The sequence below is a fragment of the Salvelinus namaycush genome, chromosome 11 (genome assembly GCF_016432855.1).
Source record: "Salvelinus namaycush isolate Seneca chromosome 11, SaNama_1.0, whole genome shotgun sequence".
Taxonomy (NCBI): Eukaryota; Metazoa; Chordata; class Actinopteri; order Salmoniformes; family Salmonidae; genus Salvelinus; species Salvelinus namaycush.
Window position 1 is genome coordinate 35,593,969 of NC_052317.1, and position 144,179 is coordinate 35,738,147.

At 43.3% G+C, this 144,179-nt stretch overlaps 2 protein-coding genes across 3 annotated transcripts; one reads left to right on the plus strand and one right to left on the minus strand.

Annotated features, from left to right (window-relative positions):
- Positions 1–17,866: 17,866 nt before the first annotated feature.
- LOC120055638 (ephrin type-A receptor 4-like) lies at positions 17,867–83,946 on the minus strand. Of its 2 annotated transcripts, none has more exons than XM_039003529.1 (19): positions 83,817–83,946; positions 82,899–82,966; positions 79,588–79,896; positions 79,073–79,427; positions 43,816–43,971; positions 40,166–40,297; positions 39,851–40,090; positions 34,779–34,903; positions 33,831–33,990; positions 33,598–33,709; positions 21,239–21,297; positions 20,997–21,110; positions 20,173–20,358; positions 19,966–20,027; positions 19,670–19,879; positions 19,303–19,449; positions 18,981–19,171; positions 18,704–18,862; positions 17,867–17,996 (listed from the first exon to the last, which is right to left on the minus strand). In XM_039003529.1, the coding sequence occupies exons 1-19, from the start codon at positions 83,902–83,904 to the stop codon at positions 17,867–17,869; spliced, it is 3,003 nt and encodes a 1,000-aa protein (XP_038859457.1). In that variant the 5' UTR covers positions 83,905–83,946. The 2 variants fall into 2 exon arrangements, with proteins under 2 accessions (XP_038859457.1, XP_038859456.1); XM_039003528.1 differs by having other exon boundaries at positions 19,303–19,479.
- Positions 83,947–96,604: 12,658 nt separating this feature from the next.
- LOC120055639 (C-C motif chemokine 20-like) lies at positions 96,605–97,532 on the plus strand. Its single transcript, XM_039003530.1, has 4 exons — positions 96,605–96,680; positions 96,932–97,049; positions 97,160–97,237; positions 97,496–97,532. The coding sequence occupies exons 1-4, from the start codon at positions 96,605–96,607 to the stop codon at positions 97,530–97,532; spliced, it is 309 nt and encodes a 102-aa protein (XP_038859458.1).
- The last annotated feature ends 46,647 nt before the right edge of the window (positions 97,533–144,179 follow it).

Genomic DNA, 144,179 nt, shown 5'->3' on the forward strand with positions numbered 1-144,179 from the left:
CACACACTCAAACATGGACGCACGCATTCACACATACACGCACACGCATGCACACACAGTGAAGGTAAAAGCATCAAGTTCCTCGGTGTACACATCCCTGAAAATCTGAAATGGTCCACCCAGACAGACAGTGTGGCGAAGAAAGCGCAACAGCACCTCTTTGAGTTCAGGAGGCTGAAGAAATTTGTCTTGGCCCCTAAGACCCTCACAAACTTTTACAGATGTACCATTGAGAGCATCCTGTCGGGCTGTATCACCACTTGGTATGGCAACTGTACCACCCGCAACCAAAGGGTTCTCCAAAGGGTGGTGCAGTCTGCCCAACGCATCACAGGGGGCACACTGCCTGCCCTGCAGGACACAAACAGCAAAAGGCCAAAAAGATCATCAAGGACATCAACCACCCGAACCACGGCCTGTTCACCCCGCTATCATCCAGAAGGTGAGGTCAGTACAGGTGCATCAAAGCTGGGACCGAGAGACTGAAAAACAGCTTCTATCTCAAGAACATCAGACTGTTAAATAGCCATCACTAGCCGGCCTCCACCCAGTAACCTGCCCTAAACTTAGTCACTGTCACTATTTTTAATATTTTCTACATTGTAGAATAATAGTGGAGACATCAAAACTATGAAATAACACATATGGAATCATCTAGTAACCAAAAAAGTGTTAAACAAATAAAAAAACATGTCATATTTGAGATTCTTTAAATAGCCACCCTTTGCCTTGATGACAGCTTTGCACAATCTTGGCCTTCTCACAACCAGCTTCATGAAGTAGTCGCCTGGAAAGCATTTCAATTAACAGGTGTGCCTTGTTAAAAGTTAATTTGTAGAATTTCTTTCCTTCTTAATGGGTTTGAGCCAATCAATTTTGTTGTGACAAGGTAGGGTTGGTATACAGAAGATAGCCCTATTTGGTAAAAGACCAAGTCCATATTATGGCAAGAACAGCTCAAATAAGCAAAGAGAAACAACAGTCCATCATTACTTTAAGACATGAAGGTCAGTCAATACGGAACATTTCAAGAACTTTGAAAGTTTCTTCAAGTGCAGTCGCAAAAACCATCAAACGCAATGATGGCTGGCTCTCATGAGGACCGCCACAGGAAAGGAAGACCCAGAGTTACCTCTGCTGCTGAGAATACGTTCATTAGAGTTACCAGCCTCAGAAATGGGCAATTAACTGCACCTCAGATTGCAGCCAAAATAAATGCTTCACAGAGTTGAAGTAACATGCACATCTCAACATCAACTATTCAGAAGAGACTGCGTGAATCAGGCCTCCATGGTTGAATTGCTACAAAGAAACCACTACGAAAGGACACCAATAATAAGAAGAGACTTGGTCGCCAGGTGTTTCCTCCGACACATTGGTGCGGCTGGCTTCTGGGTTGGATGGGCATTGTGTCAAGAAGCAGTGTGGCTTGGTTGGGTTGTGTTTCGGAGGACGCATGGCTCTCGACCTTCGCCTCTCACGAGTTGTGAAGCACGGGGGTGGCAGCATCATGTTGTGGGGGTGTTTTGCTGCAGGAGGGACTGGTGCACTTCACAAAATAGATGGCATGATGAGGAAGGAAAAGTATGTGCATATATTGAAGCAACATCTCAAGACATCAGTCAGGAAGTTAAAGCTTGTTTGCAAATGGGTCTTCCAAATTAACAATGACCCCAAGCTTACTTCCAAAGTTGTGACAAAATGTCTTAAGGACAACAAAGTCAAGGTATTGGAGTGGCCATCACACTCCAATACAAAGCCCTGACCTCAATCCTATAGAAAATTTGTGGGCAGAACTGAAAAAGCGTGTGCGAGCAAGGAGGCCTAGAAACCTGACTCAGGAGGAATGGGCCCAAATTCACCAACTTATTGTAGGAAGCTTGTGGAAGGCTACCTGAAATGTTTGACCCAAGTTAAGCAATTTAAAGGCAATGCTACCAAATACTAATTGAGTGTATGTAAACTTCTGACCCACTGGGAATGTGATGAAATAAATAAAAGCTGAAATAAATCATTCTCTCTACTATTATTCTGACATTTCACATTCTTAAAATAAAGTGGTGATCCTAACTGACCTAAGACAGGGAATTTTTACTAGAATTAAATGTCAGGAATTGTGAAAAACTGAGTTTAAATGTATTTGGCTAAGGTGTATGTAAACTTCTGACTTCAACTGTATATATATATACAGTATATACAGTATATACATACTCTGGACTCTGACATTGCTTGTCCTAATATTTATATATTTCTTAATTCCATTCTATCACTTTTAGATGTGTGTATTGTTGTGAATGGTTAGAAGTTCCTGCGCTGGTGGAGCTAGGAACACAAGCATTTTGCTACACCCGCAATAATTTGATTTGACACACACGCACATATTAATGTTTGTGACTTTCTCTGCCTGATTTTTAATGAGAAAGCAACTTATAGAAGTCAGTGTCCGCCAAGTCTTTTGATTGCATTCTGTATCACAAATACACATTTTTTCATATTAAACTGTGTTGAAAAGCAAGTCAAAACAGTCTCAGAGAAATTACATTTGTATCTAATAGGATTTGAAAGATTTGGAATGTGATTCAGAAAAAAGTGAACACAGGAACGTTAATGGTAGCGCTGCCCAAAATGTCAGTTTCTTTCAGCCTAAAAGGCACAATGTGTAAGTTGTGTTGGTTAATTAGGTTAGTTAGTGAGCTAAGTGATCTGGCTCTCAAGTTTGGGTCATAGTTCATTTGGATCTCTCTCTCTCAGAGAGAGAGCCTGTTTTTCATTAGGACAGTAACCCTAGTCTATGTTTGTCTCATGTGACCCAGCACAGGAAGTTAGGGGTCAACTTTCAGACAGGACTGCACGCACACACACACACACACACACACACACACACACACACACACACACACACACACACACACACACACACACACACACACACACACACACACACACACACACACACACACACACACACACACACACACACACACACACACACACACACACACGTCTGTTTGAAGGTCTCCTCCCCATACATGTGCCCCATTTCATGGCCTTATTTGATTTCATGGCCCACAGTGCTCTGCTAATTCATGTCAGAACTGTTCCTGTTCCTTTCTCTCTCTTCCCTCTCTCCATATTTCTTTACCGCTAGCCCTCAATCTCTGGCAAATTTTCTATCTGTCTCTCACTCTTAAGGACAAGACAGATCAACACAAACATTGGCTGTGCGCAGTGGGTGGCCGTCATTTTCTGTTCATTGGCATTCATTTTCCTGACGATTCTGCATGTTCGATCGACAGCGTTCGTCAACACCTTTACTCTCTCCGTCCCTCTCTCAATCTCTCTCCATCTCTTTCTCCATTCCTCTCTCCATCTTTCTCTCCATCTCTCTCTCATCCCTCTCTCCATCTCCCTCAATTCCTCTATCTAACCCTCTCTCCATTCCTCTCTCACCATCCCTCTCTATATTCCTCTCTCCATCCCTCTCTATATTCCTCTCTCCATCCCTCTCTCCACTCCTCTCTCCACTCCTCTCTCCACTCCTCTCTCCATTCCTCTCTCCACCCCTCTCTCCACCCCTCTCTCCACCCCTCTCTCCATTCCTCTCTCCATTCCTCTCTCCATCTCCCTCTCCATCTCCCTCCCCATTCCTCTCTCAATTCCTCTCTCCATCTCTCTCTCCATCCATCTCTCCATCCCTCTCCATTTCTCTCTCCATCCCTCTCTCCATTCCTCTCCATCCATCTCTCCATCTCCCTCTCCATCCCTCTCTCAATCTCTCTCTCCATCCCTCTCTCCATCTCTCTCTTCATCTCTCTCTCCATCCCTCTCTCCATCTCTCTCTCCATCCCTCTCTCTCGCCATCTCTCTCTCTGTATGCCTCTTAGCCTTTCTATTATCTCTGAGCCTCAGGATTAAACACAGTTATCCAGGACATCAGAGGACAGACAGAGCACACACATGCACGCACGCACGCACACACACACGCACGCACACACATGCACACACGCACGCACACACACACACGCACACACACGCACACATGCACGCACGCACACAGACAGACTCACTGCTGTAAACCTGCTGTGGAGGACAGTAATTGCATTAACCCTGCACCCCGAGAACCACAACCCTTCATTTGTTCACTCAGCGAGATACGCCAGAGTGATTGACATGTCTCTCTTCTCCATCTCCTCGGCTTCGCTCACAAGATCTCATAGTTCCCCTTTGATATTCAACGCATTATGGATGAACATCTATTACAGTTTTTAACAATCACTTTGGCACTAATTTCGGAACCTTGATGTCATTTTTCAAAACTCGAGACACAAAACTCACAACCAATGATCAAAATGCAAATTTTTCAAGACTCTTAACACTTTTTCCAATTGCTTGGATACAATACACATAAAGCTAAGTTGTTCATTGAACTAAAATCACCTGCTCAAAATGACACAACTTAACATCAAAGTATTAACATTTCAAAATGCAATTCACACATTACATCTGAGATTACTGTCTATTCATTTCATTACAATGATCTAACTATCAATTGATACAACTGCTCAAAATGATAAGTACCTGTTGCATTACTCTTAATGCATAGTTTTATGGAAACTGACGAGGAATATTCCAGATTGTGAAAGTTTCAAGATAACGAGATCCATTGACACCAATTACCGTGGAACATGAACCAATTGGACTACGTTATCTATGGATGTAATACTTCATCATCATTCTTTATCAGACACTGTTTCTATGGTCCCATGTACCACTTTTACAGACCATGTTATCAGATTTGACATTACTGTACACTCACCGGCCACTTTATTAGGTACACCTATCTAGTACTGGGTAGGACCACTTTTGCCTCCCCAACAGCCTGAATTATTCACGGTGTTGTACGTTAAGAGATGCCCTTCTGCACACCACTGTTTTAAACAGCTTTTATTTGAGCATTTGTAGCCTTTCTGTTAGCTTGAATGAGTCTGGACATTCTCCTCTGACCTCTCTCATTAGCAAGGTGTTTTTGCCCACAGAACTGCCACCCACTGAATGTGTTTTGTTTATCACACCATTCTCTGTAAACTCTAGAGACTGTAGTGCCTAAAAATCCCAGGAAGGCAGCTGTTTCTGAGATGCTGGAATCACCATGTGTGGCATCAACAATCATACCACGGTCAAAGTTGCTTAGATTACGCATCTTGCCCGTTCTAATGTTTGGTCGAACAACATCTAAAGCTCTCTACTCTACATACTCTACTCTAACTATATATTGAGTTGCAGGCAGCCACATGATTCGCTGTTCGATTGTAACCTTCCTTGATGAGCTAAGTCAGGTCTGTAGAGCTGATGGCATGACCTATGTCATTGTGTGGGATAATGTCAGGTTCCACCATGCTCAAATGGTGCAAGCATGGTTTCAGGCCCATCCACAATTTACCACCCTGTACTTACCCCCATACTCTCCTTTCCTTAACCCGATTGAGGAATTTTTCTCCACATGGAGGTGGAAGGTATATGATAGGCGCCCTCACCAACAAGCCGCCCTTCTCCAGGCCATGGATGACGCATGCAATGACATCACGGCAGACCAGTGTCAGGCCTGGATTCGCCATGCCCGAAGATTCTTCCCAAGATGTTTGGCTAACGAAAACATCCATTGTGATGTGGATGAGAACCTGTGGCCAAATCCACAAGACACGGTTGAGGGAAATATAGAAGTACAGTAATCAATCCTTTGTTTTGCTTTTTACAGTAAACCAGGTGAGGAACACTGCAGTTGACGTTTTACTGTAGTTTTTTTCCGTTTTTTGTAGCTAATTATTTTTGCTTTGATTCAAAGAAACCAATGTTGTGATTTTATTGTATTTCGTCAATGAATTTCATATTTTGTTCAATGATTCCACTGTTCCTGTAGTATTTTCCCTACTAGTCCGTTTACAGTGATGTATTTACGTGTAGTAGCATAATGAAATATGTGTCACATTTTGTACTACAATATTTAATGATTGTACAAACAACTACACAGTGAAACTATCGGTATCTTGTGTGTGGGTGATCTAAATGAATGTTCCCATGGTATTTCATGATAAATAAGTTATTTGAACCAATGATTCTGCAAGTGCAAGGTTTCTTTAAAGATATAAATGCACAATGCAATATTTTGAACATTGGACAGCCTGTGTTACAAGTGATGACCGTTTCGAGTTTTGTGTCTAGAGTTTTGAAAAATGACCACAAGGTTCTGAAATTAGTGCCAAAGTGATTGTAAAAAACTGTAATGCTGCGTGGTTCAAATCAAATCAAACTTTATTTATCACATGCGCCAAATACAACAAGTGTAGACCTCTCCGTGAAATGCTTACTTACAAGCCCTTAACCAACAGTGCAGTTCAAGAAGAGTTAAGAAAATATTTACCAAATAAACTAAAGTAAAAAATTATAAAAAGTAACACAATAACATAACATTAACGAGGCTATATGTAGGGGGTACCAGTACCGAGTCAGTGTGCAAGGGTACAGGTTAGACATAATTTGTACATGTACAGTTAAAGTTGTAAGTTTACATAGACTAGGTTGGAGTCACTAAAACTCGTTTTTCAACCACTCCACAAATGTCTTGTGATGTCATGGCTTTAGAAGCTTCTGATAGGCTAATTGACATCATTTGAGTCAACTGGAGGTGTCCCTGTGGATGTATTTTAAGGGCTACCTTCAAACTCAGTGCCTCTTTGCTTGACATCATGGGGAAATCAAAAGAAATCAGCCAAGACCTCAGACAAAAAAATGTAGACCTCCATAGGAGTAGTAGTTCATCCTTGGGAGCAATTTCCAAATGCCTGAAGGTACCACGTTTATCTGTACAAACAATAGTACGCAAGTATAAACACCATGGGACCACGCAGCCGTCATCCCGCTCAGGAATTAGACCTGAAAGGCCGCTCAGCAAGGAAGAAGTCACTGCTCCAAAGCCGCCATAAAAAAAGCCAGTCTACGGTTTGCAACTGCACATGGGGACAAAGATCGTACTTTTTGGAGAAGTGTCCTCTGGTCTGATGAATCAAAAATAGAACTGTTTGGCCATAATGACCATCGTTATGTTTGGAGGAAAAAGGGGGATGCGTGCAAGCCAAGGAACACCATCCCAACCGTGAAACACGGGGGTGGCAGCATCATGTTGTGGGGGTGCTTTGCTGCAGGAGGGACTGGTGCACTTCACAAAATAGATGGCATCATGAGGACTGAAAATTATGTGGATATATTGAAGCAACATCTCAAGACATCAGTCAGGAAGTTAAAGCCTGGTTGCAAATGGGTCTTCCAAATGGACATTGACCCCAAGCATACTTCCAAGGTTGTGGCAAAATGGCTTAAGGACAACAAAGTCAAGGTATTGGAGTGGCCATCACAAAGCCCTGACCTCAATCCTATAGAATATGTGTGGGCAGAACTGAAAAAGCGTGTGTGAGCAAGGAGGCCTACAAACCCGACTCAGTTACACCAGCTCTGTCAACTTATTGTGGGAAGCTTGTGGAAGGCTACCCGAAACGTTTGATCCAAATTAAACAATTTAAAGGCAATGCTACCAAATACTAATTGAGTGCATGTAAACTTCTGACCCATTGGGAATGTGATGAAAGAAATTAAAGCTGAAATAAATCATTCTCTCTACTATTATTCTGACATTTCACATTCTTAAAAGAAAGTGGTGATCCTAACTGACCTAAGACAGGGAATTTTTACTAGGATTAAATGTCAGGAATTGTGAAAAACTGAGTTTAAATGTATTTGGCTAAGGTGTATGTAAACTTCCGATTTCAACTGTGGGTAGGGGTGAATTGGCTATGCATAGATAATAACAGTGAGTACCAGCAATGGGGGGGGGTCAATGTAATAGACCAGTGGCCATTTGATTAATTATCAGCAGTCTTATGGCTTGTGGGTAGAAGCTGTTAAGGAGCCTTTTGGTCCTAGACTTGGCGCTCTGGTACCGCTTGCCATGTGGTAGCAGAGAAAACAGTCTATGACTTGGGTGACTGGAGTCTCTGACAAGGATGGCAGGAAACTTGGCCCTAGTGATGTACTGACCCGTACGCACTACCCTCTTTAGCGCCTTACGGTCAGATGCCGAGCAGTTGCCATACCAGGCGGTGATGCAACCGGTCAGGATGCTCTCGATGGTGCAGCTGTAGAACTTTTTGAGGATCTGGGGTCCCATGCCAAATCTTTTCAGTCTCCTGAGGGGGAAAAGGTTTAGGCAGGCTACCTTCACTTCCTTGGGCACAGGGACTATGGTGGTCTGCTTGAAACATGTAGGCATTACAAACTCAGTCAGGGAGAGGTTGAAAATGTCAGTGAAGACACTTGCCAGTTGGTCAACGAATGCTCGGAGTACACGTCCTGGTAATCTATCTGGCCCTGCGGCCTTGTGAATGTTGACCTGTTTGAAGGGGTTGCTCACATCAGCTACCGAGAGCGTTATCACACAGTCATCCAGAACAGCTGGTGCTCTTGTTCATGCTTCAGTGTTGCTTGCCTCGAAGCGAGCATAAAAGGCTAACCTGGTAGGCTCGCGTCACTGGGCAGTTCGCTTCTGGGTTTCCCTTTGTAGTCCATAATAGTTTTCAAGCCCTGCCACATCCGACGAGCATCAGAGCCGGTGTAGTAGGATTCAATCTAAATCCTGTATTGATGCTTTGCTTGTTTGATGGTTCGTCAGAGGGCATAGCGGAATTTCTTATAGGGGTCCGGATTAGTGTCCCGCTCCTTGAAAGCGGCAGCTCTAGCCTTTAGCTCGATGCAGATGTTGCCTGTAATCCATGGCTTCTGGTTGGGATATGTACGTACGGTCACTGTGGGGATGACGTCGATGTACTTATTGATGAAGCCAGTGACTGAGGTGGTATTCTCCTCAATGCCATTGGATGAATCCTGGAACATATTCCAGTCTGTGCTAGCAAAACAGTCCTGTAGCTTAGCATCCGCATTATCTGACCACTTCCGTATTGAGCGAGTCACGGGTACTTCCTGCTTTAGTTTTTGCCTGTAAGCAGGAATCAGGAGGATAGAATTATGGTCAGATTTGTATGCATCTCTGTGTGTGGAGTAAAGGTGGTCTAGAGTTTTTCCTCTGGTTGCACATGTGACACGCTGGTAAAAATTTGGTAAAACTGATATAATTTTGCCTGCATTAAAGTCCCTGGCCACTAGGAGCGCCGCTTCTGGGTGAGCATTTTCTTGTTTGCTTATGGCCTTATAGAGTTGGTTGATTGCGGTCTAAGTGCCAGCATCAGTCTGTGGTGGTAAATAGACGGCTACGAATAATATAGATGATAACTCTCTTGGTAGATAGTGTGGTCTACAGCTTATCATAAGGTACTCTACCTTTAATATTAGACATCGCTCACCAGCTGTTATTGACAAAAAGACACACACCCCCACCCCTCGTCTTACCAGACGTAGCTTCTCTGTTCTGCCGGTGCATGGAAAATCCCTCCAGCTCTATATTATCCATGTCGTTATTCAGCCACGACTCGGTGAAACATAAGATATTACAGTTCTTAAAACTTCTCTAGGATAGGGGGCAGCATTTTCACGTTTGGATGAAAAGCATACCCAAATTCAACTGCCAGCTACTCACCCCCAGAAGATAAGATATGCATATTATTAGTAGATTTTGATAGAAAACACTCTGAAGTTTCTAAAACTGTTTGAATCATGTCTGTGAGTTTAACAGAAATGATTTAGCAGGCGAAACCCCGAGGACAAACCATTCAGATGTTTTTTTTTTGAGGTCGCTCTCTTTTCAATGGGTTTTCATTGGGAATCCAGATTTCTAAGGGACCTTCTTGCAGTTCCTACCGCTTCCACTGGATGTCAACAGTCTTTAGAAATTGGTTGAGTTTTTTCCCTTTGTGTAATGAAGAAGTACGGCCATCCAGAATGAGGGTAACTTGTGTACTGTTAGATAGAGGTGCGTGACCAGAAAGCTAGCTACAGTTTGTTTTCCTCCTGTATTGAACACAGATCATCCCGTCTTCAATTTTATCGATTATTTACGTTAAACAATATCTATTACAAAAGTAGTTTGTAGTTTGAAATGTAAAAGTAAAAAGTAAAAAAAGTAAAAGTAGTTTGAAATGTTTTGGCAAAGTTTACAGGTAACTTTTGAGATACTTTGTAGTCACGTTGAGCAAGTTGGAACCGGTGCTTTTCTGGATCAAACGCGCCAAATAAATGGACATTTTGGATATATATCGACGGAATTAATCGAACAAAAGGACCATTTGTGATGTTTATGGGACATATTGGAGTGCCAACAAAAGAAGCTTGTCAAAGGTAAGGCATGAATTATATTTTTATTTCTGCGTTTTGTGTCGCGCATGCAGGGTTGAAATATGCTTCTCTTTCTTTGTTTACTATGGTGCTATCATCAGATAATAGCATCGTTTGCTTTCGCCGAAAAGCCTATTTGAAATTTGAAAAGTTGGCTGGATTCACAACAAGTGTAGCTTTAATTTGGTGTATTGCATGTGTGATTTCATGAAAGTTAGATTTTTATTGTAATTTATTTGAATTTGGCGCTCTGCATTTTTACTGGCTTTTGGCCAAGTGGGACGCTAGCGTCCCACATATCCCAGAGAGGTTTTAATGTCCCGTTGGTAGGATAATAGTAGGTCATCAATTTTATTTTCCAATGATTGCATGCTAGCAAGTAGAATTGATGGCTGTGGGAGTTTACTCGCTCGCCTACGGATTCTCAAAAGGCAGCCCGATCTGCTTCCTCTTTTCTTCCGTCTTTTCTTCACGCAAATGATGGGGATCTGGGCCTGTTCCCGGGAGAGCAGTATATCTTTCTCGTCGGATTTGTTAAAGGAAAAATCTTCTTCCAATTTAAGGTGAGTCATCCCAGTTCTGATGTCCAGAAGCTATTTTTGGTCATAAGAGACGGTAGCAGCAACATTATGTAGAAAATAAGATACAAACAACGCAAAAAATGAACAAAATAGCACAATTGATTACGAACAAGTAAAACATCAGCCATCCTCTACAGCGCCATATTAAACATCCCTAACAGGGTTAAAACAGAAACAGCTGAAAGGTTAACAGTTTAGGCATTCATTTTGAGTGATTATGGTTAGGTCTATGTTTTGGGGAAGCTTGAAAACAAAATAATTAAAAACAATGTGTTTCCATCAACTATCATTAACTATGATCACGGCTTGCTAGAGCATTGCAGTGGAGCAGTGGTCTGAGCAGCGCGCTCTGGCTCTGAGATCATCAGTTTGCTCCCAGTGCTGGACAACTGTTTAAGAGGAAGGCATATTATCGACATTTTGGGGACCTTTTTAAATGTCCGAAATCAAAGTGTACTTCTAGTGATCAGGCTGCCCCCCCCCCCCCCCCCCCCCCCCGCTCTACCCAGCTCCTACTGACCTCTACCCAGCCCCCTCCCCTCCACCTAGCTCCTACGGACCTCTACCCAGCTCCTACTGACCTATACCCAGCTCCTACTGACCTCTTGGCTCTCATAAGTTATGAGGCCAGAAGTTCATAAACTTCACTGTGGAAATAGTGATATGCTGATATGCTTCAGTGTGATATGACTGGTTTCATATTTGTCTCCATCGATCGTAAGGACGGTGAAATAGATTTACATCCATTGTCATTTATATTTACAATCCCCTTATCCAAACGTCTTACTCATTTACCCAGATCTAGTCAATGGCTCTTATCCATTTGTAAATGACAGTGCATGGAGAATGGTGTTATTTCCACTACTCATCATTTCTTCAAGCGTAAAGGTGGGGGAATTATGATGGAATTAAGTCACGGTCAGAATACGTAGTATCTGTAGACACACCTGCGACACACCTTCATTTTATTTATCTCTTCCCCAAACGAATAGCAGGTGAATGGCATGCTATTCTCATGCTTAAATTTAATGTCAGAATACACCTAGAGAGAAAAGTGCATAAAAAGGGAATTACGTTCCATTTACACACGCTTAACTTGGTCCACTACTGAAATCAGTGGACACAAACACACACTGACAGAGGGAAAGAGGGAGATGGAGGGGAGGAACCTGCACTGTTCCATTGTGCACTAGACCAGCAAAGTACAATAGAGTCAACAGCATCTCTCAACTCTCTCTCTCTCTCTGTGTGTATGTGAATATGTGCGTGCATGGCTGTGTGTATGTGAATATGTGCGTGCATGGCTGTGTGTATGTGAATATGTGCGTGCATGGCTGTGTGTGTATGTGAATATGTGCGTGCATGGCTGTGTGTATGTGAATATGTGCGTGCATGGCTGTGTGTATGTGAATATGTGCGTGCATGGCTGTGTGTATGTGAATATGTGCGTGCATGGCTGTGTGTATGTGAATATGTGTGTGCATGGCTGTGTGTATGTGAATATGTGCGTGCATGGCTGTGTGTATGTGAATATGTGCGTGCATGGCTGTGTGTGTATGTGAATATGTGCGTGCATGGCTGTGTGTGCATGTGAATATGTGCTTGCATGGCTGTGTACGTCTTAAAGAGAGCTTTTCTGGGTTGAAGGAGAACTGGGGCTTGTAGTGTGTGAAGGTGATTGGGAATTGGTGGTAACATTGTAACGGTGGAGGCTGTTGTGTAAATAGCAGCAGGATTAGTGTTAATCACACTGGTATCCCCAAGGGGATTCTGGGTAGGCCATAACAGAGACGTGGGAGGTCTGCTGACCACACCCTCCATCCCCTGACCCCGAGAACTACCCCCTCCCCTCAGTGACCCTCTATGACCTCAAGACCAGGATTCCTCAACTCTGGGTCCGTATTCACACTGCATCTCTGGATTGCTGCTCTAGAATCAGGTCCCCCTTGTCAATTTATGAATTATCGTCTAAAAGACAAAACTGGTCCTATATCAGCATTTCTACTCTGAGGTTTTCATTTTAACCACGTAATCCCATTGACGAGACTCCATTATAAGTTTTTTGCTATTTTAAGTATTCCAGATAACTATTCAGCAGAAAAGTAAGAAGTCATAGAGCTATTACCAAACTGACTGGACTAAGCAGCTTTTTAGGGTAAAAAGTGCTGTAGTAAGATGCTACTTCAGACTCATTAATTGTCTGCTAATGTCTATCTCAGACTCATTAGTCAGCTTTTAATGTCTGTCAGATGTTACCTGTCCACTGGCAGCAGGGGACATGGATCACATGACTCGAGTCAGTGGCTTTAGTAATGAGGGGAGCACAGGTTGCCAAGTTGGACAGGTGGCTACACCAGGATGGTGAGAGAGAAGGAGAAAGAGAAAGAGAGAGAAGGGGGAGGGGACTCAATTCTATCTACAGTGTATGACAGAAAGTCTCATTTTCTTTCCTCTCCTCTCCTCTCTTCTCCCCTCCTCTCCTCTTCCATCATCTCCTCTTCTCTGCTCTCCCCTCCTGTCCTCTTCCCTTCCTTTCTCTCCTCTCCTCTTCCCTCCTCCCATTTTCTCTTCCCTCCTCTCCTATCTTTTTCTCTTATCTCCTCGCATCTTCAATACATATATTAAGAAGTATTGGAGATTGAACCAGGATAAGAAATAATTTCATGGTGTGGATATAAGCAAATTTACACTTGGAGGACTGCCTGGCACCTCTCTCTACCAGTACCAGCGGACTCACACATTTGCATGCACATATACACACAAAGCACATACACACCAGGTTTACCGTGGGAATGCCTCTGGCATTGCATTGGTCAATGAGGTGATGCATTTAAATGGAAATATATTTAAACCCTGGCTGTGTGTGTGTGTTTGTGTGTGTGTGTGTTTGTGTGTGTGTGTGTGTGTGTGTGTGTGTGTGTGTGTGTGTGTGTGTGTGTGTGTGTGTGTGTGTGTGTGTGTGTGTGTGTGTGTGTGTGTGTGTGTGTGTGTGTGTGTATCTAAACCCTGTCTCTCTCCTCCCAGTCACACATACATTAGGGTATGGTTGGCTGGCTATTAAAAGACACCCCACTGCCACTCCCCCGTGTAAGACCAGGCGGGATTAGCCTGTTCTATTACACACTAATCTAGTGACCAAAAGACCACAATGACACCCTACAGAGAGAGGGAGAAAGAGAGAGGGAGATAGGGGGGCATAGAGAGAGAGAGAGAGAGAGCGAGAGAGAGAGAGAGAGAGAGAGCGAGAGAGAGAGAGAAAATCCTTTTTCTTAATATGGTTTCTTGCAGAGACAGACAGGCAGATTAGTAACTGGTGTCTAGCTTGGTGCTTGGGTATCCCTCAAACTCTATTAGAATGGTAGAGTGGGTGCGCCTGTATTCATATGACAGGGTGTGTTTTGTGTGAGAAAGCAGTGTGTCTAAGGCCGTTAACGGGATCAACTCTTCAAAAAGACTGTCACAGCATATCTCTGCCCCGCACCCCTAACCCACAGGGCAGATGTGTGTCTGTGTGTGTTTCCGTGTCAGTAAGATCCTATGCAAAACCCTGGTGTAGAATGTCTGAGTATCCAAGGTGACTTGCTGTTGTCTCCAGCTGGCAAGAATTTTATTCCATCCAAAATCAAATGAACAAATATCCCAGATTTGAATGTGAAATTGAGGTTTGGTTTTGTGCAAGCAGTTGCTCCAGTGACACATATCCCTGAGTACACCATGTTCTGTACTGCTATGTATGTTAGTCCCCTGTCCTATTCTGTCCATGTGTAGTTCTCTCCTGTTGTGGGTGTGTGTGTATGTGTGGGTGTGTGTGTATGTGTGTGTGTGTGTGTATGTGTGTCACATTGTGTGTTTAGCAGATGGCACTCTCCACACCACTGAACGTTTTAACAGAACGCCTCCCAGCACCCTTCACTTGAATCCACCTGGCTTTGCCGCCGCTGGCCAGAACACACTAGTGAACACTCTTCACGTCGTTACATACACACAAACACACACACACTTCCCAGTCACACACACTCTGCCGCATCTGTGGCAAAAATAAGTTCTGACAGAAGCAGCCCATCTCAGTTTGGACATTTATTACAATACAATATGTCAGTCAGTCATTTTCCATATTCCTATTTTACAATTTACAACCCAGATAATTAGAAGACTATAAATAGAATGAAATGCTTCATGTACCTGAATTCATTTTCAAACAATTACATTTACAAAGACATAGAATACCTACAGTATATGCTAATCGTTGACTAGATAAAACCATTGTTAGTGTGTTCATCCTCAATAAAAAAGGCATTGAGAGCTTGGCACAATAAATTCTATCACATAACACTCTCCTCCCTGTCTTCCTGGCTTTGCATATCCAAAACTGGTCCTCAAAGACAAGCACGCACGCACGCACACACAGCGTGATGCTTCAGAACTACACTTTCTCAGCTTGTCCTTTAAGTTTCTGTTGACTTTCAGACATCCTTCAAATGTTTCAGATAGAGCCCAACGCTCCACAACAGCTAAAACATCTCTCCTTCAAATGTTTCAGATAGAGCCCAACGCTCCAGAACATCTAAAACATCTCTCCTTCAAATGTTTCAGATAGAGCCCAACGCTCCACAACAGCTAAAACATCTCTCCTTCAAATGTTTCAGATAGAGCCCAACGCTCCAGAACATCTAAAACATCTCTCCTTCAAATGTTTCAGATAGAGCCCAACAACATCTAAAACATCTCTCCTTCAAATGTTTCAGATAGAGCCCAACGCTCCAGAACATCTAAAACATCTCTCCTTCAAATGTTTCAGATAGAGCCCAACAACATCTAAAACATCTCTCCTTCAAATGTTTCAGATAGAGCCCAACGCTCCAGAACATCTAAAACATCTCTCCTTCAAATGTTTCAGATAGAGCCCAACGCTCCAGAACATCTAAAACATCTCTCCTTCAAATGTTTCAGATAGAGCCCAACGCTCCAGAACATCTAAAACATCTCTCCTTCAAATGTTTCAGATAGAGCCCAACAACATCTAAAACATCTCTCCTTCAAATGTTTCAGATAGAGCCCAACGCTCCAGAACATCTAAAACATCTCTCCTTCAAATGTTTCAGATAGAGCCCAACGCTCCAGAACATCTAAAACATCTCTCCTTCAAATGTTTCAGATAGAGCCCAACGCTCCAGAACATCTAAAACATCTCTCCTTCAAATGTTTCAGATAGAGCCCAACGCTCCAGAACATCTAAAACATCTCTCCTTCAAATGTTTCAGATAGAGCCCAACGCTCCAGAACAGCTAAAACATCTCTCCTTCAAATGTTTCAGATAGAGCCCAACGCTCCACAACAGCTAAAACATCTCTCCTTCAAATGTTTCAGATAGAGCCCAACAACAGCTAAAACATCTCTGCTTCAAATGTTTCAGATAGAGCCCAACGCTCCACAACAGCTAAAACATCTCTCCCCTACCAGCTGAAAATTTGCCAACATTCTGTCACGATTCAGATATGATAAACAGCACATTTGCACAATGACAAAATATAGACTATCGTAGTCATATGAAATGCCTTAGGCCATACTTGGTGGACATTCAACTCCTGGCTTTATTCATTGAACTCTGCTTCACTATAAACTTACAAGTCCTTGTTGATGAATGGATGTAGCACTTATTAGTACTTGTCAACAAAGTTCAATGGATGGACTACTCCTTAGTGGTTATGGGAGTTGGAGTCCTTATATTGTATTAGAGATTAATGAGTAGTGTGGTCCTGAAATGCATATGTGGCAAATTGGAGACATATATTCTGTTTGTGTAGTGGAGATCAAAAACAAAAGTTTATCTGAACAGAAAACATTGGTACCACTGAACTAGGGCTGGGCAATATATCAAATTAATTTGAATTAATCTTTTTGCGTGATATTCCAAATGCCTGTATTGCAAAATCAAGTTCTTTTTTTGATAACATTCTTATATCCGCTTGTTCTCATGTTGTCTTTTTGGTCTCGTCTCCTTCGCTCCTTCTGTGCTGTGTGCACCTTCCCATTTACACCAGAGATCTGTATGTAATGACGAGATGCTCATGTCTCTGCCCTAACAATGGGAGGCGATAACAATTCAACTGTTCTGCCTTGTAAGCTAGCAAAAAAATCCAAGTTGGCAAAATTTGAAATATAAAGATTACCTGGCTACTCACTAGGACGTGGACTGGTGCTTGAGAGATTATAAACAATCTTCTGAAATGCCTTCTACAAGAAGTTAGTCATTATTAGTGAATGTGCATTATGCATGCTTCTGGTTATTACATTTGTAACAAAAATTGCATTTTCATAGACAGACTTGAAAGCCATATCAGTGATTATTGCAAAAAAAGAAGGTTGAACTATTTTGATAAAATAATACAATAATTAGTGAAATGTAGTGTATTTTACCTTTATGTATATACAACAACGCTTATTTAGAGAAAACCTTTTAGAAATTGATATATCGTGAATCACCCATAAATAGGAAAAAATAATAATCTAATAATCATTTTTAGGTCATATCGCCCAGCCGAACTCTAAACAAACTACAGAAACGTTTCGCACATGACTTAAAAGTCAGGATGACCGTGACAAACATTGTCGTGTCACAAAGTCACCAAAAAAAGAAAATAATTAAGAGCAGTTGAATTTCTTTTTTTTACAGACACATATGTACAAAAAGTAAACAGAACAAGAGACGGAAAGTTCCGTTGGTTCCACTGAAACACACAGGGAACCTCTTCAACAGCTTCTTCAGCCTCAGGTCAATCCTCTGAACTATGCCCTAAGGTTATATGGTTTATAAAAGTGCCTCTTTTCTCTCCTCCGTTCATATTTTCTGTTGTAGGGTTTGTTTGTTGACGTTATTCCTTATGAACATCTCAATCTAAAGTGCATGGATGACGTAAACGTCTGTTTCTGTTTGATATCCATTCACTGGCTCAGACGGGAACCATACTGTCCTGCATCTGGTCCTGTATTTGTTGCATGTGGGACAGCAATACCTGCTGCACACTGGCAAGGATCTGGTCCTGGTGTGATGGTGTGACGATTCCTATACTGGCCATGTCCCTGTAAACATAGTACAATACACAATTAGGCATGTTGGGAGTTGAACAGAGCATGCACACGGACACACAAAACGAAAGAGAGAGAAAGAGCGAGAGAATAGGAGAGACAGAGAGAGACTATTGAGAAAGGACGCCGTAGGCAGACCTGGCTCTCAAGAGAAGACAGGCTATGTGCACACTGCCCACAAAATGAGGTGGAAACTGAGCTGCACTTCCTAACCTGCCAAATGTATGACCATATTAGAGACACATATTTCCCTCAGATTACACAGATCCACAAAGAATTCGAAAAAACAAACCCAATTTTGATAAACTCCCATATCTATTGGGTGAAATACCACAGTGTGCCATCACAGCAGCATGATTTGTGACCTGTTGCCACAAGAAAAGGGCAACCAGTGAAGAACAAACACCATTGTAAATACAACCAATATTTATATTTATTTATTTTCCCTTTTGTACTTTACCCATTTGCACATTGTTACAACACTGTATATATACATAATATGACATTTGTAATGTCTTTATTCTTTTGGAACTTCTGTGAGTGTAATGTTTACTGTTCATTTCATTTTTGTATATTATCTACTTCACTTGCTTTGGCATGGTTAACATATGTTTCTCATGCCAATAAAGCCCCTTGAATTGAGAGGGGGAGAGAGAGACAGAGCGAGACAGAGAGAGAGAGAGAGAGAGAAACCGACTCACTGCTGTGTGAGGGTTAGCAGGCTGTCAGGACTGGTGTATCCAGCAGCAGTGACGATGTCTCTGTACATGTCCATCCCTATAGCCTGGAGCCAGTATTCTACTGACCACACTGACACAAACTCTGGACCTCCTACAGGCTCCAACAGAGTGGGAACAGGCCTGCACAGAGATATAAAGAAATAATGAGTTATAGTGAGTCCATGTTATGCTGAAAAAACATTGAAAGGGCCTGCGATGAAAGACATGGTTTCCTCTGGGTGTGTGTGTGTGTGTGTACCTCTCTCCTCCTGTCCTCTTCAGTGTGGTAGTTGGGTTGCGGATGAGTTTATCCAGAATGTTGAGGATCTGCGTGAAACTTGGTCTGTGTATTCTGTCTCTCTGCCAGCAGTCTAACATCAGTTGGTGCAGACAAACTGGACAGTCCATAGGTGGGGGCAGACGGTAACCCTCATCTATCGCTTTTATCACCTAGAGAGAGGGGGAGATAGGGATCAAGTGGGTAAGAAAGCATGTTTAACTAACTTTGTCTAACTGCTCAACTTAGTTTCTGTCTCACATTCAGGCGAATGTCTTGTTTTTGAGTTTTAACACATGCTTACATCCTGGTTACTCATGTCCCAATATGGCCGCTCTCCATATGACATCACCTCCCACATGACCACGCCGTAGCTCCATGTGTCAGAGGCTGGAGTGAACTTCCTGTAGGCGATGGCCTCTGGAGCAGTCCATCTGATGGGGATCTTCCCCTCTGGAGAGTGGTACGTCCCAGTCACCTCCTGTAACACATGGAAGAGAATGAGAAATGAGAAATTAGGATCCACAGGTGCTAAGGACCCACATTTAAAAGATGAGTGATCTAACAATCATTGAAACCTTATCTTGCATAATAAATCATTACTTCAGACAAGTAATATGCATGTTTAGGTTCTTTGTTCTATGTTCTATCCTGTGTTTCTGTGTTCTTACCCGTGTGGTGTATGCTGCCTCAGGGTCGTCCTCCAGTACTCGTGACAGGCCGAAGTCAGACACCTTACACACCAGGTTGCTGTTGACCAGGATGTTGCGGGCGGCCAGGTCTCGGTGAACGTAGCTCATGTCAGACAGGTACTTCATGCCCGACACGATGCCACGCAGCATGCCCACCAGCTGGATCACTGTGAACTGACCGTCGTGTTTCTAATGGAGAAAGACAATATAGACATTAGAATAGAGTTTACAGTATGAACACAAAGACACAGACTCTCTCTCGTTCTCCTTCTTACCCTGAGGAAGGTGTTGAGGGATCCATTCTCCATGTACTCTGTGATGATCATCACTGGTTTACCTGAACAGGAGACAAACAAGCAGCGATTAAGCCAGGGTGGAGTTCCACAAAGATCAGTTTTGGGTTCCCTGCTTTTACTTTCTAAATGAAGAAAGAACCTGTAAATCTCTGCTTAGATTGGTCAAAGTAGCTGTCAATCACTCACATCGTGTGACCACACCCTCCAGTCTGATGATGTTTGGGTGGTCGAATTGTCCCATGATGCTGGCCTCAGAGAGGAAGTCCCGCCTCTGTTTGTCAGCATATCCTGCCTTCAGACTCTTTATGGCCACGTAGATCTCTCTCTTCCCCTGGAGCCGCAGACGGCCACTACACACCTCCCCAAACTCACCTACAACGCACACAGATACACACAGTATAAATAACTACACACCTCCCCAAACTCACCTACAACGCACATAGATACACACAATATAAATAACTACACACCTCCCCAAACTCACCTACAACGCACATAGATACACACAATATAAATAACTACACACCTCCCCAAACTCACCTACAACACACATAGATACACACAGTATAAATAACTACACACCTCCCCAAACTCACCTACAACACACACAGATAAACACAATATCAATAACTACACACCTCCCCAAACTCACCTACAACACACACAGATACACACAGTATAAATAACTACACAGCTCCCCAAACTCACCTACAACACACACAGATACACACAATATAAATAACTACACACCTCCCCAAACTCACCAAAAACACACACAGATACACACAGTTTAAATAACTACACACCTCCCCAAACTCACCTACCATGCACACACACACACACACACACACACACACACACACACACACACACACACACACACACACACACACACACACACACACACACACACACACACACACACACACACACACACACACACACACACACACACACACACACACACACCTTGATGATTTATTATCAGTGTGTGTGTCAGGCTCCCTTACCGATGCCAATTACTTTCTCTATGTGTATGTTGGAGGCGTCAATCTCTTTGGCAAACTCATGGACAGCCTGGTCCGGGTCCTCATAGGTGAAGGGGTCCACGTATATCCTCACACCTTCAGATGGAGAGGGGGAGGGAAGGAGGGGGGGAATGGAGATGGTTTGAGAAAATAAATTGGAAGGGATAGAGGGATGCCCACATGAGTATGTGCTCGGCCATGTTTGTTTGTGTGTGTGGTCTTACCTGGGTTTAAATGTTTCTCCTCCTCTAAGTCCTGCTTAGCTTTGCTGTATTGTCCCCTCCTGAAATAACAGAGGAAGAGAATGAAGTAGTGAAGGGAACAGAACACAGCTCACTAACAGGTAGAAGAAGGAGAGGGGGATGGAGGGAGAACAGTGACTTAGGAAGAAGGAGAAGGGGATGGAGGGAGAATAGTGACTTAGGAAGAAGGAGAAGGGGATGGAGGGAGAACAGTGACTTAGGAAGAAGGAGAAGGGGATGGAGGGAGAATAGTGACTTAGGAAGAAGGAGAAGGGGATGGAGGGAGAACAGTGACTTAGGAAGAAGGAGAAGGGGATGGAGGGAGAATAGTGACTTAGGAAGAAGGAGAAGGGGATGGAGGGAGAACAGTGACTTAGGAAGAAGGAGAAGGGGATGGAGGGAGAACAGTGACTTAGGAAGAAGGAGAAGGGGATGGAGGGAGAACAGTGACTTAGGAAGAAGGAGAAGGGGATGGAGGGAGAACAGTGACTTAGGAAGAAGGAGAAGGGGATGGAGGGAGAACAGTGACTTAGGAAGAAGGAGAAGGGGATGGAGGGAGAATAGTAATTTAGGAAGAAGGAGAAGGGGATGGAGGGAGAATAGTAATTTAGGAAGAAGGAGAAGGGGATGGAGGGAGAATAGTGACTTAGGAAGAAGGAGAAGGGGATGGAGGGAGAATAGTGACTTAGGGAGAAGGGGATGGAGGGAGAACAGTGACTTAGGAAGAAGGAGAGGGGGATGGAGGGAGAATAGTAATTTAGGAAGAAGGAGAAGGGGATGGAGGGAGAATAGTAATTTAGGAAGAAGGAGAAGGGGATGGAGGGAGAATAGTGACTTAGGAAGAAGGAGAAGGGGATGGAGGGAGAATAGTAATTTAGGGAGAAGGGGATGGAGGGAGAATAGTAATTTAGGAAGAAGGAGAGGGGGATGGAGGGAGAATAGTGACTTAGGAAGAAGGAGAAGGGGATGGAGGGAGAATAGTAATTTAGGAAGAAGGAGAAGGGGATGGAGGGAGAACAGTGACTTAGGAAGAAGGAGAAGGGGATGGAGGGAGAATAGTAATTTAGGGAGAAGGGGATGGAGGGAGAACAGTGACTTAGGAAGAAGGAGAAGGGGATGGAGGGAGAACAGTGACTTAGGAAGAAGGAGAAGGAGATGGAGGGAGAACAGTGACTTAGGAAGAAGGAGAAGGGGATGGAGGGAGAATAGTAATTTAGGAAGAAGGAGAAGGGGATGGAGGGAGAACAGTAATTTAGGAAGAAGGAGAAGGGGATGGAGGGAGAACAGTGACTTAGGAAGAAGGAGAAGGGGATGGAGGGAGAATAGTGGTGTGTGTGTGTGTGTGTGTGTGTGTGTGTGTGTGTGTGTGTGTGTGTGTGTGTGTGTGTGTGTGTGTGTGTGTGTGTGTGTGTGCCCACACGCGTGACACCTTAGTCCTGAGAGCTACTCTCAGTATAAAGCAGCCTCAAGGGAGAGGTTGTGTGTGTGTGGAGGCAAGGGGAAGTTGATACAGGGGCTGTGTTTTTGTGAACACTAATGATAAAATCAGGGACAAGGGGATTACCAGGTGAGCAATCAGGCCTTTAGGAAACACCGTCTCTTTTAGGACAAATCAAATCAATCAAATCAAATGTTATTTGTCAGATGCACCGAATACAACAGCTGTAGACCTTACAGGGAAATGCTTACTTACAAGCCCTTAACCAACAATGCAGCTTTAAGAAGTGTTAAGAAAGTATTTACTAAAATGAACTGAAGTGAAGAAAAAAAATTATATATATATATTTTTTTAAATCAACAAATAATTAAGGAGCAACAATAAATCAAATCAAATTTATTTATATAGCCCTTCTTACATCAGCTGATATCTCAAAGTGCTGTACAGAAACCCAGCCTAAAACCCCAAAAAGCAAGCATTGCAGGTGTAGAAGCACGGTGGCTAGGAAAAACTCCCTAGAAAGGCCAAAACCTAGAAAGAAACCTAGAGAGGAACCAGGCTATAAGGGGTGGCCAGTCCTCTTCTGGCTGTGCCGGGTGGAGATTATAACAGAACATGGCCAAGATGTTAAAATGTTCATAAAAATAATAATAATCACAGTAGTTGTCGAGCACCTCAGGAGTAAATGTCAGTTGGCTTTCATAGCCAATCATTAAGAGTATCTCTACCGCTCCTGCTGCCTCTAGAGAGTTGAAAAAAGCAGGTCTGGGACAGGTAGCACGTCCGGTGAACAGGTCAGGGTTCCATAGTCGCAGGCAGAACAGTTGAAACTGGAGCAGCAGCACGGCCAGGTGGACTGGGGACAGCAAGGAGTCATCATGCCAGGTCCTCCGAGAGAGAGAAAGAGAGAATTAGAGAGAGCATACTTAAATTCACATAGGACACCGTATAAAGTACTCCAGATATAACAGACTGACCCTAGCCCCCCGACACATAAACTACTGCAGCATAAATACTGGAGGCTGAGACAAGAGGGGTCAGGAGACATTGTGGCCCCATCCGATGATACCCCCGGACAGGGCCAAACAGGCAGGATATAACCCCACCCACTTTGCCAAAGCACAGCCCCCACACCACTAGAGGGATATCTTCAACCACCAACTTACCATCCTGAGACAAGGCCGAGTATAGCACACAAAGATCTCCTCCACGGCACAACCCAAGGGGGGTCGCCAACCCAGACAGGAAGATCACGTCAGTGACTCAACCCACTCAAGTGACGCACCCCTCCTAGGGACAGCATGGAAGAGCACCAGTAAGCCAGTGACTCCGCCCCTGTAATAGGGTTAGAGGCAGAGAATCCCAGTGGAGAGAGGGGAACCGGCCAGGCAGAGACAGCAAGGGCGGTTCGTTGCTCCAGAGCCTTTCCGTTCACCTTCACACTCCTGGGCCAGACTACACTCAATCATACCCACTGAGAGAGATGAGATGAGTCTTCAGTAAAGACTTAAAGGTTGAGACCGAGTCTGCGTCTCTCACATGAGTAGGCAGACCATTCCATTAAAATGGAGATCTATAAGAGAAAGCCCTGCCTCCAGCTGTTTGCTTAGAAATTCTAGGGACAATTAGGAGGCCTGCGTCTTGTGACGTGTAGGTATGTACGGCAGGACCAAATCGGAAAGATAGGTAGGAGCAAGCCCATGTAATGCTTTGTAGGTTAGCAGTAAAACCTTGAAATCAGCCCTTGCCTTAACAGGAAGCCAGTGTAGGGAGGCTAGCACTGGAGTAATATGATAAAAATGTTGGGTTCTAGTCAGGATTCTAGCAGCCGTATTTAGCACTAACTGAAGTTTATTTAGTGCTTTATCCGGGTAGCCGGAAAGTAGAGCATTGCAGTAGTCTAACATAGAAGTAACAAAAGCATGGATTAATTTTTCTGCATCATTTTTGGACAGAAAGTTTCAGATTTTTGCAATGTTACGTAGATGGAAAAAAGCTATTCCTTGAAACAGTCTTGATATGTTCGTCAAAAGAGAGATCAGGGTCCAGAGTAACGCCGAGGTCCTTCACAGTTTTATTTGAGATGACTGTACAACCATCAAGATTAATTGTCAGATTCAACAGAAGATCTCTTTGTTTCTTGGGACCTAGAACAAGCATCTCTGTTTTGTCCGAGTTTAAAAGTAGAAAGTTTGCAGCCATCCACTTCCTTATGTCTGAAATACAGGCTTCTAGCGAGGGCAATTTTGGGGCTTCACCATGTTTCATTGAAATGTACAGCTGTGTGGCATCCGCATAGCAGTGAAAGTTAACATTATGTTTCCGAATGACATCACCAAGAGGTAAAATATATAGTGAAAACAATAGTGGTCCTAAAACGGAACCTTGAGGAACACCGACATTTACAGTTGATTTGTCAGAGGACAAACCATCCACAGAGACAAACTGATATCTTTCCGACAGATAAAATCTAAACCAGGCCAGAACTTGTCCGTGTAGACCAATTTGGGTTTCCAATCTCTCCAAAAGAATGTGGTGATCGATGGTATCAAAAGCAGCACTAAGGTCTAGGAGCATGAGGACAGATGCAGAGCCTCGGTCTGACGCTATTAAAAGGTCATTTACCAGCTTCACAAGTGCAGTCTCAGTGCTATGATGGGGTCTGAAACCAGACTGAAGCATTTCGTATACATTGTTTGTCTTCAGGAAGGCAGTGAGTTGCTGCGCAACAGCTTTTTCATTTTTTTTTTAAAGGAATAGAAGATTCGATGTAGGCCGATAGTTTTTTACATTTGCTGGGTCAAGGTTTGGCTTTTCAAGAGAGGCTTTATTACTGCCACTTTTAGTGAGTTTGGTACACAACCGGTGGATAGAGAGCCGTTTATTATGTTCAACATAGGAGGGCCAAGCACACGAAGCAGCTCTTTCAGTTGTTTAGTTGGAATAGGGTCCAGTATGCAGCTTGAAGGTTTAGAGGCCATGATTATTTTCATCATTGTGTCAAGAGATATAGTACTAAAACACTTGAGTGTCTCTCTTGATCCTAGGTCCTGGCAGAGTTGTGCAGACTCAGGACATGTAACGGCGTTCCTCTTCCTCTTCATCCGAAGAGGAGTAGCAGGGATTGAACCAAAATGCAGCTTCGTGATATGACATGATATTTATTGAACAAGACAAAAACGAACTATACTTGAATAACTAACAAAAATAACAAACGACGTAGACGAACCTGAACATAAGAACTTACATGACACGAAGAACGCATGAAACAGGAACAGACTACATAAACCGAACGAACGAACAAACAAACCGAAACAGTCCCGTGTGGCGCAACGTACATAGACACAGACACAGGAGACAACCACCCACAAACAAACAATGTGACACCACCTACCTTAATATGATTCTCAATCAGAGGAGATGAAAACCACCTGCCTCTAATTGAGAACCATATCAGGTACCCATTAAACCAACATAGAAACACAAAACATAGACTGCCCACCCAAACTCACGTCCTGACCAACTAACACATACAAAAACTAACAGAAAACAGGTCAGGAACGTGACAGGACAACTGAGCTTTGGAGGAATACGCAGATTTAAAGAGGAGTCCGTAATTTGCTTTCTAATGATCATGATCTTTTCCTCAAAGAAGTTCATGAATTCATTACTGCTGAAGTGAAAGCCATCCTCTCTTGGGGAATGCTGCTTTTTAGTTAGCTTTGCGACAGTATCAAAAATAAATTTAGGATTGTTCTTATTTTCCTCAATTAAGTTGGAAAAATAGGATGATCGAGCAGCAGTGAGGGCTCTTCGATACTACACGGTACTGTCTTTCCAAGTTAGTCGGAAGACTTCGAGTTTGGTGTGGCGCCATTTCCGTTCCAATTTTCTGGAAGCTTGCTTCAGAGCTCGGGTATTTTCTGTATACCAGGGAGCTAGTTTCTTATGACAAATCTTTTTAGTTTTTAGGGGTGCAACTGCATCTAGGGTATTGCGCAAGGTTAAATTGAGCTCATCAGTTAGGTGGTTAACTGATTTTTGTCCTCTGACGTCCTTGGGTAGGCAGAAGGAGTCTGGAAGGGCATCAAGGAATCTTTTGGTTGTCTGAGAATTTTTAGCACGACTTTTGATGCTCCTTGGTTGGGGTCTGAGCAGATTATTTTTTGCGATTGCAAACGTAATAAAATGGTGGTCCGATACATTAAAAACATTAAGATCCACAACATTTATTCCAGGGGACAAAACTAGGTCCAGAGTATGACTGTGACAGTGAGTAGGTCCAGAGACATGTTGGACAAAACCCACTGAGTCGATGATGGCTCCGAAAGCCTTTTGGAGTGGGTCTATGGACTTTTCCATGTGAAAATTAAAATCACAAAAAATTTGAATATTATCTGCTATGACTACAAGGTCCGATAGGAATTCAGGGAACTCAGTGAGGAACGCTGTATATGGCCCAGGAGGCCTGTAAACAGTAGCTATAAAAAGTGATTGAGTAGGCTGCATAGATTTCATGACTAGAAGCTCAAAAGACAAAAACGTCTTTTTTTTGTAAATTGAAATTTGCTATCGTAAATGTTCGCAACATCTCCGCCTTTGCGGGATGCACGGGGGATATGGTCACTAGTGTAACCAGGAGGTGATTAGTTCATTGACTAACTGCCTTTGAAGTGAGGGATCTAACATTAAGTAGCCCTATTTTGAGATGTGAGGTATCACGATCTCTTTCAATAATGGCAGGAATGGAGGAAGTCTTTATTCTAGTGAGATTGCTAAGGCGAACACCGCCATGTTTAGTTTTGCCCAACCTAGGTCGAGGCACAGACACGGTCTCAATGGGGATAGCAGAGCTGACTACACTGACTGTGCTAGTGGCAGACTCCACTAAGCTGGCAGGCTGGCTAACAGCCTGCTGCCTGGCCTGCACCCTATTTCATTGTGGAGCTAGAGCCCTGTCTATGCTGGTAGATAAGATGAGAACACCCCTCCAGCTAGGATGGAGTCCGTCACTCCTCAGCAGACCAGGCTTGTTCCTGTTTGTGGGTGAGTCCCAGAAAGAGGGCCAATTATCTACAAATTTAATCTTTTGGGAGGGGCAGAAAACAGTTTTCAACCAACGATTGAGTTGTGAGACTCTGCTGTAGAGCTCATCACTCCCCCTAACTGGGAGGGGGCCAGAAACAATTACTCGATGCCGACACATCTTTCTAGCTGATTTCCACGCTGAAGCTATGTTGCGCTTGGTGACCTCTGACGGTTTCATCCTAACATCGTTGGTGCCGACGTGGATAACAATATCTCTATACTCGCCAGTTTTAGCTGTAGCCAGCACCATCTTCAGATTAGCCTTAACGTCGGTTGCCCTGCCCCCTGGTAAACAGTGTATGATCGCTGGATGATTCGTTTTAAGTCTAATACTGCGGGTAATGGAGTCGCCAATGACTAGGGTTTTCAATTTGTCAGAGCTAATGGGAGGCTTCGGCGTCTCAGACCCCGTAACGGGAGGAGTAGAGACCAGAGAAGACTTGGCCTCAGACTCCGACTCGCTGCTTAATGGGGAGAACCGGTTGAACGTTTCTGTCGGCTGAATGAGCGACACCGGTTGAGCATTTCAGCATTTCCCTCCAGAAGCCATGAGAAAGTTGTCCAGCTGCGGGGACCGTGCAAGGGGATTTGTACTAACGTTACTATCTGTACTTACTGGTGGCACAGACGCTGTTTCATCCTTTCCTACACTGAAATTACCCTTGCCTAACGATTGCGTCTGAAGCTGGGCTTGCAGCACAGCTATCCTCGCCATAAGGCGAATGTTCTCCTGTATATTATGAGGACAGCGACTGCAATTAGAAGGCATCATGTTAATGTTACTACTTAGCTTCAGCTGTTGGAAGTCCTGACGAACCATGTCCAGATAAAGCGTCCGGAGTGAAAAAGTTAAATGAAAAAAAGTTGAGTGAGTGAAAAACAAAAAATATAAACGGTAATTAAAAAGTAAAAACCGTAAAGTTGTCAGGTAGCAAAGTAAGGTTGGCAACAAAACGCACAGCAACACATAAACAAGTCTGCAAGTTGTGACCGGAAATGACGGAATAAAAAAACTGTAGCGAGGCTATATACAGGGGGATACTGGTACATAGTCAATGTGCGGGGGCACCGGTTAGTCGAGGTAATTGAGGTAATAGGTACACTACCATTCAAAGGTTTGGGGCCACTTAGAAATGTCCTTGTTTTGGAAAGAAAAGCAAATGTTTTGTCCATTAAAATAACATCAAATTGATCAGAAATACAGTGTAGACATTGTTAATGTTGTAAATGACTATTGTAACTGGAAACGGCGGATTTTTTAAGGAATATCTACATAGGCATACAGAGGCCCATTATCAGCAACCATCACTCCTGTGTTCCAATGGCACGTTGTGTTAGCTAATCCAAGTTTATAATTTTAAAAGGCTCATTAGAAAACACTTTTGCAATTATGTTAGCACAGCTGAAAACTATTGTTCTGATTAAAGAAGCAATAAAACTGGCCTTCTTTAGACTAGTTGAGTATCTGGAGCATCAGCATTTGTGGGCTCGATTACAGGCTCAAAATGGCCAGAAACAAAGAACTTTCTTCTGAAACTCATCAGTCTATTCTTGTTCTGAGAAATGAAGGCTATTCCATGCGAGAAATTGCCAAGAAACTGAAGATCTCATACAGTGCTGTGTACTACTCCCTTCACAGAACAGTGCAAACTGGCTCTAACCAGAATAGAAAGAGGAGTGGGAGGCCTAGGTGCACAACTGAGCTAGAGGACAAGTACATCAGAGTATCTAGTTTGAGAAACAGACACCTCACAAGTACTCAACTGGCAGCTTCATTAAATAGTACCTGCAAAGCACCAGTCTCTATGTCAACAGTGAAGAGGCGACTCTGGGATGCTGGCCTTCCTATCAGAGTTGCAAAGAAAAAGCCATATCTCAGACTAGCCAATAAAAATAAAAGATTAAGATGGGCAAAAGAACACAGACACTGGACAGAGGAAGATTGGAAAAAAGTGTTGTGGACAGACAAATCTAAGTTTGAGGTGTTCGGATCACAAAGAGAAACATTCGTGAGACGCAGAACAAATTAAAAGATGCTGGAGGAGTGCTTGACGCCATCTGTCAAGCATGGTAGAAGCAATGTCATGGTCTGGGGGTGCTTTGGTGGTGGTAAAGTGGGAGATTTGTACAGGGTAAAAGGGATCTTGAAGAAGGAAGGCTATCACTCCATTTTGCAACGCCATGCCATACCCTGTGGACGGCCCTTAATTGGAGCCAATTTCCTCTTACAACAGGACAATGACCCAAAGCACAGCTCCAAACTCTGCAAGAACTATTTAGGGAAGAAGCAGTCAGCTGGTATTCTGTCTATAATGGAATGGCCAGCAAAGTCACCAGATCACAACCCTATTGAGCTGTTGTGGGAGCAGCTTGACCGTATGGTACGTAAGAAGTGCCCATCAAGCCAAACCAGCTTGTGGGAGGTGCTTCAGAAAGCATGGGGTGAAATCTCTTCAGATTACCTCAACAAATTGACAACTAGAATACCCAAGGCTGTAATTGCTCAAAATGAAGGATTCTTTGATGAAAGCAAAGTTTGAAGGACACAATTATTATTTAAATTAAAAATCATTATTTATAACCTTGTTCAACGTCTTATATTTCCTATTCAATTTGCAACTCATTTCATGTATGTTTTCATGGAAAACAACGACATTTCGAAGTGACCCCAAACTTTTGAACGGTAGTGTACATGTATGTAGAGGTAAAGTGACTATGCATGGGTAATAAACAAAGAGTATCAGCAGAGTAAAAATGGGGGTGGAGGTTAATGCAAATAGTCCGAGTAGCCATTTGATTAGCTTTTCAGGAGTCTTATGGCTTGGGGGTAGAAGCTGTTAAGAAGCCTTTTGAACCTAGAGTTAGTGCTCCGGTACCGCTTGCCGTGCGGTAGCAGAGAGAACAATCTATGACAAGGGTGGCTGGAAATTTCTTGTGCTCGGCCCTCCAGAGGCCTTCCTCTGACACTGCCTGATATAGAGGTCCTGGATGGCAGGAACCTTGGCCCCAGTGATGTACTGGGCCAAACACATTACCCTCTGTAGTGCCTTGCGGTCGGAGGCCAAGCAGTTGCCATACCAGGTGGTGATGCAACCAGTCAGGATGCTCTCGATGGTGTAGCTGTAGAACTTTTTGATCTGAGGACCCATAACAAATCTTTCCATTCTCCTGAGGGGGAATAGGCATTGTCGTGCCCTCTTCACAACTGTCTTGGTGTGTTTGGACCATGAAAGTTTGTTGGTGATGGGGACACCAAGGAACTTGAAGCTCTCAACCCGCTCTACTACAGCCCCGTCGATGAGAATGGGGGCGTGTTCGGTCCTCCTTTTCCTGTAGTCCACAATCATCTCCTTTGTCTTGATCACATTGAGGGAGAGGTTGTTATCCTGGCACAACACTGCCAGGTCTCTGACCTCCTCCTTATAGGCTGTCTCATCGTTGTCGGTGATCAGGCCTACTACCACTGTTGTGTTGTCGGTAAACTTAATGATGGTGTTGGAGTTGTGCTTGGCCATGCAGTCATGGGTGAACAGGGAGTACAGGAGGGTACTGAGCAAGCACCCGAGGGTCCCCCATGCTGAGGATCAGCGTGGCAGAGGTGTTGTTACCTACCCCTACTACCTGGGGGCAGCCCGTCAGGAAGTCTAGGATCCAGTTGCAGAGGGAGGTGTTAAGTACCAGGGTCCTTAGCTTAGTGATGAGTTTTGAGGGCACTATAGTGTTGAACGCTGAGCTATAGTCAATTCTCACGTAGGTGTTCCTTTTGTCCAGGTGGGAAATGGCAGTGTGGAGTGCCATAGAGATTGCATCATCTGTGGATCTTTTGGGGTGGTATGCAAACTGTAGTGGGTCTAGGGTTTCAGGGATAATGGTGTTGATGTGAGACATGACCAGCCTTTCAAAGCACTTCATGGCTACATACATGAGTGCTACGGGTTGGTAGTCGTTTAGGCACGTTGGTGTTCTTGGGCACAGGGACTATGGTGGTCTGCTTGAAACATGTTGGTATTATAGACTCGGTCAGGGACAGGTTGAAAATGTCAGTGAAGACACTTACCAGTTGGTCAGCGCATGCTCGGAGTACACGTCCTGGTAATCTGTCTGGCCCTGCGGCCTTGTGAATGTTAACCTGTTTTACTCACATTGGCTACGGAGCGAGCATAGAGGTTATTTAGCTCGTCTGGTAGGCTCGTGTCACTAGGCAACTCGCGGCTGTGCTTCCCTTTGTAGTCTGTTTGCAAGCCCTGCCACATCCAGTGGCATCCAGTTTGCAAGCCCTGCCACATCCAATTTGCAAGCCATGCCACATCCAGTTTGCAAGCCCTGCCACATCCAACAAGCGTCAGAGCCAGTGTAGAACGATTCAATCTTAGTCCTGTATTGACGTTTTGCCTGTTTGATGGTTCGTCAGAGGGCATTGCGGGATTTCTTATAAGTGTCTGGGTTAGAGTCCCGCTCCTTGAAAGCGGCAGCTTTACCCTTTAGCTCAGTGCGGATGTTGCCTGTAATCCATGGCTTCTGTTTGCGGTATGTACGTATGGTCACTGTGGGGACAACGTCATCGATGCACTTATTGATGAAGCCAGTGACTGATGGGATGTACTCCTCAATGCCATTAGAAGAATCCCGGAACATATTCCAGTCTGTCCTAGCAAAACAGTCCTGTAGCTTAGCATCCTCGTTATCTGACCACTTCCTTATTGAGCGAGTCACTGGTACTTCCTGTTTAAGTTTTTGCTTTAAGCAGGAATCAGGAGGATAGAGTTATGGTAAGATTTGCCAAATTGAGGGCGAGGGAGAGCTTTGTACTCTGTGTGTGGAGTAAAGGTGGTCTAGAGTTTTTTTTCCCTCTGGTTGCATATTTAACATGCTGGTAGAAATGAGGTAAAACAAATTTAAGTTTCCATGCATTAAAGTCCCCGGCCACTAGGAGCACCGCCTCTGGATGAGCATTTTCTTGTTTGCTTATCGCCTTATACAGCTCGTTGAGTGCCGTCTTAGTGCCAGCATCGTTTTGTGGTGATGAATAGACAGCTACAAAAAATATAGATGAGAACTCTTGGTAAATAGTGTGGTCTACAGCTTATCATGAGATACTCTACCTCAGGTGAGCAAAACCTTGAGACTTCCTTAATATTAGATTTCGTGCACCAGCTGTTATTTACAAATAGACATAGACTGCCACCCCGTGGTTTACCGGATGCAGCTGTTCCATCTTCCCGATGGACCGAAAACCAAGCTAGCTGTATGTTATCCATGTCGTCGTTCAGCCACGACTCGGTGAAACATAAGATATTAGAGTTTTTAATGTCCCGTTGGTAGGATAATCTTGATCGGAGCTCATCCATTTTGTTACCCAATGATTGCACGTTGGCTAATAGGACTGATGGTAGAGGGGGATTACTCACTAGCCGTACTTACAAGGCACCCCGACCTTCGTCACCGATATCTCCGTCTCTTCATCATACGAATGACGGGGATTTGGGCCTTGTCGGGTGCCTGAAGTAAATCCTTCGCGTCCGACTTGTTAAACGAAAAGATCTTCGTCCAGTATGAGGTGAGTAATCGCTGTCCTGATCTCCAGAAGCTCTTTTCGGTCATAAGAGACGGTGGCAGAAACATTATGTACAAAATAAGTTACAAAAAAAACACACAATAGCACAATTGGTTAGGAGCCCGTAACATAGCAGCCATCTCCTCCTGGTGCCATCATACATACTGTCTCCTTTTGGACATACTGTCTCCTTTAGGATACACTGTCTCCTTTAGGACACACTGTATGTATGTTTACCTGCGGCTGTGTGTGTGTGTGTACCTGTGGCTGATGATGAAGACTGTGGTAGAGATGAGCAGTAGAACCACACCCCCACTGATTGACAGTAGGAGAAGGGTGGAGTTAGCGGCATTACCAATCAGAGGCAAGGGATCTGACAGGGGGAGGAGACAACAAGTCACAAACCAGGATGTTTTCATTAAAAAACAGGTACATCTTTTTTTATCAATATCCCTTGCTCTATAAAAATAGACAAATAGAACATAGTGTTGTACCTGAGTTGGTGGAAAACTCAAAGGGGGCGCTGAACTCTCCGTATCCGGCGGCCGTGCGAGCGCGCACGTGAAAGACGTACACAGTGAGTGGGTTCAGCCCAGTGATATCAGCACTACGGGATGCCGTCTTCATAATGCGGTAGGACCTCTCCTTCTGATTCTGATTGGATAGGAGGAAAAGAGGTGAGGGATGTGTCAATGTCCACTATATGAAGCGTTCCAATATACAGTACATCATACTAAAATACAACCCATTATAATTGGCAAGCAAAAAGAAAATGGGTAAGAGATGAGAACATGATTCTAAAATGTAACTTGAAGTTGCAGAACAATGTTTTCTGTGTGGGTCTGGAGGGAAATCCCTCTCCCTATGGCCTATAATCACATAACCATTCAAGCAAGGACACACACAAAAACATTGCCACAGTCACAAATCCCTCCCACAGCTTGCCCATCTCTTATCTACATGCCTCAAACTCTCTCTTTTTCTCTCCCAACATATTTTATCTCGTATTATCTCTCCCTCCATTTCTGCAGGTTAGCGTTTTGTGTAACTGATCTTGTTCTGGAGGCAGCTCTGCTGGCACAGCCACAAGTCACAACATTGTAACCCTAACCACACTGCTAACCCTAAACTTAAATTAAGAACAAAAAATATATTTTTGTTTTCATGAATTTTTACACTCAGTTCCGCCTCCAGGACAAGACTCATGACAATAAATGTCAACCTGCTACATTTCTCCTTCTATCCATTTCTGTGTCAAACACAAGGAAGGCTTTGAAGATAGTTTATTGGTTATTTTATAGGTCTATTGATAACAGTTGAAGCAGTTGAAGCAGGTGAAAACTTATACACTCACAGATACACATAACACACAAACACACAGTTACAATAGGTTTCCACAGAATATCTGATTTCTGAACCGCGGTTCCCACGAGACACCTTACCTTCTCGTAGTACTTGACCTCGTACTCAAGGATGACCCCATTGGGCCGGTCGGGCTGTTGCCATGCCAAGGACACACCGTGCCTGGTGACATCACTGGCCTGGATGGACGTGACTGGGGAGGGAGCTATGTGAGAGAGTGGGAGAGAGAGAGAGAGGAGAGAAAGAGGGGTACACAAGTTGAAGAATGAACACATCTTAACAACCGCTTGCTTAACCCGGAATCCAACCGGACCAATGTGTCGGAGGAAACACTGTTCAACTGACGACTGCTGTCAGCCTGCAGGCACCCGGCCCCTCCACAAGGAGTCGCTAGAGCGCGACGAGCCAAGTAAAGCCCCCCCCCGGCCAAACCCGGACAATGCTGGGCCAATTATGTGCCGCCCTATGAGACTCCTGATAACGGCCGGTTGTGATACAGCCTGGGATCAAACCTAGGTCTGTAGCGAAGCCTCTAGCACTGCGATGTAGTGCCTTAGACCGCTGCACCACTCAGGAGGCCCATGGCTTCTACATTCTATTGAACGGTCCTGAATGGTTTACCAGAATAGTTAAGACACAATGGCATAACAAATGTATAGAAAAATGCTTCAAGCTACAGGCTTGACAGGAAAGAACCGCATCACTTAATGTTGGATGGCAATCACAACGACCCAATTCACCACAGAGTCCTGGATGACATGGCACCTTTGTCTAGGAAACAGGTCTCACCTCATTTCATCCTGTCTTTCTATCCCTCTAATATCGTCTTCCTCTCCCCCCATGTCCCAGTGTTATTGTGGTAATCACTCTGGCATACTGACCTTCAGGAGAAGAGAGTTATGTCACTGGTCTATGTGACTCTCTGGAATTATGATACTGACTCACTAAAGACAGAAAATTGTTATTTCAGAGTGTATGAGTATTGACTGACTCTGGTTAGTTCCCATACTACTCTTTTAACACCCAGTAGGTGACGATATACTACACAAGAAGACAACACACTTCCATCAGGCAGTTAAAGTAGGTGTGTCTACCGCTATCTGTGACTCAAAGACATTTTACATTTAATATTACACAGAAAATACTAGAGTGAGTGGATTGTGTTACACACAGACACACACATTTTACATACAGTAAAACACATACACACACCTCATCTGACTCACACTCCCGAACAAGATAAAATGAAACACCTCATAAAACTTACAGTCCTCCTAACTGTAAAGAGAAGTTGTCAAACGAGCAGACCTTCTCCCAGAACACACACACGCGCACACACACAAACACACACAGTTGAAGTCAGAAGTTTACATACACCTTAACCAAAAACATTTAAACTCAGTTTAACAATTCCTGACATTTAATCCTATTAAAAATTCCCTGTCTTAGGTCAGTTAGGATCACCACTTTATTTTAATTATGTGAAATGTCAGAATAATAGTAGAGAGAATTATTTATTTCAGCTTTTATTTATTTCATCACATTCCCAGTGGGTCAGAAGTTTACATACACTCAATTAGTATTTGGTAGCATTGCCTTTAAATTGTTTAACTTGGGTCAAACATTTCAGGTAGCCTTTCACAAGCTTCCCACAATAAGTTCGTGAATTTGGGCCCATTCCTCCTGACAGATCTGGTGTAACTGAGTCAGGTTTGAAGGCCTCCTTGATCGAACACGCCTTTTCAGTTCTGCCCAAAAATTTTCTATGGGATTGAGGTCAGGGCTTTGTGATGGCCAGTCCAATACCTTGACTTTGTTGTCCTTAAGCCATTTCGACACAACTTTGGAAGTATGCTTGGGGTCATTGTCCATTTGGAAGACCCATTTGCGACCAAGCTTTAACTTTCTGACTGATGTCTTGAGATGTTGCTTCAATATATCCACATAATTTCCCTTCCTCATGAAGCCATCTATTTTGTGAAGTGCACCAGTCCCTCCTGCAGCCAAGCACCCCCACAACATGATGCTGCCAACCCCGTGCTTCACGGTTGGGATGGTGATCTTCGTCTTGCAAGCCTCCCCGTTTCCTCCAAACATAACAATGGTCATTATGACCAAACAGTTCTATTTTTGTTTCATCAGACCAAAGGACATTTCTCCAAAAAGTATGATCTTTGTCCCCATGTGCAGTTACAAACCATAGTCTGTTTTTTTTATGTATGTTTTGGAGCAGTGGCTTCCTCCTTGCTGAGCGGCCTTTCAGGTTATGTCGATATAGGACTCGTTTTACTGTGGATATAGATACTTTTGTACCGGTTTCCTCCAGCATCTTCACAAGGTCCATTGCTGTTGTTCTGGGATTGATTTGCACTTTTCGCACGAAAGTACGTTCATCTCTAGGAGACAGAACACGTCACCTTCCTGAGCGGTATGACAGCTACGTGGTCCCATGGTGTTTACACTTGCATACTATTGTTTGTACAAATGAACGTGGTACCTTCAGGCGTTTGGAAATTGCTCCCAAGGATGAACCAGACTTGTGGAGGTCTCCAATTTTTTTTTTTAGTTCTTGGCTGATTTCTATTCATTTTCCCATGATGTCAAGCAAAGAGGCACTGAGTTTGAAGGTAGGCCTTGAAATACATCCACAGGTACACCTCCACTTGACTTAAATGATGTCAATTAGCATATCAGAAGCTTCTAAAGCCATGACATCATTTTCTGGAATTTTCCAAGTTTTGTGTATGTAAACTTCTGACCCACTGGAATTGTGATACAGTGAATTATAAGTGAAATAATCTGTCTGTAAACAATTGTTGGAAAAATTAATTGTGTCATGCACAAAGTAGATGTCCTAACCGACTTGCCCAAACTATAGTTTGTTAACAAGAAATTTGTGGAGAGGTTGAAAAACGAGTTTTAATGACTCCAACCTAAGTGTATGTAAACTTCCGACTTCAACTGTATTTATCATTAGGCTGTATGTATTTTTAGATATTGGCCTATTATAAATGTGTATTATTCTCGCGTCACCAGCTTTATTGCAAAAAGACATACAAATGCACACAACTTTAAGCTATATATTCAATTGAAAGAGGTAATAAACTGCCTATTCATCCGCACAGCAATTGATAAAACAGTACCATGTTTGCAAAGCAAGTGTTTCTGAGCGTATGTCAATATTACACGGGTGAGCTAACGGTTCCAGAAACCAGGAATGGAGACAGGCTCTATAGTCAATATTACACGGGTGAGCTAACGGTTCCAGAAACCAGGAATGGAGACAGGCTCTATAGTCAATATTACACGGGTGAGCTAACGGTTCCAGAAACCAGGAATGGAGACAGGCTCTATAGTCAATATTACACGGGTCAGCTAACGGTTCCAGAAACCAGGAATGGAGACAGGCTCTATAGTCAATATTACACGGGTCAGCTAACGGTTCCAGAAACCAGGAATGGAGACAGGCTCTATAGTCAATATTACACGGGTCAGCTAACGGTTCCAGAAACCAGGAATGGAGACAGGCTCTATAGTCAATATTACACGGGTCAGCTAACGGTTCCAGAAACCAGGAATGGAGACAGGCTCTATAGTCAATATTACACGGGTCAGCTAACGGTTCCAGAAACCAGGAATGGAGACAGGCTCTATAGTCAATATTACACGGGTCAGCTAACGGTTCCAGAAACCAGGAATGGAGACAGGCTCTATAGTCAATATTACACGGGTCAGCTAACGGTTCCAGAAACCAGGAATGGAGACAGGCTCTATAGTCAATATTACACGGGTAAGCTAACGGTTCCAGAAACCAGGAATGGAGACAGGCTCTATAGTCAATATTACACGGGTCAGCTAACGGTTCCAGAAACCAGGAATGGAGACAGGCTCTATAGTCAATATTACACGGGTGAGCTAACGGTTCCAGAAACCAGGAATGGAGACAGGCTCTATAGACCTCTATATATGAATGACTGTGTCCAACACACCACCTGGTGTTCTGTTGGGCATCTACTGACCCCAAAATATTTCTCAATGACAAGTATTGCTAAATCAGAAGGTTTAATGAAATACAGGCAGGCACTACATTAGTACATTACAAAACAGCTCGCTGAATCAAGCATGATGGTCTTGTAAGTATAATAGCAAAGCTTGTTATCATATGATTAAAAGCTTGAAAAGGTAGTGGAATGGGATTAGTGTGATGTGGGAAGAATCCAATACTTTACCTTGTATGTGGTACAAATCACATTATTGTGGGAGAACCTCATCTAAGAGTATGAATTAGGCTGTTTGAGAAGGTTTGAATTCTAAGCAACCTGCCTCCACATAGTTCACATAGTTTGAAGTACAATACCAACATAGCTACTGTAGTAGGTCAAAGCTGTGTGCTAGAAAACCTTAGTAGAGCATGGGTGAAGTAGGTATCGTGGTGCTCATGTGAATTTCCTTTCTTTTTCGGCTTCAGACAAATGCCTACTTCTCATTTAAAACTTTGTTTTTTGTTTTTAATAGCCTATACTGTTAATTATGGCTGCATTGGTCAGAATCTGCCACAATATCAATGTTGCCAGCTAAGGTATATGAGGGGATAGTAGGGCTAGTTGGACAAGGCTATCTGAACGTGCACATGATGGAAGTTAAAGGTAGCCTAATATTAATTATTTAACAGGAAAAAAAGACTATTATGTGACTAAAATGGCTGTGACTAAAACTAGACTAAAATTGTCCAGTGTTTTAGTCGACTGATAATAAGTAAAACTAACAAAGGATGCAACCTCATTCTTTCTTTCTCTCTATCACACTGTTTACTGAGTTTGTGTGGAAATGCTGAGTGATTTCTGTTACACACACACACACACGCACGCACGCACGCACAGTAAGAGGAGCAATAGACAAGTATTGTGTTACTGAGGCATCTAAACATCAACCTAAACCAATTACATGACGACTCCACTGTGGTATTATGTTTATGTCACTGAGACAAGTCACTCCTTGAGAGAGGAGACAAACACTAAATTCAATTAAACCAACCCGCTTCAGAAACTCTGAAACAGACATGGAATAAACACAGTCCTGCTGGGCCCCTTAAAACACACATACACTCTCCCTCCACTTACTTCTAAACTCTCTCACACACACACAAACTCACCGGCCTGGTTGGTGGTGAGAGTGACAGACACACTTTCTCTTGCCCCTGCAGTGTGGCCTTGGGAAACCCCGTTGCGGGCGCCGATGGTGAAGGTGTAGCGTGTGTGTGCCTGCAGCTCGCTCACACACACTCTGGTGGCCCCTAGGCCGCTCTGCTGGGGGGAGAAGAGGACGTCTGGGCCGCAGGGCAGGCAGAGCTGGGCCCCAAGAGGCCCGTCAGGACCCCCAAGGCTACCAGCCTCTCCAAGTTCACTCCCAGACGAACTCCCAATCTGAGTTTGATTCCCGGTTTGACTCCCAGGGTAACTCTCAGGACCGTGGCAGAGCAGGCAGTCCACACGGTATCTGATGTCAGTTCTCCCTCCAAGCCTGAGGGGTGCGCTCCACTCTAGAACCACTGATGTCTCGTTGACCTCTGAGATCAGCTGCTGTGGAGCAGAGGGGGGTTCTGGGATAAATAGGACAGGGAGGTTGAGTTAGAAATAATATTGTGGTTATGCTTACATACAGTGCCTTGCAAAAGTATTCACCCCCCTCGGCATTTTTACTATTTTGTTGCATTACAACCTGTAACTTAAATTGATTTTTATTTAAATAGTCCAAATTGGTGAAGTGAAAAAAAAATACTTGTTTCATAAAATTCAAAAAAATTAAAACCGGAAAAGTGGTGCGTGCATATGTATTCACCCCCTTTGCTATGAAGCCCCTAAATAAGATCTGGTGCAACCAATTACCTTCAGAAGTCACATAATTAGTTATATAAAGTCCACCTGTGTGCAATCTAAGTGTCACATGATCTCAGTCCTCCGTCTGTCTCTCTCCTCTCAGTCCTCCCACTATACTGATCCAATGACTTAAGAGTAATACACCATGTCCTAAGTGGGATGAATAGTCCTCAGTAACATCTCTCTCTTTCTCCCCCTCCCCTCTCTCTCTCTCTCTCTCTCTCTGTAAATATGTTCTGACTGAGACCTTGGTCTGTTTGTCATAAACTTAATTATGCCTATATACAGCACATGGTTCACCCAGTCAGCCTGAGAAAACACATAGAACACACACACACACAACAGAACAACAATAAGTACCAAAAAGGAACGTACAGTGGCTTGCGAAAGTATTCACCCCCCTTGGCATTTTTCCTATTTTGTTGCCTTACAACCTGCAATTAAAATATATTTTGGGGGAGTTTGTATCATTTGGTTTACACAACATGCCTACCACTTTGAAGATGCAGAATATTTTTTATTGTGAAACAAACAAGAAATAAGACAAACAGAACTTGCGCATGCATAACTATCCCCCCCCCCCCCCCCCCCCCAAATTCAATAGTTTGTAGAGCCACCTTTTGCAGCAATTACAGCTGCATGTTTCTTGGGGTATGTCTCTCTAAGCTTGGCAAATCTAGCCACTGGGATTTTTGGCCATTCTTCAAGGCAAAACTGCTCCAGCTCCTTCAAGTTGGATGGGTTCCGCTAGTGTACAGCAATCTTTAAGTCATACCACAGATTCTCAATTGGATTGAGGTCTGGGGTTTGACTAGGCCATTCCAAGACATTTAAATGTTTCCCCTTAAACCACTCGAGTGTTGCTTTAGCAGTATGCTTAGGGTCATTGTCCTGCTGGAAGGTGAACCTCCATTCCAGTCTCAAATCTCTGGAAGACTGAAATAGGTTTCCCTCAAGAATATCCCTGTATTTAGAGCCATCCATCATTCCTTTAATTCTGACCAATTTTCCAGTCCCTGCCGATAAAAACATCCCCACAGCATGATGCTGCCACCACCATGCTTCACTGTGAGGATGGTGTTCTCAGGGTGATGAGAGTTGTTGGGTTTGCGCCAGACATAGCATTTTCCTTGATGGCCAAAAAGCTAAATTTTAGTCTCATCTGACTAGAGTACCTTCTTCCATATGTTTGGGGAGTCTCCCACATGCCTTTTGGCGAACACCAAACGTGTTTGCTTATTTTTTTCTTGAAGCAATGGCTTTTTTCTGGCCAGTCTTCCGTAAAGCCCAGCTCTGTGGAGTGTACGGCTTAAAGTGGTCCTATGGACAGTGTCAAGGTGTGTATGAAGGCGAAGTCGGGTGCAGGGGAGCAGAGTATGATTAAATAAAGCGCACTTTATTATAGTTCCAAACCGGGAGCACAACAAAACAAACGCGCTCAAAAAACGGAACAATAAAGTAAAGCGCTTAACAAACATTACTTGACATGAAGACAATTACACACAAAACATGATGGGAAACAGAGGATTAAATACAAGTAGATTGATTGGGGAAATGAAAACCAGGTGTGTATGAAAACAAGACAAGACAAATGGATATATGAAAAATGGAGCGGCGATGGCTAGAAAGCCGGTGACGTCGATCGCCGAACGCCGCCCGAACAAGGAGAGGAGCCGACTTCTGCGGAAGTCGTGACAGACAGATACTCAATTTCCGCTGTGGGGCTTTGCAGCTCATTCAGGGTTATCATTGGTCTCTTTGTTGCCTCTCTGATTAATGCCCTCCTTGCCTGGTCCATGAGTTTTGGTGGGCGGCCCTCTCTTGGCAGGTTTGTTGTGGTGCCATATTCTTTCCATTTTTTATAATGGATTTAATGGTGCTCCGTGGGATGTTCAAAGTTTCGGATATTTTTTTATAACCCAACCCTGAGCTGTACTTCTCCACAACTTTGTCCCTGACCTGTTTGGGAGAGAGAGGCAACAAAGAGACCAATGATAACCCTGAAGGAGCTGCAAAGCCCTGAAGGAGCTGCAAAGCGGAAGGTTCACCTTCCAGCAGGACAATGACCCTAAGCATACTGCTAAAGCAACACTTGAGTGGTTTAAGGGGAAACATTTAAATGTCTTGCAATGTTTCACAATAAAAAATATTCTGCATCTTCAAAGTGTTAGGCATGTTGTGTAAACCAAATGATACAAACTCCCCAAAAATATATTTTAATTGCAGGTTGTAAGGCAACAAAATAGGAAAAATGCTAAGGGGGGTGAATACTTTCGCAAGCCATTGTTGTCACGTTCCTGACCTGTTTTCCTTGTTTTTGTATGTGTTTAGTTGGTCAGGGCGTGAGTTGGGGTGGGCATTCTATGTTATGTGTTTCTATGTTGGGTTAAATGTGTTGCCTGATATGGTTCTCAATTAGAGGCAGGTGTTTGACGTTTCCTCTGATTGAGAACCATATTAAGGTAGGCTGTTCTCACTGTTTGTTTGTGGGTGATTGTTCCTGTGTCTGTGTCTGTTGCACCACACGGGACTGTTTCGTTTGTTCGTTCGTTTGGCTAGTCTTTCCTGTTTGTGCGTTCTTCGTGTCTATGTAAGTTCTCAAGTTCAGGTCTGTCTACGTCGTTTTGTTGTTTTGTTTCTATTCAAGTGTTCTTCGTATGTTCGTCTTTGCTTTAATAAATATTCATTATGTCATCAAACAACGCTGCGTTTTGGTCCGACCCTTACTCCTTCTCCTCATCCGAGGAGGAGGAATTAGACAGCCGTTACAATTGTAGGTTCCTTTTTGGTACTTATTGTTGTTCTGTTGTGTGTGTGTGTGTTCTATGTGTTTTCTCAGGCTGACTGGGTGAACCATGTGCTGTATATAGGCATAATTAAGTTTATGACAAACAGACCAAGGTCTCAGTCAGAACATATTTACAGAGAGAGAGAGAGAGAGAGAGAGAGAGAGGAGGGGGAGAAAGAGAGAGATGTTACTGAGGACTATTCATCCCACTCAGGACATGGTGTATTACTCTTAAGTCATTGGATCAGTATAGTGGCAGGACTGAGAGGAGAGTGACAGAGGGAGGACTGAGAGGAGAGAGACAGAGGGAGGCGTGAGAGAGAGAGACAGAGGGAGGCGTGAGAGAGAGAGAATGAGGAGAAATAAAGGATGGAGTAAGTAGAAAAGAGAGGAGAAAAAGTTTGAGTTACCCCTATGGGGAAATACAGTGTGTGTGTGTCCATGTGTTCTTACGTGTGCAGGGCATAGATGCAGGGTCAGTCTCAGAGCGGTAGTATCCTGGGTTGCAGTCACAGACAGTAGCCCCCGCCTTCTCTGAGTGACTGTGTGGAGGACACTCAGAACATGCTCCGTCTGTAGACACAGCTCTGTAGAAACCAACCTTACACGCTGCAGAGAGACAGATTCAATGACTTGTCCTTCTATCAACAAATGCATTGACATACTACTTAGTTTGACATAACCCCCATGGTGTGTGTGTGAGAAAGGTGGGGCTAACAGTGTTTGTGTGTGTGTGTGTTTGGGGGGGGAGATGATGACAGAATGACACACTCATCAGCATAGGAAGTATTCCTATAGGAATGTCCCTGTAATTACTCTGTAATTACCTCTAATGCTCTCTCTCTATCTCTCTCTCTCTCTCTTTCTCTCTAATGCTCTCTCTTTAATGCTCTCTAATGCTCTCTCTTTCTAATGCTCTCTAATGCTCTCTCTTTCTAATGCTCTCTAATGATCTCTCTTTAATGCTCTCTAATGCTCTCTCTTTCTAATGCGCTCTAATGCTCTCTCTTTCTATTGCTCTCTAACGCTCTCTCTTTAATGCTCTCTAATGCTCTCTCTTTAATGCTCTCTAATGCTCTCTCTTTCTAATGCTCTCTTTCTTTCTAATGCTCTCTTTCTTTCTAATGCTCTCTCTCTAATCTTCTCTCTCTCTTTCTAATGCTCTCTCTAATCCTCTCTCTCTCTCTCTTTCTTTCTAATGCTCTCTCTAATCCTCTCTCTCGCTCTCTCTAATGCTCTCTCTTTCTTTCTAATGCTCTCTCTCTTTCTAATGCTCTCTCTCTTTCTAATGCTCTCTCTCTCTAATCTCTCCAATGCTCTCTCGCTTTCTCTCTAATGCTCTCTCTCTTTCTAATGCTCTCTCGCTCTAATCCTCTCTTTCTTTCTAATGCTCTCTCTCTCTTTCTCTCTAATGCTCTTTCTTTGTAATGCTCTCTCTTTCTAATGCTCTCTCTCTCTTTCTTTCTAATGCTCTCTCTCTAATGCTCTCTCTCTTTCTTTCTAACGCTCTCTCTCTAATCCTCTTTCTCTCTCTCTAATGCCCCTTGCTTTCTTTCTCTCTAATACGCTCTCTCTTTCTCTCTAATGCTCTCTCTATATCTTTCTTTTTCTAACGCTCTCTCTAATACTCTCCCTCTCTTTCTCTCCAATCCTATCCCCCTCTTTCTCTCTAATCCGCTCTTTCTTTCCCTTTGTGCTCTCTTTCTTTCTCTCTGAGGCCCTCTCTTTCTCTCTCTAATACTCTCTCTCTTTCTTTCTAATGCTCTCTCTTTTGCTCTCTTTCTCTCTAATGCTCTCTCCTTCTCTTTCTAATGCTCTCTCCCTCTCTTTCTAATGCGCTCTCCCTCTCTTTCTAATGCGCTCTCCCTCTCTTTCTAATCAGCATAGGAAGTATTTCTATAGGAATGTCCCTGTAATTACTCTGTAATTACCTCTAATGCTCTCTCGCTATCACTCTCTCTCTCTCTTTCTCTCTAATGCTCTCTCTTTAATGCTCTCTAATGCTCTCTCTTTCTAATGCTCTCTAATGCTCTCTTTAATGCTCTCTAATGCTCTCTCTTTAATGCTCTCTAATGCTCTCTCTTTCTAATGCTCTCTAATGCTCTCTCTTTAATGCTCTCTAATGCTCTCTAATGCTCTCTCTTTAATGCTCTCTAATGCTCTCTCTTTCTAATGCTCTCTTTCTTTCTAATGCTCTCTTTCTTTCTAATGCTCTCTCTCTAATCCTCTCTCTCTAATCCCCTATCTCTCTCTTTCTAATGTTCTCTCTAATCCTCTCTCTCTCTTTCTTTCTAATGCTCTCTCTAATCCTCTCTCTCTCTCTCTCTCTCATGCTCTCTCTCTCTTTCTTTCTAATGCTCTCTCTCTAATCCTCTTTCTCTCTCTCTAATGCTCTCTCTCTCTCTTTCTAATGCTCTCTCTCTAATGCTCTCTCTCTCTAATCTCTCTAATGCTCTCTCGCTTTCTCTCTAATGCTCTCTCTTTCTAATGCTCTCTCTCTTTCTAATGCTCTCTCCCTCTCTTTCTAATGCTCTCTCCCTCTCTTTCTAATGCTCTCTCTAATTCCCTCTCTCTATCACTCTCTCTCTAATGCCCTCTCTCTCTCTCTCTCTCTCTAATGCCCTCTCGCTCTTTCACTCTAATGCTCTCGCTCTAATGCCCCCTCTCTCTCTCTAATGCTCTCTCTTTCTTTCTAATAATCTCACTCTCTTTCTAATGCTCTCTCTATTTCTCTCCAATGCTGTCCCTCTTTCTTTCTCTCTAATAATCTCTCTCTCTTTCTAATGCCCTCTCTATTTCTCTCCAATGCTCTCCCTCTTTCTTTCTCTCTAATAATCTCTCTCTCTTTCTAATGCCCTCTCTATTTCTCTCCAATGCTTTCTCTTTCTTTCTCTCTAATAATCGCTCTCTTATGCTCTAATGTCCTCTCGCTTTATTTCGCTCTAATCCTCTCTAACGCTTTCTCTCTTTTTTTCTAATGCTCTCCAGTACTCTCTCTTTCTCTCTAACTAATGCTCTCTCTCAAATTCAAATTCAAGCTGCTTTATTGGCATGAAAAACATTGTGTCAATATTGCCAAAGCAAAAATGTATACAATATACATTGTAATAAAATAAAATAATAATATAAAATGGTCGTAAATAATAATACACAATTAAATACAAAAATAACAACAATATAGTAGAAATGTAATAAATATAAAAATCTAAACATGGAAAATGAAACTTTAACTTAGAACTAAATAACTGTCATCTTCACCATTACATCAGTACTACAACTACCATCATCATTACTACTACTACCACCACCACCACCATCATTAAACTGCTATCATTACCATCACCCTACTACCCGTACCACTACTATTTGGAATGATAAACAACAATAATAATAGTAAGAACAATAATAGTAATAACAATAATAACAATAATGCTAATAATAAGTAAGTTACTATTTACTATGTAGATGTTATTATTCAGTGTCCCTCAGGCTATGGCAGGCAAATACATATTTGGCTGCAAGAGAAGCCATTGATCCTTCGCCCATGAGTATTTTTAGTTTTTCCTCTGGGTTTAGTAAGTTAAAATTTGGAATAAATGTTGTAACGATTCTCCTCTTCTCTTTTTCTACAACATAGAAAAAAACATAGACTGCACACCCCAACTCACGCCCTGACCAAACTAAAATAGAGACATAAAAAAAGGAACTAAGGTCAGGACGTGACTGTACCACCCCCCCAAAGGTGCGGACCCCGGCCGCAAAACCTAAACCCATAGGGGAGGGTCTGGGTGGGCATCTGTCCACGGTGGCGGCTCTGGCGCGGGACATGGACCCCATTCCACCATAGTCTTGGCCCACTTAAGTGGCGCCTTTGGAGCGGCGACCCTCGCGCCGACCTCGGACTGGGGACCCTTGTAGCGGGCCCCGAATAGACGGGAGACCCCGGCAGCTCCTGACTGACGGGCGGCTCCTGACAGACGGGCGGCTCCGGCAGCTCAGGGCAGACGGGCTGCTCCGGCAGCTCAGGGCAAACGGGCTGGGGACCCTTGTAGCGGGCCCCGAATAGACGGGAGACCCCGGCAGCTCCTGACTGACGGGCGGCTCCTGACAGACGGGCGGCTCCGGCAGCTCAGGGCAGACGGGCTGCTCCGGCAGCTCAGGGCAGACGGGCTGCTCCGGCAGCTCAGGGCAGACGGGCGGCTCCGGCAGCTCAGGGCAAACGGGCGGCTCCGGCAGCTCAGGGCAGACGGGCGGCTCCGGCAGCTCAGGGCAGACGGGCGGCTCCGGCAGCTCAGGACAGACGGGCAGCTCTGGCCTGGAGAGAGAACCTGGGGGGAGGAGACAGAGAGACAGCCTGGTGCTTGGGGCTGCCACAGGACCCACCAGGCTGGGAAGACCTACAGGAGGCCTGGTGTGTGGAGGCACCGGATGGACCGGGCTGTGGGGGAGTACTGGAGCCCTGGTGCGCAGCCTTGGCACCACTCCTCCAGGCTGGATGACCACTTTAGCCCGGACCCTCCAGAGTGCAGGCACAGGTTGAACCGGGCTGTGGGTGAGCAGTGGAGATCTGGTGCATACTACTCGCACCTCTCCCTTAGGCTCAATGCCCACATTCGCCCGGCACGGGCGGAGCGCAGGCATAGGACGCACTGCACCCTCCCAGCGCCCCGGAGACACAGCACGCAGAGCAGGATTCCCTGGGCCGAAACGACGTACCGGAGACCAGACACGCTGAGCCGGCACAACACGCCCTGGCTGGATGCCCACTCTCGCATGGCACTTGCGGGGGGCTGGCCTATAGCGCTCTGGGCTATGAGCGCGTACTGGCGACACCGTGCGCTCCACCGCATAACACGGTGCCTGACCAGTACAACGCTGCTTTCGGTAAGCACGAGGAGTGGGCTCAGGTCTCCAACCTGACTCCGCCACACTCCCCGTGTGCCCCCTCCCCCAATTTTTTTGGGGCTGCCTCTCGTGCCTGTCGCGCTGCCGTGCTACCTCATATAGCCGCCGCTCAGCTTTCGCTGCCTCCAGCTCTTCTATGGGGCGGCGATATTCCCCAGCCTGTGCCCAGGGTCCCTTACCGTCTAGTATCTTCTCCCAAGTCCAGGAGTCCAGAACCCTCTGCTCCTGGTTACCATGCTGCTTGGTCCTTTTTTGGTGGGTAGTTCTGTAACGATTCTTCTCTTCGTCTGAGGAGGAGTAGGAAATATCGGACCAATGTGCAGCGTGGTACGTATCCATAATATCTTTTAATGAGAATGAATACAAAACACAAAAAGAACAACAGAATCAAAATGAAAACCGAAAGAGTCCCGAATGGTGCAAACACTGAAACGGAAAACAACTACCCACAACCCATAGTGGGAAAACAGGCTACCTAAGTATGATTCTCAATCAGAGACAACGAACAACAGCTGCCTCTGATTGAGAACCATACCATAAGGCCTCCCGGGTGGCGCAGTGGTCTAGGGCACATCTGGGTTCACGCCCAGGCTCTGTCGCAGCCGGCCGCAACCGGGAGGTCCGTGGGGCGACGCACAATTGGCATAGCGTCGTCCGGGTTAGGGAGGGTTTGGCCGGTAGGGATATCCTTGTCTCAGTATGTAAAAATGTAATAAAATGTATGCACTCTACTGTAAGTCGCTCTGGATAAGAGCGTCTGCTAAATGACTAAAATGTAAATGTAATACCAGGCCAAACACAGAAATACAACAACAAATACTGCCAACCCCAACTCACGCCCTGACCAAACTAAAATAGAGACATAAAAAAAGGAACTAAGGTCAGGACGTGACAAATGTAGTCATTTCTGTGAATAATGAATCTCTTGGTGAGGAATATTTCTCACAGTAAAGGAGAAAGTGCATCTCTGTTTCTACCTCCCCTGTCAGGCAGTGACCACATACACGCTACTCTTTGGGTCGCCATCTCTTTTTATGTCTGCCGGTTTCTATTGCCAATTGGTGGTCACAGCCTGTACTTGGTAAGGATCTGTCTCTGCTTCATATCTCTGACAGAGTAGAGATAATCAGCCAATTCATATTCTTTGTTTAGGGTCAGATAGCAATTTAGTCGGCTTCGGGATTTTGTTTCGTTTTTCCAATGTTGTAAATATGAGTCATTTGATTGGTTCATGATTTTGTTTATTTGAATGATTTCTTTTGAAGCAGTGCTGGTGTCAGCTTGGTTGGTTAGGTCCAACACTAGCTGACTGAGAGGGCTCGTTTCTGGGCTCAGCTCTTGGGTTTGAAGTGCTTTAAATTGCAGACTTGAATTTGGACGTGAATTTAGATGTAGCCAAGATTTTAATTAACTTTTAAGAATTTTCATTACCACTGGAAAGCGGCCCAATTCTGCCCTACATGCATTAGTTGGTGTATTTCTCTGGACTTGAATTTTCCAACAGAATTCTGCATGTAGGGCTTCAATTAGATGTTTGTCCCACATATTAAAGTCCAGTTTGAGTGGCCCCCAAACCTCACGTCCGTAAAGAGCTATTGGTAGGATTACACTGTCAAATATTTTGGTCCTAATTGGGATGTTGATATTGAATAATTACATTTTTATTGCATACAGTGCTCTGCAGGCTTTTTCTTTGAGAGCATTCACTGCCATATTAACTTCTTGTCAATAGGGGGTGCTGTTAGCACTTTGTAATAATGACGTTCCCAAATTAAACTGCCTCGTACTCAATTCTTGCTCGTACAATATGCATATTATTATTACTATTGGATAGAAAACACTCTCTAGTTTCTAAAACCGTTTGAATTATATCTGTGAGTGAAACAGAACTGGACTTAGAGCAATTTTCCTATGTGTATGTGAGAATGCCAAATTTTCCAAGCTGCTCTGAGACCTGTGTATAACTCTGCCTGTCTTCTATTGGTTGAGATGCACTGCATACGCCTTCCCCTGGTTGTTAGCGAATAGGGAGACTTAAAATGGAGTCTCTACGTAGATCTCAAAGGTTATAAATCACTTGGCAAAGACATGTCTGGTCTTTTCCCTCTTCGCTCTGACGCACTGAGGACCTTGGCACATTGTACTAGAACCATCGGTTATAGATCTTAGACATTTCCGGCTGTGTTTTTATTCGATATAGGCTTTAAAGACATCATAATCTTGTTATTTTGAACCGAATTATATCAGTTTATGTCAGTATATTGCGATTTTCGGGTATTTATTTTCGTGGCGTTGTAGGAAGTTTGGTATCTCTGGCTCAAATGCTAATGTTTACTGCTAATTGCAACGTTGAAGAGGACGTTCTCCAACCTAGCAACGATTCTTTTGGACAAAGGACACCTTTCCCAAGATTCTGATGAGAGTTCATCAAAAAGTAAGAACTATTTATGCTGATAATTCGTTGTTCTGTTGACAAATGTCAAATAATAATTCCGCCATGAATTTCGGTGCGTCTCGCTTTAGCGCACGCTGTATGCTTGAAGTAACGTTAATTTAAAAAATGTAACCCAGCGATTGCATTAAGAACTAATTTGTCTTTCAATTGCTGTCCAACCTGTATTTTTTTAGTCAAGTTTATGAATAGTTTTCGATTAGAATAGGTGCCTCTCCAAGATGGCGCGGGACAGATTGCTTGAGGTTTTGGACACTAATCACATTGTATAAGCACGATTTGTGCCGCTAAATATGCACATTTTCGAACAAACTCTATATGCATTGTGTAATATGATGTTATAGGACTGTCATCTGAAGAATTCTGAGAAGGTTAGTGAAAAAATTTATATATTTTGGTGGTTTATACGTTATCGCTATTTTTGCCTTGAATCAATGCTGTTGTGATGTTTGCTATTGTGGTAAGCTAATATAACGCTATATTGTGTTTTCGCTGTAAAACACTTAGAAAATCTGAAATATTGGCTGGATTCACAAGATCTGTGTCTTTCATCTGCTGTACGCTGTGTATTTTTAAGAAATGTTTTATGATGAGTAATTAGCTAATACACGATGGTCTCTGTAGTTATTCTAGTCGCTTTGGTGAGAGTTGTGATAGTGGCTGCAATGGTAAACTATGATTTATACCTGAAATATGCACACTTTTCTATCAAAACATATGCTATACAATAAATATGTTATCAGACTGTCATCTGATGAAGTTGTTTCTTGGTTAGTGGCTATTTATATCTTTATTTGGTCGAATTTGTGATAGCTACTGATGGAGTAAAAACATGGTGGAGTAAAGAAGTGGTGTCTTTTGCTAACGTGGTTAGCTAATAGATTTACATATTGTGTCTTCCCTGTAAAACATTTTAAAAATCAGAAATGATGGCTGGATTCACAAGATGTGTATCTTTCATTTGGTGTCTTGGACTTGTGATTTCATGAACATTTTATTATATGATATCCCTGTGGCTTTAGGCTAGGCTATGCTAGTCAGCTTTTTTGATGGGGGTGCTCCCGGATCCGGGTTTGTGAGGCGTTAGAGGTTAAAGTTTCCCGATGCAGATATGGTCAGACCAAGGTGTTGTTCAGGGTGAATTTATATTTGTATTTCTGACATCTGTTTATTTTGTGAAAAATCATGATTACATTTTTTTTTAAATTTACTGCCAGGGCCCAATTATGGCAATATTGTTCTAGAATGTGAAGGTTCTGTTGAAGACCTTCTTTGGTTGGTGATAGAAGTACCAAATCATCAGCATATAGCAGGTATTTCACCTCTGTGTGAGTCCTGGGGCTGGAGAATGGTCCAACATATCTGCTAATTCATTGATATAAATGTTGAAAAGATTTGGACTCAAACTGCAGCCTCGTCTCACACCTCGACGTTGTGATAATAATTCTGTTCTTTGGTTTTATATTTTTATTGCACACTTGTTTTCTGTGTACATACATTTTATTAAGTCATACACCTCACCACCAAGCCCACTTTGGAGAATTTTGTAGAATAGCCCTTCATGCTTTATTGACTTTAAAAAGCATTCGATCATATTTGGCAAGCAAAGATTTTGGCCGCATTTTTTTGGTGGACTTGTTTATTAATTATTGTGTGTAAGGTTGGTCAGGGGAGGGGAAAAAGGGGAGAAAGCCAATTTGAAATTTTTTCTTGATGAAAGGTTTGAATTCTTGAATTCAAAATGCTACCTTTCCCAAGTTGATGTTTACGCAAATTCCCCTGTAATTATTGGGGTCTGATTTGTCTCCACTTTTGTGCATAGGGGAGATGAGCCCCTGGTTCCAGACATCAGGGAAACAGCCAGAAGTTAAAATGTTGAAATATTTAAGCACAGCATTTTGCAACTCAGGTGTGCTGTTTTTCAGCATTTCATCTCTCTCTCTAATCCTCTCTATCTATCTAATGCTCACTTTCTCTCTAATCATCTCTCTATCTATCTAATGCTCACTTTCTCTCTAATCCTCTCTCTATCTATCTAATGCTCACTTTCTCTCTAATCCTCTCTCTATCTATCTAAAGCTCACTCTCTAATCCTCTCTATCTATCTAATGCTCACTTTCTCTCTAATCCTCTCTCTATCTATCTAAAGCTCACTCTCTAATCCTCTCTCTATCTAATGCTCTCGCTCTCTCTCTCTAATGCTCTCGCTCTCTCTCTCTAATGCTCTCGCTCTCTCTCTCTAATGCTCTCGCTCTCTCTCTCTAATGCTCTCGCTCTCTCTCTCTAATGCTCTCGCTCTCTCTCTCTCTAATGCTCTCTCTCTCTCTCTAATGTTCTCTCTCTCTCTAATGCTCTCTCTCTCTCTCTCTCTCTCTAATGCTCTCGCTCTCTCTCTCTAATGCTCTCGCTCTCTCTCTCTAATGCTCTCGCTCTCTCGCTCTAATGCTCTCGCTCTCTCTAATGCTCTCGCTCTCTCTAATGCTCTCGCTCTCTCTCTCTCTCTAATGCTCTATCTCTCGCTCTAATGCTCTCTCTCTCGCTCTAATGCTCTCTAATGCTCTCTCTCTAATTCTCTCTCTCTCTCTAATGCTCTCTCTCGCTCTAATGCTCTCTCTCGCTCTAATGCTCTCTAATGCTCTCTCTCTAATTCTCTCTCTCTCTAATGCTCTCTCTCTCTCGCTCTAATGCTCTCTCTCTCGCTCTAATGCCCTCTCTCGCTCTAATGCTCTCTCTCGTTAATGCTTCTCTCTCTAATGCTCTCGCTCGCTCTCTCTAATGCTCTCGCTCTCTAATGCTCTCGCTCTCTAATGCTCTCGCTCTCTAATACTCTCGCTCGCTCTCTCTAATGCTCTCGCTCTCTAATGCTCTCGCTCTCTAATGCTCTCGCTCTCTCTAATGCTCTCGCTCTCTCTAATGCTCTTGCTAATGCTCTCTCTCTCTAGCTAATAATCTCTCTCTCTGTAATGCTCTCTCTTTCTTTCTCTCTAATAATCTCTCTAATGCTCTCTTCCTTTCTTTCTAATCCTCACTCTCTTCCTTTCTCTCTAATCCTCGCTCTCTTCCTTTCTCTCTAATCCTCGCTCTCTTCCTGTCTCTCTAATCCTCGCTCTCTAATGCTCTCTCTTTCTAATGCTCTCCTCTCTAATCCTCTCGCTCTTTCATGGTCTCTAATGCTTTCTCTAATGCTCTCTTTCGCTCTAATGCTCTCTCTTTTGCTCTCTCTCACTATTCCACATCTCTTGCTGCTGACATCGCCTCTCAATTCAAGGGGCTTTATTGGTATGGGAAACATATGTTTACATTGCCAAAGCAAGTGAAATGGAAAAGCAAGTGAAATGGAAAAACAAAAGTGAAATAAACAATCAAAAGTGAACAGTAAATATTACACTCACACAAGTTCCAAAATAATAAAGAAATGTCAGAAGTCATATTATGTCTATTTACAGTGTTGTGACGATGTGCAAATAGTTAAAGTAAAAAAAGGGAAAATAAATAAACATAAATATGGGTTGTATTTACAATGGTGCTTATTCTTCACTGGTTGCCTTTTTCTTGTGGCAACAGGTCACAAATATTGCTGCTGTGATTGCACACAGTGGTATTTCAGCCAATAGATATGGGAGTTTATCAAAATTGGATTTGTTTTCTAATTCTTTGTGGGTCAATGTAATCTGAGGGAAACATGAGTCTCGAATATGGTCATACATTTGGCAGGAGGTTAGGAAGTGCAGCTCAGGTTCCACCTCATTTTGTGGGCAGTGTGCACATAGCCTGTCTTCTCTTGAGAGCCAGGTCTTCCCATGGCGGCCTTTCTCAATAGCAAGGCTATGCTCACTGAGTCTGTACATAGTCAAAGCTTTCCTTCATTTTGGGGTCAGTCACAGTGGTCAGGTATTCTGCCACTGTGTACTCTCTGTTTAGGGCCAAATAGCATTATAGTTTGCTCAGTTTTTTTGTTAATTCTTTACAATGTGTCAAGTAATTATCTTTTTGTTTTCTCATGATTTGGTTGAGTCTAATTGTGTTGCTGTCCTGGGGCTCTGTGGGGTCTGTTTGTGTTTGTGAACAGAGCCCCAGTTCCAGCTTGCTTAGGGGGCTCTTCTCCAGGTTAATTTCTCTGTAGGTGATGGCTTTGTTATGGAAGGTTTGGGAATCACTTCCTTTTAGGTGGTTGTAGAATTTAACATGTCTTTTCTGGATTTTGATAATTAGTGATATCGGCCTAATTCTGCTCTGTATGCATTATTTGGTGTTTTACGTTGTACGCAGAGGATATTTTTGCAGAATTTTGCATACGGAGTCTCAATTGGTGTTTATCTTATTTTGTGAATTCTTGGTTGGTGAGCAGACCCTAGACCTCACAACCATAAAGGGCAATGGATTCTATAACAGATTCAAGTGTTTTTAGCCAGATCCTAAATGGTATGTCACATTTTATGTTCCTTTCGATGGCATAGAAGGCCCTTATTGCCTTGTCTCTCAGATCGTTCACAGCTTTGTGGAAGTTACCTGTGGCTGTGATGTTTAGGCCGAGGTATGTATTGTTTTTTGTGTGCTCTAGGGCAACTCCAGATGGAATTCGTATTTTTGGTCCTGGCAACTGGACCTTTTTTGGAACACCATTATTTTTGTCTTACTGAGATTTACTGTCAGGGCCCAGGTCTGACAGAATCTGTGCAGAAGATCTAGGTGCTGCTGTAGGCCCTCCTTGGTTGGGGACAGAAGCACCTGATCATTAGCAAACAGTATTCATTTGACTTCAGATTCTAGTAGGGTGAGGTCGGGTGCTGCAGACTGTTCTAGTACCCTCGCCAATTCGTTGATTTATATGTTGAATAAGGTGGCTGCATCCGTGTCTCAACCCACGACCCTGGGGAAATAAATTTGTTTTTTGCCAATTCTAACCGCACACTTGTTTGTGTACATGGATTTTATGATGTCGTATGTTTTTCCCCCAACACCACTTTCCATTCATTTGTATAGCAGACCATGCCAAATTGAGTCACCAAAAGCATGAGAAGATGTTGCATTTGTTTTGGTTTGTTTGTCAGTTAGGGTGTGCAGGCTGAATACGTGGTCTATCGTACGGTAATTTGGTAAAAAGCCAATTTGACATTTTCTCAGTACAGTGGTTCCTCCTTTAAAAGTTGCCAGCTTGCACCGCGGGACTTAGAGGTACCCAGCGTCACGGATTCATTGCTCCAGACCACCACAAGGGGGAGTTAGAACACCATTATGCATTTGGGTCCTAAGGTTTTTATATGACTAATCATATCTAGAGGTTCCAATGACGAATTTGACACGAGCCACCCGTCCCTGGTGACTTTCTTCAGCAAAGATGGCTGACAAAACATTACGGTGGAAGCAAAATGTAAGTAATTATAACATCATAATGAGTCAAGCAAAAAATGTACACTTGAGAGGAATACGTTAGTTAACGTAGAGACAAATGATTGTGCATATTTTTTTGTCATAAAGTTAATTTATGAAAATCGCTATTTATCAAGATAGCTGTCTAGCTAACGTTAGCCAGCTAGCGAGCTGGTGTTATTACATGAGTATGACATTGCAATTCATGTTGTGCATATTTTTTTGTCATAAAGTTAATTTATGAAAATCGCTATTTATCAAGTTAGCTGACTAGCTAACGTTAGCCAGCTAGCTAGCTGGTGTTATTACATGAGTATGACATTGCAATTCATGTTGTTTAATGTTTTAGTGACTCCTGAGAAAACCAGCAACAGTGGATGCAAAGAATCTATCTAGCTAAAGCATTTACTGCAAATTGAATGTACAATTGTGTAAGCTTGCCTTTCCGTGCAATGCAGTATAAGTAACATAGCTATCTAACTATTTACTTGCTTATTGTGTAGTGGAGGATAAAAATAACTGTATGCCTATGGATGTGCAGTATGACGCAACTTTTAAAGGAGGAACCACTGTACATTGTTTTCACTGAGGAAATGTACAAGTCTGCTGTTAATGATAATGCAGAGGATTTTCCCAAGGTTGCTTTTGACGCATATCCCAAGGTAGTTATTGGGGTCAAATTTGTCTCCACTTTGTGGATTGGGGTTATCAGTCCTCTCTCTCTGTCTCTCAAACACAAAGGAATGCTTTAAAGATTGTTATAGTTTTTTTATAGCTCAATTAAGCACTGATAGCATAAAAAGACGCACACACAGACACAGGTGTGAGGGGTGGCGAGTCCTCTTCTGGCTGTGCCGCGTGGAGATTAGAAGGTGTGAGGGGTGGCGAGTCCTCTTCTGGCTGTGCCGCGTGGAGATTAGAAGGTGTGAGGGGTGGCGAGTCCTCTTCTGGCTGTGCCGCGTGGAGATTAGAAGGTGTGAGGGGTGGCGAGTCCTCTTCTGGCTGTGCCGCGTGGAGATTAGAAGAGTGCATCAAATCAAATGTTATTGGTCGGATACACATATTTATCTGATGCTATTGCAGGTTTAGTGAAATGCTTGTGTTCCTAGCTCCAAAAGTGCAGTAATATCTAACAAAAATGTCCATTAAGGCCGACTCGTTCTTCAAGATATTCAAACGTTCATAGATGACCAGCAGGGTTAAATAATAATCACAGTGGTTGTAGAGGGTGCAACACGTCAGCACCTCAGGAGTAAATGTCAGTTAGATTTTCAAAGCCGAGAATTCAGAGGTTGAGACAGCAGGTATGGAGTTTATGGCTGCACATCCCTTTCTTATTCTCTCCCTCTTCATTCTCTCTCTCCCTCTCTGCCACCTGGCAGGGTGGGATGGAGACAAAGCCAGCTCACAGCATTGTGTCCTGTCTTCCTGCTACACCTCAATAGCTCACAGTATGCCAAAATGTATGCCAGTATGGTTGTATGTGTGCCAGTGTGTCTGTGCATGTGTGTGAGTATGTGAGAGACAGAGACTGTGTGTGTGTGTGTGAGAGAGAGAGTAAGTGTGTGTTTTTTTATGTCAATGGCAGGTCAGGTATTGCGTGTCTCCTTGATTGACAGCTCCGGGGTCATCCATCAGACTCAGAGAGACAGGAGACCCGCCCCCTGATAAGATCCTGCAGGGCAGGAATGCACACAGTGACAGAGGAGGAAGGACAGTAGATACCCACACACACACACACACACTGTAAACAGTCAGTTTCTTGGCTTTTGTATCCAATCTCCTGATGAGAGCAGCTGAAGCTGCCAGCCAAGCAGGTAGGGGGGAGACAACCAGGCCTCCAGTATCCGGTCTGGAGCTTGAAGTCATGAGCTCTGCTGGTCGGCTACTGTGTTGCAACTTAGCCGGGCCAAAAGCCCTGGTATGCACTAGAAAGCCTAAATAAATTGCGATCGGCAGATTTTTTTAGATGTTGTTTTGGGCTTTAAAATTAGTTTATGATCAAGTTCGATCCCCACAGTGAATTATGTTAAAGTTCGCTACAAAATTTGATATTTAATTAAATAGCGATCCGTTCTAACTACTAGATATTTAATTAAATAGTGATCCATTCTAACTACTAGATATTTAATTAAATAGTGATCCATTCTAACTACTAGATATTTAATTAAATAGTGATCCGTTCTAACTACTAGATATTTAATTAAATAGTGATCCGTTCTAACTACTAGATATTTAATTAAATAGTGATCCATTCTAACTACTAGATATTTAATTAAATAGTGATCCATTCTAACTACTAGATATTTAATTAAATAGTGATCCATTCTAACTACTAGATATTTAATTAAATACTGACACGTTCTAACTACTAGATATTTAATTAAATAGTCATCCATTCTAACTACTAGATATTTAACTAAATAGTGATCCATTCTAACTACTAGATATTTAATTAAATAGTGATCTGTTCTAACTACTACATTTGTCTTCACACAGGACCACGTGCTGACACAGACCAATCACGGGCCGGCAGGCTATGAGGAGGCTCTCGCACACTCTCAGGCAGGATGAAAACAACTACATCGACCATGATCCTGTGCTAGTTACAGCCACTTTCACCATGATCCTTAGCGATTTTTTGGTGCCATTCAGCAATATGACATGCTTCAAACTGACTATGTACTAGTTTTAATTTGTAGGGGGCCAGGAGTCCCTACAAGAATAGTAAACAAACAAACAAACAAACATTTGACCAACTGAGGACATTTTGTTATTTTGTTTTGTAGTCAAATGCTATTCATAGGGGGTTTAGGGTTAAGGTTAGAATTAGAATTACGTTAAGGGTCAGGGTTATTAGCTAGGGTTAGGAGCTAGCGTTAGGTTTAGGTTAAGGTAAGAGTACGGTTAGGTTTAGGGAAAATAGGATTTGAATTGGACTGAATTGTGTGTCCCCACAAGGTGTGTGTGTGTGTGTGTGTGCATGTGTGTACGTGCATGTGTGCGTACATATGTGTGTGTGTGCACGTATGTGTTGGTGAGGAAGGATCTAATCCTGGTTTAGGTAGGCCTGACAGACAGACGTCTCACTCTCTCAGAGTAGTCATATACAGTATAATATCCAACCCTTACACAGATGTTCTGAAAGTGTTGAACTACACCACTCACTGTGTGTCACTGCAGAGGTGTTGACACACGTCTCCTTTGAGGAAAATCATAGTTCATCTGGTTAGGAACTCTGGTTTAGTTCACAAGAGCTGCAGGCAGGTAGTAGCAGAATAGAACAGGTATTACGGAATCAGATGAAGATTTAGGAGCTGTATTGTGTTACAATTTACAAGAATACCTTGACCACAGAGCAGTGATTGGGACAGCCTTGGGTTTACTACTCCACAATGGTTAACTCTGAAAAACATCTAATTTTCCCCAGGTCTAACGGGCACCCATAACTCCCTCTGATGTCCATCCTGCCCTCATGTATCGCTCCATCTATCCAGCACCAAGACAGCTGACACACTGGAACAGTCATGGGCACTTCCGACTCAAGAGAAAGACAGAATCTCAACCCTGCCACAGCGGGTGAATGCAAACATTTACCAGGACTGTGCCTCAAAACCAAATATTTACCTGGCCCACCACTCCACCTTGGACTAAAACAGCCTTTATGACCAGGTCCACCTCTACAAGGCAGCAGTGCCCACCTTTGCTAGGACCCTGAAGGACATCACCCTCAACCGCAGCCCCAGCACCTCATACAGGAGCAATAGAGAAATGGACACCATGCCCAGACCAGTGAGACACCCTCCCAGAAATGCAGCCCCCCCCCGGAGGACCTGCACCAAGAGGATCCACACCAAGAGGACCTACACCCACACCACATCACACACAGCCACATCCTCAGGGTAGGGTTCGAGGGGACTTTTATGGTAGGTACACCTACAGCTCATCCCTTGGCAGTAGTGCTGTATATTACTTTATCACTGACATCAATACAGAGTCTCGCAGAACGTTCACAGTCAGCCCACTGACACCCTTATCAGATCACAGCAAAATCACAGTCTACTTGAACAGAGCAATACTAAAATCTTTAGGCATCAAAGCCAAGGGAACTGCATAATATTAAGAAATGTTATAGATGGAACAAAAATAGTGTAGAAATCTACCAAAAACAATTAGGCAACAACAAATTCAATCCCTTCAAGACAACTTCCTGGACAAAACGTTTCACTATAATAGTGAGGTGTCTTAGAATCAACTACTAAAGACTTCCACAACCCACTGGATTGTCCAATTACATTGAATGTACAGGACACAATACAAACCCTCCAACACAAAAAGGCCTGTCGTGTTGATGGTATCCTCAATGAAATGATAAAATATATAGACGACAAACTCCAATTTTCTACACTTAAACTCTTTAACATCATCCTCAGCTCTGGCATCTTCCCCAATATTTGGAACCAAGGACAAATGTGATCTTAATAACTACCGTGGGATATGTGTCAACAGCAACCTTGGGAAAATCCTATGCATTATCATTAACAGCAGACTACAACAATACAAAAGCTAAGTCTTCTCATGCTTTGTTGATTTCAAAAAAGCTTTTGACTAAATTTGGCCTGAGAGTCTGCTATAAAAATGTATGGAAAGCGGTGTTGGGGAAAAAACTTGCAACATTATAATATACATGTACACAAACAACCAGTGTGTGGTTGAAATGTGCAAAAATACACACATTTCTTTCCACAGGGCCGTGGGGTGAGACAGGGATGCAGCTTGAGAACCACCCTCTTCAACATATATATCCACAAATTGGCGAGGGCACTAGCACAGTCTGAAGCAGCAGGCCTCACCCTACTATAATCTGAAGTCAATGATCAGGTGCTTCTGTGCCCAACCAAGGAGGAACTACAGCAGCTTCTGCACAGCATCTGTCAGACCTGGGCCCTAACAGTAAATCTCAGCAAGACAAAAATAATGGTGTTCCAAAAAAGGTCCAGTTGCCAGGACCACAAATATAAATTCCATCTAGGACACCATTGCCCTAGAGCACACAAAAAACAATACATACCACAGCCTAAACATCACAGCCACAGGTAACTTCCACAAAGATATGAACAATCTGAGAGACAAGGCAAGAAGGGCCTTCACCTACAGAGATATGAACCTGGACGAGTCCCGTAAGCACATATGAAACTAAGCGTATGTTGCACTCCATTTGAATGTAAACTTTTTTTAGAAATCAAAATATGTTTTTTTGGAAGAAATGCCTTCTGGAACATGTGAACTTACATGTGTCTTAATAACAAACTTGCATTCCATCTGTAAATACGAATACAATTGTTAAATTACGAGCCTAGTTGGTTTAGCCACAGAAAAAGCCAGGAACCTTCCCGCTAGCCATGATTGGCTGAGAAAATGGATGGGCTGGAAATGCCGAGAGATGAGTTTGGATTGGTCTGCCATGTAGCTCGCTTCTGTTTATAACATGAGCTGGTCAGTATGTGTAGGTAATCCTTTGTAATGCAGCTTTTTTTTTTTAAGATATCAAGTACTGTAGTAGAACTGCAAAAGTGTTGTTCTCCACTTTCTGGAGGACCGAGTTTTGAAAACAGTGGAATGCCCAGTGGAATTACAATATGATAGCTAAGGAGATGGAGAAAATTCAGGCGTTTGATTGCAAATATTAAGAGGGAGTTGAAAAGAGAACACACAGAAGGCTATTCAGATTACATCTTCAAACTAAGGGCAACCATGGTATCTGTGACAGAGAGGGAGGATGTATACAGGTAAAATAGTCTAGCTAGCAACATTTTCAGATATTACACATTTCTATTTTGTCAGAAAGTCATTTTCATTTCAAGTTCAAACGCGCTGTTAGCTATCTGGCTAACCTTAGCTGGCTGTCTCGTTAGTTAATGTTATGTGTATGTTCTGTGTAGTAATATTATTCGTATCTCAGAGCAATTTGCATTGTTAGGACCATGCCTCAGGACTACCTGGCATGATGACTCCTTGCTGTCCCCAGTCCACCTGGCTGTACTGCTGCTCCAGTTTCAACTGTTCTGCCTGTGGCTATGGAACCCTGACCTGTTCACCGGACGTGCTACCTGTCCCAGACCTGCTGTTTTCAACTCTCTAGAGACAGCAGGAGCGGTAGAGATACTCTCAATGATCGGCTATGAAAAGCCAACTGACATTTACTCCTGAGGTGCTAACTTGTTGCACCCTCGACAACTACTGTGATTATTATTATTTGACCATGCTGGTAATTTATGAACATTTGAACATCTTGGCCATGTTCTGTTATAATCTCCACCCGGCACAGCCAGAAGAGAACTGACCACCCCTCATAGCCTGGTTCCTCTCTAGGTTTCTTCCTAGGTTTTGGCCTTTCTAGGGAGTTTTTTTCTAGCCACCGTGCTTCTACACCTGGATTACTTGCTGTTTGGGGTTTTAGGATGGGTTTCTGTACAGCACTTTGATATATCAGCTGATGTAAGAAGGGCTATATAAATACATTTGATTTGAAATTTAATTTAGTTATAGCTTAATGTTAGCTAGATAACACTGAACCTTATTGGTTAGCTACCTGCAGATTCGTGCAGGATAGTAACATTATGAGTTGGGATTATGTTTCATTGTTTAGCTAGCTACTTGTCTAAACAAAAGACTCTACTATGCAAGTAACCATTTCAATAGAATTTTCATGATGTCACTGCGACAACTGTCGATAGACGTAGCTGGCAAATTTGCTCTGTCTATCTACTCCGATTGCAGACCACTCTCGTCTGAGTGTGCCAGAGCGCAGAATAACTGACCAATTTACGAACTCCGAACACCCGTTGAATATGGGCGGTGTCAGTAAACGTTGGCAAAAAATAGTAATTCAATTGTTGCCAGCAGCACAGTTACAGTCACCACCGCTCTGGATGACATAAAAACAGCCTAACTACCTCTGATAGGACAATTAAAATGGCCACAGTGAGGTGTTCTCATTTGTGTCTGGAAGTAGCTAGCAAGCTAGCCAACGTTAGCCAGTTAGCTTGGGTGCTTGACTGCCGTTGTTAGGACAGAACGCTTGGATCAACTCTACTCTCGGCCAGAGCATCCAGTGTGCGCTCTGAACACTCGGAGAGCGAAACGCTTTGAACTTACCAACAATCTGACAACTCTCTGAGTTTATGAACGCACAGAGCGCACTCTGGCACTCCAGATTGAATTTACAAACTAATTCAAGGGCCATTTTCTCAAAAGTGAGGTTACAAGCGTATCAACTTTCAAAGCAGAATTACTTTCCCTTTGTTCCTCAACTGTAGTGTATGATATAACATTTTCTAGCTCCGAGTCTCTACTTTTATCCAATGTAAAAAACAAATGTTGCTTCATAAGACCGAATCGAGCCGGTCGATCACATATGTGAGTCCCCTCTGTTCACAAACACACCCCACAGAGCAACACAATTAGACCCAACCAAATCATGAGAAAACAAAAAGATAATTACTTGACACATTGGAAAGAAATAACAAAAAAACAAAGCAAACTAGAACGCTATTTGGCCATAAACAGAGAGTACACAGTGGCAGAATACCTGACCACTGTGACTGACCAAAAATGAAGGAAAGCTGTGACTATGTACAGACTCAGTGAGCATAGTCTTGCTATTGAGAGAGGCCACCATAGGCAGACCTGGCTCTTAAGAGAAGACACGCTATTGTGCACACTGCCCACAAAATGAGGTGGAACCTGAGGTGCACTTCCTGCCAAATGTATGACCACATTAGAGACACCTATTTCCCAAAGATTACACAGACCCACAAAGAATTCCAAAACACATTTTTGATAAACTCCCATATGTATTGGGTGAAATACCACCATTGTCACGTTCCTGACCGGTTTTCTGTTATTTTGTATGTGTTTGACGGTCAGGGCGTGAGTTTGGGTGGGTAGTCTATGTTATGTGTTTCTATGTTTGTTAAAGGGTGACCTGATATGGTTCTCAATTAGAGGCAGGTGGTTTTCATTTCTTCTGATTGAGAGCCATATTAAGGTAGGTGTTTTCACATTGATTGTTGTGGGTGGTTGTCTCCTGTGTCTGTGTTTGTCGCGCCATACGGGACTGTTTCGGTTTGTTTGTCAGTTCGTTCTTTTGTGTAGTCATTTTTCCTGTTCGTGAGTTCTTCGTTTTATGTAAGTTCGCATGTCCAGGTCTGTCTACTCCGTTTTGTTATTTTGTTAGTTATTCAAGTTAGTTCGTTTTTTGTCTTGTTAAATAAATTCATTATGTCCTATTCCAACGCTGCATTTTGGTCGAATCCTTGCTCCTCCTCTTCGGATGAAGAGGAGGAGGAAATCCGTTACAACCATCACAGAAGTGAGATTTGTGACCTGTTGCTACAAAAAAAGGGAACTAGTGAAGAACAAACACCATTGTAAATAAAAGCCATATTTATTTATTTTCCCTATTGTATTTGAACTATTTCGAGAGAGAGAAAGAGTGAGAGACGGGTTATAGAAACCAACACAGAAGTACACACACAACTATGTAAAGAGCTGGATTAGCATTTTATCTGGATTTGCATTTGTGTAAAAAAAAGAATATGTAAATTACAAAGATGACAGAAATTTAAGGGCACCTTTACTGCGAATGTTGCTTTTTCACTCCCTCCTCTCGTTCTCCCACCCCCTAACTCTATACATCTATCTCATCCCCATATCTCTCTCTCTTTCTCCTCTCTCACTAGACAGGTGATGATCATGTATTCAGGATTCTCCCACATAGAGAGAAGCATGCACACACACACACACACACACACACACACACACACACACACACACACACACACACACACACACACACACACACACACACACACACACACAGAGCTGAGTACCTGGACAAGTCCCACATCTGCTTATAATTATGACAGACGTGATGAGATGTCTACTGCAATTACACACTCAGTACGGCTATCTGCACCCACAATCTCTCTCCAGCCTGCTTTCTTTCTCTCTGTCCCGCTTTAACTCCATCTCACTCTCCATTTCTCTTCCACACATGCACAAATACACACAACCAAATGCCGAATGCTCTGTTGGGTGCTCTGAAGGTAGATAGGAGTGAATTACAGCGATAATATCTCTCTGACATCTCTCTCACACTTGGACACATCTTACAAATTCACATCTCTCTCTCCTACAGTGCATTCAGAAAGTACTTTTTCCATATTTTGGTGTATAGGCCAGTGACTCCACAGGAGTAAAAATGTGCTTAACAAGTTAGATAATAATTTGCATGGACTCACTCTGTGTGCAATAATAGCGCTTAACATGATTTTTGAATGACTACCCCATCTCTGTATCCCACACATACAATTATCTGTAAGGTCCTCAGTCGAGCAGTGAATTTCAAACACAGATTCAACCACAAAGACCAGGGAGGTTTTCCAAAGCCTCGCAAAGAAGGGCACCTATTGGTAGATGGGAAAAAAACACACTGAATATGCCTTTGAGCTTGGTGAAGTTATTAATTACACTTTGGATGGTGTATCAATACACCCAGTTACAACAAAAGGTATTGGCTTCCTTCCTAACTAAGTTGCTGGAGAGGAAGGAAACCACTCAGGGATTTCACCATGAGGCCAACGGTGACTTTAAAACTGTTACGGAGTTTAATGGCTATGATAGGATAAAACTGAAGACGAAACATTGCAGTTGCTCCACAATAATAACCTAAACGACAGAGTGAAAAGAAGGAAGCCTGTACAGAATAAAAATATTCCAAAACATGCATCCTGTTTGCAATAAGGCACTAAAGTAAAACTGCAAAGACATTTACTTCATGTCCTGAATTCAGAGCGTTATGTTTGTGGAAAATCCAACAACACGTCACCGAGTACCACGCTTCATATTTTCACAGATGGTGGTGGCTGCATCATGTTATGGGTATGTTTGTTATCAGCAATTACTAAGGAGGTTTTTTTATATAAAAAGTAACTGAATAGAGGCAAAAGCCAAGAGGAAAACCTGGTTCAGTCTGCTTTCCAACAGACACTGGGATATGAATTCGCCTTTCAGCATGACAATAACCTAAAACACAAAGCAAATCTACACTGGAGTTGCTTACCAAAAATACAGTGAATGTTCCTGAGTGTCCGAGTTACAGTTTTGACTTAAATCTACTTGAAAATCTATGGCAAGACCTGAAAATGGTTGTCTAGCAATGATCAACAACCAACTTGACAGAGCTGGAAGAATTGTGAATTTTGTGTAGATAGTTGACAAAAAAATACAATCACATCTATCTTAATCCCACTTTTTAACACAACATGTGGAAAAAGTCAAGGGTTGTAAATACTTTCTGAAGGCACTGTACACACACACAGATACCACCCACAAATACACCCACAAAATTACCACCCACACACAGATACCACTCACATACACACATACAGTTGAAGTCGGAAGTTTACATACACTTAGGTTGGAGACATTAAAACTCATTTTTTCAACCACTCCACAAATTTCTTGTTAACAAACTATAGTTTTGGCAAGTCGGTTAGGACATCTACTTTGTGCATGACACAAGTCATTTTTCCAACAATTGTTTACAGACAGATTATTTCACTGTATCACAATTCCAGTGGGTCAGAAGTTTACATACACTAAGTTGACTGTGCCTTTAAACAGCTTGGAAAATTCCAGAAAATGATGTCATGGCTTTAGAAGCTTCTGATAGGCTAATTGACATCATTTGAGTCAATTGGAGGTGTACCTGTGGATGTATTTCAAGGCCTACCTTCAAACTCAGTGCCTCTTTGCTTGACATCATGGGAAAAAGAAAAAAAGAAATCACCTAAGCCCGCAGAATTTTTTTTGTAGGCCTCCACAAGTTTGGTTCATCCTTGGGAGAAATTTCCAAATGCCTGAAGGTATCTGTACAAAGAATAGTGCGCAAGTATAAACACCATGGGACCACGCAGCCGTCATACTGCTCAGGAAGGAGACGCCTTCTGTCTCCTAGAGAGGAACGTACTTTGGTGCGAAAAGTGCAAATCAATCCCAGAACAGCAGCAAAGGACCTTGTGAAGATGCTGGAGGAAACAGGTACAAAAGTATCTATATCCACAGTAAAACGAGTCCTATATCGACATATCCTGAAAGGCCCCTCAGCAAGGAAGAAGCCACTGTTCCAAAACTGCCATAAAAAGCCAGACTACGGTTTGCAACTGCACATGGGGACAAAGATCATACTTTTTGGAGAAATGTCCTCTGGTCTGATGAAACAAAAATAGAACTGTTTGGCCATAATGACCATCGTTAAGTTTGGAGGAAAAAGGGGGAGGCTTGCAAGCCGAAAAACACCATCCCGACCGTGAAGCACAGGGGTGGCAGCAGCATGTTGTGGGGGTGTTTTGCTGCAGGAGGGACTGGTGCACGTCAAAAAATAGATGGCATCATGAGGACTGAAAATTATGTGGATATATTGAAGCAACATCTCAAGACATCAGTCAAGAAGTTAAAGCTTGGTCGCAAATGGGTCTTCCAAATGGACAATGACCCCCAAGCATACTTCCAAAGTTGTGGCAAAATGGCTTAAGGACAACAAAGTCAAGGTATTGGAGTGGCCATCACAAAGCCCTGACCTAAATCCCATAGAACATTTGTGTGCAGATCTGAAAAAGCGTGTGCGAGCAAGGAGGCCTACAAACCTGACTCAGTTACACCAGCTCTGTCAGGAGAAATGGGCCAAAATTCACCCAATTAATTGTGGGAAGTTTGTTGAAGGCCAACCGAAACGTTTGACCTAAGTTAAACAATTTAAAGGCAATGCTATCAAATACTAACTGAGTGTATGTAAACTTCTGACCCACTGGGAATGTGATGAAAGAAATAAAAGCTGAAATAAATTATTCTCTCTACTATTATTCTGACATTTCACATTCTTAAAATAAAGTGGTGATCCTAACTGACCTAAGACAGGGAATCTTTACTGGGATTAAATGTCAGGAATTGTGAAAAACTGAGTTTAAATGTATTTGGCTAAGGTGTATGTAAACTTCTGACAACTGTATACCATACACACACAGATACCACCCACATACACACAGATACCACCCACACATACGCACAGATGTTGTTTTTCTATTTCACCTTTATTTAACCAGGTAGGCCAGTTGAGAACAAGTTCTCATTTACAACTGCGACCTGGCCAAGATAAAGCAAAGCAGTGCGACACAAACACAGAGTTACACATAGAATAAACAAATGTACAGTCAATAACACAATAGAAAAAAAATCTATATACAGTGTGTGCAAATGAGGTAAGATTAGGGAGGTAAGGCAATAAATAGGCTGTAGTGGCGAAGCAATTACAATTGATCAATTAACACTAGAGTGATAGATGTGCAGAAGATGAATATGCAAGTAGAGATACTGGGGTGCAAAGGAGAAAAAAAAGGACAATATGGGGATGAGGTAGTTGGATGGGCTATTTACAGATTGGCTAAGTACAGGTGCAATGATCTGTGAGCTGCTCTGACAGCTGATGCTTAAAGTTAGTGAGGGAGATATGGGTCTCCAGCTTCAGTGATTTTTGCAATTTGTTCCAGTCATTTGCAGAATAGAACTGGAAGGAAAGGCGGCCAAAGGTGGAATTGGCTTTGGGGGTGACCAGTGAAATATACCTGCTGGAGCACGTGCTACGGGTGGGTGCTGCTATGGTGACCAGTTAGCTGAGATAAGGCGGGGCTTTACCTAGCAAAGACTTATAGATACAGGTCGTAGTGGTGGGTAGTATATGGGGCTTTGGTGACAAAACGGATAGGACTGTGATAGACTGCATCCAATTTGCTGAGTAGAGCGTTGGAGGCTATTTTGTAAATGACGTTGCCGAAGTCAAGGATCAGTAGGATAGTCAGTTTTACGAGGGTATGTTTGGCAGCATGAGTGAAGGAGTCTTTGCTGCGAAATAGGAAGCCGATTCTAGATTTAATTTTGGATTGGAGATGCTTGATGTGAGTCTGGAAGGAGCCTAACCAGACACTTAGGTATTTGTAGTTGTCCACATATTCTAAGTCAGAACCGTCCAGAGTAGTGATGCTGGACGTGCGGGCAGCGATCGGTTGAAGAGCATGCATTTAGTTTTACTTGCATTTAAGAGCAGTTGGAGGCCACGGAAGGAGAGTTGTATAGCACTGAAGCTCATCTGGAGGTTACTTAGCACAGTGTCCAAAGAAGGGCCAGAAGTATACAGAACTGTGTCGTCTGCGTAGAGGTGGATCAGAGAATCACCAGCAGCAAGAGCGACATCATTGAAATATACAGAGAAAAGAATCGGCCCGAGAATTGTAACCCTGTGGCACCCCTATAGAGACTGCCAGAGGTCCGGACAACAGGCCCTCCGATTTGACACACTGAACTCTGTCTGAGAAGTAGTTGGTGAACCAGGCGAGGCAATCATTTGAGAAACCAAGGTTGTTGAGTCTGCGAATAAGAATGTGGTGATTGACAGAGTCGAAAGCCTTGGCCAGGTCGATGAATACAGCTGCACAGTATTGTCTTTAATCAATGGCGGTTATGATATCATTTAGGACCTTGAGCGTGGCTGAGGTGCACTCATGACCAGCTCGGAAACCAGATTGCATAGTGGAGAAGGTACGGTGGTATTCGAAACTGTTGGTGATCTGTTTGTTAACTTGGCTTTTGACAACCTTAGAAAGACAGGGTAGGATAGATATAGGTCTGTAACAGTTTGGATCGAGTGTCTCCCCCTTTGAAGAGGGGGATGACCGCGGCAGCTTTCCAATCTTTGGGGATCTCAGACGATATGAAAGAGAGGTTGAACAGGCTAGTAATAGGGGTTGCAACATTTGCGGCGGATAATTTTTGAAAAAGGGTCCAGATTGTCTAGCCCAGCTGATTTGTAGGGGTCCAGATTGTGCAACTTTCAGAACATCAGAACACCAGAAATGGGGGAGGCTTGGGCAAGTTGCTGAGGGGGGTGCAGGGCATTTGACCGGGTTAGGGGTAGCCAGGTGGAAAGCATGGCTAGCCGTAGAAAAATGCTTTTTGAAATTCTCAATTATAGTGGATTTATCGGTGGTGACAGTGTTTCCTAGCCTCAGTGCAGTGGGCAGCTGGGAGGAGGTGCTCTTATTCTCCATGGACTTTACTGTGTCCAGGAACTTTTTGGAGTTTGTGCTACAGGATTTACATTTATTTAAAAAAAAAGCTAGCCTTTGCTTTCCCAACTGCCTGTGTATATTGGTTCTCAACTTCCCTGAAAAGTTGCATATCGCAGAGGCTTTTCGATACTAATGCGGTACGCCACAGGATGTTTTTGTGCTGGTCAAGGGCAGTCAGGTCTGGAGTGAAGCAAGGGCTATATCTGTTCCTGGTTCAAATTTTTTGAATGGGTTATGCTTATTTAAGATTTACATTTACATTTAAGTCATTTAGCAGACGCTCTTATCCAGAGCGACTTACAAATTGGTGCATTCACCTTATGATATCCAGTGGAACAACCACTTTACAATAGTGCATCTAAATCTTTTAAGGGGGGGGGGGGGTTAGAAGGATTACTTTATCCTATCCTAGGTATTCCTTAAAGAGGTGGGGTTTCAGGTGTCTCCGGAAGGTGGTGATTGACTCCGCTGGTGAGGAAAGCACTTTTAAAGAATAACCAGGCATACTCTACTGACTGAATGAGGTCAATATCCTTCCAAGATACCCAGGCCAGGTCGATTAGAAAGGCCTGCTCGCTGAAGTGTTTTGGGAGCGTTTGACAGTGATGAGGGGTGGTCGTTTGACCGCAGACCCATTACGGACACAGGCAATGAGGCAGTGATCGCTGAGATCCTGGTTGAAGACAGCAGAGGTGTATTTTTTTTAATTTATTTATTTATTTATTTTTTTAGGGGTGGATCAGCTTAATATTGCGGAAAGAATGTTGCTTCCAATGTAATTGTCTGCATCATTTCCAATCCCCCATATTTTTTGGGGTAAATATATATATCCATACACGTATGCATACATATACACATATATACATACACATACCTATATAGACATACATACTTTTTTAAAGAGTATACCTTTATTATTATTCCCCGCAAACCCTACCACCGATCCCCCAATTGGAGTAAACTGATAAACATTTCTGTTTTTACCTTCAATTTATACATCTTATACACATTTTACAGACACAGTCTACTTTATAATAGTTCTCTCTTGTTTGTTCTTAGTCCTTCCTCTATTTCTGTTGTCCATCCAGTTTGATTTCCACTTGTAACTGTGCTATTTCACAAAGGCTCCGCACCTATACACATTTCACAGATCCCGTATGCCCTACATTGTTTATCTTGTTATTAGTCCCACCCTTCAGCTCCACTCAACCCTTCCCATCTATCTTCCAACATCATCCATTTCGGATTTTTATTTGCCATATATTTTTCAACTGTGCTGTGATGCTTCACAAAAGATTTGAATCTTCAGAGGTGTATTTTATAGGGCAGGTTGGTCAGGATGATATCTATGAGGGTGCCCCGTGTTTACGGATTTGGGGTTGTACCTGGTAGGTTCATTGATCATTTGTGTGAGATTGAGGGCATCTAGCTTAGAATGTAGGACGGCCGGGGTGTTAAGCATGTCCCAGTTTAGGTCACCTAACAGTACGAGCTCTGAAGATAGATGGGGGGGCAATCAATTCACATATGGCTTCCAGGGCACAGCAGGTGGCTGAAGGTGGTCTATAACAAACGGCAGCGGTGAGAGACTTGTTTCTGGAAAGGTGGATTTTTAGTAGAAGCTCGAAGTTTTTGGGCACAGACCTGGATAGCATGACAGAACTCTGCAGGCTAACTCCACCCCTTTGGCAGTTCTATCTTGTCGGGAAATGTTATAGTTAGGAATGGAAATCTCAGGATTTTTTGGTGGCCTTGCTAAGCCAGGATTCAGACACGGCTAGGACATTTGGGCTGGCAGAGTGTTACAGCAGTGAATAAAACAAACTTAGGGAGGAGGCTTCTAATGTTAACATGCATGAAACTAAGGCTTTTACGGTTACATTCAACAAATGAGAACACCTGGGGAATGGGAGTGGAGCTAGGCGCTGCAGGGCCTGGATTAACCTCTACATCACCAGAGGAACAGAGGAGGAGTAGGATAAGGGTACGGCTAAAGGCCATAAGAACTGATCGTCTAGTGTGTTTGGAACAGAGAGTGAAAGGAGCAGGTTTCTGGGAGCAGAAGAATAGATTCAAGGCATAATGTACAGACAAGGGTATGGTTGGATGTGAATACAGTGGAGGTAAACCTAGGCATTGAGTGACGAAAGAGGTTTTGTCTCTAGAGACACCATTTAAACCAGGTGAGGTTACCGCATGTGTGGAACAAAAGGGCTAGCTAAGGCATATTGAGCAGGGCTGGAGGCTCTACAGTGAAATAAGACAATAATCACTAACCAAAACAGCAATGGACAAGGCATACTGACATTAGGGACTGGCATGCGTAGCCGAGTGATCATAGGGACCAGTGAGTAGCTAGGCGAAAAGACACAGAGATTCAGACAGCTAGCGGGCCGGGGCTAGCGGGCTAGCAGAAGGGCCCTAGGGGGACGTCGCAACGGAAGAGTCTGTTGTAGCCCCCTCGGACGATTACGTTGGCAGACCAGTCGTGATGGATTGGCAGGGCTCCATGTAGGCAGTAAAAGGAGTCCAGGCCAATTAGCAAAATAGGTATTGTAGCCCAAGAAGTTGGCTGATGGACCTCTTCAGCTAACAGTCCGATATGCTCAAGACAGCTAGCGGGCCGTGGCTAGCGGATGGGCCTTCAGGGGACGTCGCGACGGAGGGGCCTATTGAAACCCCCTAGGGCGGATTACATCGGTTAACCAGTCGTGATGTATCGGCGGGGCTCCGTGTCGGCAGTAAAAGGGGTCCAGGCCAATTAGCAAAATAGGTATTGTAGCCCAAGGAGTGGCTGATGGACCTCTTCAGCTAGCCGGGAGATAGGCCTAGCACGAGGCTAGTTCCCGGCTAACTTGTGCTTTCTTCGGGACAGAGACGTTAGCCAGGAGTAGCCACTCGGATAGCAGCTAGCTAGCTGCGCTGATCCAGGCGAAAAGGTTCAGAGCTTGCGGTAGGAATCCGGAGATATGGAGATTTGGTGGAGAAAAAGCAGTCCGGTATGCTCTGGGTTGAATCGCGCTGTGCAGACTGGCAGGAGTTTACCGGGCTAAGGTTAGCTGATGACCGCTAGCAGTGGCTAACTGACTACTAGCTAGTAGCTAGTTAGCTGGCTAGCTTCTGTTGGGGGTTCCGGTTTGTGTTAATAGACAGTCCCGCAGGCATCGGCTGTGTAGCCGAGTGATCATAGGGTCCAATGAGCAGCACTTGATGAAACAGGGAACAGTTCGGTAATCGATTACTACGTTGAGCGAGCGCGAGACACGGCATTCAGGGAGCAAGCAGGCCGGGGCTAGCAGATGGATCATCACCAAACATCCACGACGCAGAGGCCAGTTGAGAGCACATCGGCCTAGTTACGTCAGCAGACCAGCAGACCAGTCGTGATGGACTGGCGGGGCTCCGTGCCGACAAAGGGTCCAGGCCAATTGGCAAGAGAAGTGTTGTAGTCGGTGTACTTCGTTTGCTAGCCGGGAGATGAGCCTAGCTTGGGGCTAATTGGTGCATGATTCTGGACAAGGGCGTTAGCCACAATAGCTCCTCGGTAGCAACTAGCTAGCTGCGAAGATCCGGTGTAATGGTCCAGAGCTTGCGGCAGGAATCCGGTGATGTAGTGGAAAAAGCAGTCCCATATGCTCAGAGCTGGTATCGCGCTGTGCAGACTGGCAGGTATTATCCGGGCTATCCAGGCTAAAGCGGCAGGAGTCCGAGCTAAAGGTAAGACCGCTAGCAGAGGCTAACAATGACTAAATAGCTAGTAACTAATTAGCTGGCTAGCCTCTGATGGAGGTTCCAGTTATAAGGTTTTAAAAAAATTGCTGATCCGTACCGCATTGGGTGAGGCGGGTTGCAGGAATGTATATTTATTTCGAAAATGGAAAAAAGAGATTGAAATGTATACAAACAACTCTGAAAAAGAATATTTACATGGGACGAAAACAAACACGTCTTACTACTGCGCCATCTTGGATTCTTGCCACCCACATACACACACACACACACAGATACCACCCACATACTGTACACACAGATACCACTCACATACTGTACACACAGATGTAACCCACATACCAACACAGATACCACTCACATAACACAGATTATCAGCAGCAGATGAGCAGCCACAGCGGAACAAAGTCCCTCTAAAAAGTAGGCGACAAAACTCAAATAAAACTAACAAAATGCAGAGATCCTCTTTTATTCCTGAGTGTGGCTGTCCCATTTAAACCCCCTCTGTTGTCTCTATGCTCCTCCTCTGTCTGGCCCTCGCTTCCTCTCTTTTGATGTCTTCATCAACCTCCAGCATGACCCTGCTCTTTTTTAAATGTATTTTAAAAACAATTGGATATATTTTTTCATTAGGGGGTAGATCAGCTTTAATATAGCAGATAGACTGTAGCTTCCATCAATGTAGTGGTCTGTATTACTCCAATTCCCCATATATTTTTTGGGCAAATTATATATATATATATATATATATATATATATATATATATATATATATATATATATATATATATATATATATATATATATATATATATATATATACACACACATACATACACACACACACACACACACACACACACACACACACACACACACACACACACATAAACAGTGTACAACAAGCTTTCTCTACCCTTAACCTTGTTCTGAACACCTCCAAAACAAAGGTCATGTGGTTAAGTAAGAAGAATGCCCCTCTCCCCACCAGTGTGATTACGACCTCTGAGGGTTTAGAGCTTGAGGTAGTCACCTCATACAAGTACTTAGGAGTATGGCTAGAGGTACACTGTCCTTCTCTCAGCACATATCAAAACTGCAGGCTAAAGTTAAATCTAGACTTGGTTTCCTCTATCGTAATCACTCCTCTTTCACCCCAGCTGCCAAACTAACCCTGATTCAGATGACCATCCTACCCATGCTAGATTACGGAGACGTAATTTATAGATCGGCAGGTAAGGGTGCTCTCGAGCGGCTCGATGTTCTTTACCATTTGGCCATCAGATTTGCCACCAATGCTCCTTATAGGACACATCACTGCACTCTATACTCTTCTGTAAACTGGTCAACGCTGTATACCCGTCGCAAGGCCCACTGGTTGATGCTTATTTATAAAACCCTCTTAGGCCTCACTCCCCCCTATCTGAGATATCTACTGCAGTCCTAATTCTCCACATACAACACCCGTTCTGCCAGTCACATTCTGTTAAAGGTCCCCAAAGCACACACATCCCTGGGTCTCTCCTCTTTTCAGTTCGCTGCAGCTAGCGACTGGAACGAGCTGCAACAAACACTCAAACTGGACATTTTTATCTCAATCTCTTCATTCAAAGACTCCATCATGGACACTCTTACTGACTGTTGTGGCTGCTTTGTATGATGTATTGTTGTCTCTACCTTCTTGATCTTTGTGCTGTGGACTTTGCCCAATAATGTTTATACCATGTTTTTGTGCTGCTACCATGTTGTTTTCTACCATGTTGTTGGCATGTTGTGTTGCTACCATGCTGTGTTGTCATGTGTTGCTGCCTTGTTATGTTGTTGTCTTAGGTATCTCTTTATGAAGTGTTGTGTCTCTCTTGTTGTGATGTGTGTTTTGTCCTATATTTATATTGTATTTTTTTTCAATCCCAGGCCGCCGTCCCCGCAGGAGGCCTTTTGGCAGGCCGTCATTGTAAATAATAATTTGTTCTTAACTGACTTGCCTAGTTAAATAAAAAATAAAATACAAATACAAATATATGTCAACGGTGAAGAGGAGCTCCGGGACGCTAGCCTTCTGGGCAGAGTTGCAAAGAACAAGCCATATCTCAGACTGGCCAATAAAAAGAAAAGATTAAGATCGGCAAAAGAACACAGACACTGGACAGTGGAACTCTGCCTAGAAGGCCAGCATCCTGGAGATGCCTCTTCACTGTTGACGTTGAGACTGGTGTTTTGGGGGTATTATTCAATGAAGCTGCCAGTTGAGGACTTGTGAGGCGTCTGTTTCTCAAACTAGACACTCTAATGTACTTTTCCTCTTGCTCCGTTGTGCACCGGGGCCTCCCACTCCTCTTTCTATTCTGGTTAGGGCCAGTTTGCGCTGTCCTGTGAAGGGATTAGTACACAGCGTTGTACGAGATCTTCAGTTTCTTGGCAGTTTCTCGCATGGAATAGCCTTCATTTCTCAGAACAAGAATAGACTGACTAGTTTCAGAAGAAAGCTATTTGTTTCTGGCCATTATGAGCCTGTAATCGAACCCACAAATGCTGATGCTCCAGACACTCAACTAGTCTAAAGAAGGCCAGTTTTACTGCTTCTTTAATCAGAACAACAATTTTCAGCTGTGCTAACATAATTGCAAAAGGGTTTTCTAATTCAAATAGCCTTTTAAAATGATAAACTTGGATTAGCTAACACAATGTGCCATTGAAACACAGGAGTGATAGTTGCTGATAATGGGCCTCTGTACGCTTATGTAGATATTCTGTTAGAAATCAGCCATTTCCAGCTACAATAGTAATTTACAACATTAACAATATCTACAGTGCATTTCTGATCAATTTGATGTTATTTTAGTGGACAAAAAATGTGCTTTCATTTAAAAACAAGGAGATTTCTAAGTGACCCCAAACTTTTGAACGGTAGTATATACAGTATATACGTTTTACGGACACAGTATGTTTTACATTAGTTATCTTGTTGTATGGACAGTACCAAAACAAATTATCTAATGATTCTGTCTCTTTGCAGCAAAATCTGCAGAGATGGATAGGCTTTATCCCCCATTTATACTGTATAACATTCTATTGGTTGCAAGAATTTTGTATAATAATTTACATTGAAAACTTCTAAGTTTTGAATCCGGCATAGTTTTGAGTATCAGTTCATACATAAACCATGGAATCGGTACGTCGGAAATCTCTTCCCAACTATTTTGCAATCTATATGGCACAGCTGTCCATTTTTTGGTCCTTAAATGAAACTGGTATACTTTTTGATTTATCACAATTTTCTTTAACCAATTATAGTCTTTAATGCCGACAGACTAGTTCCCTACTTCAATTTTTTGCGGCAATGTTGCAATTTTGGGTATAGCAGACATGACCCTGCTCTTAATGGGGGGGGGGGGGGGGGATTAGTATGTGAATGGGGAAGGAGTTGTATCAGGAGGCCATTGGTGGCATAAGGCGTCACTGACAGCCCAGCCTCCCAATTGTTGCTGTGTCGGAGCGTTAGAGGGGTTGCAGGGGAGGTACACAGGTGGGGGATAAAAATTAGGGGAGGGCGGTAACCCTGAACCTCTTCCATGTTCACCCCCCCCCCCCCCCCCCCCCCCCCGTGCACAATTGGGAGGCTGGGCTGTCATTAATGACTTAATCCACCAATGGCCTTCTCATAGAACTCCTCCCTCATTCACAAAGTAATCCCCTCCTTCTCTCCTCCCGCCCACATTGAAGATTAATGCCTCCCCCCTTCCCACTATCCAACTTGTATCCATCCAATGGCAGGCGAGGCTGTGAGAGAGGGCCACCTTTTGATTTCTTCCACAGGGGAGGGGGGGGGGGTATTCTTTCTTCATAGCTCTCTATAGAGCTATAAAGTATTCTTCTCATTCACTGCCTCGTTCTTTCCCTGTTTCTCTATGTCCCTGTTGGTCACTAGTCCACTAATTCAGTGGTTCCTAAACTTTTTTGGTTACTGTACCACCAAATGAATTTTGCTCTGCCTGGAGTACCCCTGAAGTACCCCCTCATGTGCATTAGGCCTATGGCATGTGCATTAGGCCTATGGCCTCATGAGTTTTCTCTAGTGGGGCGGCAGGTAGCCTAGTGGTTAGAGTGTTGGGCTAGTAACCGAAAGGTTGCAAGATAGAATCCCTGAGCTGACAAGGTAAAAATCTGCCGTTCTGCCCCTGAACAAGGCAGTTAACCTACAGTTCCTAGGCCGTCATTGAAAATAAGAATTTGTTCATAACTGACCTGCCTAGTTAAATAAAGGTTAAAAAAATAAATTTTAAAAAGGACCCTCTGTGGATAGGCCAAGTACCCCCAGGTGTCCTAGTAGCTCTGGTTGAGTACCACTGCGCTAAGTGACATGATGGAAATGCTAAGATGTAATATTCAGTCCAGTAGGTCATTAAGTCTGACAGTACTTTGGCACCACTAGAGTACTCTAGTCCCGAGTGGGCTGTCTTGATTTAATAGAGCGGGGAGAAAGGATATACTGTTAAAAATAGCCGGTCCTTAACTTCAGATCAAAGCTGACCAAAGTCAAGGGTTTAGTTCAATCTTGTTAAAGAAAATTGCTTTCAGATGTCATTAACTCTACTATGGAGAAAGAGAGAGAGGTATGAATGGAGAGAGAGAGGCACAGAGAGGAAGAGAGTGGGAGAGAGAGAACCTGGTGTCTGTCACATACAGAACAATTTGACAGGTACCCCTTTCTCTACTATCAGACACACACACACACACACCCTCCGCTGGGTCCGCAGGCCTCTAAATGTTATAGCTGCCATCATTATGGCCATCATAAATAAGGTTGTCAGAATAGTCACACAGCTGTATATCACTCCCTACTGAAGCATTGAGCCGTGTGTTTAATAGAGAGAGAAATGGCGTGCTATAAAACTGTCTTCAGAACGTCTGTTCCCGACAGTCTCTCCTATTTCCATGTCTCTTCCAGAGCTCAGAGCCGATGACTTAACTTTAGCTCAGTCAACTAAGTGCATACGCTCAGAGTTCGATACAATTTCAAATAAAATGTGGTAATTAAATTGAAATATATGTAAATCAAATGCCTTACCCTGACAGGCTCCACCTTTCTCCTCGTATCCCGGGTTACAGACACACCCACCAATGGGAACCAGCCATTCCCCATCTGCGCCACAATACATCTTAGGCTCCTCCCTTTCCTCTGATTGGTTCACACACGACCCCCTGACCTCCACTAATGAGGAAGTGTCAGCTCCAGTGTTAGTATCTGGGAAGGTTGCCAGGTTACGGATGCTGAGGGGGCAGGTCTTGTAGAAAACACGAACGGAGATCAGAGCGATGCAGGCGCCAACATCCTGGAACGCCAGGTAGAAACCCTTCCGGGTTGTGACCTTTACATTACGCACCTCCGTGTTTAGCTTCATGATGCGATCCCCGATGTCCACCTGATCATAACAATAATAATATCATTAATAATTATCAATAGCCATTGCAACACAATGTTACCTCATGGTAATTTGTACACTGAAAAAACAACATCAAACCAACATACCATCAGATCTGAAACTTTGACAGAGAGAGTAATAACGAAGCAAGAGTCCTAACCTGAGTGAAGCTCTCGTCGGCTGCCACTGTGTCGATCTTGAGGAAGTTGCTCTCTCTGATGTAGTGCTCTCTGTCATTGTTAGACTCAAAGTAGTAGAGGTTGAAGGTCTCCTTGCAGGTGCCAGTGACTCCAGGCAGGCTGTTACAGTCCCGGAGGGTGAACTTGATCTCGACATAGATGCGCTGCGCACCAGACCGAGGGATCCAGTCAGTTCTAAGCCAGTTGCTCTGGCTGGGTTCCATCACGTTACACACCTGGTACGTTCTGATGGGGATGTTCTTCTCATCCATGATGCTCACCTCCTCCCACTGGCAACACACACACAAACATTCCGATTATTAGACCCCTTTTTTCCCCCAATTTCGTAGTACCCAATTGGTAGTTACAGTTTTGTCTCATCGCTGCACCTCCCGTACGGACTCGGGAGAGTTGAAGGTCGAGAGCCATGCGTCCTCTGAAACACAACCCAGCCAAGCCGCACTGCTTCTTGACACACTGCTCACTTAACCCAAAAGCCAGCCACACCAATGTGTCAGAGGAAACACCTTACAACTGGTGACCGTGTCAGCGTGCATTGCGTCCGGCCCACCAAAGTAGTCACTAGAGCGCGATGGGACAAGGACATCCCTGCCGACCAAACCCTCCCTTAACCCAGACGACGCTGGGCCAATTGTGCAACGTCCCATGGGTCTCCTGGTTGCGGCCGGCTGCGACAGAGCCTGGACTCGAACCAGGATCTCCAGTGGCACAGCTAACAACTGTGATGCAGTGCCTTAGACCACTGCGCCACTCGGGAGGCCCCAACATCATTTAGAATCATTAATCAGCTTCAGTGACTACAAAACCTTCCATGCTTTTATCTTGGATAGTTTATCAAGGATGTTGTATGGAGCTGTATGGTGAACTCTTCTAACTATGTGTAATTGGCATCTTATTACCATGTAATAATAATAATAATGTGTCTTCACCCTGCTGGTGAGAGCTTTAGATGTAGCAAGCCAGAGAGTGTATAGAGGTGTTCAATAGGATCTGATCAAAAAGCTGTAAACTGGCCCCGACTGTGATGTGAAGGCGGGAGTGTGAGTGTGTGTCTGTGTGTGTGTGGAGGGGTAGGGGTAGGAGGGGGGGGGGGGGGTTCTGGCAATCAAAGGGCTCAGTGCATGGGGACCAGGACCTTGTCAATCAAGCAGTTCAGTAAAATAAAATGAACCAAGGGAGACTGGAAAGGAGTCTGGAGAGAAGTCAAGTTCACCAATAACTTAAACCAACAAAGAGGATTTAAAGGGAGAGTGAGAGAGAAAAAAAGAGAGAGAAAGAGAATGTTAGAGAGAGAGAGTTGGAGGGTGCAGTAGAATGCAGTCCATCTTCACATTGTCACTGAAGTAGTCATTGTTAGATTACAGGCAACATCCGCATCGAGCTAAAGGCTAGAGCTGCCGCTTTCAAGGAGCGGGAGACTAATCCAGACGCTTACAAGAAATCCCGCTATATCCTCAGACGAACCATCAAACAAGCAAAGCGTCAATACAGGATTAAGATTGAATCCTACTACACCGGCTCCGACACTTGTGGGATGTGGCAGGGCTTGAAAACTATTACGGACTACAAAGGGAAACCCAGCCGCGAGCCTTCCAGATGAGCTAAATGCCTTTGATGCTCGCTGCGAGGCAAGCAACACTGAAGCATGCACGAGAGCACCAGCTGTTCTGGATGACTGTGTGATAATGCTCTCGGTAGCCGATGTGAACAAACAGGTCAACATTCACAAAGCCGCTGGGCCATACGGATTACCAGGACGTGTACTCTAAGCATGTGCGGACCATCTGTCAAGTGTCTTCACTGACATTTTCAACCTCTCCCTGACCTAGTCTGTAATACATACATGTTTCAAGCAGACCACCATAGTCCCTGTGCCCAAGAAAGTGAAGGTAATCTGCCTAAATTATTACCGCCCCGTGGCACTCACGTCAGTAGCCAAGAAGTGCTTTGAAAGGCTGGTCATGGCTCACATCAACAGCATCCTCCCTGACACCCTAGACTTACTCTATTTTGCATTCAGCCACAACAGATCCACAGATGACGCAATCTCAATCGCACTCCACATTGCCCTTCCTCCCGCTGCAACTGGATCCTGGACTTCCTGATGGGCCGCCCCCAGGTGGTAAGAGTAGGCAACAACATGTCTGCCATGCTGATCCTTAACACTGGGGCCCCACATGGGTGTGTACTTAGTCCACTCCTGTATTCCCTGTTCACCTACGACTGCATGGCCAAACACGACTCCAACACCATCATTAAGTTTGCTGATGACACAACAGTGATCACCGACAATGATTAAACGGCCTATTTCGAGGAGGTCAGAGAACTGGCAGTGTGGTGCCAGGACAACAACCTCTCCCTCAATGTGAGCAAGACAAAGGAGCTGATCATGGACTACAGGAAAAGGCGGGCCGAACAGGCCCCCATTAACATTGCCGGGGCTGTAGTGGATCGGGTTGAGAGTTTCATGTTCCTTGGTGTCCACATCACCGACGAACTATCATGGTCCAAACACACCAAGACAGTCGTGAAGAGGGCACGACAAAACCTTTTCCCCCTCAGGAGACTGAAAAGATTTGGCATGGGTCCCCAGATCCTCCAAAGGTTCTACAGCTGCACCATCGAGAGCATCCTGACTGGTTGCATTACCGCCTGGTATGGCAACTGCTCTGCATCTGACAGTAAGGCGCTACAGAGGGTAGTGCGAACGAGGACCTATATAATAGGTGGTGTCAGAGGAAAGCCCATAAAATTGTTAGACTCCAGTCACCCAAGTTATAGACTGTTTTCTCTGCTATCGCACGGCAAGTGGTACCGGAGCGCCAAGTCTCGGACCAAAAGGCTTCTCAACAGCTTCTACCCCCCAAGCCATTAGACAGCTTACAATTCATAAAAATCGCCACCGAACAATTTACATTGACCCCCCCCCCCCCTCTTGTACACTGCTGCTACTCGCTGTTTGTTTGTTACCTATGCATAGTCACTTTGCCCCCACCTACATGTACAGATTACCTCAACTAGCCTGTACCCCTGCACAATGACTCAGTACCGGTGCCCTCTGTATATAGCCTCGTTATTGTTATTCTTATTGTGTTACTCTATATTATTACTTTTTATTTTAGCCTACTTGGTAAATATTTTCTTCTTCTTGAACTGCACTGTTGGTTAAGGGCTTGTAAGTAAGCATTTCACGGTAAAGTCTACACTTGTTGTATTCGGCGCATGTGGCAAATAAAGTGATTTGATTTGAAGTAGGTTAGTCTTCACTCACCCCTCCTTCTGTGGGATTGGCTGCCCATTTCAGCTCCCCGGGAACTGTCCTTGTGTCCAGTAATGTCACTGAAACACACAGTTACAGAGATAAGGAAAGTGATTTCCTATTCCCAGTCTCAATACATGGAAATTAGTCAATTTTCTGCTACTCTTGGGCTCAATAAGAGCCCATACATTTTCATACAGCATTAATTGCAATAAGATAAATCATAAGAGCATAAGACAAAATGCATAAAAATACTATCTTAAATTTACTGGAACGAATGTAGATGTTGGGCTACACGTTGAACATATCTTGTAGCTAGTAACTCATGACCCTGGGTTAGGATAGAAAAAAACGTAAAACGTAGGCAGTAGGGTAGGCCTAGGTCACAAAACGCTGATGAAAACCGTACTGTCTGACGTTTCATTTGTGCCCCTGTTCAAACTACTATAGGCTGAAAAAGCTACGGCCTGCATGAAATTGAAATTGAGCAAAAACAAAACTGTAAGACTGAACCTGATAAAGAAAAATAGTGGTAAGGCTAAATCATTTTTGAGATGATAATTTTAGGTTTGTTATACAATTGTTGGATTAAAGTAAAATTAAAGAGGAAAAACGGCGCTTTCCAGTCAGCAGCAGGTTGGACAGATAAGGGACATTCTTCATTGAATATCTATCGGAGCCTATCCAACAGAACGCAGGTTGGTACTTGCTGAACCAACCGATGTGCAAACTACTCCAAATATGTAAACACGTTAAAATGTTATTATTACCAAATAACAAGATCTATCAATTTCCAGTAGTCGAAAAGAAGGGACCGAAACGGACCCTCAATGAAGACACGGCAAGTAGCCTAACCAAATACTGCGGATAACCGTAACGCTACCCTCCCTAAATCCCCCCAAAAGACTCAAAAAACACTCCACTCCTTACCTTCGTTCGGTGGATATAGTCGAGCGGTTGAAACAACTGCAAACATCCATATAAACGCACAAGTCGTTCTGCAGAAACTCGCAGCCATTTGCGCTGTATGGAAGTGTCTCAGTTTAGCTCCGCTCACGGACTGTAGTTGCTTCGTCCCAGTGGGAGAATGAATGAGTGTGTGGGAATTACAGCCTACTCCGCGCGAGGCGAACGCTGGTGGCACAGTGCGGTCTCACGCTCCTCTGACGCATGTTGTAGGTCTCTTCTATTCTGTGCTCTCTTGCTGGCACAGCAGGCCATTTTATGTTTGTTTTTGTAACTTGTGAATTGTATGTTATGTTTGTGTAGACTATGTTGTAATGTTTTAATATTTTTACTGTTTTACTGATGTTTCTAACAAGTCACAATAGTGTGACAACATCATGACTAGACTGCCTACCCGAGAAAGCGGTCATGACTTCAGCTGCGTCAATTATTCATGATGAGCCAATATGCCGTGATCATTTCTATAACAGTCGAGTTTATCAGGAAAATTATTAATTATGTGACAAATAATAACGTTATTTGTTTGGGACTGAATTGGACAAATGTTGCATAGAAAAGTGCTTAGAGCTTAAAACAAAAGTAGCCAACCATTCATAACCAACTACAAAATAGTTTAATATAGATGGATTTGTGTACTGTTGGCTATTGATATTCGTTATTGAACACATCAAATAGTAAGACTTATTTATACCTCTTGTTTCTTGCTGAACACGATGCCTCACTGAAAAGGATGGAGGAGAAACTAGAGGAAGATAGCGCCCCCTGTCGTTTGCTCATGTCCCTACCTGACGCACATCAATCTGCAGTGAGATCTGGGGTGATGGTTGTGCATCTCAATAGCCTAAGGCTATGACATCTAAATAACAAGAACTGTGATACTATTACCATAACATGTCAGAGTGGGCTCTTGAACCAGCAACTTTGCTGTTATGGGACAAGTGCACTACTGTGCCATAAAGATCAAGGCCTCACATCGACCATACAGGGAGGCCACTGAGTCAAGCACACACCACAGCCATTATACACACTGTTTAAAAAAAGGCAGACTCCATCCTGTACAGGCTCTAAAAGCACAGAGGAGGTACAAAGAGAGGGGTGTGTGACCTGTCCTCCCACACCTTCTCTCTCTCAATGGAGCTGCTGCACAAAGACACTCAGTAAAGGTCTGTTTTAACTGAAGAGAATATATACTGGTCCTTTACTATAGCCTGTTTTAAATGAAGAGAATAGATACTGGCCTGTTTTAACTGTAGGGCATTTATCTCACCTACCTTTGAAGTAAAGCTGGGACGATAAACCGACCATACCGATCACTTATCGCAGGCATCTTGCTGATATAGTTCACTACAATAAGTTTGCTAATAAGTGTGATTGTTAATGGGACAATTGACAAACTAGTGGTTGTAGATTAAAGTATAATAAAAAAACAGTGGTGCACATTAATGTTCTACATTTATCGTTCTATTTACACAATTTAGGCAATTTATCACGATAAAGGTTTCTGTCCATATCACCCAGCTCTACTTTGAAGTCTACTATCTTTAATTCCATACTATCTATGTCTAATATTGCTTTCAATAGAGTCACACAAGTTTTGTGTGTGTTTTGTTTAGAGCTCTACCTAGAGAGTCTGAGATGTGGATAAGAGGTCTTTTATCATATTGAAACTTGTTGTCCAGCTGGAGAGAGTGTGTGACTTTTGTTTGTGTTTGATGTGTCCATGTTGACCTCGATTTTAGAGACTGAGAAGGAGCACTTAACGTGTGTGAGACCTGTATGTGAAATGTATTTGTGTTTTTCCATAAGCTCTCCATCTCAGTGTATGGGGCCGTTCTCAGGTCCGGGCGGGGCCCTTAGTACAGGGTGCTGTGTGTGTGTTTGTCTCCAGGGTCCCGCTCTGAGGGTCTTTGTGTCGTTTCGGTTGCTGAGGCGAAACCATCCCATCCCCCATAATGCACTATAATGGACCAAGGAAGATCATCTGGCGCTTTGAGATCGCCTCGCATCGCCCCGTCACTCACCGCCGCTGACCATAATGCTGTTTTCACAACTTTATTTTCCTCCAATCCCACGACAGACTGCGCAATCACAAAGACCCAATTAGCCGAGAGTGGGCAGCGGCTTCGCTCTGGAGCCGGTGTCCAATCACATTGAGCTGTGGAGGGCAGGGGCCTATCGAACACCGGCGCCAGTGGGCGGACCCTCGCCACAGGGCAAAGGTGACATGGTGACATGGTAAAGTCGCAGGCCGTTGTTTATGCTCGTTTATGTCAGTGTAGTTTTGATTGATGACCGTCGTGATGGTGTTTCCATTCTCCTGAGGGATTCCCAGGTCTGAACAGTGAACTCCCACTGTGGCCCGAGCCTTCGGCCCCCACACACGTTTTGTTCCTATAGGGCCCCATATGGTCCTATACTGCCCACACCTCTCCATTGTGAAACTATACACAGGCAATCAGTGAGTGTGTGTGTGTGTGTGTGTGTGTGTGTGAGTGTGTGAGAGTGTGTGAGTGAGTGTGTGTGTGTGTGTGTGTGTGTGTGAGCACCATGCACCCCAAGGAATACTCTTCCTTTAATTACTAGAAAGCCTAAACCCACCAAACCCCAACCCACTAACCCCCATAAGAGGCCCTGAAGCCAAAGTGAAGTCATCTCTCTATCCAAACCCCCTCCTCAAACCACAAACAAACTCCTCATGCCTCCCACAGACACTCACAAAATGGAGAACTCGTAATAGAAGTAGTGGTAGAAGCAGTAGTGTAGAGAAGTTCACAGAAGGGCCCTTTAGTGTTGTGACACATATACACTGCTCAAAAAAATAAAGGGAACACTTAAACAACACAATGTAACTCCAAGTCAATCACACTTCTGTGAAATCAAACTGTCCACTTAGGAAGCAACAGTGATTGACAATAAATTTCACATGCTGTTGTGCAAATGGAATAGACAAAAGGTGGAAATTATAGGCAATTAGCAAGACACCCCCAAAAAAGGAGTGATTCTGCAGGTGGTGACCACAGACCACTTCTCAGTTCCTATGCTTCCTGGCTGATGTTTTGGTCACTTTTGAATGCTGGCGGTGCTCTCACTCTAGTGGTAGCATGAGACGGAGTCTACAACCCACACAAGTGGCTCAGGTAGTGCAGTTCATCCAGGATGGCACATCGATGCGAGCTGTGGCAAAAAGGTTTGCTGTGTCTGTCAGCGTAGTGTCCAGAGCATGGAGGCGCTACCAGGAGACAGGCCAGTACATCAGGAGACGTGGAGGCGGCCGTAGGAGGGCAACAACCCAGCAGCAGGACCGCTACCTCCGCCTTTGTGCAAGGAGGTGCACTGCCAGAGCCCTGCAAAATGACCTCCAGCAGGCCACAAATGTGCATGTGTCTGCTCAAACGGTCAGAAACAGACTCCATGAGGGTGGTATGAGGGCCCGACGTCCACAGGTGGGGGTTGTGCTTACAGCCCAACACCGTGCAGGACGTTTGGCATTTGCCAAAGAACACCAAGATTGGCAAATTCGCCACTGGCGCCCTGTGCTCTTCACAGATGAAAGCAGGTTCACACTGAGCACATGAGCACATGTGACAGACGTGACAGAGTCTGGAGACGCCGTAGAGAACGTTCTGCTGCCTGCAACATCCTCCAGCATGACCGGTTTGGCGGTGGGTCAGTCATGGTGTGGGGTGGCATTTCTTTGTGGGGCCGCACAGCCCTCCATGTGCTCGCCAGAGGTAGCCTGACTGCCATTAGGTACCGAGATGAGATCCTCAGACCCCTTGTGAGACCATATGCTGACACATGCACATTTGTGGCCTGCTGGAGGTCATTTTGCAGGGCTCTGGCAGGTCACCTCCTTGCACAAAGGCGGAGGTAGCGGTCCTGCTGCTGGGTTGTTGCCCTCCTACGGCCGCCTCCACGTCTCCTGATGTACTGGCCTGTCTCCTGGTAGCGCCTCCATGCTCTGGACACTACGCTGACAGACACAGCAAACCTTTTTGCCACAGCTCGCATTGATGTGCCATCCTGGATGAACTGCACTACCTGAGCCACTTGTGTGGGTTGTAGACTCCGTCTCATGCTACCACTAGAGTGAGAGCACCGCCAGCATTCAAAAGTGACCAAAACATCAGCCAGGAAGCATAGGAACTGAGAAGTGGTCTGTGGTCACCACCTGCAGAATCACTCCTTTTTTGGGGGTGTCTTGCTAATTGCCTATAATTTCCACCTTTTGACTATTCCATTTGCACAACAGCATGTGAAATTTATTGTCAATCACTGTTGCTTCCTAAGTGGACAGTTTGATTTCACAGAAGTGTGATTGACTTGGAGTTACATTGTGTTGTTTAAGTGTTCCCTTTATTTTTTTGAGCAGTGTATAATCTAGGTCTAGCTGCTGTGTAGACACATCGCTGAGGACGTTACAGGGATGCTAGTGTATGGAGAGATATTGGACATGTGTTGTTGTGTGCGTATGCAGCAAGCATATTCTCTCTCTCTCACCATCTCCCCCTCCTCTCTCTCTCACCATCTCCCCCTCCTCTTCTCTCTCACCATCTCCGCCCTCTCTACTTTCACCACCCCCCCTCTCTCACCCCCTTCCATCTCGCTCTCTCACCATGTCTCTCCCTCCCCTCTTTCTCTCTTTTTCTCTCACACCCATCTTTCTCACCATCCCCCCCTCTCTCTCGCTCTCTCTCTCACAATCTCCCCCCCCCTTTCTCTCGCTCTCTCTCTCTCACCATCTCGCTTCCTCCTGCTTAAGAAAACTCTCCAGGGATGTAGATGTGTGGGTGTTTAAGAACAAAGTAGAAGAAGAAAAAGAGGACAGAAGAGTTGCTAGTTGAGCTTTTGTATGGGGCTTCCTCTATCACATACACTCCATGAACAAGAGTATGGGTTAACTGACAACACACTTTATCATGTTATATTAGGACTCAAACTTAGAAAGAGGGTAGAATATATTTGTGTTTGTGTGTGTATGTTCATGTGTGTGTGTCCAGACCCCACAGTTAAAAACAGAGCATCATTAACATGCCGGAGGCGTAGCGTCGAGACCTAGCGCTTGCTAGCATCTGTCACACCACTCTGAGGAAACACACACACACACACACACACACACACACACACACACACACACACACACACACACACACACACACACACACACACACACACACACACACACACACACACACACACACACACACACACACAAGCTGACATGATTCCACTGAGCTACCGGCTGCTCTGATGAAGGGCTGGGTGAGAGTTGGCTGAATAAGACTCCAGGTGCATCAAGTCTAGCATGGATTCCTCTCCTCCTCTCTTTTCCTTCCTATGCACTAAAGTGGTAAAATCACATCACCTTGCAATCTTATGTCATAATGTATCTGCTGGTATTTGTCTGTTGGGATGTGTGTGTGTGTGAAAATGTTTACCATGCCAACAGAGGAAGAAAAGAGCAGCAGGTGTCATCTATAAACCCAGGAGGAAAAGGCAGGAGGATGAGGCAGGATGAGGAGGCAGGAGGAGAAGGCGGGAGGATGAGGCAGGATGAAGAGGCAGGAGGAGGCAGGAGGATAAGGTAGGAGGAAAAGGCAGGAGGATGAGGCAGGAGGAGGCAGGAGGAAAAGGTAGGAGGAGTGTGTGTCACTTCTATTTGTTTGCTCACTAATTCTAAAAGAACACAGCCAGGAACCTAGACCCTGTTTTATTCCCCCTCCCTCTCCTTCCCTCCCTCTCCTTCCCTTCCTCTCTTTCTCTTTCACTGTCTTTCTTTTTTCAGTGTGTGATAGAATTATAACTTTTTTCGTGTTGGTCTATGTATGGGTATCTGTGAGTCAGTGTGTGTAGTAATGTGCAGATGTACAGTATAGGATCTTAATTTGAGCCAGTTTGCTGCAGTAGGAAAATAATCCTTCAGCAATGGGAAATGTTCATTATTCTGTCGATTATTGTTCATGGAGATTTTTGTAGGGGTTGATACCTTTTTCATTAGGGCAAAAGTGAAATTTCAAAGTGGAAGTTAAAAAACTTCAGAAGCCTTTTTAAAACTCAAATACACAACAAGATCCTACATCTGTAAGGTGGAGAGATGGATGCAGCATGGGTTCTCTCCACCAAGCATCTGTTGTGCTGGCGTCTTGTTGGCTTCCTGCTCCTCAGGAACAGGGGAACACTTCCTCCCTCTCTCCACCTGGTACACTTAAACACAATGAACAGATCACTGTCCCAAGGGAAATAAAGAGATGGGTAGAGTGAGAGAAAGACAGAGAGAGGCAGTGAGAGACTGAGATAGAAAGATGGGCAGTGAGAGAAAAGGAGAGCATGGAGGGTGGTGGTAGATTCCATGGTCTGTCTGTCAGCACGGTCTGTGATGGCACACCGTGAGGTCACCTGGTGACCCCGCAGGCTCCATCCTGCCTCTCACCCCACGTGTGTGTGTGTGTGTGTGTGACCAAACCACATGAAAACTTTTCTCTTCGCTCGTCTCCCCTCCTTTAGCATTGTGACCTATTGGGGTGCTTCTGTATGACCTCAGCTCCACAGAGAGGGATAAGAGACTGCCCTGAAAAAAGCCCCCTCAAAATCTCCCTCTCTCACACATCCTGAGGTCTCCACCCCGACTCATATTTCTGTATATAACTAACCACTGATAGTTCCTCTAATGGGTGTGGGTGAGCGCACGTGTGTGCCGTTGCGTGCATGTGTGTGCATGAGTGTGTGTTTGTGCGTGTGTCCTTACTTCCTCCAGGAGGGAATGTACCGTGATTCCCATCTGTCTTGGTAGTTTGTGTCAGTCTGTTGATGGATGATATTTATCCAGGAATAGGGCTTAGGGCTAACCACTATTCACCAGCCATTACTTATGTCAGTCAAGAGGATGCTTCACTCTCTCTGTGTGTGTGTGTGTGTGTGTGTGTGTGTGTGTGTGTGTGTGTGTGTTTTGTTTGTGGTTGTGACTTTTGGGAATGAGAATCATTATAATCTAATATCTAAATCTTTGCTGTTAATTCACGCTTATTGACTTATTCAATTGGAGAGGACTCTAAGGAACATACGCTTCCACTGAAAGTCTAAGCCTAAGGCATTGCCTTTACAGCTTCTGTTGGCCGACATCCCACGCAGGACAGAGGGGACCATAGGGGACAGTGAGTGGGTGGACAACTCAAAGAGACCCACTCCGTCCATTCCTCCTTCAGCCCCTTCCACCATTTTGGCAGAGCGAGTGGGAGAGAGGCCCAAGGTGAAACATATGTGGACAGGCACGCACACGCACGTTTGCTTATGCAAACAGTCAGCTCTTTTGTGTTGGACATCATTCGCGGTCCTCTCAACACACACACACACACACACACACACACACACACACACACACACACACACACACACACATACACACACACACACACACACATACACACACACACACACACACACACACACACACACACACACACACACACACACACACACACACACACACACACACACACACACACACACACACACACACACACACACATTACCACACATACATGACACTGTATGGGAGCACCACTAAATAAACACAGACTCACTTGCCACTGTTACTGAAAACAAACATGATTGCAGAGCACGAGAGCTATGATAAATCAAAGTGCCAGAAGAGGTAGCAAAGCATTAACTTGAGTACTACATAGCAAAACTTTGAGAGCAGAGAGGAGAGAAGAAGAGACGGAAGAGAACAGTAGACTATTCCAACAGAAAGTTTGTTTTGAGTTCCGTCACTCGTCACCTGTGACATCCTGTCTCTGGCTGTTGACAGCCTGCTCGGCCATGTTTGTTCTGCCACACCAAACTAATGACAATCACACACATACAGGAGGGGTGAAGTGTCAGATAACCAATCATCACTCTTTCTTTGCCTTCTTTATCTATCCGTCCTTCAAGGATGAGAGGACAACAGGGCCCTGTGTTTTGCATGGCAGAGAGTTCTTCTGAACCTCCGTATGATCCATTTTGCTTTCTATAGGTGGTATTCTTCTATTCAATGATTGTAACCCAAATCTGGGAGCTCCGGGTTCAAGGCTTGGTCTATTGGCTTGTGCTACATGTGTACCTTCCCTCCATGTTTTCCCTTCCTTCTCTCATCTTTGTCTGAACTGAGGGTGATCAAAGCATGGGACAGACTTACAGATCTCCAGGACTGGGCTCATCAAAGTCACTGATGGTCTACAGATCATCTGGGAGCCTAGTTATGCTGGAACCTCAGGGGGTCATCAGGGTCAGAGATAGCTGACCAGAGTATACCAAAGAGCTCCAGGGGGAGGTGGATGCACAAGATCAAAGACTGCTGGACAGTGAACACCAGAGCCAGTCAGTGCAGATAGGAGACAGACAGACATAAGATGGTCAGACAGAGACCAAGAGCTTGCATCTGTGTGTCTACTGACAAATCTAACTATACAGAATGAGATTATACTAAATCTATTCATGCAGATGACAAATTCTGTATTTTAATTGAATTAAAATGGGTTGAATTACTGTGCCCTCTATTGGTTATGATAAGAACTACAACATTGGCATGAAACCTTAGTTGTCTTTGTATTTATTAGGGATCATGGGGTACATACACATTAAGACACTTACATTACACATAAAACAAAAGATAAAACAGTACATCACATAACACTATTACACCACTACATATCTACAATACAACATGTATAATATCATAAGTATGCAAAAAGCTGTGGAGTGTTTGTGTGTGTGCGTGTACTTGTGTGTGTGTGTGTGTGGCAGAGGAGGCTGGTGGGAGGAGCTATAGGAGGCCAGATGGGCTCATTGTAATGGCTGGAATGCAATTAATGGAACCGAGTCAAACATTTGGCTTCTATATATTTGATGTGTTTCACTGCGAGTACAGTGAAATGCATTTCTTGCAAACTCAAAACCCAACAACGCAATAATCAATAACAATGTATTACTAGAAAAAAACACGAGAAATATGAAATGCACAATAAAGTAAGTAAGTAAGCATACTATATTCAGGAATAATTTTAAAAAGTCAGTTCCAATACCATATTTACATTCAGACCCTTTGTTATGAGACTGTGTGTGTGTGTGTGTGTGTGTGTGTGTGTGTGTGTGTGTGTGTGTGTGTGTGTGTGTGTGTGTGTGTGTGTGTGTGTGTGTGGTGGGAAGACCTTTTTATTCTTATTATCTTTTATTATTTCTTATTGTTGTTCTTGCATTATCGAGAGGAAACCTGCAAGTAAGCATTTCGTTGGACGGTGTATACCATAATAAAATGTGGAATTTGAAACTCTGCATCACAACTCTGTGGTGACAGTGTATGGGTGGCAATGTATCATTTCAGAATACACATATTCAACTGCTGATATAGAGATCATTTAACTCCAACTTTTCTATTGAAGTGTTCAATGTCAGAAGAGCCATTTGTAGAAGGTAACCACAACACTAGCCCAAAATCACACCCACCAATATCCCAAACTCACACACACCACTCCCCCAGAAGGTTACCACCACACCAATGCAAATTCACACCCACACCACTCCCCCATTATGTTGTCCAATTGGAGTCGTACTAAATGCTTTATGTGAAAAACACCTCATGTAGCTAACCTACAATCAATTCAACTCCAAACTCTTTATGGGGTTGGCTTTTCAATGGCACTTTCACATATTGGAGAGTTTAAAGTGGCTTAATGACTAAAAAGCATTTGAAAAATCGCCAAACAAGTCACAGCGCCGAGTGCTATTGAACCAGCGGCGATCATGCCGTTTAAGATGAGGGAGGACAAAAAGGTTTTTATGAGCATGGCCTTATTTCTATTACAGCATATTATCTATTACATCAACACCATCATCTCGGAAACCCTAGACCCACTCCAATTCGCATACTTCCCCAACAGATCCACAGATTACGCAATTTTGTCCACCTGGACAAAAGGAACACCTATGTGAGAATTATGTTAATTGACTACTACGTTTAACACCATAGGGCCACAAAGCTAATCACTAAGCTAAGGAACCTGGGACTAAACACCTCCCTCTGCAACTGGATCTTGGACTTCCTGACGGGCCGCCCCCAGGTGGTAAGGGTAGGCAACAACACATGTGCCATGTTCATCCTCAACACGGGGGTCCCTCAGGTGTGCGTTCTTAGCCCCCTCCTGTACTCCCTGTTCACCCACTACTGCGTGGCAAAGCACGACTTCAACAATATCATTAAGTTTGCTGACGACACAACAGTGGTAGGCCTGATCATCGACAACAATGAGACAGCCAATAGGGAGGAGGTCAGACACCTGGCAGTGTGGTGCCAGGACAACAACCTCTCCCTCAACGTGAGAGACAAGACTAAGGAGCTGATCGTGGACTACAGGAAAAGGAGGGCCGAACACGCCCCCATTCACATCGACGGGGTTGTAGTAGAGCGGGTTGGGAGTTTCAAGTTCCTTGGTGTCCACATCACCAACAAACTATCATGGTCCAAACACACCAAGACAAGAGGGCACGACAACAACTTTTCCCCCTCAGGAGACTGAAGAGATTTGTCATGGGTCCCCAGATTCTCTAAAGGTTCTACAGCTGCACCATCGAAAGCATCCTGACTGGTTGCATCACTGCCTTGAATGGCAACTGCTCGGCATCTGACCGTAAGGCGCTTACAGAGGGCAGTGCTTACGGCCCAGTACATCACTGGGGCCAAGCTTCCTGCCATCTAGGACCTATATACTAGGCGGTGCCAGAGGAAGGCCAAACATTGTCAAAGACTCCAGTCACCCAAGTCATAGACTGTTCTCTCTGCTACAGCACGGCAAGCGGTACAAGAACGCTAAGTCTAGGTCCAAAAGGCTCCTTAACAGCTTCTTACCCCAAGCCACAAATAATCAAATGGCCACCCGGACTTTTTACATTGACTCCCCCCACCCTCCCCCCCTGTATATAGCCCCGTTATTGTTATTTTATTGTGTAACTTTTTTTTCATACAACCAAAAGCTTACCTTGACTTGGAAGAGTTCCAGTGTTGGATAGCCATAGCCAGCTAGCTAACATAGCATCCCTCGCTGTTTGAGCCGGGTGTTTGAGTAGGCTAAACTAGCTAGCTGCATTCGCTAGCTAAGTAAGTGAAAGTGATTTAAAAAAAACAAAATACAGCTAGCTCTCTCTCTCTCTCTTGGTTCTTCTTCATTTTTGAGGAAGTGAATTTGTTCAAAACTGTTGAACTATTGTCTTTCTCTTTGAGTCAACTACTCACCACATTTTATGCACTGCAGTGCTAGCTAGCTGTAGCTTATGCTTTCAGTACTAGATTCATTCTCTGATCCTTTGATTGGGTGGACAACATATCAGTTCATGCTGCAAGAGCTCTGATAGATTGGAGGACGTCCTCCGGAAGATGTCATAATTACTGTTTAAATCTATGGAAGGGGGAGAGAACCATGAGCCTCCTATGTTTTTTATTGAAGTCAATGTACCCAGAGGAGGATGGAAAATAGCTGTCCTCCGACTACACCATTGTGCTACCCTACAGAGTGCAGTTGAGGCTACTGTAGACCTTCATTGCAAAACAGTGTGTTTTAATCAATTATTTGGTGACGTGAATATATTTAGTTTAGTTTTATCTAAAAATAATATATTTTTTCAATGAAATTCACTGAGTAGGATGGTCCTCCCTTTCCTCCTCTGAGGAGCCTCCACTGTATTGAACAACTATTGACTTGAGTTTTTATCAATTGATTTTAAGCCACATTCAACTCTGAAATAATGCTTGAAACATTGCATGCACTTAACATGCACTTTCTAGTGATCTTATGCAATTAAGCCACATTTGTTTTCTCTACAGCACTGCACCAGATTCTGGGCTCAATCGAACCCACATAGTGGTATTTACCCCATAGCTTTGTTTCTCATGGCATTTGTTATTGAGACTAGTTGAATGTTGCATGAGAACACAATAACAACATCTCTTTTATCTAGGTCAGATGAGATGTGTTTGCTCTTCTCAGCATTTTGCAGAAACACCACTAAATGGGTCATGGTACAGATTAGTTTTTGTTGTTGTTGACAACTTGCTATTGCTTCATAACTTTACCACAAACACTCTCATATTGTTTAGCTTCTAAAATGTATCTATCTACATGTTTGACTTGTGATATTGAACATTAGAGTTTGACTGTTGGCCAGCTAAAAGCTTTTTGATCAATGATCAGCAGACTATGTCCATGCTAGAGATCTTCCATTCACATAATTCTCCAAATGTACCGCTTTTATTTTTATGTGGTTGTTTCTCCAACTACTTGTAGATTCAGAAAATGTCAGAAGGGACAATTACAGGAGCGAATTGGAACGGTAGCTTCTGTGGGTCTTGAGCATCAACCCTCTGTCTGTCAGCCCAAAACATATGATGTTAGGCCAAGAAGTGCCTTGATGAGGTCCCTAGTTGTAAGGACACTATGAATGTATATCAATCAAAACACGCACCATTCAAGCACCATTAGGAAAGAACAGCTCTGTGTGTCACTAAACTGCAGTGTTAGCATCTCTGTCTGCTATGATGCAGAGGTGGGCTTCCTGTCCCCAATTTAGAAACCATAGGTTAGGAGTGTAGGACGTGATTGACACATGTCAGTATAATCCACAAACACACATTCACGTGCACACACACACTTGTTTGTAGGGGTATATAGAACCAGTCAGTAGGTTTGTTCAGTGTATCTTCTCTCGTCCTACGTACCATCACCATGGCTTCCAGATACCTAGAGACAATCCTGCTTCTCTGCTGCATTGTGACCATGTTTAGTTCAACCTCAGCAGCTTGTGAGTTTACCTTATAATAAATGTACCACTTTACCTGCTTAACAGTTTATCCATGTAAATTGACCACTTTTTAAATGTTTATATACCAAGGTCTGGTAAGATCTAGCAGTGAGACCTGCCAACTCTGTTTTGGGGTCATATTATTAGATCAAATAAGATAGAAGCCTTTTTACACATTTTACATTCATGTTCTTGTGATCTGAATTGATGTTGCCTGTGGCTGACTGATTTGTGTGCTTATATGTGTTCAGATGGTCCTCGGAAACTTTACTGTTGTGTGGAGTTCCAGGAGAAGCCTGTACCCTACAAGCAGATAATAGGCTATACAGAACAAAGTTACAAGGAGGTGTGCAACAATGACGCTATCATGTAAGCCCTGCACGATGTATATACACACACAAAGTTACAATACTCTCAAAATGTATTCTCATATTTGTAAGCTCTATGAGGTTGAGGGTTAAGTGTGTTTTCTGTTGTAGCTTCTATACCATGAAGAACAAGAAGGTATGCGCCAGCATTAAGGACGAGTGGGTGAGGACGGCTCTGGTTCGTCTCAGGTACACACATGCTCTCCTCTTAAGACACAAAGCATTCTCACTCAACTACACACACTAAAATGTCTCAGAGCTACAAATACACCAAATCGTACTTACAGGAGAGTTTCAAGGCTGGATGTCAATCAAACTTGCCATACGGGTTTTACTTAATGTCTTCGTGTACAAACTACTGCCTTCCAGCACACTTGTTCTGAAAAAAACAATCATGCAAGTCTGCTTCAAACTCAAAATGAGTTTCATATTCTGTGTTATGTGCAGCTCCAAACTGAAGAAGATATCCACAGCAACACTGTGATGGCCAAAACCCCCAACCAACTCTGAAAGGAAGATTCACCCACAGCGACACAACTTTTTCCAATCGCAACTCCAACAGCAACATAACCTTCAACATCACCAGTAACAACCCCATTGAGTAATGTGGCCAAATGATGCAGATTTAATACATTGCATATCTGAGGTTTGTACTTTTTCATGCTCAAGCTTTCAGGTATCTTCTGAACCCACAATATAATCTAATTAAGTCGACTGCTTCAATTAGTTATATTTTTCTGTATTACATTTTTTATATTTGTTTCTTTTAAGGCCTGCAGAAATAAATATATTATATTGCCTTGATTATTTATTTGAGTCACATTACCGTAAAACTAGAGCTGACAACTGCATGGACATTAGTTGTAAATGTGATTGTGAATTGAAACATAGTTCAACAGTGCAAAACCACAGAAACCATCATGACTTCAAATGACCTGTTGGGAAGATGACTGTATATTTAATCATTTTGAATGATATGAAGCCAATTTATTCAATATAATTTTCTCAATTCCAGTTAAAGTACAACAAATCTATAATATCATGAGGTGTGTGTGTTTGTGTTTAGAAGACGCCGTAGCACATCTGCTGGACGGTGCCCATGAGTGCCGCCTCACAGATGATGCCACCGGTGGCCTTGTCCTTGTAGTCCTCGCTCTAGAGAGGCTTGGGAACAGTTGCGCCCTGCTTAAGGTCATAGGTCATCAGCTGGAGGAGGGGAGACAACACAGTCACAACACAGACCAATATAATCACAATATTGACCTCGACACAAAATATACAGGGACACATCCTCTGTTCTGCAATAAAAGCAAACAAGGTGTAAGGTAAGTAGATGCAGAAGAGTTCCAAGGTATTTTGAATGTGTCCCGTCCTCCCAGGCAGCTGGCCTGGTGGAGGATCAGATAGGGCCAAAGTAGTGGAATAGTGATGAGGTTTTTATGGGGTTAGGGTTAGTAGGTAGGGCAACTTTTTTACAAAGTGTAAGGAATTCATACTACAGAATAGTAGGCTGATACACAGCCAACACAGTAGCTGACGGCACGCACCTATAACATTTGTTTGCGAACCGCCATAATACCAAAGAAGAAGAAGATGATCCTCAAAATGTAGGGAATTGTAGTTGTCTTTGTCTGCATTGTTAATTGTTGCCTTTCTGGCCTTCATAGTTAACGTACCGTTGACCATGTTCAGAGATGAGGAACTGTTAGGTGGTAGAGGAGAGGAATGGAAGTAAGTCTGTGTTAGTAGCACCCACTTTTATTCATGTGAGATGTTTTGAAACCAGCCCAGAGAGACTCATGATAAGACTACCTCATTATTGCGGATGGAATTTGTGTGTATGTGCTGGTACCTACAGCCTCTTCAGCTAAAAATCACTGAGTAGCCACATCATGACATCAGGAAAAGTCACATCTGAATTCACTCACAAATCATCACAGTCCAGCAGGCGCTCTTTGTTGGTGTCAAAAATCTCAAACAGATATCTCAGGTTGAGCAGGTCATCAGCTGTCCAGTGTTGAAACTTCATCTTCGGATCCATCACACTGGTGTTCCAGTCGTAGCTGTACTCTGCACCCAGGCACAGACACACACAGGTTATATTCATAAAACACAGGCAAATAAAACAACACACAATAGGCCTTCCATGTAGTCTATCTTGTCAGGGTTCATCATCTTAGGTGGCGGCATGCACTTTAAACGTTTGTTTGTGGACTGCCATCATTATTTAGCTAAAGTTAAGACATTGTCTGTTATGATATTGTTATTATTTGAACTGGTTAGCCTGTTAACTTAACGTTATAAACGAACCAAAACATTGTTCAGAAAGTGTTTTAGATTTTAGATTTTTTTCATTTATTGAATATTCGAAACATATAATATACTTGCAGTGAAGCCGCTCAACAACTACATCATACCAGTCATCCAACAGATTCCCATTCAGAGCGACACACATAAGCATCCAGGGTCAATGCCCTGCTCATGGGCATGTTGACCGATCTACCACCAGGCCAAAAAACATGAACCCGAACCCTCCAAAATCCCAATAGATCCCAACAGTTCCCCAATAGCTGTCCCTCAACCATTCGAGACCCCTCCCACTGTCCCCCCCCAGAGAAGGTTAAGAAAGTTGCTTTTAGTTGCCTGGTTTGCTAGAATCACATGTACTAAATTCATGTTTAAATGGATGGGTTTATTTTTCATAAAAACAAAGACAAGTTTGATGTCGGACAACAATATAATTTTCACGGTGTCACTGTGACATGTCGATAGATTGTAGTATAAAGACAGATGGTTACTTAAGTTGGTCAGGGTGGATGCGTGGGTGTATAACGTGAACGTCTAGCAACCCAAAGGTTGAAAGTTCAAATCTCATCATGGACAACTGTAGCATCTTACCTAATTAGCAACTTTTCAACGACTTACTACTTTTTATAACGCGAATGTCTAGCAACTCAAACGTTGAGAGTTTGAATCTTATCACGGACAACTTTAAGATTTTAGCTAATAAGCAACTTTTGAACTACTTACTACTTTTTAGCTACTTTGCAACTACTTAGCATGTTGGCTAACCCTTTCCCTAACCTTAACCCTTTAACCTAACTCCTAAATTTAACCCTAACCTTAACCTCTAACTCCTAGCTTAGCTAATGTTAACCAGCTAGCTAACATTAGTCACCTAGCTAGAATTTGTAACATATCATACGTTTTGCAAATTTGTAACATATAGTACATTTTGTCAATTCGTAACATATTGTACGTTTTTCTAATTAATAACATTGCAAGCAAATTGTAATTCATAACATAACTGGTGGACATTCCTGCAGTCAGCATGCCAATTGCACACTCCCTCAACATTTGACATCTGTGGCATTGTGTTGTGTGACAAAACTGCACATTTTAATGGCATTTTATTGTCTGTGCAACTGTGTAATGATCACGCTGTTTAATCAGCTTCTTGATATGCCACACATGTCAGGTGGATGGATTATCTTAGCAAAGGACAAATGCTCACTAACAGGGATGTAAACAAATTTGTGCACAAAATTTGAGGGAAATACACTTTTGTGAAAGGGTCCATAGCCGCAGGAAGTAGGGGTGCTAAAGTATATATTTTATTTATTTAACCTTTATTTAACTAGGCAAGTCAGTTAAGAACAAATTATTATTTACAATGACAGCCTTCCCCGGCCACACCCTAACGACACTGGACCAATTGTGCGCTGCGTTATGGGACACCCAATCACGGCCGGTTGTCATACAGCCTGGAATCGAACCAGGGTCTGTAGTGACACCTCTATGCAGTACCTTAGACCGCAAGTAGTTTGCTGGGCCTTTACTAGTCCTGTATTAGCGGACCGATGTAGTCATCTGTAGCGTAGCTCATAAAAAATGTCAACCCTGCAAAAAAATCATGCATGCATTGTATTGCAATGCTGGTGCAGTAAAATAATCAAGTCCAGTTGAATGAATTACAGTGTAGGCACTTCAAACTCAACTCTGGACCTACAAGTCAGCGCCAGTGCTTGTTTTGATTGTTCCTCTCTAATCGGGGACTGATTTAGGTGGGTGCAATTCATTATCAGGTAGAACAGAAAACCAGCAGGCTCCAGACCTCATAGGGTAAGAGTTGACTACCCCTGGTGTAGGCTATGACGCAATGTAAATGGAGAAGTAGGCTAAGACGTGGTCAGCGGCAGATGAAAATAGCAGCAGTCTCCGGGTGAATGGAGGAGCTGTCCATGGTCCTTCATTTACCCTGTTCGTAATGAGCACAGGAAGGTTGCATTTTGGCTTCTGCTCAGATGGATGAAGCCAGAGGGGAACAGGTGCAGCATACAGACACCATCGGCTACATACATACCACAGATCTTACTTGCATTTGATTGATCTCAATCAGTTTGATGGGAATAGCCGATGCATTTCGATCTTCTTGAATTCCGGTTTTGTGGGCGAAATAGAGCAGATGATTTTAACAAACTATTCAGCCCAGCCTCACATTCAATTCGCGCATATATGTACAAAATGTATTTCAGCAGATTTCGTGCGTTTTTGTGCATTTTTGGGGTGGTTCAATTCGTTTGAAAATACACGAATTTCTGTGCTACTTAATTCGTGCGAAAAGACACGAATTTAACCAGTAGGCGACACACAAGCCGTTGCAACAACCATGTAGACCTGATAATTTGTATTTCATTTTTGTTCTTCTTAATGGCTAATTCAACGTCATGAATATACAGAAATATAGGCCTGCTATCCTATGCTATTATATTTGGTTCTGTTATGTAAAACACGCATTTATCGTTATGTGATCTTGCAAGACATTTATTCACCTTTGATCTAACGTTACTAAACGAGCAGCATTGTGAGAAGTGATAATTTTCTATTTGTAATAATAATAATAATAATAAGTGATGAGTAGGACTATTAGGCAACAGATGTTGATGAGTGTTATTTTTAACGACTGGAGCACCACTCGTGGCTCTAAAAGGACAGCTTTGATTTGATTAGCTTGAACACATGGTGACAATACACCTTATTACAGAATAAAAGAAAAGAGGGGTGAACTATCAATTCATAGAATTTATTTAATAATCAAATCAATTGACCAAGTAGTGAATATAAATCATTAGTTTACTACATATAATTGCAGGAGATTTGTTTTAAAACAGCCATAAAATCAAGCTTTTTGTGTGGTGTATTCATGCATCTCAATAAACTATAAACTAAATGCATCATTACCTTCAACTTGGCCCAATTCACATTTCCAAATTCCACCCTGACATAGCCTACCAATAGAACGCTCCCTGCTTCTCTACCAATAGACAATTTAGCTAAATATCCCAAGCAGGGCTACAGCGACTTCCAGATAGCGTCAGGCTCTTGGGCTTTGCGGTGGCCACACTGGTTTGCGGTGGCCACACAGAACAGTGTCGCTGTAACCAAGTGGTTACGTATCGGTCTGGGATCCACTGCGCAACAGCAGCCCGGCAGAGTTTTATGAGCATCAAGGCAGACATGGTGCAATTTTGTAAATATGTTTCAAAGTCCTGAAGTTGTCAAGCATCTAACGGGCCTCTGCAGTGCACGTGTAGCCTACAGTTCTTATCATTCGCCAGAGAAGAGACAGGGAAGAAACCACCATTTACCTAACTCTGGCTGCTGTAGCCTACATATTTATTTGGTTTGTAATTCTATCGTTTTTCCTGAAATTCTTGTGGTGATTAAATATCATTTATTGAGAATTGATCAGAACACATTTTCCCTGTATTCTCAAATTGAAAAAAGTGAGGTCCCTCGGGCCCGCAGCACCACACTTCTGCTTACTTTGTGAAGCAAAGGCAGCTGCACTGGCTATTTCATCAACCAAAAAAATGATACACCCCCGTGAAAAATCGCAGCACCCCCACTCCCAAACTACTTCCAGTAGCTATGTCTGGGTCAAAGCATATTTTTTGGCGTCCACCTTATTGAATTCTCCAATAATTCTGTTAGATAATCTATTTCACAACATCTTCAAATCAGTGTGTAAATAACCACGTGATGATTATTATATTTTTGAATATTCGCATGAAAATCTGTCGCCAATTGGATGGAAACCTAGCTAATGTCAAACATATCAATCAACATGAAGGCCGAAGCTGCAATGCTAAATTGAATCCACCAGATGGCGGCAACAATCCATAAGAAGAGGTGCAGCCAAAGTGTGCAACAACAGCAGAAATGAATGAATGGAATAAAGCCTATTCATCCATGAAAGATTGTGAATTGACAACATACAGGAAACCGCAATGACTGAGAGGACAGGAAACCACAATGACTGAGAGATTATAAGAAAGGATAACAAGAGATTCAAGTGCACTATTAGTGTCAAATATTGTTTATTTTGTAAAAAAAAAATGGTGGCATAAAATCTTATGTCTTCAATTCTTCATTTCAGCTTAAATAGGCTTTTGTTTTGTTTTTAAACCAATTTGATACACATATACATCACAGGAATTAATTGAATGTTAAAAGCACATGTCAAACCGCAAATCATACATAGCCCCCTACACACACATTAAACACCCAATAAATCCTTCAACTAGAAATAAATAAATAATAAATACACTCGTTTTTCCCACAATATTTAAATGGATTAAATTATACCTTCATTGTCATAAATAACATAATTTAAAGGTTGATAATTTAAATTACAGGTTTAAACAATGCTGTCCCTCAAGTTCAGCCAGTGACGATGTTGGTGCTGATTGATAAACAAGAAGAAGAAGAAGTGTCCTCTACTGGGAGGTAGTGGTGGTGTTCTGTGTATTCAGTGACCTTCTGGCCATTCTAGAAGAAATAGCAACATCGTTAGCCTTTCAACTTCAACCATGTCTGTCTTTTACATTCTGTCTTCTCCTCTGGCCCTTGTACTGGTCCTCGTGCAGGTCACTTACTCTAGCCAGCCATGTAACTGGAGAGTATAACTGAGTTAGCCTACAGTAAGTATTACACTATGTATATGAATGAATACAACGGACAAATTGATCACTCATTCGTTATTCTATTGATGACTTACTCCAGCTGAATGAATGTGTGTCGAACCCAGGCCTCTTTCCAGTGGCTGCAGATCTCTCCATATTCAGTCTCAAAGCTGTGTTGAACCCAAGATGACAACATTTAGACAACTGTCATAATCTCGTCCTTACTCATTCATTTGGCTGGAGATTGTCAAAGTAGGCCTATACATTTCATTTGTGACGTTGCATGTTCTATGTTAGTAGGGATGGGAGGTTCTTACACGACAGCCTTGGGTGTATGTACATTTAGGGCCTAATGAATTTAGTTCAATTGACTGATTTCCTTATATGAACTGTTGGAGAACCGTAGGCTTAAGCAAAAATACACTGCAGCTGTCCCAACAGACACTCTCCCTTGCAGAAGGTTCCAGATGAGGAGGCAGGAGAATGAGGTGACTGCCAGAGAAGCACGCCTTATGGCCATTTTAGAGGCCATGATTAAGATGTAGTTTTATGTATTTTGTATGTATTTTATTTATAGCTATTGATGTATTAATTTTCTACTGTTTTGGTGAAGTCATTTTTTTAAACCCTATGCAGATTTCTGTTTTATCATAGGAAAGTGTTTCTCGTTTGTAATTAACATTTTTATACCACAGCATTGTTGAATACTGGTTTCTGATAGGCTAGAAGGGCATTCTAGAATGGACATTAAACCAGATAACGGGACAGTTGGAAAAGATATCAGTACACCTTGAAATATGCAGCTACACATGCAGATTAATTGCTACAAAGTTACAGAAAGCTAAATCAATAAGCACTAAAACATTTTTTTAATACATTGTAAATGCATGTCCAATGAATAACATTTTTGCTAGCTAGTTAGCTATTGATTTGTTTTAGCAGAGACATATTTTTTGGAGCATCTGAAGCATCTAACATTGTGAGTGATGAACTTTAATTTCTTCGGTCCCTACTGTAGTCATAACGCAAGTGACGCAATGCTGTCAAATCCTCCCACTTTAAATTTCTAGCTTGACTAGCTGTTTTCAGAAACTGATATTTTTTAATTTGATTGTCACACTGGCAGGTTTGCTAAAAACAAACTATTTAGCTAGCTTGTAGGCTAGTGTTTGATATGCAATGTGATCTCCTCATAATGACGAGTGTCCTGCCGAGAAGGTACCATGCCAGTCAAAATTAGGCTTCATCAGCTCATTGTTATGGATGTATCCAAATAAATGTCAATAAAAAACTGTTTAGACAAATGCAAATGCAGCTACTTTGCTGTTATTCTGGCTGCAGAATAAGAACGATGCCAGCGACCATGGCAATGGAACATATAGAATGAACAGCTGGGTCGCCTTCATAAATATCGAACGAACTGTGTCTAGAAACCAAAAAAATTGAAAGTAGGATTTTGTTTAAAAATGAAAATATCAACAATTTTTTTTACTGGTAAATGTGTGCTTTAGTATTGTTTTCTTTGGTAACAGTGGTACAGTGCCTTCAGAAAGTATTCACACCTCTTGACTTTTCCCACATTTTGTTGTGTTACAGCCTGAATTTAAAATGTCACTGGCTTACACACAATACCCCATAATGTCAAAGTGGAATTATGTTTTTTTAATGAAAAGCTGAAATGTCTTGAGTAAATAAGTATTCAAACCCTTTTATGGCAAGCCTAAATAAGTTCAGGAGTGTACATTTACTTAACAAGTCACAAAATGTGTATTTTTTATAGTTTTTCACCTTTATTTGACCAGGTAGGCCAGTTGAGAACAAGTTGTCATTTACAACTGCGACCTGGCCAAGAAAAAACAAAGCAGTGCAACAAAAGCAACAACACAGAGTTACACATGGGATTAACAAACGTACAGTCAATAACACAATATAAAAAGTATATGTACTGTCACGCCCTGGCCATAGGGAGGCTTTTATTATCTATTTTGGTTAGGCCAGGGTGTGACTAGGTTTGGGCCTTCTAGTTTCTTTATTTCTATGTTTTGTATTTCTATGTTTTGGCCGGGTATGGTTCTCAATCAGGAACAGCTGTCTATCGTTGTCTCTGATTGGGAATCATACTTAGGCAGCCTTTTTTCCTTTGGTGTTTGTGGGTAGTTATCTTTGTTAGTGGCACTATAGCCCTAGTAAGCTTCACGGTCGTTTCTTTGTTTCTTGTTTTGTTGGCGACATTTTAAATAAAAGGAAAATGTACGCTCACAACACTGCACCTTGGTCTCCTTCCGATGATGGCCGTGACAGAACTACCCACCACAAATGGACCAAGCAGCGTGGCCAGGAGAGGCAGCCCCCCAATTTTTTTTTGGGGGGGGGGGGCACACGGGACGGTCGACGGAGCCGAGATTGGAACCAGAGCCAGTCGGGGAGAAGAAGGTGAACTTGGAGGGGAGTGAAGCAGAGACAGTTAAGAAGTTGATGGGGAGATTGGAGGAGAGAGTTAGGAGAGAGCTGCTGTGTTGGTGCACGCCCTACGGAGCGTGTCCTCAGGTTAATGTCACCTGAGTCAGCTCTCCATACTCGTCCTGAGGTGCGTGCTAGCCGTCTGGTGAAGACTGTGCCAGTCCCACGCACCAGGCCTCCTGTGCGCCTCCCCAGCCCTGCACATCTTGTGCCAGCTCTACGCTCCAGACTTCCAGGGCGCCTCCACAGCCAGGTGAGTCCTGCGCCGGCTCTGCGCACTGTGTCTCCGGTGCGTTGTGACAGCCTGGTGAGTCCTATGCCTGCGCTCCGTATGTGCCGGGCTAAAATGGGCATTCAGCCAAGAGGAGCGGTGCAAGGTCTAAGCACCAGATCTCCAGTGCTCCCCCACAGCCCGGTTTGACCTGTGCCTGCGCTCTGGAGGTGCCGGGCCAAAGTGGGCATTCAGCCTGGAAGAGTGGTGCCAAGGAGAAGCACCAGATCTCCAGTGCTCCCCTACAGCCCGGTTCATCCTGTGCCTGCTCCACGGACCAGTCCGGAGCCTCCAGCGACGGTCCCCAGTCCAGAGCCTCCAGCGACGGTATCCAGTCCGGAGCATCCAGCGACGGTCTCCAGTCCGGAGCCTCCAGCGGCGGTCTCCAGTCCGGAGCCTCCAGCGACGGTCTCCAGCCCGGAGCCTCCAGCGACGGTCTCCAGCTCGGAGTCTCCAACGACGGTCTCCAGTCCGGAGCCTCCAACGACGGCCTCCAGTCCGGAGCCTCCAACGATGGCCTCCAGTCCGGGGCCTCCGGCGAGAGTCCCCAGTCCGGGGCCTGCGGTGAGGGTCCCAGTCCGGGGTCCAAAGTGGGGGAAGCCAGAGGTGGAGCGGGGTCTACGTCCCGCACCGGAGCCGCCGCCGTGAATAGATGCCCACCCGGTCCCTCCCCTATAGAGTCAGGTTTTGCGGCCGGATTTTTGCAGTTCGTTCCAGTCATTGGCAGCAGAGAACTGCAAGGAAATGTGGCCAAAGGAGGTGTTGGCTTTGGGGATCACCAGTGAAATATACCCGCTGGAGCGCGTGCTACGGGTGGGTGTTGCTATCGTGACCAGTGAGATGAGATAAGGTGGGGCTTTACCTAGCAAAGACTTATAGATGATCTGGAACCAGTGGGTTTGGCCACGCATATGTGGCGAGGGCCAGCCAACGAGAGCATACAGGTCGCAGTGGTTGGTAGTATATGGGGCTTTGGTGACATAACAGATGGCACTGTGATAGACTACATCTAATTTGCTGAGTAGAGTGTTGGAGGCTATTTTGTAAATTACATCTTCGAATTCAAGGATCAGTAGGATAGTCAGTTTTACGAGGGTATGTTGGGCAGCATGAGTGAAGGATGCTTTGCTGCGAAATAGGAAGCCGATTCTAGACTTAATTTTGGATTGGAGATGCATAATGTGAGTCTGGAAGGAGAGATTACAGCCTAACCAGACACCTAGGTATTTCTAGTTGTTCACATAGTCAAAACCGTCCAAAGTCAAAACCGTCCAAAGTAGTGATGCTAGTCGGACGGGTGGGCGGGTACAGGCAGCAATCGGTTGAAGAGCATGCATTTAGTTTTACTAGCATTTAAAAGCAGTTGGAGGCCACGGAAGGAGTGTTTTATGGCATTTATGCTCATTTGGAGGTTTGTTAACCTCTCTGGGGCAGGTGGGACGCAAACGTCCCACCGGCCAATAGCCAGGGAAAATACAGCGCGGCATATTCAAATAACATGATATAAAAATCAAACTTTCATTAAATCCCACATGTAAGATACCAAATTAAAGCTACACTCGTTGTGAATCCAGCCAACATGTCAGATTTCAAAAAGGCTTTTCGGCGAAAGCGTAAGATGCTATTATCTGATGACAGCACAATGTCAACAAAGAGAGAGTAGCATATTTCAACACTGCAAGCACGACACAAAACGCAGAAATAAAATATAAATCATGCCTTACCTTTGACGAAATTCTTTTGTTGGCACTCCAATATGTCCCATAAACATCACAAATGGTCCTTTTGTTCGATTAATTCCGTCGATATATATCCAAAATGTCAATTTATTTGGACCGTTTCATCCAGAAAAACACAGCTTCCAACTATCGCCACTTCTCTACAAAATATAAAAAGTTACATGTAAACTTTACCAAAACATTTCAAACTAATTTTGTAATACAACATTAGGTATTTTTAAACGTTAATAATCGATCAATTTGAAGACGGGATGATCTGTGTCCAATACAAAAGAAAACAAACTGACGTAACTTTTTTCGTAACGTGGCTCTCTCAAAAAATTTACTTCATGTGACCCTCATTTACGATAGACATACTTCTTCAGTACACAAAGGAATAACCTCAACCAATTTCCAAGGACTGGTGACATCCAGTGGAAGCGGTAGGAACTGCAAGCAAGTCAATTAGAAATCTGGTGTCTCTAAAAAACTCATTGACAAGACAGTGACATCAAAAAAATACAAATTCTGAATGGTTTGTCCTCAGGGTTTTGCCTGCTACATAAGTTATGTTATTCCAGTTTTACAGTTTTAGAAACTTCAGAGTGTTTTCTATCCAAATCACTAATAACATGCATATCTTATATTCTGGGGATGAGTAGCAGGCAGTTGAATCTTTGCATGTGTTGATAAAACATGTTTACTGGAGAACTGAGACGAAGTAGAGACTCTGGACAGGGTGGATGAGGTTTAATTAAATGCAATTTATTCAGAGGTAAAGATATCTGAAATAGCGTGCACGGACCCTTTTCATCAAGCTCAAATGGAACTATCCGAAAGAAGCCCAGATAACAGAGTGCATAGACATTTTATACAAAGATAGAAAGTAGGTTGAGTCTGGAAGTTCTTGTCCTCTGGTTGGTTCTGGACAGGTTGTTGTCTTCTCAGATTGGTCCTGATGAGCTGGGCGTCATCCTTCTGAGTCTTATAGCAAAAGTTCTTTGTTATCAAATGTTCAGCTAAGCAGGAGATTTTGTGTGTGCGTAGTCAGCCCTCTGTCCTTGGTTATGTGTGTGTGTCTCATTATCTCGTGATATGCAGTACCAGGCACCACTTTTCTTATCAGTCTTTATGAAAAGGCCTGTGTCAGCCATCTGTCTCTGGGTGTGTGAGAAACCCTGCTTAGAAAGAAGTTAGTTATAACAATGTAATAGCAATATGCTTGTGTTATTTTCAAATGGTATTTATTACAAATGCTATTTTTCCAAAAGTGAAAATGCTGGCCCCTGCCCACAAGAAGTTAACACAGTGTCCATAGAAGGGACAGATGTATACAGAATGTTGTTGTCTGTGTAGAGGTGGATCAGGGAATCACCAGCAGCAAGAGCGACATCATTGATATATACAGAGAATAGAGTCGGCCCGAGAATTTAACCCTGTGGCACCCCCATAGAGACTGCCAGAGGTCTTGACAACACACCCTCCGATTTGACACACTGAACTCTGAGAAGTAGTTGGTGAACCATGCGAGGCAGTCATTTGAGAAACCAAGGCTATTGAGTCTGCTGATAAGAATCCGTAATAATTTTAGAAAGAGAGGGTCCAGATTGTCGAGCCCAGCTGATTTGTAAGGATCCAGATTTTGCAGCTCTTTCAGAACATCTGCTGTCTGGATATGGGTGAAGGAGAAGCGGGGGGGGGGGGGATTGGGCAAGTTTCTGTGGGGGATGCAGAGCTGTTGGCCGGGGTAGGGGTAGCCAGGTGGAAAGCATGGCCAGTCGTAGAAAAATGCAATAATCAATAATAGAAATGATAATAGATCATAGATTTATCGGTGATAGAAATGATAATAGATCATAGATTTATCGGTGGTGACAGTGTTTCCTAGGCTCAGTGCAGTGGGCAGCTGGAAGGAGGTGCTCTTTTTCTCCATGGACTTTGCAGTGTCCCAAAACATTTTAGAATTAGTGCTACAGGATGCACATTTCTGTTTGATAAAGCTATCCTTAGCTTTCCTAACTGACTGTGTATATTGGTTCCTGACTTCCCTGAAAAGTTGCATATCAAGGGGGCTATTCGATGCCAATGCAGTACGCCACAGGATGTTTTTGTGCTGGTCAAGGGTAGTCAAGTCTGGGGTGAACCAAGGGCTATATCTGTTCTTAGTTCTAGATTTTTTGAATGGGGCATGCTTATTTAAGATGGTGAGGAAAACACTTTTAAAGAGCAACCAGGCATCCTCTATTGATGGGATGAGGTCAATATCGTTCCAGGATAACCGGGCCAGGTTGATTAGAAAGGCCTGCTCGCTGAAGTGTTTAAGGGAGCGTTTGACAGTGATGAGGGGTGGTCGTTTGACCGCAGACCCAATACAGACGCAGGCAATGAGGCAGTGATCGCTGAGATCCTGGTTGAAGACAGCAGAGGTGTATTTAGAGGGCAAGTTGGTCAGGATGATATCTATGAGGGTACCCATGGTTACGGATTTAGGGTTGTACCTGGTAGGTTCCTTGATAATTAGTGTGAGATTGAGGGCATCTAGCTTAGATTGTAGGACACCCAGGGTGTTAAGCGTATCCCAGTTTAGGTCACCTAACAGTACGAACTCTGAAGATAGATGGGGGGCAATCACTTCACATATTGTGTCCAGGGCACAGCTGGGGGCTGAGGGGGGCAACGGTGAGAGACTTGTGGATTTTTAAAAGTAGAGGCTCGAATTGTTTGAGCACAAACCTGGATAGTATGACAGAACTCTGCAGACTATCTCTGCAGTAGATTGCAACTCCGCTCCCCTTGGCAGTTCTATCTTGTTGGAAAATGTTGTAATTTCAGAATTTTTGGTGGCCTTCCTAAGCCAGGATTCAGACACGGCTAGGACATCAGGGTTGACGAAGTGTGCTAAAGCAGTGAATAAAACAAACTTAGGGAGGAGGCTTCTGATGTTAACATGCATGAAACCAAGGCTTTTACAGTTACAGAGGTCAACAAATGAGCGCACCTTGGGAATAGGTGTGGTGCTGGGGGCAACAGTGCCTGGGTTAACCTCTACATCACCAGAGGAACAGAGGAGGAGTAGGATAAGGGTACTGCTAAAGGCTATAAGAACTATTCGTCTAGTGTGTTGGGGACAGAGAATAAAAGGAGTAGATTTCTGGGCGTGTTAGAATAGATTCAGGGCATAATGTACAGACAAGGGTATGGTAGGATGTGAGTACAGTGGAGGTAAACTTAGGCATTGAGTGAGGTTGCATGGATAAGTTGCATGGACTCACTCTGTGTGCAGTAATAGTGTTTAACATGATTTTTTATGAATACCTCATCTCTGTAGCCCACACATACAATTATCCATAAGGCCCCTTAGTCGACCAGTGAATTTCAAACACAGATTCAACCACAAAGACCAGGAAGGTTTTCCAATGCCTCGCAAAGAAGGGCACCTATTGGTATATGGGTCAAAATAAAAAAGCAGACATTGAATATCCTTTTGAGCATGGTGAAGTTATTAATTACACTTTTGATGGTGTATCAATACACCCAGTCACTACAAAGAAACAGGCGTCCTTCCTAACTCAGTTGCCGGAGAGGTGACTTTAAAACAGTTTCAAATTTCAATGGCTGTGATAGAAAACTGAAGATGGTTCACCATTATAGTTACTCCAGAATACTAACCTTATTGACAGTGAAAAGAAGGAAACTTATACAAAACAAAAATATTCCAAAACATGCATCCTGTTTGCAACATGGCACTTAAGTAATACTGCAAAAAAATGTGGCAAAGCAATTCAGCTTTTGTCTTGAATACAAAGTGTTATGTTTGGGACAAATTCAATACAACACATTACTTAGTACCACTCTCTATTTTCAAGGGGATATTGGGATATTTTCAGGTAAAAAGATTTACATAATGGAGCTAAGCACAGGCAAAATCCTAGAGGAAAACCTAGTTCAGTCTGCTTTCCACTAGACACTGGGACATGAATTCACCTTTCAGCAGGACAATAACCTAAAACACAAGGCAAAATCTACACTGGAGTTGCTTACCAAGAATAAAGTGAATGTTCCTGAGTGGCCGACTTACAGTTTTGACTTAAATTTGCTTGAAAATCTATGACAAGACCTGAAAATGGTTGTCTAGCAATGATCACTGATGTGCAGTTAGATACCAGCTTGACCACATTTTGCTATAGTAACCAGGGAAGTGTCACCAACAGAGTTCTCATTCCCAGACACTTCCACCTGGGGACGAGGTTACCGACAAAGTCACATGACTGTTCGTGACCCGTAGCTCAAAGGATAACTGTCCTCTGCTGGACAGATGTCCCTAGTATTCTCATACATTTTCTGTGGGGTGTCTATGAAAATGTGCTAATTTGTGTGAATCAAAGGCACTGATTTGTCATTAAAATAAAATAATTGTATAACAAGGCTCTTCGTGACTTTTACCGGCTTTCTGAAAAAGTTCACCCCTGGTCAAACCGGTAGTTTCAAAAACTTGAAGAAAAGTTGTTGATGCGGTTACTAAAACAGCTGTATCGTTTCATTGGGAGAATATATTTATGTTCTGATTTCAGTTTTGAGTAGCAGAGAAAGATATCATACGCTTTAACGTCATACGCTTTTGTCTAACTTGTTGAGAAACTGGTCAAAGTAGTGTAATTTTCCATTAAGAAAATGTTTGACTTTTGTGGTAGTGGAAGAAGTTTCAATTTTTAGAGGCTAGTGTTGAAAAATGAAGGCTATTATAGTAGTGACTGTATTATAAATAGTAGTGAGATAGTAGTCTTTAGTGACTGTAGCCCAGAAGTAGTAGTGACTGTGGTAGAAATAGGTCTAATTGTAGTGCCAGTTATTGTTGAATGGATTCTACAATCCTTGCGAGTTTAATCAAATTTGACAAATTGGAAGTGGACGTTGGCCCTAAGTGGAGCGGCCATCTTGGAACTCAAGACTATTCCCACACAAACAGTCTTAAGACTAGTACAGAGGCCATGTACTAAATCTGTCTTGCCCACTGCTTACTAAAACTACATATGTTATTGTCACGCCCTGACCGTAGAGAGCTTTTTATGTCTCTATTTTGTTTTGGTCAGGGTGTGATTTGGGTGGCCATTCTATGTTCATTTTCTATGTTTTGTATTTCTTTGTGTTTGGCCGGGTGTGGTTCTCAATCAGAGGCAGCTGTCTATTGTTGTCTCTGATTGAGAACCATACTTAGGTAGCTTTTTCCCACATGGTTTTTGTGGGTAGTTATTTTCTGTTTTGTCTTTCTGCACCTGACAGGACTGTTTCGTTCCTTCTCTTTGTTATTTTTGTATTTAGTGTTCAGTCGAAATAAAAGCATGAACACTTATCACGCTGCGCTTTGGTCCACCTCTTCTTCAACAGACGATCGTTACAGTTATACTAATCGTACTACATATGATTTACAACATATTGTTTAGTAAAAATGTGCTAGGACCGGTGCTACGACACCCTGAGTCCTAGCACAAGCCCAGAGCCCCACAATGTTCTGGTTAGTCTTTAAAGACTTTAATGTTCTGAGAGATATGAGGAAACCAGGATTGGCCTCCCGGATTTGCCTGACAAATAAGTTCTGTTATAGTCACAGACATGATTCAAACAGTTTTAGAAACTTCAGAGTGTTTTCTATTCAATACTACTAATAACATGCATATATTAGCATCTGGGACTGAGTAGGAGGCAGTTTACTCTGAGCACGCTTTTCATCCAAACGTGAAAATGCTGCCCCCTATCCTAGAGAAGTTAAAGAAAATTGGGATAAATAAAAAAGTATACCAGTTTCATTTCAGGACCAAAAAATTGACATCCGTGCCATATAGACTGCAAAATAGTTGGGAAGAGATTTTTGACGTACCACTTCCATTGCACATGGTTTATGAACTGATACGCAAAACGACGCCGGATTCAAAACTTTTTCAATTTAAATTATTATGTAGAATTCTTGCAACCAACAGAATATTATTTATATGGGGGATACAACCTTCCCAGCTCTGCAGATTTTGCTGCGAAGAGGCAGAATCATTAGATCATTTGTTTTGGTACTGTCCATATGTACTGTAGCTTGTTTTTGGTGACAGGTCCAGGAATGGCTGAAGAATTGCAATATTTACCTGGAGCTAACCCTATAGATAGCACTACTAGGCGATCTGAAAAGTCATAGTCAATTGATCAATAATATAATAATACATTTAGAAAATAGACTGTGTCCATCAAATGTATATAGTATGTATAAGCTGGAAATACAGGCCTAAGCGTTGTTGTTCACTAGTTTGCTCTAATTGGGTGAGGGGTGGTAGGGTTGGAGGGTCATAAAGGAAATATATATAAAAAATATATTTGTATATATACACTGCTCAAAAAAATTAAGGGAACACTTAACTTCTTATGGCTGCAAGGGGCAGTATTGAGTAGCCTGATAAAATGTGTCCATTTCAAACGGCCTCGTACTCAATTCTTGCTCGTACAATATGCATATTATTATTACTATTGGATAGAAAACACTCTCTAGTTTCTAAAACCGTTTGAATTATTTCTCTGAGTGAAACAGAACTCATTCTGCAGCACTTTTCCTGACCCGGAAGTTCAAAGTCTGAAATCGATGCTCTCTTCCTCTTCCTGCCTATAAATGGGCACAAGAGCTATTAGTATACATGCACGTCATACACCTTCCTCTGGGTGTCAAGAAGGCTGTGAGAGAAGAAATGAGGTGATTATCTCGATCTGGGATGGAATAAATCCTCTTGGAATGACGTGTACCCCATTTCCGGTACTCTGAAGAACGCGATTTGGACAGTGGGGTTGCCTTTTGTTTTGCTGACGTTATAGGCGACTATTATTTCCGGCTTTGATTTTATTTGATACATGTCACCATATCATCGTAAAGTATGTTTTTTCAATATAGTTTCATCAGATTATTGAAATTTTTTCGGGAGTTTTGCCGTGTTCCGTTCTCTTCCATTTGTTTACATGGAGAGATCCGTGCAACCCGGCTAGCGCGCTTGCTAAATGGAGAGAGAAAGTTGCCATTCTGAATCCAAACAACGACTCATCTGGACAAAGGACAACTTGTTCAACATTCTGATGAAAGATCAGCAAAAGTAAGACCCATTTTATGATGTTGTTTCATATATCTGTCGTAGTCGCCGGCGCCCAAGTGTTTCTGGCTATTGTGCTAAGCTAATATAACGCTACATTTTGTTTTCGCTGTAAAACACTTAATAAATCGGAAATATTGTCTGGCATCACAAGATGCCTGTCTTTCATTTGCTGTACACTATGTATTTTTCAGAAATGTTTTATGATGAGTAATTAGGTATTTGACGTTGGTGTCTGTAAATATTATGGCTGCTTTCGGTGCAATTTCTGAATGTAGCTGCAATGTAAACTATGATTTATACCTGAAATATGCAAATTCTTCGAAAAAAACATATGCTATACAATAAATATGTTATCAGACTGTCATCTGATGAAGTTGTTTCTTGGTTAGTGGCTATTTATATCTTTATTTGGCCGAATTTGTGATAGCTACTGATGGAGTCAAAAACTGATGGAGTAATAAAAGTGGAGTCTTTTGCTAACGTGGTTAGCTAATAGATTTACATATTTTGTCTTCCCTGTAAAACATTTTAAAAATCGGACATGTTGGCTGGATTCACGAGATGTGTACCTTTCATATGCTGTATTGGACTTGTTAATGTGTGAAAGTTAAATATAAAAAAAATATATCTTTTGAATTTCGCGCCCTGCACTTGAAGTGGCTGTTGTCATAAGTGTACCGACGTCGGGCTTGCACGCCAAACAGGTTAAACAAAACAATGTAACTCCAAGTCAATCACACTTCTGTGAAATCAAACTGTCCACTTAGGAAGCAACACTGATTGACAATTAATTTCACATGCTGTTGTGCAAATGGAATAGACAACAGGTGGAAATTATAGGCAATTAGCAAGACACCCCCAATAAAGGAGTGGTTCTGCAGGTGGTGACCACAGACCACTTCTCAGTTCCTATGCTTCCTGGCTGATGTTTTGGTCACTTTTGAATGCTGGCGGTGCTTTCACTCTAGTGGTAGCATGAGACGGAGTCTACAACCCACACAAGTGGCTCAGGTAGTGCAGCTCATCCAGGATGGCACATCAATGCGAGCTGTGGCAAGAAGGTTTGCTGTGTCTGTCAGCGTAGTGTCCAGAGCATGGAGGCGCTACCAGGAGACAGGCCAGTACATCAGGAGACGTGGAGGAGGCCGTAGGAGGGCAACAACCCAGCAGCAGGACCGCTACCTCCGCCTTTGTGCAAGGAGGAGCAGGAGGAGCACTGCCAGAGCCCTGCAAAATGACCTCCAGCAGGCCACAAATGTGCATGTGTCTGCTCAAACGGTCAGAAACAGACTCCATGAGGGTGGTATGAGGGCCCGACATCCACAGGTGGGGGTTGTGCTTACAGCCCAACACCGTGCAGGACGTTTGGCATTTGCCAGAGAACACCAAGATTGGCAAATTCGCCACTGGCGCCCTGTGCTCTTCACAGATGAAAGCAGGTTCACACTGAGCACATGTGACAGACGTGACAGAGTCTGGAGACGCCGTGGAGAACGTTCTGCTGCCTGCAACATCCTCCAGCATGACCGGTTTGGCGGTGGGTCAGTCATGGTGTGGGGTGGCATTTCTTTGGGGGCCGCACAGCCCTCCATGTGCTCGCCAGAGGTAGCATGACTGCCATTAGGTACCGAGATGAGATCCTCAGACCCCTTGTGAGACCATATGCTGGTGGGGTTGGCCATGGGTTCCTCCTAATGCAAGACAATGCTAGACCTCATGTGGCTGGAGTGTGTCAGCAGTTCCTGCAAGAGGAAGGCATTGATGCTATGGGCTGGCCCGTCCGTTCCCCAGACCTGAATCCAATTGAGCACATCTGGGACATCATGTCTCGCTCCATCCACCAATGCCACGTTGCACCACAGACTGTCCAGGAGTTGGCGGATGCTTTAGTCAAGGTCTGGGAGGAGATCCCTCAGGAGACCCATCCGCCACCTCATCAGGAGCATGCCCAGGCGTTGTAGGGAGGTCATACAGGCACGTGGAGGCCACACACACTACTGAGCCTCATTTTGACTTGTTTTAAGGACATTACATCAAAGTTGGATCAGCCTGTAGTGTGGTTTTCCACTTTAATTTTGAGTGTGACTCCAAATCCAGACCTCCATGGGTTGATACATTTGATTTTCATTGATAATTTGTGTGTGATTTTGTTGTCAGCACATTCAACTATGTAAAGAAAAAAGTATTTAATAAGAATATTTCATTCATTCAGATCTAGGATGTGTTATTTTAGTGTTCTCTTTATTTTTTTGAGCAGTGTATATATATATTTATGTATTTATATGCACGTACAGTATGTCTATATGTATGTATGTATATATACTACCGTTCAAAAGTTTGGGGTCACTTAGAAATTTCCTTGTTTTTGAAAGAAAAGCGATTTTTTTTGTCCATTAAAATATCATCAAATTGATCAGAAATACAGTGTAGATGTTGTAAATGACTATTGTAGCTGTAAACGGCTGATTTTTAATGGAATATCTACATAGGCGTACAGAGGCCCATTATTAGCAACCATCACACCTGTGGTCCAATGGCACGTTGTGTTAGCAAATCCAAGTTTGGTGTCTGGTGTCGACGGTACAGGCTGGTGGAGGTGGTATAATGGTGTGGGGAATGATACCAATTGAACATTGTTTCCATGCCCCAAAGAATTAAGTCTGTTCTGGAGGCAAAGGGTGGTCCGACGTGGTACTAAATGGGTGTACCTAAAACAGCTAGAATGGTAGAAAATATTTATACTCTGATTGCTGCTTTGTAAAGCAGAGAAGTAGACTAAGTTTTCAAAGTTTTTGTCCAAGTTGTTGGGGAAGTGCTCAAAAGAGCAGTTGTTTCTACAAGTTTAGGGAAAAACTAGTTGATGAGGTTACTAAAAGAGCTTTATTGTTTGATTGGTGAAGGATGATTCTGTTCTGAAATAAGATTTGTACTGCAGAGAAGAAGACCAAGGTTTCATAAACAGTAATTTTTTCACAAATTTATTTGGAATGTGGTCAAAGTAGCTGATTTGTATGAAACCTTACGTATATTGTTTACAGTGAATAGAATGTTTTAAGTCATGGGAGTTTTAGAATGTTGAAGAAATCCCATTAACCTTTCTAGGACACACGTTCCGCTAGCAGAACCCCCCCCCCAACATTCCGCTGAAAAGGCAGCGCGCAAAATTCAAATATATTTTAGAAATATGTAACTTTCACACATTAACAAGTCCAATACAGCAAATGAAAGATAAACATCTTGTTAATCTACTCATCGTGTCCGATTAAAAAAATGTTTTACAGCGAAAACACAACATATATTTATGTTAGATCACCACCAAATCCAAAAAACACACAGCCATTTTTCCCAGCCAAAGATAGCTTTCACAAAAACCAGAAATAGAGATAAAATGAATCACTAACCTTTGAACATCTTCATCAGATGACACTCATATGACATCATGTTACACGATACATTTATGTTTTGTTCGATAATGTGCATATTTATATCCACAAATGTCGGTTTACATTGGCGCCATGTTCAGAAATGCCTCCAAAATATCCGGAGTAATTACAGAGAGCCACGTCATATAACAGAAATACTCATCATAAACTTTGATGAAAGATACATGTTTTACATATAATTAAAGATACACTGGTTCTTAATGCAACCGCTGTGTCAGATTTAAAAAAAACTTTAGTATAAAGCACACTAATCTGAGACGGCGCTCAAATATAAATAACATTTCTCCGCCATGTTGGAGTCAACAGAAATACGAAATTACATCATAAACATTCCCTTACCTTTGATTATCTTCATCAGAATGCAATGCCAGGAATCCTATTTCCACAATAAATCTTTTTTTTTGTTCGATAATGTCCATTACTTATGTCAAATTAGCAACGTTGGACGAAAACTAGCAAACGTTGGACGAAAACTTCAAAAAGTTATATTACAAGTCGAATAAACTGGTCAAACTTAGTAGAGAATCAATCTTCAGGATGTTGTTATCATATATATCCAATAACGTTCCAACTGGAGCATACGTTTTTGTCTACAGAGTAATGGCACACATAGCCATCCCATGGCTAGCGCGCGTGACTAGAAACTAGCATTCTGCCAGACCACTGACTCATTCCCCTCCCATCCGGTCCCACATCACACTAGAGGCTTCATTCCACGTTCTACTGACTGTTGACATCTAGTGGAAGGCGTATGAAGTGCAAACAGATCCATAAATTACAGGGATTTGAATAGGCGATGACTTTCACATCGACCCTTCTCAGATTTTTCACTTCCTATTTGGAAGTTTGCCTGCCATATGAGTTTTGTTATACTCACAGACACAATTCAAACAGTTTTAGAAACTTCAGAGTGTTTTCTATCCAATAGTAATAATAATATGCATATATTATCATCTGGGAAAGAGTAGGAGGCCGTTCAATTTGGGCACCAATTCATCCAAAAGTGAAAATGCTGCCCCCTATCCCCAAAAAGTTTTAAAGTCAGTGAAGTTTAATTAGGAGGACAAAAAGTTCAACTTTAATAGTTTAAAAAGAATAAAAGCAAAAAAATAACCGTTTTAAAGTATTAATGTTGCTTCTAGATTAAATGGTGTTTGATGAGTAGCTAAATAATAATAATAATAATACTAAAGATCAACATTAGCAGCAGAAATAATACAAAAAGTTACATAGAAGGTAAATAAAGTTTTCTGTGCACATTCTCAAAACATCATATCAGCATCATCAACAAAAACATGCTGGCCAAAAATAAAACATAACATTTACTGATTATTTTACCACCACCATCATCCCATGTAATGACAACCAAGGACAAAAAAGTCGTTCCTTCCCTGTATTGAAAAGGGGTAGGGCTAAGGAGTAAAACTGTAGGGGTGTCACGCCCTGATCTGTTTCACCTGTCTTTGTGCTTGTCTCCACCCCCCTCCAGGTGTCGCCCACCTTCCCCATTATCCCCTGTGTACTTATACCCGTGTTTTCTGTTTGTCTGTTGCCAGTTCGTCTTGTTTGTTCAAGCCTACCAGCGGTTTGTGTCTCACCTCCTGCTTTTCCCAGTCTCTCTTTTCTCACCCTCCTGGTTTTGAGCCCGCCTGCCTGACCACTCTGCTTGAGCCTGCCTGCCGTCCTGTACCTTTGCACCTACTCTGGATTACTGAACTCTGCCTGTCCCTGAGCCTGCCTGCCGTCCTGTACCTTTGCTCCTACTCTGGATTACTGAACTCTGCCTGTCCCTGTCCCTGAGCCTGCCTGCCATCCTGTACCTTTGCTCCTACTCTGGATTACTGAACTCTGCCTGTCCCTGAGCCTGCCTGCCGTCCTGTACCTTTGCTCCTACTCTGGATTACTGAACTCTGCCTGTCCCTGAGCCTGCCTGCCGTCCTGTACCTTTGCCCCTACTCTGGATTACTGAACTCTGCCTGTCCCTGAGCCTGCCTGCCGTCCTGTACCTTTGCTCCTACTCTGGATTATTGACCCCTGCCTGCCTTGACCTGTTGTTTGCCTGCCCCTGTTACAATAAACATAGTTACTTCACACAGTCTGCACTTGGTACATACCTTGATACCTGATAGTACGAACTGGCCATAACTGACCCAGCAGACTTGGATCAGCTCCGCAACGCCATCTCCTCCCAAGGAGCCACCATTGGTAGGCACGAGGAGTTGCTTCGCGGTCTGATGGAAGTGTCCCATGCCGTGGCCGACTGTCACAACCTAACCTTAGATGCATTGCGGGAGCAATTCCGTGGGTCGCCTATCACGACGGTAACCTCCCAGCCCCTCTGTAACCCGGCTGATAGCAGCGCCGTCACCCCGGATTTCCGGGAACCCAGCTTACCTCCCTCGGTGTGCTACGATGGAGATTCCAGAACCTGCCAGGCCTTTCTCTCCCAATGCTCCCTCATTTTCAAGCTGCAGCCTTCTTTGTTCCCCTTGTACCGCTCGAAGATGGCGTACATTATTACGCTGATGTCCGAGAGGGCACTTGCCTGAGCCACGGTGGTGTGGGAGCAACAGTCTGCGTCAGTCTGGAGGTATTTGTGGCAGAGGTGAGAAGTTTGAGGCTCCGGTGTCCAGGAGAGAGGCTGCCCGGAAGTCACTCCATCTTTGGCAGGACACCCTCTGTGGGGCAGACTATGCGGTGGAGTTCCGCATGCTAGCAGCGGAGGGAACCCGGAAGCGCTATCCGACACGTTCCAGCATGGATTATCGGAGGAGGTAAAGGATGAGCTGGCAGCCTGAGAACTACCGACAGATCTCGACTCACTCATCGCTTTAACCATCCAGATCAATGGCCAGCTACGGGAACATAGGAGGGAGAAGAGGTCTGATTGCGGTCCCAATAGTACACTCAGGGATCCCACCTTGCAGCTGATGAAGTCCCCGGCGTCTACATCCCCGAGAGGTTCCGTTCTTACCCGAGTCCCTCCAAGAGCCTCCGGAGACTGCCGATGCAGGGCTAGGCTGTCTCCAGCCGAACACGTACGCAGACTTGAGACCCAGAGTTGTCTGTATTGCTGTACTGCCGGTCATTTTGTGTCTACCTGTCCCTTCAAGAGACCTAGCCCTATACCGACCAGTATCCAAGAAGGTCAAGCCTGAGGCGCTGGCACGCCATTTTAGTGCCGCGACTACACCCCCAGAACCGAGACCTTTCCCCCCCGCTCCAAGATCATTAGCCCCTCTGCTGTTTATCCTCTGTTGCCCTGTACCCTCTGTATTTTTCCTACCTTTTCTGTGTCTGGAGTCAAAACCATGTCTGACTGCCCTTTGTCTTTTGTTTCTAGGCCCATCCCTTCCCCCTGTGTCATCAATGGCCGGCAAGCGTACATGATGAGACGCCTCCTGATGGTTCGACCGTGGGGCCTGGGATTCCAGTACCTGGTTGACTGGGAGTGTTATGGCCTGGAGGAGTGGTGCTGGGTCTCCGCTACGGACACCCTGGACCCAGGCTTCATCTCTGAGTTCCAGCACCAGCACCCCTGCTTGTCTCCACCCCCTCCCTCCAGTTGTCGCCCACCTTCCCCATTATCCCCTGTGTACATATACCTGTGTTTTCTGTTTGTCTGTTGCCAGGTCGTCTTCTTTGTTCAAGCCTACCAGCGGTTTGTGTCTCAGCTCCTGCTTTTTCCAGTCTCTCTTTTCTCGCCTTCCTGGTTTTGACCCCTGCCTGTCCTGACTCTGAGCCTGCCATCCTGTACCTTTACCCCTACTCTGGATTACTGAATTCTGCCTGTCCCTGTCCCTGAGCCTGCCTGCCGTCCTGTACCTTTGCTCCTACGCTGGATTATCGACCCCTGCCTGCCTTCACCTGTCGTTTGCCTGCTCCTGTTACAATAAACCTTGTTACTTCACACAATCTGCACTTGAGTCTTACCTTGATACCTGATAAGGGGTGCTTGTACCTGTTAGCTGCATTATGTAACTTTTTGGGCGACCCGTCCAAATTCACATAGAATGGTGTGTTAGTTCCATTGAAAGCAAGTCTAAGAAGAGGTAAATATTTCTAGTTAATAAAAATATATTTCACAGTAGTTTAGATGGTACAATGGTTCTCTACACATTGCTTTTTTGTCACAAACTGAAATTAGGTGAACTATTCGAATTTTTTCAACCAGGAAATGGTGGAGTGATTTCTTCATATTGCACCATATTGCACCTTCATATTGCACCCAGCCAGAGGGTAAGACCTGGATGTCACGCCCTGACCATAGTTTGCTTTGTATGTTTCTATGTTTTGTTTGGTCAGGGTGTGATCTGAGTGGGCATTCTATGTTGTATGTCTAGTTTGTCTGTTTCTGTGTTTGGCCTGATATGGTTCTCAATCAGAGGCAGGTGTTTGTCGTTGTCTCTGATTGGGAACCATATTTAGGTAGCCTGTTTTGTCATTGTGGGTTGTGGGTGATTGTATATGTGTAGTGTTTTGTGTCAGCACTATTATTCTATAGCTTCACGTTCGTTGTTTGTTATTTTTGTTAGTTCGTTCAGTGTTCTCTGTTTAAATAAATATCAAGATGAACACTTACCACGCTGCATATTGGTCCTCCGATCCTTCCAACTGCTCCTCCTCAGATGAGGAGGACGACGAGCGTGACACTGGAACTCATGTTGTAGGGGGTGTGCACAGTCAAACAGTATGTATTCTGCCTTCCTCACCACTTGTCTGTTGTACAGGTCAGACAGACTACTCTGCTGGACTCCCATGATCTTACTGCCCACTTTCACAACTCTAGCAAGTGTATTTCTAGCTTTGGTACCAAGGTTACCATCCCAACAGATCAAAGAAAATGTTAGGACAGACTGATTTATAAAAGAATCAAGGTCGTGTCAACCTGGAATGTTGCTAGTTTTGCTGGCCCTTAAGCAACATGTCGGTGTTACGTTCAAGCTCAATTTATCAATAATGGTACCAAGATACTTGTAATTGGCTACAGTGTTTACCACCTAGCCCTTAAACTTCTACTTCATCACAATCCCGGATCCGGGAGCACCCCCATCAGTGAAAAAGCTGACTAGCATAGCCTAGCATAGCGTCACAAGTAAATACTAGCATCTAAATATCATTAAATCACAAGTCCAAGACACCAGATGAAAGATACACATCTTGTGAATCCAGCCATCATTTCTGATTTTTAAAATGTTTTACAGGGAAGACACAATATGTAAATCTATTAGCTAACCACGATAGCAAAAGACACAACTTTTTTTTCTCCACCATTTTTTTCCTGCATAGGTAGCTATCACAATTTCGACCAAATAAAGATATAAATAGCCACTAACCAAGAAACAACTTAATCAGATGACAGTCTGATAACATATTTATTGTATAGCATATGTTTTGTTAGAAAAATGTGCATATTTCAGGTATAAATCATAGTTTACCATTGCAGCCACCATCACAACTCTCACCAAAGCAACTAGAATAACTACAGAGACCATCGTGTATTACCTAAATACTCATCATAAAACATTTCTGAAAAATACACAGCGTACAGCAAATGAAAGACAAGCCTCTTGTGAATCCAGCCAATATTTCAGATTTTTTAAGTGTTTTACAGCGAAAACACAATATAGCATTATATTAGCTTACTACAATAGCCAACCACACAACAGCATTGATTCAGGCCAACAATAGCGATAACGAATAAACCAGCAAAAGATATTAATTTTTTCACTAACCTTCTCAAACTTCTTCAGATGACAGTCCTATAACATCATATTACACAATACATATAGAGTTTGTTCGAAAATGTGCATATTTAGCGGCACAAATCGTGGTTATACAATGAGAATAGTAGCCAAACTGCCAACAATATGTCGGGAGAAATCTTGGGAGAGGCACCTAGTCTAATCAGTAACTAATCCTAAACTTGACTAAAAAATACAGGTTGGACAGCAAATGAAAGATACATTAGTTCTTAATGCAATCGCTTTGTTAGATTTATAAAATTAACGTTACTACGACATACAGCGTGCGTTAAAGCAAGACCGCACTGAGATTCATGGCGGAATATGAGTTTAACATTTTTCAACAGAACAACGAATTAACATCATATATAGTTCTTACTATTTGATGAGCTTCCATCAGAATCTTGGGCAAGGTGTCCTTTGTCCAAAAGAATCGTTGCTCGGTTGTAGATTGTCGCCTTCAACTTTGGAATTAGCAGTAAACATTAGCCATGTGGCAAAGACGTGTCCAACTCACTAAAACGCAGCATAAATAAATATCCGAAAATCGCAATATAATGATATAAACTGATATAACTCGGTTTAAAATAACAACATTATGATGTCTTTAACACCTATATCGAATAAAAACAGAGCCGGATATATCTAAGGGCTATAAAGGGAGCTTTCTATAACGACAGCCAGAGGTCCTTTCTGCGTCCTGGCGAAGAGAACAAAGGAAGGACCCCACGTTCCCAGCCCATTTATAAGCTCTCAGATCTGCCTAGCAACACCATTTCAATTCTCACTATTCGCTGACATCCAGGGGAAGGCGTATGCAGTGCATCTCAACCAATAGAAGACAGGCAGATTTATAAACGGATCTCAGAACAGCCGGCAGATTTCAGCATTCTCACATCCTCATTGGAAAATTGCTCTAACTCCAGTTCTGTTTTACTCACAGATATAATTCAAACGGTTTTAGAAACTAGAGAGTGTTTTCTATCCAATAGTAATAATAATATGCATATTGTACAAGCAAGAATTGAGTACGAGGCAGTTTAATTTGGGAACGAAATTATTACAAAGTGCCAACAGCACCCCCTATTGAGAAAAGGTTATTAATGATATTGTTCTGAGTAGTAAGGGGTTGACTCCTGAAGTCAATACACCTATCTTTGTTTTTTTCAAAATTAATTTGTAAGAAAGCACTCCAATGTACAAAATCATCAATAGCAGGACCATGGCTAATTTCATCAGCATGAAGGAGACTGACTTACTGAGTCGTCCGCAAACTTCAGGATGTGTCGGTTCAATGGTGTGCTTATTGAATGAAGCTCTCTAAGAAAGAATGGTCATGCCACCAGCTAGTTGAATTCAGGCCTATGCATTTCTCTAGTGTTGGAATATTTAGTAGTCATGTTCGATTTAGGTTAGGGGGATGGTTCTTCCATAAGTCATAGAGGCACCTAAATGTGCACGGGCCCAGTCCATTGAATGAAACTGAACCCAGGGCTAGGGTTTCAGGTCAAGTTCAGTGGTGAAACTCACATTTGTGGTTAGAAAGTGCCATACTTCTGTTTTTCCTACCATGACCAGATTGGGATGTCCAATATGGAGTGGTTAGTACTTGGGGTCTGTTTGTGCATGTGTGCGAGTGTGTGTATGTGTGTCATGGTGGGGAGATGTGGTCTACTGGTTATGATGTCAGCAGATATGTTTGTGCATGCTGTGAGGTCATGAGATCATGTGCTGGTGACTACACACATTTGCTCAGCCCTCCTTCCTCTCCCCCCTCCCAAACTTTCAGGAAAGTTCCTACCCAAATATGGGTATGGTTGGCCTAGGGGAAGCTGACACTAACATCTTATAGGGCAAAAAGGCTAACCTGAACAGTGAATATGGAGGATGTATTTTTGCAGTGTGCAGACTGCATTCTTCTGTACTTCAGATTATAATGATTATTATAGAATTTCTTTGTGTACTCAATTGACATTTTACTGCATTGTTAGGAGCCAGTAACGTAAGCATTTTGCTGCATCTGCTATAACATCTGCTAAACTGTGTATGTGCCCACTAAACTTCGATTTGATTGCACTTGTAGGCTACTTCCAGGAAGCTTTGGTAAAGATAGGAATTGAGTGAAAAGATGGCTTTGTAGATAAAATGGCGAAAGTTTGCAAGTCATAGTAAATTCTGAAACTTCTTGCCTCACACTATTACGATGCACCCGTCACAGAGATTTCCTTAGAGACGGCATTGTGTCTGTTTGTGTTATACATGCACTTGGCATGACAGGTTTAGGGTGTAGGTACTGAGTTACACTCCCTAAGTAGTCATGGCTTTCAGGGCACCGCCTGTCTTCAGACAGCATTTTTGTTGTGGTTGTTGAATAACATAATCATTCAGGTGAAATGGTGAAAAAGAATTACCAATGTCTTGAATTCATGTTTGAAAACGCACAAATTCTCTGGGATTTGGGCAGCTCTATACTCAGTTCTGCATTAGTCATTGTGATTCCTCGATTAATGAAAAGCAGAAGTAAGGGCTAGTGATTTTAGGAGCAGTTTGGTCATTTAGATCCGTTTAGCTGAATGAAGATGTAATTATAAGCTATTGCAAAAGTCTTAAGTTTCATGAATTAGAAAGAAAAGAGAGAGTAACGACCGAAGTGAGTTTGGTTATTGCCAACTTGTTAACTTGTTAGAGCTCGAGCTATCTCTTACCTGGGAACGTCATGCTAGGTTTAATTTAAGTTTAGGTTTATTTGAACATCTTATATGTACAGTGTATGCTAAAACATACATCAAATGTGATATCCACAGCACATTTGCCAATGTTACCTAGTGTTGATTTTTTCAGTGTAACATTTCTAGTGTTGATTCAGATGTTAAATTAAATCTGTAAGTGTTAAAATAACACTCATTGGTGTAAAATAACCCCAGTGTTGGTGTCAATAACCAGAGGAGAGTGTGATTGTCAGTTTTACTCTGTGGAGAGTGAAACAGTCCCATCAAAACCAAGCCCATAATTATATTTCCCAGCATGCTCCACTGCATGTGGAATTATTAGGATTGTTTTTATTATGTGTTTTTAATTGTACATTGATTGATTGATTAATCTCATGCTACACAAAGATAAGTAACATTTTCTAAGCTAATCCAATCAGTTAGTTAGATTTATTGCACCCAGTACTGAAAGGGTTGTTCCAACGTAGCCCTTTCCTGCAGTCAATAACCAAAACCCCTCTTTGGCCTCATAGGTGGAACGTTATATATATTTTTCATAATTTAATAATAAATAAAGATTGTTTAAAAAACAAATTACAATAATCTGGTGTTTCTATGTTAATTAAACAGTTTTGTTATATTTCAGTCTTCTGTGAAGTATACCGTATAAAGCAGTGTTTCCCAACCCTGGTCCACCAGTACCCCCAACAGTACACATTCTCAATGTAGCCCTGGACAAACACGCCTGATTCAATTTATTGAGGGCTTGATGATTAGTTGACTAGTTGAATCAGGTGTGTTTCTTCAGGGCTACAATGAGAATGTGTACTGTTGAGGGTGCTCGAGGACCAGGCTTGGGAAACACTGATATAAAGTGTAATTTTGGGATGCAAACTCAACATGAGAAACAACTCTATATATGACATGTTACAGGTGTCTTATTTATTTTAAGCCCATAACCATGTGTGTGAGGTGTATACTTTTGTTTCAATGTAGATTTGTTTAAAAGACTACCAAGATCACTCGGTGTGGCCCTGATTTAGCTCACTGCAGCAAAGGTTTAAATTGTGTCCATTATCAATGTTAATAACCCTGACAGTCATTCTGAATGCAGGTTGCGGGTGAATGAAAATTCCAACTGAAATATCCTAACTGGCTGGATTCCAATAGGAATTACACAACACTTTGCAAGCCAGCATAATGTGACTTGATGTGGCCTGTAAACAATACATTTCAGGCCACTGTGTTAGGGTAAAACGAGGCCTCAAAATAAGGCCTCAAAATAAGGCCTTATGAGATACACTACATGACCGAAGTATGTGGACACCTGCTTGTCGAACATCTCATTCCAAAATCATCAGCATTAATATGGAGTTGGTCCCCACTTTGCTGCTATAACAGCCTCCACTCTCCTGGGAAGGCTTTCCACTACATGTTGGAACATTGCTGCAGGGATTTGCTTCCATTCAGCCACAAGAGCATTAGTGAGGTCGGGCACTGATGTTAGGCGATTAGGCCTGACTCGCAGTCGGCTTTCCAATTCGTCTCAAAGGTGTTCGATGGGGTTGACGTCAGGACTGTGCAGGCCAGTCTAGTTCTGCCACACCGATCTCGACAAACCGTTTCTGTAATGGACCTCGCTATGTGCACAGGTACAATGTCATGCTGAAACAGGAAAGGGCCTTCCCCAAACTGTTGCCACAAAGTTGCAATCACAGAATTGTCTAGAATGTCATTGTGTAATGTTGAGTTGTGTGTCAGCAATTGACCTTTGTTCTTAACAATTGGGTATTATTCTCCACTACCTGCACACTCTTCAGTGGAAAATGCAAAGCAGGTGTCAGTGCATGTGGGCTGTTCCGTATGTGTGTGTCAGGTACTCTGAAAAACACACCAGGGTGGTGGTATCTTACACAACTACCTACAGTGTACATGATCCCTCGGTCTTCTCTTCTGTCTTCTCTTCTGCATAACTTCAAATGTAATGTGCTGACACAACATATCATCATGTGACGGTCATTTTACCGCAACATGATGGTTATTCTATCAACAGTCACGCAAAAAAAAAAATCCACTGCCATTTGTCACTTCATTTGTTTTGAACATAGGCTATTTTTGTTTTGTCAACATTTAGGAACGTTTACCAACAATTGCTTTTTCCATCAGACCTGTCGTGAGTTTTTTTATCCAACATGTACTTTACTCGCATAAAAATGGTTGGATGGAAATATTGTTTGCCTATTGATTCAATGCATTTTTGCTTGGTGGGAGGTGGGGGGGGGGGGGGGGGCTTCCTTGTCTTTTCGTCGCCATGTGTGAACCCAGCCTAACTCCTGCAGGCATCTTATATTCTTTTGTTCTAGCCTACCCATCTTTATTCATTAATGTCGTCATCCAATGTTTGTGATTTCTATTAGAAATCTACTGTAAAAGTGGAGTCAACAACACACTAACAAATCATATATCCTTTTCTTTTAAATATAATCTGACACTAGTTTGAAGTTGCCCAAACATTGATCATGAAGGAACTTTTAATGGGGGTGAAAATATTATAAATGAGGTATGGTAAACATATTTTAAGTCATATTCTTGCTTTAGACAACATCAATTGCTTATCACTAATTCTTATTGTCTTTTTGGTCAATTGTCTTTCTCTATCAGACAGTACCACCCGAATTAACAATTCCATTGCCATCAATGACCTGCTGTGAGGGGTGGATGTCACAAATTTCTACCGCTATATGGGTTCCTTTACACCCCCACCAGTAACTAGAACGTTGTCTGGACCATGTTTCAGGAGCCAATTAAAATCAGCAGCGAGCTGCTATGCTTTATAGCATGAAGAAAGTAGTATTATTAATATGACTTGGGGTTTTGATTTAGCATTTGTGCAACAGTTTGTTTTTAACTGATTATACAGTGGCTTGTGAAAGTATTCACCTCCCTTGGCATTTTTCCTATTTTGTTGCCTTACAACCTGGAATTAAATTGATTTTTGGGGGGTTTGTATCATTTGATTTACACAACATGCCTACCACTTTGAAGATGCAACATATATTTTTTGTGTGAAACAAACAAGAAATAAGACAAAAAAAAAGAACTTGAGCGTGCATAACTATTCACCCCCCCAAAGTCAATACTTTGTAGAGCCACCTTTTGCAGCAAAAACAGCTGCAAGTCTCTTGGCGTATGTCTCTATAAGCTTGGCAAATCTAGCCACTGGGATTTTTGCCCATTCTTCAAGGCAAAACTGCTCCAGCTCTTCAAGTTGGATGGGTTCCGCTGGTGTACAGCAATCTTTAAGTCATACCACAGATTCTCAATTGGATTGAGGTCTGGGGTTTGACTAGGCCATTCCAAGACATTTAAATAATTCCCCTTAAACCACTCGCGTGTTGCTTTAGTAGTATGCTTAGGGTCATTGTCCTGCTGGAAGGTGAACCTCCGTCCCAGTCTCAGATCTCTGGAAGACTGAAACAGGTTTCCCGCAAGAATTTCCCTGTATTTAGCACCATCCATCATTCCTTCAATTCTGACCAGTTTCCCAGTCCCTGCCGATGAAAAACATCCTCACAGCATGATGCTGCCACCACCATGCTTCACTGTGGGGAAGATGTTCTCGGGGTGATGAGAGGTGTTGGGTTTGCGCCAGACATAGCGTTTTCCTTGATTGCCAAAAAGCTACATTTTAGTCTCATCTGACCAGAGTACCTTCTTCCATATTGTCATGACGTTGCCCTCTTTGGACACAGCGAGCACAATCCCCCTACCTCTGCACCATCCCCCTCTCTCTGTCTCCTACACCCAGGCTGCTGTGGTCAGAGAGGTCGTAACTTCCTAGAGGAGATCCTCTCCTCATGGCCAGAGTATAGAGAGAGAGTGAGTTTTCATTGAGAGAACAAAGTAATTTCTTCCACCTCACAGAACTGGAGGTCCGAACAATATTTATGTTCTGGAGAATGTATAAAAGATCGGTGAAGAATCCAGCTACGAACTGGTCCATTTGGTACAATTTTGTGAAACTCACGAGAGACAATACAGCCACATTACCATAACCATGTTCATACAAGAGTCTCCGTTATGAGGCTTACATCTAATGGTTGTATAAAATGAATGAGTAAAGATGAAACTATTTGTGAAATGATGTAATGTGCTTTTAGACTGTTTAATTTCTCTGGGATATGTGGGACGCTAACGTCCCACTTGGCCAAAAGCCAGTAAAAATGCAGAGCGCCAAATTCAAATAAATTACTATAAAAATCTAACTTTCATGAAATCACACATGAAAGACATCAAATTAAAGCTACACTTGTTGTGAATCCAGCCAACATGTCTGATTTCCAAAAGGGTTTACGCCGAAAGCACACCTTGCGATTATGTTAGGTCAGTACATAGCCACAGAAAAACACAGCCATTTTTCCAGCCAAAGAGAGGAGTAACAAAAAGCAGAAATAGAGATAAAATGAATCACTAACCTTTGATGATCTTCATCAGATGACACTCATAGGACTTCATGTTACACAATACATGTATGTTTTGTTCGGTAAAGTTCTTATTTATATCCAAAAATCTGAGTTTAGGCGGGACGCTACTGTCTCACTTGGCCTAAAGCCAGAGAAAATGCAGAGCGCCAAATTCAAATAAATTACTATAAAAATCTAACTTTCATTAAATCACACATGAAAGATACCAAATTAAAGCTACACTGGTTGTGAATCCAGCCAACATGTCAGAATTCAAATAGGCTTTTCGGCGAAAGCAAACGATGCTATTATCTGAGGATAGCACCATAGTAAACAAAGAGGGAGAAGCATATTTCAACCCTGCAGTCGCGACACAAAACGCAGAAATAAAAATATCATTCATGCCTTACCTTTGACGTGCTTCTGCTGTTGGCATTCCAATATGTCCCAAAAACATCACAAATGGTCCTTTTGTTCGATTAATTCCGTCGATATATATCCAAAATATCCATTTATTTGGCGCGTTTGATCCAGAAAAACACCGGTTCCAACTTGTGAAACGTGACTACAAAATATCTCAAAAGTTACCTGTAAACTTTGCCAAAACATTTCAAACTACTTTTGTAATACAACTTTAGGTATTTTTAATGTAAATAATCGATGAAATTGAAGACGGGATGATCTGTGTTCAATACAGGATTAAAACAAACTGTAGCTAGCTTTCTGGTCACGCGCCTCTAACAAACAGTACACAACAAGTGACCCTCGTTCAAAATGGCCGTACTTCTTCATTACACAAAGGAAAAAACCTCAACAAATTTCTAGAGACTGTTGACATCCAGTGGAAGCAGTAGGAACTGCAAGAAGGTCAATTAGAAATCAGGATTCCCAATGCAAATCCATTGAAAAGAGAGTGACCTCAACAACAAAAAAATTCTGAATGGTTTGTCCTCGGGGTTTCGCCTGCTAAATAAGTTCTGTTATACTCACAGACATGATCCAAACAGTTTTAGAAACTTCAGAGTGTTTTCTATCCAAATCTACCAACGATATGCATATCTTATCTTCTGGGGATGAGTAGCTGGCAGTTGAATTTGGGTATGCTTTTCATCCAAACGTGAAAATGCTGCCCCCTATCCTAGAGAAGTTAATGAAGGAAACTCCAATTCCCTTTGGAGGTTAACTAAATCAGAGGACTGCCCCCTGAGCACAGGCAGGATCCGGCGTCATGGGACAGCCCTTTTCTATGTTCCAAATAAAACCCCCAACTGGGTTTTCCCACTTTAGACCAGCTTACCTGGATAACAAGAGGGCCATGGTTTGAGACCAGCCCAATACCTCTATCACAGAGGGAAATAAGGTTTAAGTAGATTGCTGAATCTTTTAACCATCTCACATGCCAGAGCCCTGCAAAATGACCTCCAGCAGGCCACAAATATGCATGTGTCAGCATATGGTCTCACAAGGGGTCTGAGGATCTCATCTCGGTACCTAATGGCAGTCCGGCTACCTCTGGCGAGCACATGGAGGGCTGTGCGGCCCCACAAAGAAATGCCACCCCAAACCATGACTGACCCACCGCCAAACCGGTCATGCTGGAGGATGTTGCAGGCAGCAGAACGTTCTCCACGGCGTCTCCAGACTCTGTCACGTCTGTCACATGTGCTCATGTGCTCAGTGTGAACCTGCTTTCATCTGTGAAGAGCACAGGGCGCCAGCGGCGAATTTGCCAATCTTGGTGTTCTCTGGCAAATGCCAAACGTCCTGCACGGTGTTGGGCTGTAAGCACAACCCCCACCTGTGGACGTCGGGCCCTCATACCACCCTCATGGAGTCTGTTTCTGACCGTTTGAGCAGACACATGCACATTTGTGGCCTGCTGGAGGTCATTTTGCAGGGCTCTGGCAGTGCTCCTCCTTGCACAAAGGCGGAGGTAGCGGTCCTGCTGCTGGGTTGTTGCCCTCCTACGGCCTCCTCCACGTCTCCTGATGTACTGGCCTGTCTCCTGGTAGCGCCTCTATGCTCTGGACACTACGCTGACAGACACAGCAAACCTTCTTGCCACAGCTCGCATTGATGTGCCATCCTGGATGAGCTGCACTACCTGAGCCACTTGTGTGGGTTGTAGACTCCGTCTCATGCTACCACTAGAGTGAAAGCACCGCCAGCATTCAAAAGTGACCAAAACATCAGCCAGGAAGCATAGGAACTGAGAAGTGGTCTGTGGTCACCACCTGCAGTACCACTCCTTTATTGGGGGTGTCTTGCTAATTGCCTATAATTTCCACCTTTTGTCTATTCCATTTGCACAACAGCATGTGAAATTTATTGTCAATCAGTGTTGCTTCCTAAGTGGACAGTTTGATTTCACAGAAGTGTGATTGACTTGGAGTTACATTGTGTTGTTTAAGTGTTCCCTTTATTTTTTTGAGTAGTGTATATATATTGATTGCAATTATTCCCGAATGAGTGAGCGTTCATGTGCAAAGGATTAGCATTTCAATTGTTATAATTATCAACTTTGTAGTGTCTTTTATCTTTTGCGCCCCTCAGTCTTTTGTCCACCAAGCCGCCATGCCGGTTTAGCCCACTAGGGCACATTCCCCTGTCATTTCCTTGTAACCATATGTACTTTGTTTGTTTGTGTGTGCATTTCTGTGATTAATTACTCAGTTAGTAAATAAATGATTTAAGACAATTGGTATATGGATGACTCATAGTGAAGACTGGGTTCGTGCAGATAACCAACAATTTACGACGTTTGGAATGAGACTAATTAAGAATAATTAATTAATCAGAAGACTTTAACTTTGTAATCTGAATATTTTCCTTGGTGCCCCGACTTCCTAGTTAATTACAGTTACATGATTAATTAGTTTAATCACATAATACTAATTACAGAGAGTTATTGATAAATAAGTCTTCAGTTTTAATGATGCCAAAGACACGACAATATGTTTGGGGAGTCTCCCACATGCCTTTTGGTGAACACCAAATGCGTTTGCTTATTCTTTTCTTGAATCAATGGCTTTTTTTCTGGCCACTCTTCCGTAAAGCCCAGCTCTGTGGAGTGTACGGCTTAAAGTGGTCCTATGGACAGATAATCCAAACTCCGATGTTGTAACGTCCTGACCAGAGTTCTTATGTGTTTTGCTTGTTTAGTGTTGGTCAGGACGTGAGCTGGGTGGGAATTCTATGTTGTGTGTCTAGTTCGTCTGTTCCTGTGTCAGTGTTGGTGCTACACGGGACTGTGACGGTTAGTGTGTTTTGTCAGTTTGTATAGTGTCTTGTTTTGTTTGATTAAATTCATTATGTCTAATTACCACGCTGCACATTGGTCCTCTGATCCATCTCGCCTCTTCTCGTCCGAGGAGGAAGAGCTAGACTGTCGTTACAGAATCACCCACCAAACAAGGATCAAGCAGCGTGGCAACGGGCAGCAGCGACAGCAGCAGCGGTAACAGGAGGAATGGTCATGGGAGCAAATATTGAACGGAGAAGGACCCTGGGCTAAGGTTGGAGAGAATCGCCGCTCTCGGGAGGAGATGGAGGCAGCGAAAGCCCAGGATCGGTGGTATGAGGAGGCAGCACGGAAGCGTGGCTGGAAGCCCGTGAAGAAACCCCAAACATTTCTTGGGGGGGGGCTAAAGGGTAGTGTGGCGAGGGCAGGTAGGAAACCTGCACCCACTTCCCATGCTTACCGTGGAGAGCAGGAGTACGGGCAGACACCGTGTTATGCGGAAGAGCGCACGGTGTCTCCTGTACGGGTGCATAGCCCGGTGCGGGTTATTCCACCTCCCCGCACTGGGCGGGCTAGATTGAGCATTGAGCCAAGTGCCATGAAGCCGGCTCTACATATCTGGCCTCCAGTACGTCTCCTCGGGCCGGTGTACATGGCACCAGCCTTACGCATGGTGTCCCCGGTTCGCCAACACAGCCCAGTGCGGGTTATTCCACCTCCCTGCACTGGACGGGCTACGGGGAGCATTCAACCAGGTAAGGTTGGGCAGGCTCAGTGCTCAAGGGAGCCAGTACGCCTGCACGGTCCGGTATATCCGGCGCCACCTTCCCGCCCCAGCCCAGTACCACCGGTGCCTACACCACGCACCAGGCTTCCAGTGCGTCTCCAGAGCCCAGTTCCTGCTCCACGCACTAGCCCTATGGTGCGTGTCTCCAGCCCGGTACCACCAGTTCCGGCACCACGCACCAAGCCTCCTGTGCGTCTCCAGAGCCCTGTACGCACTGTTCCTTCTCCCCGCACTCGCCCTGAGGTGCGTGGCCTCAGCCCGGTACCACCAGTGCCGGTATCACGCACCAGGCCTATAGTGCGCATCGAGAGTCCAGTGTGCCCTGTTCCTGCTCCCCGCACTAGCCTTGAGGTGCGTGTCTCCAGTCCGGTACCACCAGTTCCGGCACCACGCACCAGGCCTACTGTGCGCCTCAGCAGGTCAGAGTCGGCCGTCTGCCCAACGCCGCCTGCACTGCTCGTCTGCCCAGCGCCGTCTGAGCTGCCTGCCTGCCCAGCGCCATCTGAGCCATCCGTCTGCCCAGCGCCATCTGAGCCATCCGTCTGCCCAGCGCCGTCTGAGCCATCCGTCTGCCCAGCGCCGTCTGAGCCATCCGTCTGCCCAGCGCCGTCTGAGCCATCCGTCTGCCCAGCGCCGTCTGAGCCATCCGTCTGCCCAGCGCCGTCTGAGCCATCCGTCTGCCCAGCGCCATCTGAGCCATCCGTCTGCCCAGCGCCATCTGAGCCATCTGTCTGCCCAGCGCCATCTGAGCCATCCGTCTGCCCAACGCCATCTGAGCCATCCGTCTGTCCCGAGCCATTAGAGCCGCCCGTCTGTCCCGAGCCGTCAGAGCCGTTCGTCAGTCAGGAGCCGCTAGAGCCGTCCGTCAGTCAGGAGCTGCCAGAGCCGCCAGCCAGTCAGGAGCTGCCAGAGCCGCCAGCCAGTCAGGGGCTGCCAGAGCCGCCAGCCAGTCAGGAGCTGCCAGAGCCGCCAGCCAGTCAGGAGCTGCCAGAGCCGCCAGCCAGTCAGGAGCTGCCAGAGCCGCCAGCCAGTCAGGAGCTGCCCTATAGTCATGAGCTGCCCTACAGTCATGAGCTGCTCTACAGTCATGAGCTGCCCTATAGTCATGAGCTGCCCTACAGTCATGAGCTGCCCTACAGTCATGAGCTGCCCTACAGTCATGAGCTGCCACTCAGTCATGAGCTGCCACTCAGTCCGGAGCTGCCACTCAGTCCGGAGCTGCCACTCAGTCCGGAGCTGCCATTCAGTCCGGAGCTGCCACTCAGTCCGGAGCTGCCATTCAGTCCGGAGCGGCCATTCAGTCCGGAGCTGCCATTCGTCCTGAGCTGCCTCTCTGTCCGGAGTTGCCCCTCTGTCCTGAGCTACCTCTCTGTCCGGAGTTGCCCCTCTGTCCTGAGCTACCTCTCTGTCCTGAGCTACCTCTCTGTCCTGAGCTACCTCTCTGTCCTGAGCTACCTCCTAAATCATGTGGGGGCCTTGGGGAGGATTCTTAGGCCAAGTTTGTGGGCGAGGGTCGCCACTCAAAGGACGCTAAGGAGGGGGACAAAGACAGTGGTGGAGTGGTGTCCTCGTCCACCGCCGGAGCCGCCACCGCAGACAGATGCCCACCCAGACCCTCCCCTTGAGTTTTAGGGGTGCGTTCGGAGTCCGCACCTCAGGGGGGGGGGGGGGGTACTGTAACGTCCTAACCAGAGTTCTTATGTGTTTTGCTTGTTTAGTGTTGGTCAGGACGTGAGCTGGGTGGGAATTCTATGTTGTGTGTCTAGTTCGTCTGTTCCTGTGTCAGTGTTGGTGCTACACGGGACTGTGATGGTTAGTGTGTTTTGTCAGTTTGTATAGTGTCTTGTTTTGTTTGATTAAATTCATTATGTCTAATTACCACGCTGCACATTGGTCCTCTGATCCATCTCGCCTCTCCTCATCCGAGGAGGAAGAGCTAGACTGTCGTTACAGATGTGGAGCTTTGCAGCTCCTTCAGGGTTATCTTTGGTCTCTTTGTTGCCTCTCTGATTAATTACATTTACATTTTACATTTAAGTCATTTAGCAGACGCTCTTATCCAGAGCGACTTACAAGTTGTTGTTAATGCCCTCCTTGCCTGGTCTGTGAGTTTTGGTGGGCAGCCCTCTCTTGGTAGGTTTGCTGTGGTGCTATATTCTTTCCATTTTTTACTAATGGATTTAATGGTGCTCTGTAGGTATGTTCAAAGTTTCTGATGTTTTTTTATAACCCAACCCTGATCTGTACTTCTCCACAACTTTGTCCATGACCTGTTTGGAGAGCTCATTGGTCTTCACAGTGCCGGTTGCTTGGCGGTGCCCCTTGCTTAGTGGTGTTGCAGACTCTGGGGCCTTTCAGAACAGGTGTATAGTATACAGTTGAAATCGGAAGTTTACATACACCTTAGCCAAATACATTTAAACTCAGTTTTTCACAATTCCTGACATTTAATCCCAGTAAAAATTCCCTGTCTTTGGTCAGTTAGGATCACCACTTTATTTTAAGAATGTGAAATGTCAGAATAGAAGCAGAGAGAATGATTTATTTCAGCTTTTATTTCTTTCATCACATTCCCAGTGGGTCAGAAGTTTACATACACTCAATTAGTATTTGGTAACATTGTCTTTAATTTGTTTAACTTCTAACGAGTCACAAACCCGGATCCGGGATCCCCCCCATCAGAAAAGCTGACTAGCATAGCCTAGCCTAAAGCCACAGGGATATCATATAATAAAATGTTCATGAAATCACAAGTCCAAGACACCAAATGAAAGATACACATCTTGTGAATCCAGCCATCATTTCTGATTTTTAAAATGTTTTACAGGGAAGACACAATATGTATTTCTATTAGCTAACCACCATAGCAAAAGACACAACTTTTTTTTCCCACCATTTTTTTCCTGCATAGGTAGCTATCACAAATTCGACCAAATAAAGATATAAATAGTCACTAACCAAGAAACAACTTCATCAGATGACAGTCTGATAACATATTTATTGTATAGCATATGTTTTGTTCGAAAAATTTGCATATTTCAGGTATAAATCATAGTTTTACATTGCAGCCACCATCACAACTCTCACCAAAGCAACTAGAATAACTACAGAGAGCAACGTGAATTACCTAAATACTCATCATAAAACATTTCTGAAAAATACACAGCGTACAGCAAATGAAAGACAAAGATCTTGTGAATCCAGCCAATATTTCAGATTCTTTAAGTGTTTTACAGCGAAAACACAATTTAGCATTATATTAGCTTACTACAATAGCCAACCACACAGCAGCATTGATTCATGCACGTTAGCGATAGCGAATAAACCAGGAAAATATATTAAATTTTTCACTAACCTTCTCAAAACTTCATCAGATGACAGTCCTATAACATCATATTACACAATACATATATTGTTTGTTCGAAAATGTGCATATTTAGCGGCACAAATCGTGGTTATACAATGAGAATAGTAGCCAAGCTGCCAACAAAATGTCGGGAGAAATCTTGGGAGAGGCACCTAATCTAATCAATAACTAATCATAAACTTGACTAAAAAATACAGGTTGGACAGCAAATGAAAGATACATTAGTTCTTAAGAACTAGTGTATCTATCATTTCCTATACAACATGTATTTTTTAGTTATGTTTATGAATAGTTATTTGGTCAGAATATGTGAGTGCCAGAAAAATATCCGGACATTGTGGGAAAAAGTAGCTACGTTAGCACAATGTATAACCACTGATTTCAGCTCTAAATATGCACATTTTCGAACAAAACATAAGTGTATGTATAACCTGATGTTATAGGACTGTCATCTGATGAAGCTTATCAAGGTTAGTCAAAAATTATATATCTTTTGCTGGTTTGTTACGATCGCTAACTTTTGCTGCTGGGGAATGGCTTGTGTTTCTGGCTATTGTGGTAAGCTAATATAATGCTATATTGTGTTTTCGCTGTAAAACACTTAAGAAATCGGAAATATTGGCTGGAATCACAAGATGCCTGTCTTTCATTTGCTGTACACCATGTATTTTTCAGAAATGTTTTATGATGAGTATTTAGGTATTTGACGTTGGTGTCTGTAATTACTCTGGCTGCTTCGGTGCTATTTCTGACGGTAGCTGTGATGGTAGCTGCAATGTAAAACTGATTTATAGCTCAAATATGCAAATTTTTCGAACAAAACATAGATTTATTGAATAACATGTTATAAGACTGTCATCTGATGAAGTTGTTTCTTGGTTAGTTTGGTTGGTTCTTGGTTAGTTAGGTTGGTTTTGTGCATGCTACCTGTGCTGTGAAAAATGTCTGTCCTTTTTTGTATTTGGTGATGAGCTAACATAAATATACGTGGTGTTTTCGCTGTAAAACATTTTAAAAATTGGACATGTTGGCTGGATTCACAAGATGTTTATCTTTCAAATGCTGTATTGGACTTGTTAATGTGTGAAAGTTAAATATTTCTAAAAAATATATTTTGAATTTTGCGCCCTGCACTTGAGCTGGGTGTTGTCATAAGTGTACCGACCTCGGGCTTGCAGCCAGAAGAAGTTAATGCAATCGCCGTGTTAGAATTCTAAAAATAACTTCATTACGATATGCAGTTTACGGTATGGCGAGAGCGTGCCCAAAACCTGGCCGCAAACTACTAGTACACATGTACGACAGATATATGAAATAACATCATAAAATGGGTCCTACTTTTGATGATCTTCCATCAGAATGTTGTACAAGGGGTCCTTTGTCCAGAACAATCGTTGTTTGGATTTAGAATGTCCTCTTCTCCAGTCAATTAGCACAGAAAGCTAGCAGAGTGGCGCGAAGCTCTCCTTCCTGAACATACGCAGACAAAGCAACACGCCTAACGTCCCGAAAAAAATGCAATAATCTAATAAAACTATATTGAAAAAACATACTTTACGATGATATTGTCACATGTATCAAATAAAATCAAAGCCGGAGATATTAGTCGTCTATAATGACAGCCTTTCAGGAGGCAATACCAGGTCCCTTCGCGCACGCTCCAGAAAACAGGAAACTGGTGACACGTCATACAAAGAGCTTTTATTCGACCCCAGATCAAGTTATACACTCCATTTCTTCTCTCACTGCCTTTCGACATCTAGTGGAAGACGTATGAAGTGCATGTATACTGATATATATCAAGGACATTTATAGGCAGGCCCTAGAACAGAGCATCGATTTCAGATTTTCCACTTCCTGTCAGGAAGTTTGCTGCAAAATGAGTTCTGTTTTACTCACAGATATAATTCAAACGGTTTTAGAAACTAGAGAGTGTTTTCTATCCAATAGTAATAATAATATGCATATTGTACGAGCAAGAATTGAGTACGAGGCCGTTTGAAATGGGCACCTTTTATCCAGGCTACTCAATACTGCCCCTGCAGCCCAAACAGGTTAATGCAACCGCTGTGTTAGATATTTGAAATTAACGTTACTACGACATACAGCGTGCGTTAAAGCGAGACTGCACCGAAATTAATGGCGGAATAGTAGTGTAACATTTTTCAACAGAACAACGAATTAACATCATAAATAGTTCTTACTTTTTGATGAGCTTCCATCAGAATCTTGTGCAAGGTGTCCTTTGTCCAGAATCATCGTTGCTCGGTTGTAGATTGTCGTCTTCAACTTTGGAATTAGCAGCAAACGTTAGCCATGTGACGAAGACGTGTCCAACTCACTATAACGCAGCACAAATGAAATACCGAAAATCGCAATACACTGATATAAACTGATATAACTCGGTTTAAAATAACTACATTATGATGTTTTTAACACCTATATCGAATAAAATCAGAGCCGGATATATCTAAGGCCTATAACGAGAGCTTTTCAGAATGCCATCCTGAGGTCTGTCTTGCGCCATGACGAACGTTGAAAAGAGTGCACCCCCGGTTCCAAGAGCCTTTATATGGCCTCAGATCTGCCTAGCAACCCCATTCCAATTCTCACTGCTTACTGACATCTAGGGGAAATCGTATGCAGTGCATGTCGACTCATAGATTACATGCAAATTAATAAACTGACCCTGGAACAGAGTGCCCGATTTCAGATTTCTCACTTCCTGACAGGAAGTTAGCTGCAACTTGAGTTCTGTTTTACTCACAGATATAATTCAAACGGTTTTAGAAACTAGAGAGTGTTTTCTATCCAATAGTAATAATAATATGCATATTGTACGAGCAAGAATTGAGTACGAGGCAGTTTAATTTGGGAACAAATTTTTACAAAGTGAAAACAGCGCCCCCATATTGACAAGAAGTTAACTTGGGTCAAACATTTTGTGTAGCCTTCCACAAGCTTCCCACAATAAGTTGGGTGAATTTTGGCCCATTCCTCCTGACAGAGCTGGTGTAACTGAGTCAGGTTTGTAGGCCTCCTTGCTCGCACGCGCTTTTTCAGATCTGCCCTCACATTTTCTATAGGATTGAGGTCAGGGCTTTGTGATGGCCACTCCAATACCTTGACTTTGTTGTCCTTAATCAATTTTGCCACAACTTTGGGGTCATTGTCCATTTGGAAGACCTATTTGCGACCAAGCTTTAACTTCATGACTGATCTCTTGAGATGTTGCTTCAATATATCAATATAATTTTCCTGCCTCATGATGCCATCTATTTTGTGAAGTGCACCAGTCCCTCCTGCAGCAAAGCACCCACACAACATGATGCTGCCACCCCCGTGCTTCACGGTTGGGATGGTGTTCTTCGGCTTGCAAGCCTCCCCCTTTTTCCTCCAAACATAACGATGGCCATTATTGCCAAACAGTTCTATTTTTGTTTCATCAGACCAGAGGACATTTCTCCAAAAAGTATGATCTTTCTCCCCATGTGCAGTTGCAAACCATATTCTGGCTCTTTTATGGTGGTTTTGGAGCAGTGGCTTCGTCCTTGCTGAGCGGCCTTTCAGGTAATGTCGATATAGGACTCGTTTTACTGTGGATATAGATACTTTTGTACCAGTTTCCTCCAGCATCTTCACAAGGTCCTTTGCTGCTGCTCTGGGATTGATTTGCACTTTTCGCACCAAAGTACGTTCATCTCTAGGAGGCAGGACGCGTCTCCTTCCTGAGCGGTATGACAGCTGCTTGGTCCCATGGTGTTTATACTTGCATACTATTGTTTGTACAGATGAACGTGGCACCTTCAGGCATTTGGAAATTGCTCCCAAGGATGAACCAGACCTGTGGAGGTCTACAATAATTTTTTCTGAGGTCTTGGCTGATTTCTTTAGATTTTCCCATGATGTCAAGCAAAGAGGCACTGAGTTTGAAGGTAGGCCTTGAAATACATCCACAGGTACACCTCCAATTGACTCAAATTATGTCAATTAGCCTATCAGAAGCTTCTAAAGCCATGACATAATTTTCTAAACTTTTCCAAGCTGTTTAAAGGCACAGTCAACTTAGTATATGTAAACTTCTGACCCACTGGAATTGTGATACAGTGAATTAGAAGTGAAATAATCTGTTTGTAAGCAATTGTTGGAAAAATTACTTTTTTCATGCACAAAGTAGATGTCCTAACCGACATGCCAACATTATAGTTTGTTAACAAGACATTTGTGGAGTGGTTGAAAATGAGTTTTAATGACTCCAACCTAAGTGTGTGCAAACATTTCAAATTCAACTGTATACTGAGATCATGTGACAGATCATGTGATACTTAGATTGCACACAGGTGGCATTTATTTAGGTAATTATGTGACTTCTGAAGGTAATTGGTTGCGCCAGAACTTATTTAGAGGCTTCTTAGCAAAGGGGCTGAATACATACGCACCACTTTTCAGGTAAAAAATAAATAAAAAAATTAAACAAGTTATTTTTTTCATTTCACTTCACCAATTTGGACTATTACGTGTATGTCCATTACATGAAATCCAAATAAAAATCTATTTAAACTACAGGCTGTAATGCAACAAAATAGGAAAAATGCCAAGGGGGTGAATACTTTTGCAAAGCACTGTATGCATTCAAACAATTTACTGTACGTTTTTAAAAGCTGAGGAAAGATTAGCTTGATGATGACGAATTGGCACATTTTCTGGTGCGACATTCAAATTCAACACTAATCGATCAAAGAAATGCTTTTAAATTCACAGTGCCGTGTCATTGTACTTACATTCTTTACACCTTAGTTTTTCAACACACGTAAGCTGTGAGTATTCATCTGAGGTGACCTATCTA

What these genes read in the sequence shown, in the direction of transcription:
- LOC120055638 (XM_039003528.1), bottom strand. Translation starts at nt 83,904, where the DNA reads ATGGCTGCGAGTTTCTGCAGAACGACTTGTGCGTTTATATGGATGTTT. An exon ending in GGAGAAACATTTAAACCCAG is followed by an intron (nt 21,111 to 21,238) that starts GTAAGACCACAC and finishes CTCCATCTGAAG; the next exon opens with GTGTGAGGATATACGTGGAC. An exon ending in CCCTCAACACCTTCCTCAGG is followed by an intron (nt 19,880 to 19,965) that starts GTAAGAAGGAGA and finishes TTTCTCCATTAG; the next exon opens with AAACACGACGGTCAGTTCAC.
- LOC120055639 (XM_039003530.1), top strand. Translation starts at nt 96,605, where the DNA reads ATGGCTTCCAGATACCTAGAGACAATCCTGCTTCTCTGCTGCATTGTG. An exon ending in TGCAACAATGACGCTATCAT is followed by an intron (nt 97,050 to 97,159) that starts GTAAGCCCTGCA and finishes TTTCTGTTGTAG; the next exon opens with CTTCTATACCATGAAGAACA. An exon ending in ACGGCTCTGGTTCGTCTCAG is followed by an intron (nt 97,238 to 97,495) that starts GTACACACATGC and finishes TGTTATGTGCAG; the next exon opens with CTCCAAACTGAAGAAGATAT.